Genomic DNA, 144179 nt, shown 5'->3' on the forward strand with positions numbered 1-144179 from the left:
TGTACTGGTGGCCTATCTCATTTCTTGAGACCCTAAGAAGCCAGGAAAGTACAAATGCCCCCCAAATGGCCCCATTTTGGAAAGTAGACATTCCAAGGTATTTAGTAAGAGGCTTTGTGAGTTATTTGAAGTTTTTTTTCTCCACAATTGTTTGCAAAATTAATTTTGTTTTTATTTTTATTTTTTTCACAAAATTGTCAATGTAATAGCTTATTTCTCTCTCATGGCATGTGCATACCACAAATGACACCCCACAATACATTCTTCTACTCCTCCTGAGTATTATGATACCACATGTGTGGTGTTTTTCACTGCCTGACACCATCAGGTGTTCAAGGAGCATAAATTGCACATCTCATTTCTCAACCACCTATTACACTTTTGAAGGCCCTGGAGCACCACGACAATGGAAACGCCCACAAAAAGACCCCATTTTAGAATGCTAACACCCCAACGTATAATCTATGAGGCATAATGAGTCTTTTGAATGGTTTATTTTTTCTGGAAGTTTTTGGAAAATGTGGGAAAAAATGAAAACACATTTTTCTTTACACAAAGTTGTCCATTTATAAGATATTTCCAACACATAGCATTTACATAGCAAAAATGACACCCCAAAATACATTCTGCTATTCCTCCTGAGTAGAACGATATCACATGTGTGAGACTTTTACACAGCCTAGCCAAATACAGAGGCCCAACATTGAAGTAGCACCTTCAGGTGTTCCAGCAGCATAAATGACACGTCTCATTTCTCAACCACCTCTTACACTTTTGAAGGCCCTGGAGCACCAGGACAATGGAAAAGCCCACAAAATGACCCAAGTTTGGAAAGCTAACACCCCAACGTATAATCTATGAGGCATAATGAGTCTTTTGAATGGTTCTTTTTTTTCCAGACGTTTTTGGAATATGTGGGAAAAAAATGAAAACGCATTTTTTTTTTTACGCAAAGTTGTCCATTTATAAGATATCTCCAATACATAGCATTTACATAGCAAAATTTACATCCCAAAAAAATTCTGCCACTCCTTCTGAGTATAGTGATACCAAATGTGTGAGACTTCTACACAGCCTGGCCACATACAGAGATCCAACATCAAAGGAACACCGTCAGGTGTGCCAGGGACACATAGCATGCACATACCAAGAATTACACCCCAAAATACATTATGCTGAGCAAAGGGTAAACAAAAGATTACCTGTGGTTTTAGTAGTGCAGTTGTCCACAGGAGGATAGCACTAGTCCAGGCAGCAGGCAGAGACTTGGTCAGCAACGGCAAACACAATTGTCCAGGCAGCAGGCAAGGATACTGTCCATATACAGTTCAGGGTCAGTGCAGGCAGAGATATTGTCAGCAGTACCAAAATTATTGGTCCTGGTTAGGGATGAGCTTCGAACAGCGAACAATTTGGGGTGTTTGCGGCAAATTCGAATGCCGCGGAACACCCTTTAAAAGTCTATGGGAGAAATCAAAAGTGCTAATTTTAAAGGCTTTTATGCATGGTATTGTCATAAAAAGTGTTTGGAGACCTGGGTCCTGCCCCAGGGGACGTGGATCAATGCAAAAAAGTTTTAAAAACGGCCGTTTTTTCGGGAGCAGTGATTTTAATAATGCTTAAAGTGAAACAATAACCCGTCCCCTTCTGACATCACGGGGAATGCCACAGGGAAGTCCCTGTGCATCAGAGGGGGGTGGGGCCCCGTTATTTAAGAACCGTCAGAAGAGGAGAAGCGTCACACAGCGGGAGCCTCCCTCCATGCCATCATGGATGCGGAGCAGCCCGAAAAGAAGATGAAGACAAGAAGATGAAGAGAAGAAGATGAAGAGAAAAGGATGAAGAGAAAAAGATGAAGAGAGAAGCGTCACACAGCGGGAGCCTCCCTTCATGCCATCATGGATGCGGAGCGGCCCGAGGAGAAGAAGATAAGAAGATGCCGGACGAGAACACCGGAGGAAGAACCAGAAGAACCAGAAGAAGAAGAAGATGGAGGAAGAAACCGAAGGAAGATAGAAGAAAGAAGATAGAAGAAAGAAGAAGCATTTAAATAAAGGAATTGTCAAAAACTGTCTCTTGTCATTTTTAACATTTTTGACAGTTTTTTGTGAAATGGTAGGGGTACTTTTGTACCCCCTTACTATTTCACACAGGGGGGAGGGTCGGGATCTGGGGGTCCCCTTGTTAAAGGGGGCTTCCAGATTCCGATAAGCCCCCTGCCCGCATACCCCCACAACCACCGGGCAAGGGTTGTGGGGATGAGGCCCTTGTCCCCATCAACATGGGGACAAGGTATTTTGGGGGACTACCCCAAAGCACCCTCCCAATGTTGAGGGCATGTGGCCTGGTACGGTTCAGGAGGGGGGGCGCTCTCTCATCCTCCCCTCTTTTCCTGCGGCCTGCCAGGTTGCGTGCTCGGATAAAGGTCTGGTATGCATTTTTGGGGGGACCCCACACCGTTTTTTTTTAAATTTTGGCGCTGGGTTCCCCTTAAAACCCATACCAGACCTGAAGGGTCTGGTATAGATTTTGAGGGGGGCCTCACAACATTTTTTTTTTTAATTTTGGCCGGGGTTCCCCTTAATATCCATACCAGACCTGAAGGGCCTGGTATGGAATTTAGGGGGACCCCCCACGTCATTTTTTTTTAAATTTTGGTTCGGGGTTCCCCTGTGGGGAATTCCCATGCTGTTTTTATCAATGAACTTTTATGTGTATTCATTAATTCAATTCATTAATAGCCGCGAGTAGTTTTAAATGACTTTTTTTCCTTTGAAATGTAATTTTGCTGTCAGACTGTTCCAAACATGGGAAACATGCGCCCCTTTACAGGCATACTATAGACACCCCCAGGTACGAAATTTAAAGGGATATTACACTTTTATTGTTTCACTTTAAGCATTATTAAAATCACTGCTCCCGAAAAAACGGCCGTTTTTAAAACTTTTTTTTGCATTGATCCATGTCCCCTGGGGCAGGACCCAGGCCCCCAAACACTTTTTATGACAATAACTTGCATGTAAGCCTTTAAAATTAGCACTTTTGTTTATTCATGTTCGTGTCCCATAGACTTTAACGGTGTTCGCGTGTTCAAACAATTTTTTTGCCTGTTCGCAAGTTCTGATGCGAACCGAACAGAGGGGGTGTTCAGCTCATCCCTAGTCCTGGTAAAAGTCAGGAACATGTGAATGACAAAAGTTCCGCGCTTAGGAAATGGACAAAACGGGACTGCTGCCCCCCTTATAAGTGAAAATCACCGAGGTGAAATCCAAGATGTAAAATTGTTCTAAACAGGGGAATTGGCGCTGTCCAACTGTGTGTGTATGAGTGATGATTCTTCCAAAGAATAAAATAACAAAGTGTTGGTTTATAAACAAATGTGTCATAAATATCAAGAAAATATTGATGTGCATATGGAAATACTAAATTATGAATGAATCACCTGTGAAGTGAAATGGAAAGAAAGTGCAGAGTGCTCTAAAGCGCATATAAAATCGCATATACAGAAAATATATTTCATAGATATCTATGTCTTAAAGGTGATCCCTATATCTAAAAATAGCTGGGAAACCAAATCTAATAAAAATGATGTAAAAAAATATTTTTGATGATCCGCATAGGCAATTACTGAAACACATACAGAGTGAAAACCTGAAAAGGTTAAAAAATTAAAAATGTGTAGGAGAACCCCTGCCTGTGTGCATACACAATTACACTCAAGGCAATCAATGCAAAACACTTCATATGTGTATAAACACAGAAAAAAATAAATAAATTAAAACTAAAAAACAATCAATAATTAAATTCTTTGGAAAAGTCTGCAAAAACAGTTCTAGGAGTGTGTCCCACTGGTGAAGGAAAAAAGTAGTCACAGCCTTCAACCGTTGGTGTCCCGTCCTTCACTGCACCCCCACTCGTGTGTGCACTTACCGAACTGCCTAACCCCTGCAGGGGTAAAAGGCATATGCAGACAGTCCTGCGATGGCGAAACCGGGAAGTGGTCCTCCGTCCAGGGGTGCTATATCCTGCTCCGGCGTGATGTTAATCCCAGTGACAGGTATCCGTGTGAAGTGAAAACAGAAAACACTTCATAGTGTGAATCCATAAAAAGTAGGAATTTTATTGAAAATCCATATAATAAAAATGGTAGAAGTACAATCCATAAACTGGAGCTGTGAGCCGGTTATCTGCACATCGTTTTTAGCTCCAGTTTATGGATTGTACTTCTACCATTTTTATTATATGGATTTTGTGTTTTCTGTTTTCACTTCACACGGATACCTGTCACTGGGATTAACATCACGCCGGAGCAGGATATAGCACCCCTGGACGGAGGACCACTTCCCGGTTTCGCCATCGCAGGACTGTCTGCATATGCCTTTTACCCCTGCAGGGGTTAGGCAGTTCGGTAAGTGCACACACGAGTGGGGGTGCAGTGAAGGACGGGACACCAACGGTTGAAGGCTGTGACTACTTTTTTCCTTCACCAGTGGGACACACTCCTAGAACTGTTTTTGCAGACTTTTCCAAAGAATTTAATTATTGATTGTTTTTTAGTTTTAATTTATTTATTTTTTTCTGTGTTTATACACATATGAAGTGTTTTGCATTGATTGCCTTGAGTGTAATTGTGTATGCACACAGGCAGGGGTTCTCCTACACATTTTTAATTTTTTAACCTTTTCAGGTTTTCACTCTGTATGTGTTTCAGTAATTGCCTATGCGGATCATCAAAAATATTTTTTTACATCATTTTTATTAGATTTGGTTCCCCAGCTATTTTTAGATATAGGGATCACCTTTAAGATATAGATATCTATGAAATATATTTTCTGTATATGCGATTTTATATGCGCTTTAGAGCACTCTGCACTTTCTTTCCATTTCACTTCACAGGTGATTCATTCATAATTTAGTATTTCCATATGCACATCAATATTTTCTTGATATTTATGACACATTTGTTTATAAACCAACACTTTGTTATTTTATTCTTTGGAAGAATCATCACTCATACACACACAGTTGGACAGCGCCAATTCCCCTGTTTAGAACAATTTTAAAAGTCAGGAACATGTGTTGCAGTCAGTGCGACAGGCAGAGACATGATGTCAGTAAGTCCTACAGACAGCAGGCAGTAGGGCCTCATTCAGGACAGAATGGGGACAGGGGTAGAGGCTTCTCCCACTCAAATCTATTTGAAGTCTCCGAGTCTCCAGACCCTAATCTAGGAATAAGAAAACAAAAAAAAGTTTTCTTCATCCAGAAAAACTATTCTGGAGCCCCTCACATATGTCAGACCCCTGTGTTAAATCCCACTAGTCCAGTAGCAGGGTACAAGATCAGTCCACAAGGCAGGCAAAAAACATTCACCTATGCAGAGGCCTGGTTGGGAAGGACAATAATAAGATGTGTATCTTCTGACTCCTCCACTCCTACACACCTTACATTTTTTTTTACGTCTTTGGCCTAGTTGGTTTGGGAGGGAGTTTATCGGGAATGTGGCGTTCAGAGAGTCGACTAAGAACATCTGATCGGACGTTTTCTGGTGTGCCGTTTGGGAATATAATATCATATAATATCATTGCCAGAATCTCCTTGTTTTACAGATTTGCCGTCTCTCCTCTTCTCAACTTCATATTGACAAGTCTTTGAGGAAAGCCCCTCCGGTTCTTTCTTACAGTGCCACATGCTGGCGTCTTCTACTGGTGAAGGTTGTGGAACAGGGGCAGACTTGTATAGAAGTTGTCTACATACAAGTGGTAGCCTTTCTCCAGTAGGGGCTATATGAGGTTCCAAACAACTTCCCACTTGATCCCAGGTAGTCTGGGCAATTAGGGGGATGCAGCTGGGTGTCTTTCTCTTCGTACACTATGAAGGCATATGTGTATCTGATGGCTCGGTCACATAATTTGTACACTTTCACCCCATAGCGGGCCCTTTTGCTGGGGATAAATTGTTTGATTTTAAACCCACCTCTAAATTTAACAAGGGATTCATCCACACATATGTGTTGGTCCGGGGTAAACAACTGGGGGAATATTTCTGAAAAATAATTTAGTAGTGGCCGAATTTTGAAAAGCCTGTCATAATTTGGGTCCTTTTGGGGAGGGCACTGGGTTTTATGATTGAAATGTAGGAACCTCATGTTCTTGAGATATCTGATTCTGGGCATTACTGCGAAGAATATCGGCATGTGGTAGATGGGGTGGGTTGAACAATAGAAATGCAATTCATTTTTTTTGGTGAGTCCCATACAAAATGTGAGGCCCAAAAAAACCTTCAACTCCTCCACTGTTAGGTCTCTCCACTCATAGGGACGGGCATAATAGGATGTTGGATTATTCAAAATAAATTGTTGTGCATACAGGTTTCACTGGGCCACAATTGATGCATGCATATCCTCCGTAAAAATTAAATCAAAGGAATTGATTGGGGAAAAATTCTCTGTGTCCACCTGGACTCCTGGCTGGGCAATGAAAGGGGGAATGTTAGCTTCTCCTGAATTAGGAGGAAGCCACAAGGGGTTCTGAAGAGCATAGGGAAGGCTGGCATGGGTCCTAACCCTTTGGGGCTGGGGTGACACCCCACTGGTACTTGGCCTTTCTTGCAGAGGTGGATGGCACTGAGGTGCTGGTGGGTGCCACTGCGGTGCTGGTGGATGCCATTGCCTCCTCACCAGAACACCTTCGTTTGGTGGGCAGAATATCTTCCTCCTCTGAGTCTGTCAGTGTTCCACTACTGAGGACTGGCTTATAATTTATGTCAGAATCCAAATTGGAAAGGGAATCTGAAAAAGAGAGCTCCCTGTTGCTCTCGTCAGCCATGGAAAGTATTTGGTACACCTAATCGGCGGAAAAGCATCTTTTGGACATGATTGCTGGTGGTGATGAGACTGCACAGGTGTGTGCTAAGCCTGCACTGATGGGCACTGATGAGGTGGCACTGATGAGCCTGCACAGATGTGTGCTAATAAGCCTGCACTGATGAGGTGGCACAGATGTGTGCTAAGCCTGCACTGATGGGCACTGATGAGGTGGCACTGATGAGCACAGATGTGCACTGATGAGGCAGCACTGATGTGCACTGATTGACTGCACAGATGTGCACTGATGAGGTGGCATAGATGGGCACTGATTAATCACAAAGATGTGCACTGATGAGGTGGCACAGATGGGCATTGATGAGATGGCACAGGTATGCACTGATGAGGTGGCACAGATGAGCACTGATGAGGCGGCACAGATGGGCACTGATGAAGCGGCACAGATGTGCACTGATTGATTGCACAGATGTGCACTAATGAAGTGGCACAGATGGGCACTGTTGAGGTGGCACAGATGGGCACTGATGAGGTGGCACAGATGGGCACTGATGAGGTGGCACAGATGGGCACTGATGAGGCGGGACACATGTGCACTGATTGATTGCACAGATGTGCACTAATGAAGTGGCACAGATGGGCACTGTTGAGGTGGCACAGATATGCACTGATGAGGTGGCACAGATGGGCACTGATGAGGTGGCACAGATGGGCATTGATGAGGTGGCACATATGTGCACTGATGAGGCAGCACAGATGTGCACTGATGAGGTGGCACAGATGTGCACTGATTGCACAGATGTGCAATGATGAGGCGGCACAGATGGGCACTAATTGGCACAGATATGCACTGATGAGGTGGAACAGATGGGCACTGATTGGCACAGATATGCACTGATGAGGTGGAACAGATGGGCACTGATGAGGTGGCACAGATGTGCACTGGTGAGGCAGCACAGGTTGGCACTGATCACTGATGTCACTGATGGCACAGATGGCACAGATGGGCACCAATTATTGATGGCACAGACTGACACTGATGATAATTGGCACCATGGCACTGATTGGGCACTGTTTTGGCACAGGGGGTTGATTTATATTCACTGTAATACGGTAGAATCACTCAAATGACTCAGATCCTCTCTCTCTTTCCTCACACACGGTCTTTGTGTGAGGAGGGAGGGCTGTCAATGAGAGATGATCTCATATGTATACATATGAGATCATCTTTCATTGGCTATGCTGATCGCGTAGTAAACGGCCGCTGTGATTGGCCATTTACAGCAATCTGATCCAAGAGACACGGCCAGCACAGATTTTCCCTGATGCGCGCTCGCGAGTGCGCGTGGGGAGTGAGGAAAGGGGAGAACGTCTATTGACACCCTCTCGGCAACGTAGGTCCACGCTGTAGCCGTCATTCAGCTATAGCGTGGATGGGAACTGGTTAATGTGACCTAAAAGGGCAACATAAAAAAATATACAAATCCTTTAAATAACATGCTTTGGGGATGCCTTAAAGTGGAGTTCCACCCAAAACTGAAACTTCCTCTCATTTGTCTCCTCCCCACCCTCCGGTGCCACATTGGCACCTTTTTGGGGGGAGGGGGAGCGGATACCTGTCTTCCGGGAGACTGGGCCGCAGCGAATTACGCCAGTAGGAGAGAGCAGCGGTGCCTCGCGCATGCACAGTAAAGCTGTATTGCTTCACTACCGGGTTACCCTACCCGCAATGGCGGCGGCAGCACCCGACAGCTGATGGAAACATCAGCTGTGGTGCTGACATTGCTGGACTCCAGGACAGGTAAGTGTCCTATTATTAAAAGTCAGCATCTGCAGTATGTGTAGCTGCTGGCTTTTAATTTTTGCAGGGGTTTGGCGGACCTCCTCTTTAAACCTATACGAAAAAGTTGTGGATGGAGCATGATGTACTAAAAGAGATCAAGGATGATCATGAAAGATCGATGTCCATATTTTGGTTGTAAACAAACCAGGGGATCTGTCATTCAGCGGTGGTAGTACTAAATGACAGATCCCTACCAGCTTCCTGCTGTCATGACTATATGTGGCTTTGCCACCACCCCCTTGCAAGGTACCCTCCCAATGTGGTATTCATGTGGCCTATTATTGTTCGGGAGGGAAGGAGCAATGGGCATGTGGCCAGCCTTTAGGATAGAAAAAACTCCATGGGGTCCTCCAAAAAATTCATAGAAGCCCCTCATCCAGGCATGCATCATACACAGGCCACATGCCTTCGACATTAGGGGATACCTTGCCACGGATGAGCTCCCTCCTTTCAAGGCACATTGTTCCTATAATACGAGGACAAGTGCCTCATCCCCACATTATGTCCACCAAAAGAGATGTTGGGGTGTGTGGGGGACTCAATGGAATTTGAAAAAGAGTGCTCTCCCTTGAAGACCATGCATGCGCAGTGTTCTCCCCAGTTGGAGCTGCTCACTCCTGAGATGGAGGAATGTAAACAATGTAGTTTTTGGCCAGGCTTTAATGATGCCACAAAAGATCTACAGATGTGTCCAGTGCATTAAGCAATATTTTTCAAACCTGCACAGTGTATTGTAACCTACTGCGGACCCATTGACTGCACAGTCATCTTTCTTCAAACTGAGAACTCAGCCTTAATTGTTCCATCTCCCCTCCCCAATCTCCAGTGAAACACAGCCTATAATGTGATTTACAGGTACATGTCTTAATTATAAACTTCTGTGTATTCACTAGGGAATTGCATTGTCACCACAATGCAGTAGGAACTGTGGTATAGCATTATAGAAATCCAGTAAGTATTTGACTTAGTGAGTAGCAATCAGGGGGGTGAGGGGATTTTATTAAGAAAAGTGCCAAGGTTGTACTATAAAGCATAATATGGAAAGGCAACGTTGCTTATCTAAATTTCTATTTTAAATACAGAATGCTTGTTTGATTTATTCCTCTTTTACATTTGTTACTTCTACTCTTTTGTGAGTTTTAAATTTTAAATTTTATCTTCAGAGATACATTGTATCATTATGTAGCACTTGTGTTTTCCCAATGTGATAAGATACAATGTTTTTTTCTGTCTTTTTGTGATATTGTTGGAAGACTCTGACTAAAAATGTGAAAAATAGGATAGTGGCTCTGTAGGCATCTTGCTTCATTGAAACATAAAAATAAAACATCTGAACAGAAGTATTCTGTGAGTGCAGTGTTTATTTTCTGTTTAAATAAAGACTGTGCCTGCATATTTAATAAAGTTCTACTTTTGGATGTGTTACAATAAATACTTACTGATATCCAATGTATGTATGATTCAGTATTTGCTGAAATTCTTAACCGTTATGGAGGATTTACTGTAAAATCTAAAAGTACTCCCTGAGCCCATCCAATATATCCTTTCATATATACTAACCACTTGCTGAGAATCAGCATCCTTCATGCTAGATATTGCGAGGATCTCCATGGATTATCAAGAATTTGTGCCTACAGTTGCATACAAGGTTGAATCTACCTTTTCCCCTCTCTCCTCCTGGTCCATTTTTTCCTAGTAGATAAGTAAATAATTTTGGGAGCATCACTTTTTATGATTTCAGTGCTGTTGGCTCTTGTAATTACTTGTAAGGGCATGTGGCAAACATTGTCCAATCAGGGCGCAGTAAAAGCTGGTTGTTAAGGAGCGTGGCGGGGAAGCTGACTGACAGCTGAATAAAAAAAAAAAAAATTGCTGGTAAAAAAATTGTAAAAAAAATAGTGCAACAATAAAAATGAAAAAATCCTTTAAATATAGTGCTTGGGGGTCCCCTTATGCCCGATTGGAGCGTGTTGTCGGAAATTCCGACCGTGTGTGGGCTCCATCGGACATTTTCCATCGGATTTTCCGACACACAAAGTTGAGAGCAGGATATAAAATTTTCCGACAACAAAATCCGATCGCGTCAATTCCGACCGTGTGTGGCCTGTTCCGACGCACAAAGTGCCACGCATGCTCAAAAGAAATTCTGACACGGAACAGCTCGGTCTGGTAAAATTAGCGTTCGGAATGGATACAGCACTTTCGTCACGCTGCAATGTTAAAAATGGTTTAATACAGCGCACTCTCTTCTTCTTTATAATGTGACAAGAATTAAGAAGTTTTGCTGCTCATATTCACACACACTTCTCACAAACTTTTTTTTTTTTCCTTGGGATTCCCTGAATATATTGTTATTTGTTTGTCACATTGTACAATTTTTTTTTTATTTTTTTTTTTTTGATTTAAAGACATTTTTCTTTTTGATTTTATGTTGGTAGTTTTTCAAAGGCTGATCTTTGTTTAATGTTATTTTTAGTTATACTCCAGATTATTTTTGTGTGTGTTTTGTGTGTCAAGTTACCACAACACCATTATTATCTTTTATTATTTAATCTCAAGGAGATTGTTGTTGGTGTCCCTTTTTAATTTCACATTGTATTTTTGAAATATACCTGAATCCTCACAAACAAACTGTCCTTTTTGAAGTAAAACACACATAGGCAAGTATAATTCAAACCCAAAATCCTTTATTAAGGGCTCAGAACCAAACAAAGAGGGAGGCAACCCTGGATAAACAGGAGAAATTAGCGAAGCCTGGGACCCCCAGGGCAGACATCAAGTCTTGAACATCAAAATTGGTGGCCTGAGGAGTCCATATGTAAGGGAGGGCAGTCTGGTCCAGAAGTCCCAGAGATCCAGAAAGCAGCAGATGACATCTGTGTCCCCAGGCTGTGGTACCACAAGAGGCTGCATCTTTTGGCTGACCTGACTGGATCCAGGGTCCTCACTTTCTGGTCTTCCTTCCACGCTTCCTTCCACGCTGTGGCTCTGCTGTTGGAGATGTGGCAGGAGGAGGAGTAGGACCTGAAGGAGGAGGAGGACTAGGAGGACCTGGAGGAGAAGAAAGAGGAGGAGGAGGACCTGCAGGAGGAGGAGGAGGACCATGTGTGAGTTCACAAAGGTGTGTATCAGATGTAATTTGGGCCCTCATCCCCTTATTAAGAGCCTCCAATATTAACGACTCACACATGAGTTGTTGTCCCTCCTCCATCCTCTGCATTTTAGAGGCAATGATGGCAGCGAAGTCATCCTCCATGGTCTGTGGTGCTCCCAGGGCCTCTGTAGCCCTCCAAAAGAGGCCTATGGCAGCCTCCTCTAGGGCACTCCTCCTCCTGCCACTTTCTCTTTCCAGGTGTAGGGGAGGGACCTGCAGATCAGGCAGCCAGCTCGGCCCGGCCCCCTCCTGGCTGAGACTTCCCTGTGTATGACAAAGGGACATGGTTTTAGTTTTTACATCATCAATCACAATCAGAAATTAGTACTCCAAAATAGCATCTAGTTAACATCATTGATTGGACAACCAGCAATATTTAGAGGAATGTTATACCTGGCTCAAGCTGGGCTCCTCCACATGTTGTTGCCTGAAAGGCCCAGGTTGGGCGTCAGAAGCCTCAGCTGGGGGGGAAGGAAGCGTGGAAGGAAGACTGGAGAGTGATGACCCGGGTTCAGTCTGGCCTGCCAGAAAATGCAGCCTGTCATAGTACCACATCCTGGGGACATAGATGTCATCTGCTGCTCCGGATCTCTGCGAATCCTGGACTTTCTGGAGCTCCCTTACATATGTGCTCCTCAGGCCACCAATTAAGATCTTCAAATATGTGATGTCTGTCGTGGGGATCACCTGCTTCACAATTTCCAACAATTGATCCAGCGCTGCCTTCCTCTTTGTTTGGTTCCTGTAATGTGGGTGGTTTATCTCCCACAGACAAGGCAGCTCCCTGAACATGTCAATGAATATTGCCATGAAGTCACTATCTTGTAAGATATCCATTTTCACTGCAAGACACAACACAAGACAAACCCTAATGTCAGGCCAAACTCTACTAATCTTGTTACAATATAGGCCTCAATGTAGAAGCAGTATAGGCACAAGTATGTCTCTTACCTTCGTTCTTATGATCGGCGCCTCCAATGCTCCTTCCTCCACTCACAGATCATACGTAATACGCACGTGTGGTACGCTTTATACACACTGCGCATGCGTGTAACTCCGCCCGCCCCTGACGTTCTTTCTAGTCTATTCCCCACCCCTTTTCGTTCGGCGCAGTGGGTGAAGAGCACATGGCGGAGTCAGAGCAGGTGCGTGCTAATTACAGGAACGAGGAGGAGGAGGAGGAAAGCCCGGATCCGGACACGTCCCAATCCAGAAGGAGAAGATTTAAGGCCACAAATATGTCCTTTGGGGAGATGTTGGAGATGGTCGACATCCTGAAAAAGGCCGACTATGATGGAAAGTATGGACCTTACCCCAACCCCAATATCAGAAAGGCCAAGATCATTGCGAAAGTGGTCAAAAGTCTGCACAGGAATTTCGGGGTACGACGATCGAAAGATCAGCTCAGGAAGCGGTGGTTGGACCTGAAATTAAGAGAGCCCGAGCAGTACAGAAAGATCCAGAGAGTGCTGCAAAAAAGTAAGTAGTTGTGCTGTGTTCCTATTCTTTTTATGTTTCTTACGTTCGTGCTGCTCCATATGCTTTTCTTAAGTGTTGTACAGTTTAAAATGTCAATTTTAATGTTCATGGGCCCATTATTCGTTCATATCAAACATTTTTCTTTCGGCCTAGAAAACACCATTGTTTAGGCCATATGCATTTTCCTACATTTTTTAGGGCCTACTTGGATGCAAAAGATTTGGTTGTGTAGATGGGTTTGTTACTAGAATGAAATGCAAACTAGATTCTGTGTAAGGAGAGGACACTCAGCAGCTGTTTTCACATCTGAACACTGGAGCACTAGTGTGGGACACAAGAACACCCTTTTTATTAGGGGGGGGCACACAGGTGCTCCAGTGTATACTATAGGGGGGTCTCCATCTGTGAAGCTTGTACAAAACAGGTAAAGTATTGCAGGTTGACAAAGGACACTAAAAAAACCTACATCTTGGAACTCTGCTAAAATTGACAATTGTACCCCACTTCCAAGCAATGTTTCCTATTTATAGTTCTGCCATTATCTGTGTGCTAATTAGACCCTTTTTGTTTTACATAGGGGAGAAAAGACTCGGAGGACACCCCTCATCCGAGGAGACCACAGACCCCCCACCTCTGGAAGAAGGTGAAATACCCCCAACCCAAGCTGGGCAGGAGGAGGAAGAAGATGTGGTGGAAATTGGCACCACAAGAGGTGAGTGTCTGCGACCACAAACTCAGGTAAGAGATGGATGCTGGCAGTTTCTGGATACCTGTTTTTGTTTGGTTTCTCTCTTTTTAGGTGATCGTGATGCTGTGGATTGAGATCCTTTCACATCAGAAAGTGCCCAGATCCTGATCGTGGAGATCATGGGGTGTAATTTAGAATTGGAAAACCTCAAGAAAAAAATCAATGATGTGATTCCAAAAAATAATAATATCATTGATGTTTTGGGGCGAATTTAAAACCCCTCAAAATCAATATCTTTTTTTGTGTGCTACAATCTTTTAAATTTTTGAGCGATGTTTCGAAAAGCCAAATTTGGAGGATGCACACAGTGTGCCAACATGTGCTATCTGCCATCACGGGAGATCAATGGACGCATTTTGGGGGTGCAACCCCTTCCTCAATAATAAAGTAGCTGTGAGGAAGGGGTTGCTCCCCCAAAACACGTCCCTTGATCCCCCGTGATGGCAGATAGCACATGTTGACATTCGTAAATTGGTGTGCATCTTCCAAATTTGGCTTTTCAAGGGGTGACTTCACCCCATCTGAACGCAATATCAAACACAGTTCCTAAATACTCATGTCTGATATTGCCTTCAAGTTTTACCATATGTGAACTTTGTAAGTTCAAGTTTTTTGTCTTTCTTGTTGGTTTTACACAGGCCTGTTTTATCGTAAATGGACATTTCTATTTTTGATAATGCCACCCCAAAAATTGTTATACAACAAACATGTTGGTTTGTTTTAAAAACCATTTCTAAATGCACATGTGATTGTGCAGGTATTAAAAAGTTTGTTAATCAAGAATGTGTGCATTATTGTCTCTACGCTACAACACTTTTATGGTGATGTAATTGCTGTTTTCTGAGAAAATGGTGGTTATTTCCTAAGGGCAAATCCTCTTTGCACTACAAGTGCAGTTTCAGTGCAGTTTCAAGTGCACTTGTAGTATAAAAAGTGTCTACGCCTTTAGTAAATAACAGCCAACAGTGCTTTGTATAAGGTTACACAATCATGCCATTTTCACGACTCCACACATTGCTGTCAGCTAAAACAAACACAAGCAGTAAATGTCACCAAAGATTAAATTTTTTTTTTATTTGATAAATGCTTCACAAATTGTCTGGCATATTGATGGCCTCCCTACCCGCAAAGAACTCAAGGTATCTTAACCGGACATCACGGGCAAGGGCAAGCCAGGACGGCCACTTTCAAGCGCCGTCAGGGTTGTATCATGTAGATTTCCGGCCTCAGGCCCAACTGAGCCAGCATAGTTGGCAGAATGTTGGTGTAAAAAGTTATGGAGAACACAGCACGCCAGGATTAGATGATTAAGTTTATACTCCGCCATATAGATGGATGTCAGAAATAGGCGGAACCGGCTGGCCATGATTCCAAATGTGTTCTCCACCACTCTTCTGGCTCTGGCCAGCCGGTAATTAAAAACCCTCTGTTCCGGGGTGAGAGTCCTCATCGGGAATGGCCGCATAAGATGGTCCCCCAGCGCAAACGCTTCATCCGCACGAAGACGAATGGGAGTCCTTCCACATTGTCCTCTGGAGGTGGTAAGTTCAAGCTGCCATTCTGGAGATGCCTGTAGAACTCTGTCTGGGTGATGACTCCACCATCGGACATCCGGCCATTCTTCCCCACGTCCACATACAAGAAGTCGTAATTAGCCGACACCACTGCCAACATCACAATACTATTGAACCCCTTTTAGTTAAAATAGTACGACCCCGAGTTGGGGTCCACAGTTAGGAAAGTCCCACCGCTGGGCAAAGTGGGAGGCCACAGTCTGCCATTCCTGTGGCGTGGAAGGAAACTGTTGAGGAAAACAAAAATAAATTACTATTTTTGCACATAAACATGGCAAGCAGATTAGGCACAAACATTCTTAGCCAACCTCCAGATAGCATTTATTAAGGGAAAATGAACACCAAAGTATAAGGTACACCTATCATATTCCCCCCCCCTCTCATGGGCCATTTCTAACATTATAGGGGGGGGGGTATAATCTTGGACAGGTAACCCTCTTCACTTCATTGAGAAATGAATGCCTAAATACAGGGTATTACTTGGAACAGCCCCTCCTTAGTTACACTATTGGCAGCCCACTGGACAGGTAAGAAGTGTCATGATACAAAGATATAAATACACACTGTACACATTTGAGGACATTTGGACATTATGATATTACCTATCAAGATAATAATAGAATACAAAAACTTGAAAAACACTACCATTGGAAAGTATACAGGCAGGCCCTTGCACTACATGCTTTGGGGAATTCAGCCATACATCTGACCAGTAAAGAGATGGGTGTAGTGTGTATTGGCTTGGCAAAGTCAGCAGATAGATGATTAAGGATAGATAGAGAATTGGGATCAGCTGACTTAGCAGTTGGGGGGAGGGAGGGTTACTAAAAATGATTTGGGGACACCACAAAAAAAAAAGCCTCTGGCACTCTGCCTAAATTTAGAGCAAAAATCACATTTCTAAACATTTTAGGGGGTGTTTGGGGTAAAGCACTACTATGGAGCTGACAAAATACATTGTTAAGTGACTACAGGGCCAGGAGAGCATGTTGGGGAGGTAAGTGAAGGAAAATATGTATGAAGGAGTAAAAAAAAAATAATTACGTAAAAATCCTGCATGAATGAGGACAAAGGGGACATTCACAGCATATTCCAATCATGGTAATTAGGGAATGAGGAAAGATATACAATATCTTAGCAAACATTAAATACAATAAAATGTGATATTAAAGGATAAAAATCTTACCTTCATATACTCCTTCTGCAGAACCTGGATGATGGCAGAACAGGTCTCTGGGATAATGATCCCCAGAGCCTGGGGGGAGATACCTGTCGAGAACTTGAGGTCCTGCAGGCTTCTCCCTGTCGCCAAGTACCGCAGGGTAGCGACCAGCCTCTGCTCCGAAGTGATGGCTTGCCTCATGCAGGTATCCTGCCTGCTGATATAGGGGGTCAGCAAAGCCAACAAACGGTGAAATACGGGGTCCGTCATCCTGAGAAAGTTCCTGAAATCATCAGGATTATTCTCATGGATCTCATGGAGCAAAGGCATATGAGAGAACTGGTCACGCTGAAGCAACCAATTCTTGGTCCATGAACTCCTCGCCACCCTGTTCATGGACTGGACTTGTGTCAAGGTCAGGACCCCAACACCAAGCCCCCGCACAGCACGAACTCTACGAAGAGTACGTATACGAAACATGGCTAGAAAACAGTCGGCTGCTCAGAACGAAGTAACAGAATGCACTGAAAAACAGCAAGGCCTGTGAAGAGCGACCCGAAAAACAGTAACGAACAAACAAGAACACAATGACTACTTAAAGTTACGCGGAACTTGCTTGCATGCACTGAAGAGCAGATACAAACCCACAAGCACAAACTGAACCGCAGAAAACGATCTGAAAGCCACGAGTCTGAAAAAGCGCAAATCATCTCTCACCAAACTTTTACTAACACGAGATTAGCAAAAGGAGCCCAAAGGGTGCCGCGCTTGGTTCTGAACTGGCCTTTTCTAGTCTCGTCGTACGTGCTTGACGTCACCGCGTTGTTGGCGATCGGAAATTCCGACAACTTTGTGCGACCGTGTGTACGCAAAACAAGTTTGAGCCAACATCCGTCGGAAAAAATCCTAGGATTTTGTTGTCGGAATGTCCGAACAAAGTCCGACCGTGTGTAAGGGGCATTAGTCTGCCTGTAAAGTGGCACATCTGTAGCATGCTTAGAACATGCTGCAGCAAAAATGACATTTCTAAAAAAAAAAAAACAAAAAAAAAATGAGTCAAATCACATTTAAATTGCACCTGGCTATTGTAAAAAAAAGAAAGAAAAAAATGGCATGGGGTCCTTCCCAAAATCCATACCAGACCCTTATCTGAGCATTTAGCCTGGCAGGTCAGGAAAGGGGGGACGTGCAAGTCACATGCCCTCAACATGGAGGGGTGCTTTGGGGCGGGGGGATGCACCAGTCCGTAATGTCACAATGGGGTGGGCCACCGAGTGACATCACCGGGTGACCCCGTCCCTTCCCTATATAAGAACTGTCAAACAGCAGAGGAGGCATTCAGCGGTCGGCCGTGAATGAAGGCGGAACTTTTTTTGTTCTTTATGGGGTGAGACGGGCAGCATGATTGACGATAGATTTACACTGGGGGGACAGTGTTTTTTTATTTTTTAACCGCTTCAGCCCCGGAAGATTTTACCCCCTTTCTGACCAGAGCACTTTTTGCAATTCAGCACTGTGTCGCTTTAAGTGACAATTGCACGGACGTGCGACATTGCACCCAAACCAAATTTACGTCCCTTTTTTCCCACAAATAGAGCTTTCTTTTGGTGGTATTTAATCACCTCTGTGGTTTTTATTTTTTGCGCTATAAGCAAAAAAATGAATGACGATTTTGAAAAAAAAAAAACACATTATTTTTAACTTTTTGCTATAATAAAAATCCCCCAAAAATATATAAAACAATTTTTCCTCAGTTTAGGACGATATGTATTCTTCTACATATTTTTGTTAAAAAAAAAAAAATCATAATAAGCGTATATTGATTGGTTTGCACAAAAGTTACAGCGTCTACAAAATAGGGGATAGTTTTATGGCATTTTTATTATTCAGTTTGTTAAAATTAGTAATGGTGCCGATCTGTGATTTTTATCAGGACTGCGGCATTATGGCGGACACATCGGACACTTTTGACACTATTTTGGGACCATTGTCATTTATACAGAGATCAGTGCTGTAAAAATGCACTGATTACTGTGTAAATTACACTGGCAGGGAAGGGGTTAACCACTAGTGGGCGATGAAGGGGTTAAGTGTTTCCTAGCGAGTGATTCTAACTGTGGGGGGGATGGGCTTCAAGTCACATGACAGCAATCACTCCTCCCGATGACAGGGAGCAGTGATCTCTGTCATAACACAAGGCAGAATGGGGAAATGCCTTGTTTACATAGGCACTTCCCCGTTCTGAGGCTCTGTTATACGATCGCCAGGAGACTGGTGGACATCGAGCCCGCCGGCCCCGCGGGCATGGTCGCGCTGTACGCGTGCGCCTGCTATCCCCGGCTCTTAAAGGGGGTCTACAAGTATGCCCATTTGCCCACTGCTGCCATTGTGCCGATTTATATCGGCGTGCAGTGGTCGACAAGTGGTTAATAAAGGAATTGTCAAAAACTGTCTCTGTATTTCTATTACTTTTTGACACTTTTTTGGTGATCGGATAGGGGTACAGTTCACATAGGGGGGGTCCGGGATCTGGGGGCCCCTTGCTAAAGGTGGCTTCCAGATTCCGATAAGCCCCCCACCTGCAGACCCCAATAACTGCAGCCCAGGGTTGGGAAGAAGAGACCCTTGTCCCCATTAACATGGGAACAAGGTTCTTTGGGGCAGGGGGGGCAGAGAATCCCCTCATGTTGAGGGCATGTGGCTTGGTATGGTTCAGGAGTGGGGGCCATTCGCTCGTCCCCCCCATTCCTGACCTGCCAAGCTGCATGCTCAGATAAGGGTATATGGATTTTGGGGGGCTCCATGACATTTTTTTTTTTTTTAATTTTGGTGTGAGGTTCCCCTTAAAAACCATACCAAACCAGATCTGGCATGGACTGGGGGGACCCTTTTAAGTTTTTTTCTTTATTCTTTCTTTTTCAATAACCGGGTTCCCCTCGACATGCTTGATGGTATGATTATCTACAAAATAAAAAGAAACCCAACAGTTAAACATCCCACTTTGAATGATTCCACCTCTTATATATATATAAATATTTATATATACAGTATAGAAATGATGTGTGGAGCACCTATATGTAGCAGGTGCTGCTCAGCCTGCCCGCGGCCCCGCACTTCCCGCCGGCCACTGCCGGGACTCGCATGCTGCTGGGCTCAGTGAGGGATACAGGAGCCCGTCAGCAGCTGCGGGGGAATTCCCCCTCCCTCTCCTCCTCTTCTCTGTGCCGTGAGTGAGAGACACTCACAGACAGAGCAGCTCCCTCCCGTGCTTCCTCATTGGCAAACAATGGGACTCCAGCATAGGAGGAACAAAGCATCATGGGACCTGTAGTCCCCAACCCAGATAGCCCTACTGTAATTCATGGGGAGAAAAACTACACACCCCAGCAGCCCACAGAGAGAAGATCTGGCATGGACTGGGGGGGACCCTTTTAAGTTTTTTTCTTTATTCTTTCTTTTTCAATAACCGGGTTCCCCTCGACATGCTTGATGGTATGGTTATCTACATAATAAAAAGAAACCCAACAGTTAAACACCCCACTTTGAATGATTCCACCTCTTATATATATATAAATATTTATATATACAGTATAGAAATGATGTGTGGAGCACCTATATGTAGCAGGTGCTGCTCAGCCTGCCCGCGGCCCCGCACTTCCCGCCGGCCACTGCCGGGACTCGCATGCTGCTGGGCTCAGTGAGGGATACAGGAGCCCGTCAGCAGCTGCGGGGGAATTCCCCCTCCCTCTCCTCCTCTTCTCTGTGCCGTGAGTGAGAGACACTCACAGACAGAGCAGCTCCCTTCCATGCTTCCTCATTGGCAAACAATGGGGCTCCAGCATAGGAGGAACAAAGCATCATGGGACCTGTAGTCCCCAACCCAGATAGCCCTACTGTAATTCATGGGGAGAAAAACTACACACCCCAGCAGCCCACAGAGAGAAGAGAGGAATCTGACACCTAGAGATTTGTTGCAGTTATGTGTAGTGGTTTATCACAATGATAATCCAAGTCCCTGGAGAGCCACCACACAGATGTCTGTTGTGTGCTTCAGAAACTAAGAGAGAATAATCTCTATTGTAAACTGGAGAAGTTCCATCGTTAACAGATTAAATTCCTGGGTTATGTCATTTCCACTGCTGGTTTTTCTTTCAGCAGTTCTACAGTGGCCCCGACCCATGGGTTTACATCCTCTGCAGCTTTTCCTGGGCTTTGCCAACTATTATCGGAACATATTCGTAACTTCTCGTCTCTGGTCAAGCCCCTGACTGATATGACCAGAAAGGACAGTAACCCACAGAGTTGGTCTCAGGAGTTCATTAAGGCCTTTGAGAGTCTCAAGGCTGCCTTTGTTTCTGCTCCTGTGTTGGCAAATCCTGATCCTACATTACCTTTTATCCTTGAGGTTGATGCTTCTGAGACTGGTGTTGGTGCCCTTCTGCTCAACGTCCTACCCCTGAGAGCGATGTGCATCCTTGTGGCTACCTTTCCAAGAAATTGTCACCTGTAGAGTGCAATTACAAGATTGGTGACAGAGAGCTGTTGGCAATCATTTTAGCCCTGAATGAATGGAGACATCTCCTCAAAGGAACCACTGTGCCAGTTCTCATCCTTACTGACTATAAGAATCTCACATTCTTGTCTGAAACTAAACGCCTCTCTCCCAGAAGGGCGCGATGGGCTCTTTTCTTGTCAAGTTTCAATTACACTGTCTCATTCTTACCCGGTACTAAGAATGTAAGGGCTGTCGCCTTGTTGCAACAATTTTCCTCCACTTCCAAGTTGGAGTCGGTTCCGGTTCCTGTGATTCCTCCTGATCATATTCTGGCTATGGTTTGCACCAGTCTCACTTCTCCTTTGGGTGACAAAATTCTTGCTGCTCAGGTCCATGCTCCTCCTGAGAAACCTTGTAACTGCTGCTTTGTCCCAGAAAGTCTCCGTACTGCCGTGCTCCACCCTGGGAAGAATCAACTCTTTTGGGCCATTTCCCAACAATTCTGGTGGCCTAGTCTACGTGCTGATGTAACTGCCTTTGTAGCTGCCTGTTCCATGTGTGTTCAGAGTTAGACTCCACGACACCTTCCAGTGGGCCTCCTACAACCCATACCCAATGGAGAGAGGCCCTGGACCCACCTGTCTATGGATTTCATTGTGGAGTTACCCAACTTCCAGGGCAACACAGTTATCCTTATGGTGGTTGACTGGTTCTCAAGGATGTGTCATTGCGTTATAGGAACATCTCCGTGGCCTTTGTTCCACTTGGGCACAAGTCCAAGAGGTTTTGCAACATGCTAATGATAGGTACAGACTCCATGCTGACCGCAGACACCTGCCTGTGCCTTCCTACCAGGTTGGGGACAGGGTCTGGCTTTCATCTCGCAACCTCTGACTTCGTGTTCCCTCACTGAAGTTCGCACCTCGTTTTATTGGGCCTTTCCGTATTTTTCGCAGGATTAACCCAATGGCTTATGCATTAGACCCTCCTTCTAATATGCGTATTTCAAATGTATTTCATGTCTCCTTATTAAAATCTTTGGTCTGCAACTGCTTTACCACCTCGGTGCCACGTCCTCACCCTGTACAGGTTGAGAACCATAAGGAGTATGAAATACAGTCCATTATTGACTCCCGTAGGTTCCGTGGGTGCATACAGTTCCCAGTGCATTGGAAATGATACGGTCCGGAGGAACGCTCTTGGGTCTCATCCTCGGACGTACATGCCCCTGTCCTCCTCCGTGATTTCCATAGATGTTTTCCCCCCAAGCCTGGTGGTCCTCCGAGGGGGAGAGGTCATTGAGGAGGGGGTACTGTCAGGGTTGGGCTCAGCCCTTCCTTCTCTGAGCTGGCCGCTCAGCTGTCGGCTAATTGCCAGCTCCTATCTCTCCACAGTTACTCAGCTGTTGATGATATCCTGCTCGTCAGTCCTGCCTACTTAAGCTGTCCAGTCCAGAGGAGTTCTGCCTTCGCTTTGGGCAACATCACAGAAACTATCTCCCGCGATCCTGGTCAAGACTTGCTTTGCTAACATTCCATCTAGCTCCAGATCCTGCTTGCTGTTCCACTACATTGATCCCTGACTTCTGGCTAGGCTGACTATTCATTCTGGTTACCTAACTTTGGCTATGTTTTGACAACGTTTGTTCTTTTTACTTTTACTATTAAAACAAGTGTGATTCAACTGGACTTCTGTCTCGGCCTGATTTCATGGTTTCTGACACAAGGTAATCTGAACTTGGGAGTTACACTATTGAACACTGAACTAGTTGCAGTGTTTATGGTTCTCTGGGACTGTGGTGTCAGGGGACAGAAGGGAGATGTCTGACATAAGAGAGTCATTCCTCTGCCCTTCTCCTGCCTGGACTCATAGAACCCAATTTAAGTAAAGTGGTGGTCAATCTGTTGCAGTGTTTGCCATTTTGTGATCTGTAATTGTTAAAGCGTCTTGCCTCTGCTCTAGGAGTTATTCGCCTTGAGGAGTCCCCTGAAAGCAGCCAGACAGAACCATTGAGTTCTATGGCTCTTGATTTTTAGCCATTACTATACAGTCAATTTACTTATATACTTAGATATATTTGTCTTCTATTCCGTTATACTGTTACTGTTTGATCCGTTCTTAAGAAATTTCACAGTAAAGATAAATTCTGTGTTTACCATAATTTGTGTCCTTTTACTGTGGTGTTCACACTAACATTATTGCCAGCTGTTACCAGAGGGGCTGAGCCTCTTCTTGGGGTTGAGAGGCAGAGCACAGAACCAAATATACTCAAGCGGCTCCTCTGAGGGTAGCGCTACATATATATTGACCCAAAACACCACCTACCCCTCTTTAAATGCAGCCTCAATAATCCACACAAAACCGCATGGCATACAAAAATGGCATCCACAATGTCTTGTGGCTCTGGAGTTCGAATAATATAGTGTATTGCTAAAAAGGTATGGTGCCATAAGAGGTTTATGATAGATGGCTCTACCCAGTATATACGTTTCTAGATAATATTATCACAAACATCTATAGTGGAATAATTCATAACAAAATAATTGCATCCATATTGTTAAATTAGAACTTAAGCCAACCCTTTTTTTTATTTTGGATAGAGTAAGAGAGGGTCATAACCTATGTCAGGTTTTTTGTTCATTTGTATCCCATTGGGTGATTTCCTTTCACTTCACCCATAGTCACAACCAGAAGCCAAAGGAATTTTTTTCAAAGGGAAGGAAATCTCTGATTGTTAATAGGGTCACCAAAACAAGTATCCCCGTTGGAAGATTTATTTAGCATTTTCCTTCACTTTCACTTTTGGTGATAAAGGTCACCAGGAAAAATCGAGAGGAGAAATCACCTAACTGGGACACAGACAACAAGAAAAACTTGACACGTGTTCTAATCCCTCTACGCTCTATCCATAACTAAAAAAAAATTTGCTTTTTAGTTATTTAGTTATACTTTTTTTTTTATATTTAGAAGCCTTTAGTTATATTTTACCATGACCATGACTTGGTATGTTTCTCTTTGTATAAGGGCCCATTTACACCAGAAACTGCACATAACTGCATGTTTTTGACTGCATGTTTACATGCATTGAAGCGCGTTTGACGCATGCTTGACGTGTGGTTGACGCTCGCTTGAATGTGTTTTGTATTGTGTTTACCACTGCGTTTGCAGTGCATTTTTCTATATGTTTTTGGGCTTGGCTTTCTTGGCTTTTTTTCACATTTTTTATTTAAGAAAGTGAGAAAGGCATATTCCAAATATACATATATATTATATATATATATATATATATATATATATACACACACATATGTAAAATAGGAAGTATACAAAGTGCTCTTCTTTTTTTTTTTTAAACTGCGCTGAACTGCACTGCAATAATGTGAACTATGTCCATAGGATTACCTTGACTTTGGGCTGTCTATGCAGTTGGAGTGCAGTTTAAAATGCAGCCAACTGCATCCAACTGCGTTTGGTGAGAAAGGGCCCTTGGCAGCCGCATTATCACTTTGCCACTGCTGGTGGCCGACTGTCTTTACTCCATCAGCAATGCCACATTGACACTATTCTTACATCTACCCTTTGGGGGGAAAAGCACAATCTCTTTACTGCACAGGTAATTTTGCATAGACACAGGGTAAATAGTTTTTAGTTATGCAGCACTGTCCACTTATTGCTGCATTCTCCCCCTGGAGTCTTTGTACTGACACATTTATGACAATATATGCTATGCAGAGCCCCAGGTCATGCCAGCATCTTTCAGCAGCCGATTTATTAATTTATTAATGATTGGACTGGGGTCTGTTGTGGAAATGTTTTTAGTTGTATCTTTGCCTGCTGATTATATATTCATGTGCTATTATATATAGTATAAGGTTTTATCTCTAGCTTGCACTACATAGAGTATATTAGAAAACAACTCAGTTAAAATTCCGTATAATCATAACATATTAAACACATGTTTACAATCATAGCTTTTTTTGTTTTTCATATATATTATATGGTATATTTGGTAATGCTGAATTTGTCTAGAACAGCATAGCAATAAAACTGGTGGTTTAACTACTCCACAGGTGGACAAAGGGACAAGAAGGAACCCTCAGCAAGGTGCAACAGATAAGGAGAAGACCTCATCTGTGACAATATTTCCTGACATCAGTTGGGATGGACATCCATAAACATAATTGAATATTGAGGGTAAATCAGTGTGGTAAATATCATGTATTATTTATAACATTAAAAGGCACCAAGATAACTTGCATAAGTCTGTGAGATCAGGAAAGTCAGTAATAGCAGCTCTCATATTTCTATCCACATACTTTCACTTTAAACAAAGCTGGGGTTTCACGTAAAATGCTGCCCTCAAAGCTTTTGGTTTTCGGTTCAACTTCTCCCAGCGTCCAAGTAGCCTTCTGCTCCAAATCTCATTATTTTTCTTTCTCAGAAGCCACTAACTAAAATGGTAATGTAGTAAAATCATATTTTATAGCTGACAGAGTTAGCAACGATAGTGATTGCTTATGTGAACCAATTAAATTTCTGATTCCAAAAAAAATCATATTTAAATGAGAAAATCATAGCGTGAAGTTATGGATTTATCATTTTGTTAAATGGCTGCTTTCAACTTGTTACTTTGTAACGTAAAACATAAATTAATTTCTGAATATATTAGCGTTCATAAGTTACTTTATATTAATTAAACAACCTCTGAACATTGGAAGAAAAAAACTGGCAATGACTATATGGGAATATATTGTTTGCTTCCTGTCACTACTTTTGTTTTTGTGTAAGTATTCACTCACTGAATGTTTGGTGGATATTCATCCATCTATATATTGCAGCATTTACTATCAATTTCAAGAGGATTACTCTGTTCACCTACCACTTTGAAAGAGAATCTGTGCAGTTCAATTACTATCAGAGGATTCACCGTATTCATATATTATTTTCAAAGGTGATTCACCCATTAGCATCTGCAAACAGTGTATATGCAGATTAAGATTCACCCATCAGCAGTTGCAATGGGATAAAGATGTTAACAAGGTTTGCCCTACTCATTTAAAGTCAAACATGATTTGACAAATCAGTCACTATACTATACAGTACATAGGGTGCATCCTCTTTAATAATGAACTCCAGAAATAAAGAGCTATATGATACAAGAGAGCTATATATACACAAGATGAAGCACACATTGTTGACGTGGCACCACATACTTGTGAAGAAAAAAAGGTAGAAAAACAAAGGACTTCATTGGTTGCCACGTGTAACCCCAAAAAATGAAGTGAGCACTCGACAGAGTAAAAATTAAAAAATGTATTAACAACATAATTTTGTTAAAACATACCTAAAAGCATTTCAAAACACTTTCCAATAATGAATGATAAAAGAGTGGAGGAGCGCACATCCTGTTAGATTCTAGCCCATATATTGCAAATACACGTACAGTCAGGTCCATAAATATTGGGACATCGACACAATTCAAATCTTTTTGGCTCTATACACCACCATAATGGATTTGAAATGAAACGAACAAGATGCCCTTTAACTGCAGACTTTCAGCTTTAATTTGAGGGTATTTACATCCAAATCAGGTGAACGGTGTAGGAATTACAACAGTTTGTATATGTGCCTCCCACTTTTTAAGGGACCAAAAGTAATGGGACAATTGGCTGCTCAGCTGTTCCACGGCCAGGTGTGTTTTATTCCCTCATTATCCCATTTACAAGGAGCAGCTAAAAGGTCCAGAGTTAATTTTAAGTGTGCTATTTGCATTTGGAATCTGTTGCTGTCAACTCTCAATATGAGATCCAAAGAGCTGTCACTATCAGTGAAGCAAGCCATCATTAGGCTGAAAAAACAAAACAAACCCATCAGAGAGATAGCAAAAACATTAGGTGTGGCCAAATCAACTGTTTAGAACATCCTTAAAAAGAAAGAATGCACCGGTGAGCTCAGCAACACCAAAAGACCCGGAAGACCACGGAAAACAACTGTGGTGGATGACCGAAGAATTCTTTCCCTGCTGAAGAAAACACCCTTCACAACAGTTGGCCAGATCAAGAATACTCTCCAGGAGGTAGGTGTATGTGTGTCAAAGTCAATCAAGAGAAGACTTCACCAGAGTGATTACAGAGGGTTCCCCACAAGATGTAAACCATTGGTGAGCCTCAAAAACAGGAAGGGCAGATTAGAGTTTGCCAAACAACATCTAAAAAAGCCTTCACAGTTCTGGAACAACATCCTATGGACAGATGAGACCAAGATCAACTTGTACCAGAGTGATGGGAAGAGAAGAGTATGGAGAAGGAAAGGAACTGCTCATGATCCAAAGCATACCACCTCATCAGTGAAGCATGGTGGTGGTAGTGTCATGGCGTGGGCATGTATGGCTACCAATGGAACTGGTTCTCTTGTATTTATTGATGATGTGACTGCTGACAAAAGCAGCAGGATGAATTCTGAAGTGTTTCGGGCAATATTATCCTTTCGTATTCAGCAAAATGCTTCAGAGCTCATTGGACGGAGCTTCACAGTACAGATGGACGATGACCCGAAGCATACTGTGAAAGCAACCAAAGAGTTTTTTTAAGGGAAAGCAGTGGAATGTTATGCAATGGCCAAGTCAATCACCTGACCTGAATCCGACTGAACATGCATTTCACTTGCTGAAGACAAAACTGAAGGGAAAATGCCCCAAGAACAAGCAGGAACTGAAGACAGTTGCAGTAGAGGCCTGGCAGAGCATCACCAGGGATGAATCCCAGCGTCTGGTGATGTCTATGCGTTCCAGACTTCAGGCTGTAATTGACTGCAAAGGATTTCCAACCAAGTATTAAAAAGTGAAAGTTTGATGGATAATTGTTAATCTGTCCCATTACTTTTGGTCCCTTTAAAAAGTGGGAGGCACATATACAAACTCTTGTAATTCCTACACCGTTCACCTGATTTGGATGTAAATACCCTCAAATTAAAGCTGAAAGTCTGCAGTTAAAGCACATCTTGTTCGTTTCATTTCAAATCCATTGTGGTGGTGTATAGAGTCACAAAGATTAGAATTGTGTCGATGTCCCAATATTTATGGACCTGACTGTATACACAAAATACAGACTTCCACAAATGTATTGGGCCAGACCACAGGAAGAAATAGAGCACTGGTCTCAGTCTCTATGCTTTTTGCCAATAAATGGCTTCTTCAGGAGACCCTATTATATTATAGAGTAAATCACAGTTACTTACAAAGTCCATACATATACATGAATCATAAAATAAATACACGCACAATGAGCGTCGAGTACTCACATACATTAAACTGGGAACTTATAGCGCTTAATCCAATTGGAGGGAATGGTCCAAGTCACCTCATAACAAGGGAATGGCACACTGGGGTTTAAACAGCTGAAGGGCAATTCTTGACCTAACAAATCATAATAATGGGTAATATTAAATGATCTTATACCATAAAAACTAGGGTAGTGAATAAGTAAATAAAAATAAATGAATAAATAAATGAATGGGCTGCAAACTTACACCAGTTGGAGAGATTGCTCAAAACGTGTATATATCTCCAACAAATAGTAAGAACTCATCTGCCGCAAAAAGACAGTAGAATCTGTGCAGCATAAGATGTAATAGAAAATATACAAATAAGGATAAGAAAGTGTGCCTGAAGTTATCTAGGACAAAACAGGAAAACAATCCATACTGGCAAAATAGCGGGTCCGATTACTAACCTTGGATAACAGAAAACTTGGTCAGCCGGTCCGTTTGTGTGACTCCACAGCCGCAATGAAAAAACATCCGCACCTAGACCAAACATATTATCCCCTACATATAGGGGATAAAAAAGATGACACTATCTTGTTTATATTACATTTTTAAATTTTTATTCTGTCGTGTGCTCAGAAACATTGGTCACAGAGGTTGGGAATACAGAACCAAACATAAGTTTACATGAGCATCATCGGCCATGAATTGAATTAATGCAGGTGTGTGTGATGCATATTGATGAAGATATTTTCTCATGATTCAGTTTGTTTTATTCCCTTTTTTCTCCACTTCCACAACCGTCCGACCGTTCCACCATCCTTATCAATATCTATGACCAAGCCCCAGTGTATGGGGTGAAACATGTCAGAGGGTGTGCCTGGAGCATCACTGGCTGAGACCACACTCAATCACATGTTCATGTACTGAGTTGGTGAGCGGTGTTCCTTCCTTTCTCTGTTAATGCTTCTTTACCTCTGAATGGTGCATAGGCGCCTGCTCCCTTCACTGCAACTGGGGAGATCTTTGTCTTGGCTTAGAGTGGCACTGCAAGTTATACCTGGATCACCAAAACTGATCTATGGCACCACCAGTAAGTTCTACCCTAATTCAACTAGATTACAAGTTAGAAAGCAGTGCTTCTGGTAAAAGAATGTTAGAACTGAGCATCCAACTAGCTTGCTGCACTTAGAATTTTAACTGGGTTAGGCAACAACTATTTTTATTTTTGTTTTATGACCAGGCTCAGTTAAGTTTCATGTTTACCCATTAATAAATTTTAGTGGCATTTTGGGTATTATAGATAGTGTCTTGCGTTTATGGTCCTGCTTTACATTACCGCACAGAACCTCATTACCATGTAACATGTAATTCAGGCTGCTGAGGTATCTGGGAGATGCATGTATCTAAAAAACTGCAGTCTCGGTACTCACTTTGCCATAATTTGGTAACTGTTTTGGCAACTTTTATTTTTACTGCACACTAGGACCAGGAACTGATCGAAAGACCTACAGGAACTGATCGAAAGACCTACATGAACTGATCAAAAGACCTACTCTCCTTAATATTTCCCGGTGGGTTTCTAATGGGCATCCAATTAATACTGTAGTATATTTTTATTGTTGATGGTACCATCGCCTTACTTTCTTAATTCTGTACATCTTTATTTCCATAAATTTGAAAGCTCCCCTTCCCAGTGCTGTAATTATCTCAGCTCTGAAGGTCTAATACAAATCTGATTCATGCAGTTTATTTCCAAGAATCAGTAAGTGAGGCACTCTAATCATATAGGGAATGAGTCACCAAGAATGCTGCATCACATTAAAAAATGACACTTGAAACAAAAAGATCTAAAGCTAAAATTCTCTCTGTGTCATGCAGAAAAGAACTTAAAGTGGAACTAAATTATCCATTTAAAAACTGTGAGTAGGCAGACTGTATTGCAGACGAGACGTACAGTATATCTCCTTTAATGAAAAAAAAACTACCTTTCAGCCACGTAGAAGATACTGACACCAGTGAGGGACCTTGGAATGTTAATAGAGGGGTATGTATTGCAGACGTTAGACCCTCTTTGAAGAAAACCCCTATATAGTGCAAAGCAACAGGTTTACTTTAATGGTGGTTCCACCATCAGCACATAGTTCACTTTCCTTTGCACCTCTACTGTTATACTGGAGCAAAGAAAGATATTTACTTCCCTTCTATGTCACAGTGGTGATTGGCCACTCAGGCACCAAATGCGGTCACATGGAGGCAAAGGCAGATCCAGAGTCTAGTCTCGGAAGGGGCATTGCCAGAAAATAAGGTGTTGCTTACAGAACTGTATTTAACATATCCTTATCTTGTTTAAAACAGTGACACGTTTATCATTCCAGATTAGATTATTACATTACAAATAGACAGGCTAGGTTTAACCACATATAGCTTTATTATTACAAAGATCATAAGCAGTTTGTATACTTATAACAGAATATTCCCAGACAAAATATTCACAAACAATATAAAATGATGTGTAAAAGAACATATAGCAGAACCCAAACAATATCACTCTCCATTGTCTCCAAACACACACAACAACAGAAACATTTTATTTGTAAGTTACATGAAAAATTCACAGAATTAGCTCAAATCTTCGTTTTCCTTGTTTGGCAAACAGCTCGATAACTCGGTCAGTATTCACAGGAATATCTCTATGAATATAAAGTAAACACAAGCCATTTAACTGGTCCTCCACCATTTGTGACCAATGTTTTAACACGACGGAGGGTTGAGAAAGATCTCTCTGCTGAGGCCACACTTATGCCGTGTACACACGGATGGACTTTTCAGCACAGAAGTCCAACAGCCTGTCCGACAGACTTTTGACAGACTTTCGACGGACTTTCGACGGACTTTCAATGGACTTTCTAATGACCGGACTTGCCTACACACAATCACACCAAAGTCTGACAGATTAGTAGGTGATGACGTACACCGGACTAAAATAAGGAAGTTGATAGCCAGTAGCCAATAGCTGCCCTAGTGTCAGTTTTTGTCCGTCGGACTTGCATACAGGCGAGCGGATTTCTGGGTCCGAAGGAGTTATGACGTAAAGATTTGAAGCATGTTCCAAATCTAAAGTCCGTCAGATTTGCGACTGGAAAAGTCAGCTGAAGGTCTGGTGAAGCCCACACACGATTGGATTGTTCGCCGGATTTGGTCCGTCGGCGTCCATCAGACCAGTCCAGTCTAAAAGTCTGACCGTGTGTACGCCCCATTACAGGGAGAGTTGCTAACATCAGAAGTAAACTTCTGATGGTTGAGAAAAGGTCCTGGTTACACAAGTCCAACACTTCAAGAACTGTTTTTGGAATTTCCTTATGTTGTGATAACTCTCATCTCCACTTTTTAAGCCAGAGACTTAGTTCTCTCTGCAGCAATGTCTCTATTATCTTTTGCTTACCATCAGCTAGAAGAGGGTGAACATGCTTTGATAATGATTGCACAGCCACAGGAACCATGGTTTCCATTTTTTTCCCAAGAAGTATTGCTGGCATCAAGATTTGAATCTGGAAACACTGCATCGAATTTTTTGGAAAACGAGTTTTTAAATAATTAATAATGTTGTCCAGCAAGGGAATATACAATGATTTCCTGTAGTATTCTTCAGTTGATCTACATTGTAATTGAATCTGTGCACTTGTCTGCCTACAAGATGTGGCAATTTTAGTTCCACTCCAAGTTCTGATGCCAATTCTGTAGCCTCCATATGCAAAGTGGAAAAAGTGCCATCAGCGTTACATCGCATATTCTCCAGGGTTGCCATGGTATCAGTCAAACAGTCAGATGCACTTGTTAAATCAATTGTTAGGGATTGAAGGAAGCGACTAGGAGGAAGGGTTACTTTCAGAACACTGATGAGTGAAGCCAAGGAAAATATGAATTCTGCACTGCACAGAGAATGGATGAGAGTAGATGCTGTTGAGCTAGTGCTTGAGCATTTCCATTGAGATATTGCAGATAGTGCACTCACCACTTTTACAAGTCCATCTCGAAATCTTACGAGAGAATCATGGCGCTTTACCCATCTAGTTTCACAAAGACTAGTAAGCTGAGAGCCTAACTCCTGCTTTAAAATAAAATGACGCTTTGCTGATTGGTTAAAGAATGAAATGGTTGCTTTGCCCACTGCTACTGCATTGTGAACTGCTGACACTTGTGAAGACTTCGAAATTAAATTGTTCAGAGAATGGTTGTAGCAAGGACATCTGCAACTGCTGGATGCTACACGGAGAATCTCTGATACAGCACCAGCCACCTCTAAAGACATAACACTGCATCTGTCTGTTCCAATGCCAACACAATGAGTGATGTCCAGGGAGAGGTATTTAATCAGTTGGATAACCATCTGGCCTAAATCCTTTCTTATAAGCCTTGGTTCTGAACCTGAACTATCAATTCCCGATTCCTTCTGTGTTGCAAATTCATAAGCATCTACAAATTTTATAAAATCCTCACAAATAAATTAATTGTAGACATATCTAGAGTTGAGTGTAAGTTGTTCTGTATGTGGAATGTCTGTAGTTTCATCAAATATTATACTAAAATAGCAAGCCTCTTTAATTCTAGCTACAATGACATTGCTGATTTCATCACAACAACACCCGAATAAATCATTTTGTGTGGATTTTGAAATGTATGTAGCGCGAGAATATGCAGTAAGGAGGTGCTTCTCTAATATTTTGTCTCCAGATGCAACACGGTATCTCAGCAATTCCCGAAAGTTGCCTTCATTCACCTCCAGGGGGTGGAGTCATCCATTAAAGCACCATCATCTCCGTGGCCACACAGAAGACAATGCAAGTTTATTTGATTAACAATTTCATTTTCCGGTGCATGGTAGGTTTTTTAAAAATGCATTTCCTTCAAATACACTCTCCAGGTGATAAACAAGCCTTGCATGGACTTCCAAATCTCCATCCTTGCCCATAAGCTTTTTAAAATTAGCAAGGGGCTCCATTACCAATTTTCCAAGGGCCATGCTATGTTATGACCACCTTTCCAATGTTGCAAAAACAATGCATAGTACTTGTGAAACAATCCCTTTTTTGCAGGTGAATACATTAGCTAAGGAAAACTGTCAATATGATGTTTTGACAAGTATCTCTTTATTTCCAGAGTTTCTCCATTCTCGGAAGTCATGTTCTGAACAGAGAAAGGTAGTTCATATCCAAGAGTAAGTTGCCATGGATTTTTCAATAGCAAGCATTTGGTGTAGTCATTGATTGTTTTTCCAAGATGTGTGCCAAAGTCATTAATTAGGAAACTGCTGGTTTGAGGCGGGGTATCAACAGAGAGTGGCGACACATTAGGATCTGTTTCACAAGATATTGGCTTTACAAATGTACCAGAACAGGATGGGAGGGTAGTGTCAATTTCCATACGTGAAGTGCTTTCTACTATTGGCTTTTCTCCTGATGACATTTTTGCACTAGTACTGAAGAAAGAATCTATAGTCCTGCAGTTCACTCTTTTCTGACTCATTTTGCTGTTTCTATAATTAAAGTACAAAAGTGCACACTATATAAAGTAATTGGCTTTATAAAACAGCACTACACACATTGTTGACATGTACATGTACCATAACTGAACTGACCCCTGTTTAAATATTGCAAGAACACATTGCAGACATGATACAGGAGATGGTCAGAGACTGCAGACATGATACAAGAGATGATCAGAGACTGCAGGCATGATACAAGAGAGGATCAGAGACTGCAGATATGATACAAGAGATAATCAGATACTGCAGATATGATACAAGACATGGTCAGAGACTGCAGACATGATACAAGAGATGATCAGAGACTGCAGGCGTGATACAAGAGAGGATCAGAGACTGCAGATATGATACAAGACATGGTCAGAGACTGCAGACATGATACAGGAGATCAATGCATCAATGCAGCCTCACCAGTGCCCATCAAATGCAGCCTTACCAGTGCCCAACAGCAATAAAAGATAAAAAAAAAAAATTGTCAGGGGTTCTAACCCTTCTATCCCTATCCAAAACTAGATACACTTAAATTTTCAAATACCTTCTTCTTCTAGAGAAAAGTCATTTAGCATATGGTACAGGGCCTCTTACATCAACCTGCACTTTAAGATCCCTTTCACAAGGGAGATCCGATCAAGTCTGCTGGTCAGTTTTTCAGGGGGACCTGACCGGAAAGGTCCATGCATTCCTATAGACAAGCAGGTGTAAATGGTCCATTTATACCTGCCTACCTCCTATCCGATTTGCTATAAAAAAAAAAAAAATGGAAGGGGATCTGTCCTCTTCTGTGTAGGCAAATCCGATCAGAAGTGGTTGGGTGTGAGCAGACAGCGGATTCTGTTTACACCCAGCCGCCCATAGAGTAGAGCAGGCTTAGTCTGTGTTTGCTCTTCAGAAACTTGGCGGATACAAATGTGTAATCCGCTCATTCTACTCCGATCAACGGGGGGGGGGCAATTGCCCTGCATGGAGGCAGGAAGAGGGTACTGTTTAAGCTCTAAGTCACAGCTCAGAGCTTACATAAAGCTAACTTTCCCTTGTTCCCATCAGCTCAATGGAATAGTGGGAGACTGAAGGGAGTATAGGTATGTGCAGCTGGTGGGATTGCTATTAAAATAAAACTGTTGCTGTGTGCTACATTGGCAAAGCACATGTTCAATATAAATGGTCAGCAATAAGTTTGAATGCTTAGTTCCATGTCCATCACTATACAGGTTCAGAAATACATTGCAATAGTTTAAAGTAGTTTTCCTTTGAATTGCACGAAAAGCAGTTAGCACATTTTGATATTCCCCTAGCAACACATGTTACGTTTAGCAGCATATCTAAAGATAAATTGATACGGTTGATTGGACTTAGAATATATGCTAATGTGCTTCATTATTGGATACTGGTATTCATAAAGCAGATTCTTATAATGCAGGTTTGCAAAACCCTAATCCAGGGGTAACAGGTTTAGGCTAGCCAAAGGGGACTTGCTGATGGTAATCATGTAGCTCACCCAATGGATCAAGAATAGAGCAGGTCACACACGATTAACTCCTTCCTTCCCTCCACTACTTAAGTAAAACTACAACGTTCCCAGGAGTTTAACAGCCAGTAAAGTGGGCCTACATTATCTAATCTGTTTAAAAAAAAAAAAAAAAAGGATCTCAGTTACACAGAACTGTGGCACCTTTGTTTTATGCACCCAATGCATTTGCATGTCCTTTAAACCAATCCTCAAATAAAATGATAAAAATCCAGTTATGTTTTTATTGAAATCACTTAATTTAGTTTATGTATGCATTGTGCATTTCTCAGTCTCCTGTAATCATCTGTCAGGATGTTTGAACGATTAATTGAGTCAGCAATATCGATTGTTTAATTGTTTGATGTACAACAGTGCCCTCTAATATATAAATTAATTATTACAAATATTTAAGCTGACCAATTAATTGTCCCTGTGGTTCATTCTATGCAGATATTCTTTTGAACACAATGAAATTGTGTGAAACAATGGACTATGAAACTAGAAAAATAAATTTAAGATTTATTTTACAATAAGTTTCATAGTTTTATAGTAGGTAAGGCTGAATAAAGACAATGTGTGTCAATGTTGGTAATCATTTCCCACATCCCTGTATGCTATGTTCACTAAGATGCACGTCCAAGAGTCTTTTAAAAATATCAATACTCCCCACTGACGCCACAAATTGTGGAAGAGAGTTCCACATTCTTAATCGCCCCAACAATGAAAAACCCCCTACTCAGCTTAAGGTTAAATTGCTTCTCCTCCAATCTCATTGTGTGGCCCTGTGTCCTCTTACACTCCCTGAGATTGAAAAGTCTCCTTCATCCACTCCATTATTTATTCAGGTCTTCCTGTAAAATTTCTATATCCTGATGTGAAGTCATTGCCCTGCCTATTTTTATGTCGTCCACAAAAACTAAAATTGAGCTATTAATACCGGCCTCAACATCATTTATGAATAAATTAAATAAAATTGGCCACTTAATAAACACCAGTAACAGTCGTATTGATAGGATGACACGGACATAGAAATTATATTCACAACAAATTACCTCAATTTATCCCACTAAACCATATGTTTTACCTGGGGACTAGATTAAATCAAATAATTAATTTCCTCATATAGACTGTAACAAATTATAATTAAACCTGACAGACAATAATCTGCGGTTAACAGATTACAACTGTTATTCCCCTGCAGAAAGAATAAGAGCCTAAATCTGTCTGTGGTTTGGGCCAATACGGCAAAAGGAAAAAAACTGTGTCCCATTTTCATACACAGGAAAGTCTCAGCCAGGAGGAGGCCATGGAAAGTCTCAGCCAGGAGTAGGTTGTGGAAAGCAGCCTGACCGAATCCCAGGTTCCTCCTCTCCGCCTTCCAACAAAAAGGACCAGAAAGGCGAGGAACCTGGAGGAGTCAGCAACTACTTTGATTCGGCAAGCTACTGCGGTCCTCACAACAATCCCTGGTGGCCCTGAGTAATATGGCTATCTGACAGCCAGTAAACTGGAACATATGGAGGAGGGCCAATGCCTCATCTGTGAGGAGATAATACTTCAGGCCCTAAACAAGGGGACGAGGGGCAAACTCACAACTAAAAGCCACCTGTATGAGTTGGACCATGTTACTTCTCCACCACCTCCAGCAACACCACCACCACCTCCAGGAACACCACCACCACCATAGCCACCCAATCCACCACAGCAGCATGGAAGGAAACGTGGAAGGAAGTGTTGAGAGGATTTATATCACCGGATGGCACCGCCCCCCCTTTGACACCGTGGTGTCAGAGGGGGCGGGGTCACCTGGTTACATCACCAGGTGGCCCCGCCCTCAGTTATATAAGAGCTGTCAAAGCGAAGACGCGTCAGGCGGCGGGAGCATCCCATGGAGGCGGGTCGGTCGCAGCTTTTTTTTTCTTTTTCGGTCTGTCAGGCGGCGTGAACTTACTTGATGGGACATTTTTATGTTTTTTATTTTTTAATAAAGGACTTGTCCCAAGCTGTGTCTTGTCTTTTTTACCATTTTGACACTTTTTTGTGAAATGGTAGGGGTACATTTGTACCCCGTTACTAATTCAAACAAGGGGGAGGCCAGAATCTGGGGGTCCCCTTGTTAAAAGGGGCTTCCAGATTTTGATAAGCCCCCTGCCCATAGACCCCCACAACCACCGGGCAAGGGTTGTGGGGATGAGGCCCTTGTCCCTATCAACATGGGGACACAGTGCTTTGGGGGCTACCCAAAAGCACCCTCCCCATATTGAGGGCATGTGGCCTGGTATGGTTCAGGAGGGGGGGCACTCTCTTATCCCCCCTCTTTTTCTGCGGCCTGCCAGGTTGCGGGCTCGGATAAGGGTCTGGTATGGATTTTGGGGGGACACCTATGTCATTTTTTAAAAAATTTGGCACAGGGTTCCCCTTAATTTCTATATCAGACCCGAAGGGCCTGGTATGGATTTTAGTCGGACCCCCATACAATTTTTTTTATTTTGATTCGGGATTCCCCTTAATATTCATACCAGACCCAAAGGGCCTGGTAATGAATGGGGGGGATCCCATGCTCTTTTTTTCAATTATCTGTATCTATATTGCCGAAACCTGACAATTCATTACACAGGAAAAATGCGCCACTTTACAGGCATACTATAGACACAGGAATAGACATAGGAATATTTCATTTTTATTGTTTCACTTTAAGCATTACAAAAATCACTGCTCCCGAAATGACAATACCTTGCATATACGCCTTTAAAATTAGCACTTTTGATTTTTCATGTTAGTGTCCCATAGACTTTAACGGTGTTCCGGCAGCTTTCGAATTTGCGCGAACACCGAATATTGTTCGCTATTCAGCGAACAGGCAAACATCGGGCTCATCCCTAGTTTTGACACATATTCCCTCAATATTTTATTTTAAATCTAAACCATTTTCCTTTAAAAGAGGTCTTATAGTTTAAAACTCATAGAACCATATGTCATAATTTTTAATTCATAGAGGCTCTGACACCTTTGTAAGCCATGTTTAACCACTTCAGCCGTGGAAGGATTTATCCCCTTCCTGACCAGAGTACTTTTTGCGATTCGGCACTGCGTCGTTTTAACTGACAATTGCGCAGTCGTGCGACATTGCAGCCAAACAAATATGACGTCCTTTTTTCCCCACAAATGGAGCTTTCTTTTGGTGGTATTTGATCACCTCTGCGGTTTTTATTTTTTGCGCTATAAACAAAAAAAGAGTGACAATTTCGAAAAAAGCAATATTTTTTACTTTTTGCTATGATAAATATCCCCAAAAATATATAAAAAAAACTATTTTTTTCCTCAGTTTAGGCCGATATGTATTCTACATATTTTTGATAAAAAAAAAAAAAAATCGCAATAAGCGTATATTGATTGGTTTGCGCAAAATTTATAGTGTCTACAAAATAGGGGATAGTTTTATGGCTTTTTTATTATTAATTTTTTTTAGTAATGGCGGCGATCTGCAATTTTTATCATTACTGCGATATTATGGCGAACATATTGAACACTTTTGACACTATTTTGGGACCATTGTCTTTTATACAGCGATCAGTGCTATAAAAATGCACTGATTGCTGTGTAAATGACACTGGCAGGGAAGGGGTTAAACACTAGGGGGCGATCAAGGGGGTAAGTGTGTCCTAGGGAGTGATTCTAACTATGGGGGGGATGGGCTACTACTCACGTGACAGCGATCACTGCTCCTGATGACAGGGAGCAGTGATCTTTGTCATGTCACTAGGCAGAATGAGTCCACATTGAGTCCACGGGACCCGCGGTCATGATCACAGAGCATGCGGCGGGCACGCGCATGCCCACAATGCCGCATCTTAAAGAGGACGTACCTATACGCCCATTTACCCAGCCTTGCCATTGTGCCGATGTATAATGTCGTGCGCTGGTTGGCATGTGGTTAAAATGGCAGTGGGAAAAGCAGCTCTGTGATCCATTTCGGGTTCAGTGGTATGTCAGTCTAACATGAATCATGCTCACAGTAAGGGAAAGCATAGTGAAGACTTTATGAATTCACTGCTGCTTCTTTATTGTCCTATCAGAAGGCTAGGGGAGATGAGGTGACTTACAGGCACCCATCAACTGGGTGAGTATCATTATGATGACAAAGGATGGCAGTGTAGCTGCTGTAAGACTTGGGTAAGAGATATATGGTATGTGGACCATATACTGTATATATCATAAAATTATAATTTTTGCTTAAAGTTCCAAAGCAAACAATTTTGCCTTGTCCTTGAAGCTATCCCATTCCTCTTCGGATTGGAAAATGGCAAAATGTGAACCATACCTCCAAGCATACCATAAATGTCTAGATGCTCACTCAGCCAGCTTATATTATTAATAAAAATGTAGATTTATTTTATTGGATCATTAGATCTGTTGGTTTGGGCTGATATTAACATGATGTTGATGGATATGTTTATTTTTTGTACTAGACTACACATTTTTCATGCTAGTGTTCTTAAATACCCCCAAATCCAGCCGGTATCATTAATGTGACAGGGAAATGAAGACAAATGAGCATCTCTTAGTAAGGAAAGTAAACATTCTGTCTAAATGCAGAAAGGGGATGTCTTCCCTTGAAGATGACATTTTGTCACTGGAATATCTTGCTGGTAAGTATATCTGTGCCCGGGAGAATGAATTAACGCAGTATAATAACTTGACTTTTGCTGAAAATGTTTTCTAATGAAATAAAAGTGCTGCAACCAGATTGCCTTTTTGTATATTTCAGTTTGTGACATTTTCATAATATGTTAAGGTTGGCAGGCTTAACTTCTCACGATTCACCGAAGTGGAAGAATGGTCGTAGTCTGGGGAGAGCTAAATGGACTGACTATGAATGACTAGAATTTGGAAGAAAAACTGAGAAAAACAAGTAAACGATGATTTATAACGTCACTGCTGGCATATTGTGTACCCATCACTCATCAAATTGGCATGGAAGAAGTCTGCAAAACAGAATTATTCACATTTGATATAGATTTTTTTACAACTATTGAGAAAATCTATGAGTTGTGCCTGTCTCCTAGAATGCGTATGCGTTATGATTATTCATTAACTCCTTCATTACTGGAGGGTCTTTTTTTTGAGGCTACAAAGGACTTCTACAATGCACAGCATAGCAGTCTGTTTCTCTTTCTGTCCAATTGAGACCCTATAAACAGCAATGAATAGAAGAGAACAGATATTTATGACAAAGCATAGTTTCTCCAAGCATTTATATTACAGTAGAACTCTAGTCATAAAGGAATAGACCATTTAAAATCAGCTTCTACTGCAATATTAGATATCCTGATGGCCATCATCATTTAACCCAATTCATCTGAGCTCCGGTCATTCTGGAATTGTCCAAGCCTGTGACCGGACAGTAAAAGGAAAAGCAGCTCAGTGTTGAATTTATCTCTCTGTCACTTTGCTCACTTTTCCTATCAGCATGTTTCTTGTCAGTACATGAACTGATTGGCACCTTGGGATGCTACAGGCCTGTAATACAAAGATTGCAAGAGACTGATACCAGGTCAAACCTGCTTGCATTTAAAAATACAATTAATGGTGTATCAATGAAAACAGAGCTGTATTAATATTAGTCTTTTATATCTGCCTGGTGATCATAGCCACATCACAGTGATAACCGCTAGAGTGTCAATATGTTTGGCTACTGGCACCTTTCTTTTGGAAAAGCCTTGTCACTTTGGCTGGAATTATAACTTCTTCCCCACTTTTCTTCCTTGTCACCCAGTAACAGAAATTGAAAGGTAAAGGGAATTCATCCAATGGGGACATAGACCACAAAAAAACCCGACATGTGCTTTATTACTTCCCCTCTCTGTTGAAGATTATCTAATCCCCCCCCCCCCCCCCAAAGAAAGCTATTTTTACCTGATAATCCTGGATATCACACTTCATATTCTAAGATGGTTCACCCCACCCCCCACTCAGTTTATGCAAGCATCTATAGCTGTCAACCAGGATAGACTTTAAACATGTCTTCCTTTGTTCATCTCTCTTACATGCAGAATGACTGGATTGGTGGTTTACACAATACTACAACATCATTTTATGCGTCCAGGTGGCTGTGTCAGTAAAATCTCATTGGAGCTTGCTTAATAATGCATCAGCAAGTGGGGGTCAAGTGACTCAGAAAACCAAGCACTAGGGGCAAAAAAAAGAATCCTTAGCACATACAGGAAGTGTCTGCAACTATGGGCTCTGGTGGCCATTTTGGATCTGCCTGTGTCATAATACAACATAGTGCTCTTGCAAGGATTTGCCCCTTATTATGGACGCAATGGGGGTCATTTATGAAAGGCAAATCCACTTTGCACTACAAGTGCAAGCTACAAGTGCAAAGTGCACTGAAAGTGCACTTGGAAGTGCAGTCGCTGTAAATCTGAGGTGTAGATCTGAAACGAGGGGAAGCTCTGCTGATTTTATCATCCAATCATGTGCAAGCTACAATGATGTTTTTTATTTTCCTTGCATGTCTCCCTCAGATCTACTGCGACTGCACTTCCAAGTGCACTTTCAGTGCAATTTCAAGTGCACTTTGCACTTGTAGTTTGCACTTGTAGTGCAAAGTGGATTTGCCTTTAGTAAATAACCACCTGTGAATAGTAAGTGCATCACTGCTACTGTGCCTGTCATCAAGACAGGTGTAGTTAGGGAGAGGAACCTATTTTTTTGAGACAAATTAGGGCCTCTCTGGCTGTGCTAAGAATTTATTAAAAACCTATCCCTCTCTGGATACCCGAGCACCCCCAATTCCATGATGTAGATTCATATGCAGAGAACTAGCCATGAGTGGGCTACACAAACCAAATGAAAAAGGTGTTTTCAAGTTGTGAAAGGTCTGAACATGCCTCAATCAATGCACATTTAGCTGAGCCTGCATCATTCTCAGCCTGTGTTATGTCTGATAAGTACAGAGAACTATAATCTTAGTGGTGATCTCTTGGAAACACGAACTTTTGTGAGATAAGAAAGTGTGAACTCTGTTTTGTTAAGTTGATTGTTACCTCAACCAAGTTGACCTTGCTGAGTTGTCTGTTAAACCCAAGAGGTGTTAACTCATAAAGAACATTTTCCTATGTGATCTAATGTCTCTTTCCATTGCAGTCCTGATTGCCGTTATTTTCAGGCTTAGTTTTCTTTTAATTTCAATGTCTCTCTTGCAAAGTCATCTCTATACAGAAACCCAGCCACAAACTTCAAATTTAAAAAAAAATATTGTTTAGCATAGTGATGTAAAACATACATTGCTGTGTCATAATAAATTCCTTGATTTTAGTATGCACCTGTAAGACGAATTTTCATTTTCATATTCAACAGCACCTCTCAAACAAAGTGCTTACATTATTTCAGCCCCTTGTTCACATGTACTTATCTTTTAAGTTCTTTACCTGCAGTTTGTCTAAAATACTGCAAACCATTTAGTACTTGCATTCCTTGTTCATGAAAAGCATGAATATAGAATGAAAAATGTTGATGAAACCCACAATGAAAGAAAAAAAAAAACATTGCCATTTCTACTTTATAAGATGACACATTGTGCTTAACTAACAGTCTACAAATGGAACTGTTATACAGTATCCAGTATATTCATCTCAGATTCCTCAAATATTATTTGAAAAAATGTTATTTCAATTTAGAAAGGCAGCATTTTAAACTTTATATTCAGCAAGTACCTTAAAGTGACTCTGTTGCTGGGTAAAATAAATAAAAAGAAAAATGTCCTTGCAAAAAAATCAATTAACACTTACTTGTCCTGCAACCCACACCACAGATATTCACTCTCAAGAAGAGCTAAGCTTGCTGAAGCATCTTTAAGAACTGATAGCTAGGACACTAAGGGGGTTATTTACGAAAGGCAACTCCATTTTGCACTGCAAGTGCACTTGGAAGTGCAGTCGCTCTAAATTTAAGGGGTAGATCTGAAATGAGTGGAAGCTCTGCTGATTTTATCATCCAATCACGTGCAAGCTAAAATGCTGTTTTTTATTTTCCTTGCATGTTCCCCTCGGATCTACAGTGACTTTACTTCCAAGTGCACTTTCAGTGCAAAGTGGATTTTCCTTTAGTAAATAACCCCCAATGCATTCTTTGGTTCTTTCTATCAGCCTCTACATCGCTACAGGACACAGTACAGGCTAAAGTGACATAGATTTACAGAGCGCAATGGAAGACCAGTCATCTGCCACACCTGGAAGTGTGCTGGATGCTGAAGATGTCCAGCAAACTTCTCATTTCACCAGAGCAGAGTTTGATGGCTTTTGCAGCTGGACAAATAAGTATTATTGTTTGCTTCGAAGGTGACTCTGCTGTTTTTTAGAAAAAGCAACAGCGGGCTGGTGGAAGAAACCATAGTGCAGCAGGGGACCAAGTACCTAACACACCTGAAAGTTGGTTGGATAACAATTCTTCAGGAGAGCAAAGATTAGTGGCAAGGGCAGGGGACAGATTAGGTTATCTCTTTTATTTGTTTAATCTTGTGACAGAGCCACTTTACATTAATAAGGTAAAGTGAAATGTATTATATGCATTAAAAAAGAATGACGTGTGATATGTTGGACCAAAGTCACTATGTATGTAAGATAACTGGCTGATGCCCCTTGAAGCTGGAAATCACTACTCCAGTGATCTCCATTAGCTTTCGAGTTCCGTGCTGAGTGGCTGCCCTGTTGCATTCTGAACACAGGAGGTTGAAGTGATGATGTCACACTCTCCATCTCATCCAATCAGAGAGCGCTCTGCAATCATTCAGAAAATGCAAAGCATTCTCTGAATAGTGCCCGTGCTGGGCAACCAACCTCCTTTGTTCAGAAAGCAGCAGGGCAGCCACTCAGTGCAGGACCTGGAAGCAAGTGGAAGTTACTGAAGCAACGGTGTCTACTTCAGTGATTTACAGCTTCCAGGGGCATCATGTTATTGTATATGCATAGATTACATTGGTCCAGGCTTGACCAATGTAACCATGTATTAAATATTCCTACATGTACAACCTATAACTACACACATAAGCCTTCAGTTAAAAATAAACCTGCCACTTTCTTTATTCAGAGCCAGGTAACAGGTTCATTCATAATCCTATTTCATCTTTCCTTAATCTGTTTATGTGTTTAGACATTGCAGAAAAGGCTGCATTCGTTGAGACAAGGACCCTGCATGGCTCTGAATGGTGGTTGGTGACATTCTTCCCACTGATGTCTGAATAAAAAGACAAACTTTCTTCAAAGAGGTAAGTTGGTGAAAATGCTACACTATTACTAAAAAGGAGAGTGCCTTCCCTCCTGATCACTTCAACACCCTGAAAACTTTTGGGTACGGTATGTAACCAAAGTATACATGTGTTTTTAATGCAAGGGCCAGAGTCAAAAGGCTTTTGTTTGGTTTACTTTTCTCCCCATAGAATTTTATAGACTTGGCTGAATCAGGTCAAATACAGACCAAAAGTATATTTGCCTCTCTTTAGGTTATAGCGATATCCAATCTGAACAAATTTTAATCCAGCAATCACATATACAAAAATATCAAAATTACGTTTTATTATTAAACCAATGCTCAAAAACTCCACATTTAAAAGAGCTTTAAGTAATGGGTCAACTTTCAGTCTATGTCTCTGTTGTTCTCAGGCAATCCTTAGGTTTCATCTCGGTACAGATGATTTATTAAGAAATTGGGAACTCAACTAGACCAAGAGTATCAGGGTTCATATTAAATTGGTTCACAGATAGTTTAGCCACCATACACAATAAATGTACATGATGAATGCCACCAAAATGTATCTTATCTGTTGTAAAGAGCTAACACACAAACCTCCATAAATTCCATCATATAAACAGTGTGTAAAAATATGTATTATACAAACATCTACAACAAAGTGTATAACATCTGCTGTATTATGCTCTTTTATGACAGTGCATTTATGACTGCAGTTGATTCCCTGGTAATGTGGACAGGAAAGAACAGACTGCAAATGGGGCAACGCCCAGCAGCCTCATATGTTGACACATCTAAACTAAAGTGTTTCGCCTACACTACTGAAAATGCACACTATATAATGCTCATTCATAGCAGCCAACAAACCTATGACAGTAGGTAGGTAGTATGTCCCATAAACTGTTGTGATGTTTCAAATTATGTCTCAGCTGTTGTAGGTAAGGGTTGCAGACAGTGATAAATTCAGATTTAAAATGGTGCCTCCATGAAATTCAAAATGTAAGCAGTGTGTCAAAATGTATACCTTACAGACATCTGCAGCAATGTGTATTACTTCCACTTTGTGTATAGAAAGATAGACTGCACAGCCATCATATAAAGATACAAAAATACAGGCTACATATAATGAACACCTTCTCCACCACTCTTCCTCTGACTGAACGAAGCCTAAGCAACACGTTGTTCAGCACCAGAGTACAAGGAAATAGCAACCTCCCAGGCTCTGGAAATGCTTTGCACAAACCTTTCTTCAAGGCCTCCTGAAGATGTTTCATCCTCTGCTCCCTCTGCAAAGGCAGGATGAGTTCTGCAACCTTACCCGTGTAACATGGATCAAGAAGGGTTGCCAGCCAGTAATGATCCCTCTCCTTGATACCACGAATCCTAGGGTCTTTTCACAGGCTTTGCAGAATCAGGGAGGCCACGCAACGTAAGTTTGCAGAGGCATTTGATTCTGAGTCCTCTGGGTCACTAAGGATTATATGATCCGTAACTACCTCCTCTCAGCCACGTACAATTCCTTGGGTTTCTGGGGACTGAAAACCATCCCTTGAAGACTGCTGCTGAGTGTTATCCTCTACATCCATGCTGACACAATCCTCCTCCTCCTCTTCTTCCTGTGTGTTTGGCAAGCCCACAGGAATGCTAGCTGTTCTGCTTCAAGTGCCCTGTCCATGATTCCACAAAGCATGTGCTTCAGCAGGAAGAGGGACAGTGTCACTGATGCATGTATTGTCGATGCTCACCATCCTTGTGGCCTCCTCAAATGGTGAAAGGACAGTGCATGCATTCTTGATCAGTAGCTACTGGCGTGGAAAAAGGAGACAAGTTCCCCTGACCTTGTCCTGGTGCCATACTCCCACAGGTACTCATTGATGGCCCTCTGCTGTGTGTGCAGCCGCTGCAGCATTGCCAACATTGAGTTCCACCTGGTGGGCATGTCACAAATGAGGAGGTTGGTGGGCAGGTTGCATTGCCTTTGAATGTCAACCAGCCGAGCACTGGCATTGTATGACCGGCAGAAATGACCACAGACTTTTCTGGCCTGCCTTTAGGAGATCCTGTAAGCATGGGTACCTGCTCAAAAACTGCTGCACCACTAAATTCAGGATGTGTGCCACACATGGAAAACGGGACAAGTGTCCCTGTCGGAGGGCGGAGAGAAGTTTGGTGCCATTGTCACATACAACCCTTCCTGGCTGAAGCTGGCGTGGTGTCAACCACCTCTGAGCCTGCCTCTGCAGAGCTGACAGAATCTGACCAACTCAAGCACCGCATGGCATCTTTTAGCCTGACTGCTTGCGTAGCCCCTTGAGCGATTACAGAGCACCACTGGTTCAGAGGACAAATCTGCAGAAGAGGCCATAGAGGAAGAAGAAGAGGAGGGGGTGGAGGAGAGAGCTGTGGCAGAATCACCACTAGCATTTTGGAGGCATGGTGGTGGAACAAGCTCCAACAAAACTGAACCCTGCCCTGCATCCTTCCCAGCTGCCAGTAGAGTTACCCAGTGTGCCTTTAAGGAAAGGTAACGTCCCTGCCCATGCCTGCTGGACCATGACTCAATGGTAATATGGATCTTACTGCTGAATGCCCTGTCCAACGAGGCCAAAACATTGCCTCCACATGCCGGTAGAGAGCCCAAATGGCCTTCCGTGAAAAGAAATGGCGTTTTGGAACATGCAAATAAATATATAAATACAGCGCTGATAAGTCATATACAAAACAAAGTGACAACATATCACCCAAAAATAATGTGAAACTAGCGATAGCTTGATAGTCAAACACAAGCAGGTATGTACCAATCAACATGGACAATTGAATATATGTGAGAAGTCAATCTACAATGTAAGAAAAAAAACAAAAATGGTGTCCATGATGAAAAAAATGTTCTCAATGGGTACAGAGAAGTTTCATGGGGGAAAAAAATGTGTATAGGTGATGCTGTACCTCAGTGGCATGTTTTGGAACATGCCACTGAGGTACAGCACATTCCACAAATTCACGAAAAGGGGCAGAGTCTACCAGCTAAAAAGGCAGCAGTTGCAGTGCTAGCTGTTTGGCCAAGCTAGCATTTAGATGCTGAGCATGTGGATGGCTGGTACGGAATTTATTTCTATGGTTCAGCAACTGGGATAGGGAAATTTGCCTGCTAAAATCAATTGGTGGTGCACTGCTAGCTGATTGGCTGCAAGTATTTGGGACACCTATTGCTATACCTTCATTCCTCTCAGTACAGGTTTTTTGAGAGGACTGGAGGTATGGTAGGGTTGGAGATCCCAGCTGAGGAGCAAGGAGAAGTCCACCTTTTTCTTTGATGTGGGTCTTTCAAGTGCCGTTAGTGCTGGACTGCATGGCAGGTCATCATATGTCTGGTCAAGCATGTGGTGCCCAAGCGGCTGCTGTTCTGGCCACCCTTGATCCGCTTCAGACATAGTTTTTAAAGAGCAACAGTGCGTTCTGCTGCACACGTGTCGAAAAATGCCCACACTAAGGAACCTTTAAAAGTAAGCAGTCAGCAGCGCCCTGCACCTACGGAGCTCTGCAGTGTGATGAAATAGAGTGGCTGCCCTTAAGCTGCCCCCAGAGGATATGTATTGGATACCATGTACATCGCCTGCACTGTATTAGAACTGTACAACGACTGCACTGTATTGTGTACTGTGTACACTGCCAGAAATGTAGTAGAAACTGTACACACGCTATTAGATACTGTGTACACCGCCTGCACTATATTAGAAACTGTAAAAAGGCTGCACTGTATTTTATACTGTGTACACCACCAGAAGTGTAGTAGAAACTGTACACACTGTATTAGACACAGTGTACACCGCCTGAAGTGTAGTAGAAACTGTACACACTACCAGAAAAGTAGTAGAAACTATACACTCTGTATTAGATACTGTGTACACAGCCTGCACTGTATTAGAAATTGTACTAAGGTTGCACTGTATTATGTACTGTGTACACCACCAGAAGTGTAGTACAAACTGTACACACTGTGTACACCGCCTGCACTGTATTAGAAACTGTACAAGGGCTGCACTGTATTGTATACTGTTTACAACACCAGAAGTGTAGTAGAAACTGTATACATTGTATTAGATACTGTGTACACCTCCTGAAGTGTAGTAGAAACTGTACACACTGTATTAGATACTGTGTACACCACCTGAAGTGTATTAAAAACAGTACACCACCTAATCCACTGTAGATATAGGCTACATTGGATGCAGAGTATATATTGTGACAATCCGGGGTGATTAGGTTCAAGTGGTGCATGCAGTTTTCCAGAAAGTTCCTCCAGACTACATTTTTAGGGCATGGGAGCCCACTTTTATTTATAGGTAACGAAAAAGTTCAAACAAACAGTAATCTTCCCTCGCAGGGGGGTTCCACCATCACTGTATAAACAAACTATAGCCTCCTGGCTTACTCACTGTCAGCTTCATGCTGTTTTGGTTGCGGGCCATATCTGCCTGCTACAGACATGCACACAAAGGCTGCCTCCTGCAGTCTTAGACTCTGAGACCTCCCGTCTCTTTCCTCTTTCTCCTGGAGCCATCTCCTACTGGGACCCTCCCAACCTCCTAGGCCAGACTTCCTGTCTGCCGGGCGCAGCTGTCTCCAAGTCTGAGCACAGACCTCTCTTCCTGGGATGTTTATGAACCCACCCCACAGGTGTGCAATTAGTATTCCTGCCAAAATCAGGCACACACTGCTCATATACACCTATGACACAGGGTCGCATCTCCACATATCCTCCCCCCGTTTCACACCGGAGGGAGAAATACAAAACCCTTCTTCCTAAAGGGCCACTCCACCTACCTCTTTTTCCAGATATGCTTCCATGCGGACTTCTTCCTAATTTTTGGGAGCTTACATTTCTTCTCACCTCCCCCAGATCTACTTTCCCTGGACTGTAGGGGTCCAATTTTGACATCTGTCTCAACTTTACCCAGCACTTTTTGGGTTTCAGGTTCACTGATATCTGCGTAGTTACCCCTGGCAACTGCTTTCTCAAAATTACCCAGTTCAAAACCACCAGGAACTCTGGTCCCATCGCTTGCTAGGTCAGTGTCTGAGGAGGGACCACACACAGGGAAGCAGTTACTCTCTATGGGACCTTCCCACAGTTTCACATCGCCCCCTGTTGTCCAACACTCCATCAGCGACTGTTCTTGCACAACATTTTTTTCCACATCAGTTTTCACCATTTCTGTTACCGCTGGTATTTCCAATACTTCTGCCTTATCTAACAGCGCTCCAGAGTGCTTGTCATACACAATCTTTGTATGAAGCAATCCAGCACACTGTGAGACAACTTTCCACATCAATACAAAACATTGCATTAAATGATTCAAGCATTTGCGATTTCTGCACAGTACAGCCTGCAATATCCAGCTCCAATCAGCTGTACCCCGTGGTACCAGTTCTCCAAACACAGGAGAAGACGGCAGTATATATACTGGCTGTACACTCCATGACACTAACATTATATTAAGCATGTCTGTCACAAAATACACATTTTCTCTTTTTTTCATTGTGGACACAATTTCCTCCGTGTTTTTACACTCACTCGGACCTTCAGTCATGAGAGGATTAGTCTTTGCAACAACCCATGCACCTTGGCCTATAGGCTATTCTTCAAACATCTCTCTTGGCACAGCAACCATAGTGTCCTCTACTCTCTTAGCTGCAAAAGCTTCTTCCAGCATTGCTATTAGTCTCTTGGCATGGCATGGTATTGCTCTGTTGGACTACATTGTCCCAATGAGACCTAGACAGACCAAGAAGCTCAACAGCATCTGAAACACTGCTCTTGTCAGTTTTACACTGCTCAACATTAAACACATCACTTTGTTTTACCCTGCATTGTGGCAACACATTTTCAACCACACCATGTTGCTGTACCCCACCCTCATCAGCATGAGCAGATGGAGTTTCATTGCAGACCTCAAGCTTTTTAACTTTAACACTTGCCTCCCCATTGAACAGGGCACTGCAGCAAGGCAGCTTCGTGCTGTTTTGGTTGCGGGCCATATCTGCCTGCTACAGACGTGCACACACAGGCTGCCACCTGCAGTCTTAGACTCCGAGACCTCCCGTCTCTTTCCTCTTTCTCCTGGAGCCATCTCCTACTGGGACCCTCCCAACCTCCTAGGCCAGACTTCCTGTCTGCCGTGCGGAGCTGTCTCCAAGTCTGACATCTATTCCTGGGATGTTTATGAACCCAGCCCACAGGTTTGCAATTAGTATTCCTGCCAAAATCAGGCACTGCTCATATACGCCTGTGACACGGGGTCGCATCTCCACAATATATATACACACGAGACTGTGTGTGTATATATATATATATATATATATATATATATATATATATATATATATATATATATATACTGCCTGAAGTGTATTAGAAACAGTACACCACAGAATGCACTATAGATATAGGCTACACTGGATGCAGAGTAAATATATAGATTTACGAGACTGGATAGATAGATAGATAGATAGATAGATAGATAGATAGATAGATAGATAGATAGATAGATAGATAGATAGATAGATAGATAGATATATTAATACACTGCCTGCCCTGACTTAATATCGAGTAAACACTGAATATATAGTCTATCCTAAATTCAGAGTATATATATATATATATATATATATATATATATATATATATATATATTACATACATAACCTGCTGCTTAATCTAACTCAAGCTATCTCTCTGTCCATGACAACAACACTACACATGGCCGCCATGCAAGCAGCCTTATATAGTGTGGGGGGGTGGACTTAGTCCCCCTGAACCATGATTGGCCAAAGGCACCCTGCCTTTGGCCAATTATGGCTCTCTCAGCAATGAGTGCTTTGATTGGCCAAAACACGCAGGTCAGGTGCATGCTTTGGCCAAGCATCATACAACAATAATAGCATAAAACAAGTAAAAATTTGCGCTGAACTGAAAAAAGCAAGCGGCCAGCAAAGTTCGTAGATAATAAACAAAAAGTCACATGCATAAAAATTATTGCGACGCTGAAAAGTTCAAAAATGAAATTGAAGAGTGGGAGGAATCCAATCACCAAATATATTGTGCAGATGTAGAAAGAGTCACTCGTCACAACGTGGTAATGTAGTCTGCTTACCAGAAGGTGTTAAGGATTAGGCATAGATGATAAATTCTCAATAGGATCCAGCAAATCCAGCCCACTGGAACCCCTCATCAGACCACAACATCCGTGGGATTTCCTTCACATATAAACATCTCCCAATGGTCACTTCAGAATTAGGCATTCAGGCATGTAGTCATCATATATCCGAGAAAAGAAAATGAAGGACCCATAGTGAAGCCCATAATGATAGATAAAAAAACTTTTATTGTAGTAACTTACAGTTGAAGCTTAAAACAGCATCAATGATGGGAACAAACGGCTGCAGCAATCAGCGTACGGATGTCAGCCTGCCTGACATGTTTCATCGTAACAGATGTCTTCAGAGGCATGGCTACAGCTACAACCACACGCTATATATATGGTATGGTTAGTGGGTGGATCAGAGGGGATATAATCAAACTCATCACTAACAGCTGGGTAGGATGTGTGTCTTGTGCAGAGCGCCCTGGTGCTAACAGGATAAACCTGGTTAGCAACTGATGACGCGACAGCGCACGGCCAATCAGAAAAAAGAGGATAGGAACAAAAAGAGGATGGCAACAGATGACTCAGTGCCACCTCATGATAAAGGGCCAATATGATAAAGGGCACAGATAGAATCACTAAGAATAATAATAATCATGAGTTTTCTTTAGTGACCACCTACTCTCGACAACATTACGATATAAAGAAAATTCTTAGAAAACATTGGGTCGTGTTAAAAAACGATATGATATAGATACTTTCATCACCTGCACTTCAAAAAATGTTGTGTACTTATTGACTTGTCCATGCGGTCTACAGTATGTAGGCCGCACTATGAGAGCCATGAATGTGCGAATAAAGGAACATATAAAAAACATAAAGAAAGGTTTTCCTAAGCACACGGTCTCACGTCACTATTTAGAATGTCATAACAGAAATCCAGTAGGGACTCTGATTACCGCCATTGATCGTTTCACACCCCATTGGAGAGGTAGTTACACCAAGAGAGAAATCTCGAGGTTGGAAACGCGATGGATACACACCCTCAAATGCTATACGCCATATGGGTTAAACATAGAGTGGGATGTTAATAGCTTCATTAATAACAGTTAGCATCAATACACTCCTTTATTCGTTTTATTTATTTATTTTGTTTTTTCTCCTTTATTTATTTGCAAATCTTGGGTCTAGGTCAGTTTTTTAAAACAATATTTTTAAAACAATATTTTTTAAAACAATATTTTTTAATGATGTTTACAATCATCTGTATTAATTTTAACACATGTATTGATGTATATTGCATGCATGTATTTTTATTGAATTGTGTGCGATTAATCGCATTCACAATGTCTATTGCTTAGTTGCATGTGAGTCGCTGGTTTGTTATACATAGGTTAGTGTTTTTTTCCCATGCAGGCACTGATTTGTTATACAAAGTCTAGCGTTTTATTCTATGCCTTTGATCTATACTGCATGACAGGCGTTAATCCCATAGCTTATCTCTGCGGGTGTTAATTCTTTTCCATTTTGTTTATTGTGTATATTGAGTTATATGATATCAGGTTTTTGTCTGATCAATCAAAAATACATCTTTAGCCTTTTTCATGTCCCTGAGCCGGACCGCACAGCCGGCACTCTTCCTCGTCGCCTGTTCATGCTTAGCTGGCATTTTTCAATTTTTCTGTTCACTGAGAGATAGGTTAACCAATGAGGTGGCACTGAGTCATCTGTTGCCATCCTCTTTTTGTTCCTATCCTCTTTTTTCTGATTGGCCGTGCGCTGTCGCGTCATCAGTTGCTAACCAGGTTTATCATGTTAGCACCAGGGCGCTCTGCACAAGACACACATCCTACCCAGCTGTTAGTGATGAGTTTGATTATATCCCCTCTGATCCACCCACTAACCATACCATATATATAGCGTGCGGTTGTAGCTGTAGCCATGCCTCTGAAGACATCTGTTACGATGAAACATGTCAGGCAGGCTGACATCCGTACGCTGATTGCTGCAGCCATTTGTTCCCATCATTGATGCATGCTGTTTTAAGCTTCAACTGTAAGTTACTACAATAAAAGTTTTTTTTATCTATCATTACGGGCTTCACTATGGGTCCTTCATTTTCTTTTCTCGGATATATGATGACTACATGCCTGAATGCCTAATTCTGAAGTGACCATTGGGAGATGTTTATATGTGAAGGAAATCCCACGGATGTTGTGGTCTGATGAGGGGTTCCAGTGGGCTGGATTTGCTGGATGCTATTGAGAATTTATCATCTATGCCTAATCCTTAACACCTTCTGGTAAGCAGACTACATTACCACGTGGTGACGAGTGACTCTTTCTACATCTGCACAATATATTTGGTGATTGGATTCCTCCCACTCTTCAATTTCATTTTTGAACTTTTCAGCGCCGCAATAATTTTTATGCATCATACAACAATGCACTGCGAGATCGCAGTGCATTATGGGGTGCTCAAATTTCCCACAAATGCACCATAATGTTTGCTGTTCTGTGAACGGCAAACACCTGATGTTCAACTCGAACATCAAGCTCATCCCTATTGGGTATTATGACTGTGCATTATACAGTGTGAACCTTCAGTATACAAGTGGAGATGATACACTTTGGTTTAGGTGTGTCATCACACAAGGCTTTTGGGCATTGCACAATTTGCAGTCTGTTAAACTTACAGACCATATGTTACCAGGGGATTAACTGCTGTTATAAATGAACTGTCGTAAAGGAGTACAATACAGCAGAAGTCATATACTTTGCTATGGATGTTTGTATAATGCAGACATGCTGACCCGCTGCTTGTATGCTGGAATTTATGGAGCCATTACTGTAAAAAGAAGAAAAAAGCAGCTTGTGTTGCCTCTTTACAACAGTTAAGGCACAATTGGATGGCATTTGTTGTGTATATCTACTATGTATAGTGGATGAAGTATCTGTGAAACAATTTAATATGAACCATGATACTTTCAGCCTGAGTTCCTATTATTTTAACAAACTGCCTGTAATGGTTTGTGTGACAACATCAGAGACATTTTAGATTTTTAGATGACATAGAAAGGTGGTCCATTACTTAAGACCCAGTCTACCAGAAACAAATCTAATGTTAACCATGCAGGGTTGAGGGTGGTTTTAATTGATTTTAAAGCTGCTCTTTCTGACCCAGTGCTGGTTTAATGATAACAATCAATTTTGATATTTCTGTATATGCGACTGTTGGAATAAAATAGATGAGATATCTCCATAACCTCAAGAGAGATCAATTATATATATATATATATATATATATATATATATATATATATATATATATATATATATATATATATAAATTTATTACTTATTTGATTTTTGCTATAAATTTCATTTAATGAACAGTATTTATTAGGGAAAGATCAATGAAAACTATTAAATCGCAATTAGCAGAGTTGAAGAAATAATTTTTTGTTTCCCCAGTGTGGGATAAATTGTTAATTTCCACCCTGGAATTTTTGGTCTGACTTCTGCATTAGCAAAACTATTAGATTTAGACTTTTGTTATTTTTACTGTGTCATTAACAGTTGGATAACATTTTCACACCCCTTCTCGCAAATTTACACTTTAAAAACCCTGTTGTTAAGATTTGTTTGAGGTCATACTCATTTTGAACAAGGAAAGAAGGATACGCTGCTCCAGGTGTATGTAATACCTCAATTGGGACCTGATAGGAGTGCTCGCCCCAGCTTGCCTCTGTAGGCGATTAAGCACAAGTTGTTTGTGTGAAACGCATCTATGTGACTGCTTCTTTGGTTTCCTTGGTGTTATCACAGTGATTTCAAATAAAGGCATTTTGGAACCTGGATGTGCAGCCATTCTTTTCTTCAACACTCATTTTGATGTTTTTCTTTTCTTTTTTTTGTTATTAATGGCTCTTAATTTCCTGTATAAACATAAAGTACACCTTTTGCATCTGATAGGGGAAGAAATATTTATTGGTCCCTTTAAAAAAAACAAAAAAAAAACGGACTTTTTAGACAAATGTTATAAGGCCACAGATCAAGTGTCATTGGTATATAGAAGTGTGTGTGGTGCACCTTAAACAATTAGCAGCTGCTGCGGGATTATCTCAGAAGGTGTCAGAGTTTAAAGCAAATAGGACCTTTAAGAATATTTGGAGGAGCATCAGTCCAACCAACACATACTGATGCTACTTTGCTAGAGGACCACCATCCATAATGGTCAACGGATGTTGACCTGCCTAGAAGCAAAATCAGGTCCACTACAGTATGACCATATGAATACCCAACTTTGGGGTCCAGTCACAAACATAATCTATGCCAATGAACTGTGACACAACCTCATACATCAAAAATTTGTGTCATTAAACTGCCTTTTTTGCTCTTTCCTTTATAAAATGGTGGGCTTTTGTTTCAGAGGTGGTATTTGGGGTTTACATTTCTTTTGTGGGTTTTTCTATTTTTAGTTTATGTTGATAGGGCCAATTTTAAGTTTGGGGTTCTCAAAGTTAAGTGTTAACTTGTTACTGACCATCTGTTCTTGGAGCTGCCTTTTGCTCAAACTGCTTGGTTTGAAAGAGGAAAAAAAGTGTAAGAAGAATGTACCTAAATCATGTCACATAATATTCATATTCACTGCACCCGCGTATCCCACAATTAAAATAAAAGTTAGGCATTCACCAGTTATACTTGATTTGATTACCATTGATTTGTATGTGTTTGGTTTTCTTTTTTTTTTTTTTTTCTTTTTCTTTAACATTCTGCTTAAAAATGTGTGAATCAGTACTGCTTGGACCTTGAAGAAGGGGACATACCCCGAAAGCTTGTCCTGAAAAATTGTATGTTAGTGCAAATAAAAAAAGTATCACGGACAGTACTCAATTTTCTCTGCCGCATTCACCAGTTAGAATTATTATCCCTGAACAAACCTAGCCAATTTTACACTGTTGTAGCTTTGTCAATATAATATTTTTTGTAGTAAAGCCCTAGAATTTGCTCTTTGGCTGGACCTAACCTTGGTTTTTAACCAATTTAACCGCAAGAACTTTTTGCCATTCTGTGCTGCGTCGCTTTAACTGACAATTGCGCGGTCCTGCGACGTTGCACTAAAACAAAATTGACGTTCTTTTTTTTCCCACAAATAGAGATTTCTTTTGGTGGCATTTGATCACCTCTGCGATTTTTTTTTTTTTTTTTTTTTTTTTTTTTTGCGCTATAAACAAAGAAAGAGCAACAATTTTGAAAAAATGCATTTTTTACTTTTTGCTTTAATAAATATCTCGAAAATATATAAAAAAACTATTTTTTTTCCTCAGTTTAGGGCAATATCTTCTACATATTTTTGGTAAAAAAAATCACAATAAGCGTATATTGATTGGTTTGCGCAAAAGTTATAGCATCTAGAAAATAGGGGATAGTTTTTTATGGCATTTTTATTTTTTATTTTTTTTATTAGTAATGGCGGCGATGTGCAATTTTTATCAGGACTGCGACATTATGGCGGACACATCAGACACTTTTGACACTATTTTGGGACCATTGTCATTTATACAGCGATCAGTGCTATAAAAATGCACTGATTACTGTGTAAATGACACTGGCAGTGAAGGGGTTAACCACTAGAGGGCGATGAAGGAGTTAAGTGTTTCCTAGGGAGTGATTCTAACTGTGGGGGGATGGGCTTCAAGTCACATGACAGTGATTACTGCTCCCGATGACACCAGCCAGAACGGGGAAATGCCTTGTTTACATAGGCACTTCCCCGCTCTGAGGCTCCATGTCACGATCGGCGGGAGACCGGTGGACATCGAGTCTGCCTAGAGACCGGCAGACATCGAGTCCGCCGGTCCCGCGGGCACGGTCACGCAGTACGAGCCTACTATCCCTGGCTCTTAAAGGGGATGTACAGGTAGGCCCATTTGCCCACCGCTGCCATTGTGCTGACGTATATGCGCGCAGCAGTCGGCAAGTGGTTAAATATGTTCTGCTACTAGCCAGTTTATTACTGCTGTGTCATCTGCAGTTTTTTAATTCTTGTAGTAAAACAACTGCCTGAACTCTTTTTTTTTTTCTAGTACATTTCTGTCAATTCTCCCTCAGTAAAAAATTCCTGCTGCTGGCGAATTGTACACGGCTGTGTTATCTGCAACCTTTTAATTCCTAATGAAAGCTTGATAGAAACTGGCCATCAGCAGAATAGTTTTGCATGAGAGAGAACAGGGATAGTTGAGTGAACTACTGGCCATTATCTATCTGCCTGGAAAAAGCAGGTCTTTTACCATCTGATGAAAAACATGTGTTACTGGGGAAACTGAGAAAAGGCTTTTTAATCAAACTGGAATAAATTATATTGGGGTGTTGTTACTATATGTAAGTTATGCTAATTGTACAAGAAAAAAATATTCTACAGCTATATACTGTATCTGCTGCCAGAATATGCTGTCACTAAGACCGTCTGTGAAAATTATACTGTTCTGTTAAGCCCTCTTCCAAGCATGTTATTTAGAGGTTTTGTGCATCAATGTTTTCATGTAACATTGTTTTCAATGTAAAATTCAGGTTAAAAGAAAAAAACTCTTGACAAACCAAACCTGGGCAGATTTGCCCATGACTATTTCTAAATATTATTTCAGTTTATTGAAATCAGGGCCACTTTAATTATAGGAACAAAAGGGGTAGCTGTCCAAGGCTTAACATTGCTGGGGGCCCTCCAGTCCAGGTAAGCAGGGCAGGCTGTTTCAGTAGCAGCCTCCCACTCTTAAGCCTAACACATACTATGAGTTTTTTTCTGTTCAACCCAGCGGGTTGAGCGAAATAAAAACTGTCAACTCTGGTCAGAGCCACTGTACTAAAGATCCGACATTAGTACAGCAATCTCCCCCACTGAGCTGTGGTGTTCTGACAGGTGGATGCGCCCCCAAGGCCATAACACTCTGATCGGTGCTCTCAGTCTTTGGCTGAGAGCACTGATCGGGAGCCGGCCGGCTGCTGGTTTTCCAGCATGCTTGTGGCTTCTGTCGGACCAGCTAGCATACACACGGTCCAAATGTCAGCCATTTTTTATTGAACCAGCCGATGTTGTCCAGTATACCACCTGTGTGTAAGGGGCTTTAGTCTACTGTAGCAAGGAGAATAGTAGACTGTCCAAAAACAGACAAAGAGTTAAAACCAAAGCTGTCTGTTCCTTCATTGCATTGCCTGCAGAAGTACAATGACTGATTGGAGTTGAGTAAAATACTCCAAATTGCCTCACTCATAACACTGTGTTGTACGTACTGCCCTGCTCTGTATTGTGAAGTTACATTAAGACAATTGTGTGTGTATTTGGAAAAGGTATTTGCGCTGGACTTATGAATGCCTCAAAGTGGCCCTGAGTGATATATACATATTCATATTTAATAATTATATCACTTTTAGACTATTATTCCAATAATGCATTCTGCAATAATAGAAACCTTTTTATGCTGCCTCATGTAAACTTTCTATTAAACCAATTTGCCCCCAAAGGCTGACAGGAATGTTAGCTTTTTATGAGTAATTTAAAGATGAAAAATCACGGCATTAATTAGGTAAAACGATAATTCATGTAACCGCATATAATATTGCCAAATATTTAAATAATACATCTTGTACGCAAGGAAGAGAAAAGTGTATGTCTGTCTTGTAAATTATTTTAATACTTGCCAGTGAATCATTTTTAGATTGAATAGAGAGTGAAATTCAGTTTAAAAATGCAAAGCATGTCCTTGCTAACCATTCCATGCATGAGTTATTTAAATTGTACTGACAGACAACACTTGATGTGTTAAAAGCCTGACAAAAGAGACTGGGTTTCATCCCTCCATGTAAGAACAGCTTTTACAAGAACAGTTGTGTCATGTCTTTCCAGTACGGAAAAAAATGATTAGTGTTTGGCGACATCTTTTTGCTTGCATTTTGGAGATCTGCAAACAAGTCCTCCTTCTTGGCCAGCATTTTGACTAAGGTCAAAAGGCCTTTAGAAGCCTTTGCGAGGCTCATAATTTCTTGTTAATGCATTTTATGTGCAGAATTCCCTGCACAGCAAGGATTAATGATAATAAAATCAATTCCATTATAGGCTCCATTGTGCTGATTTAGTGTATGGAGTGAGGTGCAATAATGGTAGCTTTTTCATTGCTATTGAGAATTTTTTTTAATGATATCTAAAGCGTAAACCATATTTTTTTTTTTTTTACAGATTAATCAGCTAAAATAGCTTACCTTTCTATTTAACATTTTTTTTTCATTTTAGCTATAGAATTATCAGGATTCCCCTTGAGGTAGGCTATTAAATGTTAAATAAAAAATACCTTAAAGTGGTTCTTCAGTCACCCATGCAGCAGCTACAAAAACTGTAGCTGATGACTTTAAATAAATAGAAAATTACTTGTCCCAGGATCCAGCGCTATCCTCACTCAGCTGGTTTCTTCACCGGTGTTCACTCTCAGGTGCCGACATTGACTGAGGGCAGCTGGCTGTGACTGCTTGCGGCTCAAATCTGTGACGTGTCCCAGAAAGCAGGTCGTGGGGTGAGGAGAACTTCTGCTCGGATCGCTTAGATGATCCAATGGGTTTGGGAAGGGGTACTTGTCAAAACCAGGTACCTGCTTGCCCCTCAAAAAAATTATGTGCCAAATGTGAAAAGGAGGGGGAAGGAGGAAGAGCGGGACTTCCCCTTTTGGGTTTAGGTTCTGCCTTAAAGTGGTTCTATCGGCATTTTTTTTACCAAAATAAAACTAAGCTTATACTAACTTGCTCTGTGCAAAGATGTTGTACAGAGCTGGTCTCTTACCTCTTCTTTGGCAGTCCCCAGGTAGCACTGTCCACTCCTTCTTCCTGTGAGTGCCCCCATAGCAATCCGTGTGCTATGGGGGCCACCAGGCTGGCTTGCTCCCAAGCCAGGATGTGTGCTTCCATAGACACACACAGCATGGCTCGTCAACACTTCTGGCTCCTTTCTGACATGATTTGACTGACAGCAGCAGGAGCCAATGACTCCTGCTGCTCTCATAGTCTCCTGTAAAACTATGAAGAGAGAGCAGCACTGCTACAGACAGGACAGTGCTGGATCAAGAGAGGAGCCAGGTAAGTGTCTAGAGTGGAGTTGGGTGGGGGTTGGGTGGGGTGGCAGAAATAGTAGGATGTTTTTGAACTTAACCACTTACTGAGACTTTGTAATGGAAAAAAACCTAGAGGTAAATACCTGCAGCAACCACCTAAACTATATTCATTTCTGACAATTCTGGCTAGTATCCAAGCTTGCTGCTAAGCCACACCCCTACACATTTGTATTGGTCAATCACTTTGATGGGCAGTCACACTGTCCATTAGATGTGTGCAGGAGGCAGGAAGTGGCAGATAAGCTTTTGCAGGAAAAGCCAAAACTATGTCTTGCATAATGTTGGCATTTGTTGCTGACAGAATAGCTGCTGTAGATATGTGCAGGCACCTCTTCCCTGTATTTTGCTTCACTCATGTGTGTGGTCAAAGGACCATTTGGTCCATTCACACTGTACCGTTCCAACGCTTTGTAATCATGCACACACATGTTTTGTGTTAGGGAAGCTCATTTTTTCTGAATGAACTGCCAAAAAGTGCCAGAACAGAAAAAAAAGGAATATGCATTATTTTCCTGATGCAGTGAACTGTGACGTGTGGTAGTGCATTACCGCATGTTGTGGTGTGTTGCAAAGCATATGTGTTGGAGCTAAATTATCTGTTATCACTTTTGATGCCAGAGGTTTAGACATTAATGGCTGTGTGTTGAGTTATTTTGAGGGGACAGCAAATTTACTAGACATGTGCATTCGTTTTTGTCCGAATGCATTTTTGTCCGAATTTCAGGTATTTTCGTTATCGTTTTAACAAATGATAACGAAAGCGCAGAATACAAAAACCGGAAGATCCGACATAAACAAATGCTTTATTTTCGTTTTCGTTGCGACAACAGTTTGATATAGATAGGAGATTCGACATGACGCTGACAATAACAATCTATGTCTATCTAACCTGTGGTCGAATGTGCCTAACCTTAACTCTATTAGTCCAAGATTATTCTACATAGAGAGAAAAGATTCGACAGAGAGAGAAAAGATTCGACAGAGAGAGAAAAGATTCGACAGAGAGAGAAAAGATTCGACAGAGAGAGAAAAGATTCGACAGAGAGAGAAAAGATTCGACAGAGAGAGAAAAGATTCGACAGAGAGAGAAAATATCGCTGCTAGAATTGGTTGGGGGAAGTAAAATAAAAATAATGATGATGATGAATGTTATTGGCCGATTGTAACCAAAGAGGAGGGGCAGTAAAATATCTAGAACTAAGTACACACGTACAGCCAACTTACTTTCACTTACGATTTGCTAGCAGAGAAAGACACACTGAATCATTTCAGAAGACAGTCAATCTTAGCTGGTCCGTTTGTCAGAGAATCTGAATTATTTAGCAATTAAGCATAAGCATAGCAGCAGAACAATAGTGAAGCAAGCTACAGTTCAACTTAACTTTTTCATAATAATCTGCTGCTATTGTGTTAGTGTTGTGAACTTGATAGTGATACTAGTGTTGCTAGTGTTGTGATAGCCTCGAAGGCTGCCCGTGTTGTGGTGGGGGGGGAATTATTATTATAGATTCTATATTATAATGCCATATCAATATCTGACACAACATCGAATCCCGATCCCGAGCCCGCCATTGCACTTGGAGATTGAGAAACGAATGTGAAAGTTGGCTGACCGTTGGGGTAGAGTAGACCATTCAACATGAACGACAAAGATTCGACAAAGCAATGAAAAACATACAAACGTCGAATCTTTGGCTTATGGTGTCTGTCAAAGTTCTAAGAAGATTCGATGGATCAGCTAAACTGTACAACACTGCAATCGTACATTTCCGGTCAAATGCATCCGCCCATAGGCTATAGAAAAATTCTAATGTTGGTTGACTAGTAAAATAATTAATAAATATAATTATTATTAGTCATACAACATTAGAATTCTACTACAGCTAGCTTGTAGATGGAAAGTTTGACCGGAAATGTACGATTGCAGCGTCGTACAGTTTAGCTGCTCCATCAAATCTTTTTTGAACATTCGACAGACACCATAAGCCTTCAATGACAGATTTGACTTTAATTTGGATTTTCGGACTAATGCAATTTTTAACGAAAAACAAAATGAATAAAAACGGGAGTAACTAAATAAATTTATTTTTCGGACGAAAACAAAATTCCGAAACAAAATATTTCAGTGTGCACATGTCTAAAATTTACACTGTTATACAAGCTATACACTCACTACATTACATTGTAGCAAAGTGTAATTTCTTCAGTGTTGTCACATGAAAAGATATAATAAAATATTTACAAAAATGTGAGAGGTGTACTCACTTTTGTATATATTTTTTTTCATGGAACGTCCCTCACTCCGCTTGAGTGCTTCCATCAGTATACCACTTCCTCCCAGTCTGGATATAGATATCAGATATTCCAACCATTCCCAAGTACAAAACAAGACGAGACTTGCTTAGATGGTAGCATGGACTGTTTTTTATTAGAACCAGAATACAAGACTTTATATACCGTTAGAGGAGGTTCCTCCCTCCTGCTCATATTACTCTAACAATACAACTGTAACCTAATTAACATGAGCTAGTTTACTAAATCATTTATACAGACTAGTTGACTCAGAGACATGACCTTTGGGTTTAAGACTTTACGTCTCCTAGCTCATTGACTATTCAATACACATTACCATAAACATCAACACAGGGTTAATTAGAACAAACAACAATGTGTGTAATAGAAGCTGTGTTAAGCCACACTAGACTCATTTACATTAAACACATTACAGCAGACATCAGACAGGTGAGTGGAGTTGATGATATTAGCATCTCCTCACAGTATGAGTCCCAACAGTATGACTCAGTCACTATTGCTAATATGGCAAATACAGGGTCCCCAGAGTCTGTGTGTCCTGGGGGACAAGGACCCGAAGCCAAAGTAACAACACCTCAAGGGTACCCCAAATGCTAGGGCCCATAATCTGTGGGCAAGAGGCTGACATTCAGTCCCCTCCAAAAGCCTCTGTCTCGGGTGCGTCTGTCATAGTATACTCACTTTTGTGAGATATTGTATATATTTTTTTAGATTTTAGCTGGATATTTCTTATCATAATTCACCACCAAAGAACAACCCAAAATAGATTCTGCCACTCCTGACATTCATTGTTATACAACATACAATATGTGTGCATTATTTATTCTAGTATCGTTGTACCTGAAGTAGGGCCCAGAAACAATAATGAACATGTTAGGACCTGGATCACCTGCTGGTGGCACTGTGGTTCCCAGAGTGGAAGATTGTAATTCCAGTGTTCACCAGAGTCCCCCAGCAGCCAGCAGATCCCAGTAATCAGTCTCCACCTGATAATGGCTGCTGGGAGGGTATTTAGTCCTTCCTCTACTATTCCCTTGTGCTTCAGTGTTTTTCTCTGCTAGCCAGATACTACTTGTCTTTATTCCTGAGTCTGCTCTTGCCTTGTAACTATATCCTGACCCTTCTGCCTTGTACCTGCTCCCCTTGTTCCTGATCCCAGTCTTGGTTCCCCCTTTCTGACTGTTCTATACACCTCCAGTTTTACTCTGCTGATCAGTGTCCCTTTAACAGGTGTCCCAACCTGTTACTTAGTCCGGTTGCTTGTTAGGTATTTTGCCATAAAAAAAGGCATCCCTTGCTTTTTTTATCCTACCTAAACACATTAACACTAACACTGGCACTGATACTCACACTGACAATAAATATAAAATCTTTTTTTTCCTGCCTAATACATACTGACACCAACGCTGAGACTAACAATGAAACTATCCGTAACACTAACACTGACACTAACCTAGATCAAGCCCCAATCTAATTATTTTATCTTTATATTTACTGTTTTTGTACACTTTTTTTTTTTTTACAGGCTTCTCCTCTAGCCATGGGAGAAAGATATATATGGGAAAAACAGTACAGCAGCAAGTTCCGATCACTGTGATTGGCTATCACAAGGGTTTGAGAATGAGAGTGGTCTCAGGCCAAACACATGTATGCATATATATGATTCTCAGGAAGAAAGCTTACTTCTTTGATACTGCATATACAGGCAGTCCCCGAGTTACGAACATATGAGTTGTCAACGACTTCTACTTACGAACGGAGGTGGCGTGACGTCACTGCTGGCTGCTTGCGCTCCACACCGGTTCCTGGATACTGCTGAGCATCCATCTTGCAGCACAGGACACATCCCACAACGCAGTACTGCATGGCCACAAGAGCCCCAAATAACACAACTGCACACCCAGAAGCGCCCAAAACATCCTACATCATTGCACATGCTGGAGTTACACTTAAAAGTGTACTGTTACGACTTACAAACAGATTTGACTTAAGAACAAACTGGTTCATAACCCGGGGACTGCCTGTAAGTGTTATGCAGTGGTACAGGGGTTAATGAATGAGCATTTGATGTTTGTAACAAAGTTAAATCATGTACATGAATATCACCTTCTTAGAGTGCATTTTTTAGGCTGTGGTTACAACAGAGCTAATAGAGTCTGAAATCCATTGAAAAAGTTATTTTTATGAATGGACTGCTTTATTAGTGAGCTTTAGACCCCTTTCACACTGGGGCATTTTTCAGGTGCTTTTGGGCTAAAAATAGCACCTGTAAAGCGCATGAAAAATGCCTCCCCTGCAGTCCCAGTGTGAAAGCCAGAGTGCTTTCACACTGGGGCACTGCGCTGGCAGAACGTTAAAAAAAGTCTTGCAAGCAGCATCTTTGGGGCGGTGGGGGAGCAGTGTATACACCGCTCCTCCACCGCTCCTCCACCTCTCCTGCCCATTGAAATGAATGGGCACCGCTGCCGAAGCACTTGCAAAGCGCTTCGGCAGCGGCGATACACGGGCGCATTTAAACACATTTAAAAATGCCCCACTAGTGGCCGAATAGTGCCGCCAAAATGGCGGTAAAGCACCGCTAAAACTAGTGGCGTTTTACCGTGAACGCCCGCCCAAGTGTGAAAGCAGCCTTTAATGTCATTCTCCCACAACAAATGAATGGAAATCTTCCAAGGTATCTTGGGCAAATTGCTTAAATGTTTTCCCTTAATTTGTCTTGCAGGGTAGAATTTATGTTACAGGGCAGTTTCAGCAAAATGTCAGTGAACATGAAACCGCTAATTTAGTGGTAAAATCAAGTCCAATAAAATTTAAGGTCATCCCCGTACTCACTTTTGTTACCAGCGGTTTAGACATTAATGGCTGTGTGTTGAGTTATTTTGAGGAGACAGCAAATTTACTCTGTTATACAAGCTGTACACTCATTACTTTGCATTGTATCAAAGTGTCATTTCTTCAGTGTTGTCACATGAAAAGATATAATAAAATATTTACAAAAATGTGAGGGGTGTACTCACATTTGAGATACACAGGGTTAGATACTGTATATGTTTTAGGTGCTGTTTTTTCTTAATGTTTGGGGTGGCAATTCTTATATTTATCTATTATAATAGATTTTGGGACACCTAACTGTGCTGCCATCATTGTATATTCAACCTATAGGCTCATTAACTTCTTATGATATTAAGTGTTCTCTTCTATTGCTGTCATGCTAACCCCTAACGCAGGTGGTCAGACACTATAGCTGGCTACTGTGTTCTTCACCTTTAGCAGCCCCCTGTCTCATAAGGCAAGCAGGCCTACCAGTACTCAGTTGGCCTCAGGACTTATACACACTGCTATAGTGCCTGGCCCCCACACCAGGGCATCCGTGAACTGAGCAAAGCAAACTGGTACTTGCCATTGGCACAGAGGCAGAGTGGTTTAATGACAGTTCAGGTAAAAGGCAGGCAGTGTTCAGAGAACAGTCAATATTGGATCCGAGGTCATACTCAGGGAAATCCAATCTAGCAGAGCAGAGCAGACAAACAGGCAGCTTGATCAGGTATTTACACACTCTAACCCATCTATCACAAGAATAATGCCCCGTACACACGGTCGGATTTTCCGATGGAAAATGTCTGATCGGAGCGTGTTGTCGGAAATTCAGACCGTGTGTGGGCTCCATCGGACATTTTCCATTGGATTTTCCGACACACAAAGTTGGAGAGCAGGAGATAAAATTTTCCGACAACAAAATCCGATCGCGTCAATTCCGACCGTGTGTGGCCTGTTCCGACGCACAAAGTGCCACGCATGCTCAGAAGAAATTCCAAGATGGAACAGCTCGTTCTGGTAAACTTAGCGTTCGCAATGGATACAGCACTTTCTGCAATGTTAAAAATGGTTTAATACAGCGCACTCTCTTCTTCTTTATAATGTGACAAGAATTAAGTAGTTTTGCTGCTCATATTCACACACACTTCTCACAAAGTTTTATTTTTGTTTTTTTATTTGGATTCCCTGAATATATTGTTATTAGTTGTCACATCTGACAGAATTTTTTTTTTTTTATTTAATTTTTTTTGGGATTTTAAGCCTTTTTTTTATTTAATGTTTGGATTTTTTCAAAGGCTAATCTTTGTTCAATGTTATTTTTATTTTTACTCCAGAATATTTTTGTGTGTGTTTTGTGTGTGAAGTTACCCCAACACCATTGATATCTTTTATTATTTAATCTCAAGGAGATTGTTTGGTGTTGGTGTCCCTTGTTCATTTCACATTGTATATTTGAAATGTACCTGAATCCTCACAAAAAAACTGTCTTTTTTGAAGTAAAACACATAGGAGAGTATAATTCAAAATAAAAATCCTTTATTAAGGGCTCAGAACCAAACAAAGAGGAAGGCAACACTGGATCAACAGGAGAAATTAGCAAAGCCTGGGACCCCCACGGCAGACATCAATTCTTGAACATCAAAATTGGTGGCCTGAGGAGTCCATATGTAAGGGAGGGCAGTCTGGTCCAGAATTCGCAGAGATCCGGATAGCAGCAGATGACGTGTGTCCCCAGGCTGTGGTACCACAAGAGGCTGCATTTTTTGGCCGACCAGACTGGATCAAGGGTCCTCACTTTCTGGTCTTCCTTTCACGCTTCATTCCCGGCTGTGGCTGTGCAGTTGGAGATGTGGCAGGAGGAGGAGTAGGACCTGGAGGAGGACTGTGAGGACCTGGAGGAGAGGGAGGACGAGGAGGAGGACCTGCAGGAGGAGGAGGAGGACCATCGCAAAGGTGTGTCTGAGCAGTCATTTGGCCCCTCATACCTTTGTTAAGAGCCTCCAATATGAGCGCCTCACACAAGACTTGTTGGCCCTCCTCCATCCTCTGCATTTTATAGGCAATGACGGCAGCAATGTCCTCCTCCACGGTCTGTGGTGCTCCCAGGACCTCTGTAGCCCTCCAAAAGAGTCCTCCGGTAGCCTCCTCTAGGGCACTCCTCCTACTGCCACTTTCTCTTTTCAGGGGGGGTGGAGGGACCTGCAGATCAGCCAGCCGGCTCGGCCCGGCCACCTCCTGGCTGAGACTTCCCTGTGTATGAAAAAGGGACATGGTTTTAGTTGTTGCTTCATCAATCACAATCCTAAATTAGCACTCCAAACTAACATCTAGTTAACATCATTGATTGGACAAGCAGAAATATTTAAATATTTAGAGGAGTGCTATACCTGGCTCAATCTGGGCTCCTCCACATGTTGCCTGGAAGGCCCAGGTTGGGCATCAGAAGCCTCAGCCGGGGGGGAAGGAAGCGTGGAAGGAAGACTGGAGAGGGATGGCCTGGGTTCAGTCTGGCCTGCCAGAAAATGCAGCCTGTCGTAGTACAACATCCTGGGGACATAGATGTCATCTGCTGCTCTGGATCTCTGTGAATCCAGGACTTTCTTGCGCTCCCTTAGATACGTACTCCTCAGGCCACCAATTAATATCTTTAAATAGGTGATGTCTGCCGTGGGGATCACCTGCTTCACAATTTCACACAATTGCACCAGTGCTGCCTTCCTCTTTGCTTGGTTCTTGAAATGGGGGTGGTTAATCTCCCACAGACAGGGCAGCTCCCTTAAGATATCTGTGAATACTGACATGAAGTCATTGTCTTTCACTAAGATATCCATGTTCACTGCAAGACACAACACAAGACAAAGCCTAATGTCAGACAAAACTCTCCTAATCTTGTTACAATATAGGCTTCAATGTAGAAGCAGTATAGGCACAAGTTTGTCTCTTACCTTCGTTCTTATGATCGGCGCGTCCAATGCTCCTTCCTCCGCTCACAGATCGTACGTAATACGCACGCGTGTTACGCTTTATACACACTGCGCATGCGTGTAACTCCCCTGACGTTCTTTCTAGTCTATTCCCCGCCCCTTTTCGTTCGGCGCAGTGGGTGAAGAGCACATGGCGGAGTTAGAGCAGGTGTGTGCTAATTATAGCAATGAGGAGGAGGAGGAGGAAAGCCCGGATCCGGACACGTCCCGATCCAGAAGGAGACATTTTAAGGCCATAAATATGTCCTTTGGGGAGATGTTGGAGATGGTCGACATCATGAAGAAGTCCGACTATGACGGAAAGTATGGGCCTTACCCCAACCCCAACATCAGAAAGGCAAAGATCATGGCGAAAGTGGTCAAAAACCTTCACAAGAATTTCAGGGTACGAAGATCGAAAGATCAGCTCAGGAAGCGGTGGTCGGACCTGAAGTTAAGAGAGCCAGAGCAGTACAGAAAGATCCGGAGAGTCCTGCAAAAAAGTAAGTAGTTGTGCTGTGTTCCTATTCTTTTTGTCTTTATTGCTTTCATGCTGCTCCATATGCTTTTCTTAATTGTACAGTTTAAAAGGGCAACTTTAATGTTCATGGGCCCATTATTTGTTCGTATCAAACATTTTTCTTTCGGCCTCTAAAACACCATTGTTTAGGCCATATGCATTTTCCCACATTTTTTTTGGGCCTACTTGGATGCCAAATATTTGTTTGTGTAGATGGGTTTGTTACTAGAATGAAATGCCAACTAGATTCTGTGTAAGGAGAGGACACTGAGCAGCTGTTTTCACATCTGGACACTGGAGCACTAGTGTGGAACACCAGAACACCATTTTTATTAGGGGGCCACACAGGTGCTCCAGTGTATACTATAGGGGGGTCTCCATCTGTGAAGCTTGTACTAAACAGGTAAAGTATTGCAGCTTGACAAAGGCCAATAAAAAAAATACATCTTGGAACTCGGCTAAAATAGACAATTGTACCCCACTTCCAAGCAATGTTTCCTATTTCTAGTTCTGCCATCAAATATCTGTGTGCTAATTATACCATTTTTGTTTTACATAGGGCAGAAAAGACTCGGAGGACACCCCTCATCCGAGGAGACCAGAGACCCACCACCTCTGGAAGAAGGTGAAATACCACCAACCCAAGAAGTGCAGGAGGAAGAAGTAGATGTGGTGGAGATTGGCACCACAACAGGTGAGTGTCTGCGACCACAGGCTCAGGTAAACGAGATGGATGGTGGCAGATTTTTGAGACCTGTTTTTGTTTTGTTTCTCTCTTTTTAGGTGATCATGATGTTGTGGATCCAGAACGTTTCACATCAGAAAGTGCCCAGATCCTGATCGGGGAGATCATGGGGTGTAATGTCGAACTGCAAAACATACAGCAAAAAATCAATGATGTTATTAAAAAAAATAATAACATCATTGATGTTTTGGGGCAAATTTAAAACCCCACAAAATCACTTTTTGGATTGTGGTCCAATCTTTTAAATTTTTTTGCAATGTTTTGAAAAGCCAAATTTGGAGGATGCACACAGTGTGCCAACATGTGCTATCTGCCATCACGGGAGATCAATGGACGCGTTTTGGGGGTGCAACCCCTTTCTCAATTATAAAGTAGCGTTGAGGAAGGGCTTGCTCCCCCAAAACACATCCCTTGATCCCCCCTGATGGCAGATAACACATGTTGACATTCGTAAATTGGTGTGCATCTTCCAAATTTGGCTTTTCCAGGGGTGATTTCCCCCCATCTGAACGCTATATCAAACCCAGTTCCTAAATACTGATGTCTGATATAGCCTTCAGGTTTTACCTAATGTGAACTTTGTAAGTTCAAGTTTTTTGGCTTTCTTGTTGGTTTTACACAGGCCTGTTTTATCTGAAATGGACATTTCTATTTTTGATAATGCTACTGCAAAAATTGTTATACAACAAACATGTTGGTTTGTTTTAAAAACCTTTGGTAAATGCACATGTGATTGTGCAGGTATAAAAAAGTTGCTTACTCAAGAATGTGTGGATTATTGTCTCAACACTACAATACAACACTTTTGGGGTGATGTAATTGCTGTTTTCTGCAAAAATGGGTGTTATTTCCTAAGGGCAAATCCTCTTGGCACTACAAGTGCAGTTTCAGTGCAGTTGCAAGTGCACTTGTAGTGAAATGTGTTTTTGCATTTAGGAAATAACAGCCAACAGTGCTTTGTATAAGGTTACACAATCACGACATTTTCTGGACTCAACACCTTTCTGTCAGGGTCAGCTAAAACAAACACAAGCAGTAAATGTCCACCAAAAATTTATTTATTTTTTTTATTATAAAAAGGCTTCACATATTTGCTGGCATATTGATAGCCCCCCTACCCGCAAAGAACTCCAGGTAGCGTAACCGGACATCACGGGCACTCAGGGAGGGCAAGCCAGGACAGCCACTTTCAAGCGCCGTCAGTGTGGTTTGATGTAGGATTCCGGCCTCAGGCCCAACTGAGCCAGCATAGTTGGCCGAATGTTTCCTTAAAAAGTTATGGAGAACACAGCACGCAAGTATAATATGGTTCAGTTTATACTCTGCCATATGGATGGGTGTCAGAAATAGTCGGAACCGGCTGGCCAGGATTCCAAATGTGTTCTCCACCACTCTTCGGGCTCTGGCCAGCCGGTAATTAAAAACCCTCTGTTCCGGGGTGAGGGTCCTCATTGGGAATGGCCGCATCAGGTGGTCCCCCAGCGCAAACGCTTCATCAGAAACGAACACAAATGGGAGTCCTTCCACATTGTCCTCTGGAGCTGGCAAGTCCAAGCTGCCATTCTGGAGACGCCTGTAGAACTCCGTCTGGGCGATGACTCCACCATCGGACATCCGGCCATTCTTCCCCACGTCCACATACAAGAAGTCGTAATTAGCCGACACCACCGCCAACATCACTATACTATTTAACCCCTTGTAATTATAATAGTACGACCCCGAGTTGGGTGGTGGGACGATGTGGACGTGTTTCCCATCAATTGCCCCTCCACAGTTAGGAAAGTCCCACCGCTCGGCAAAGTGGGAGGCCACAGTCTGCCATTCCTGTGGCGTGGAAGGAAACTGTTGATGAAAAAACAATAAACATTACTATTTTTACTCTGAAACATGGCAAGCAGATTATACACAAACATTATGGGGCAACCTCCAGATAGCATTTACTAAGGGGAATTTAACAACGCCAAAGTATAAGGTACACCTATCATATTCCCCCCCCCCCTCATGGGCCATTTCTAACATTATAGGGGGTGTGTGTAAATCTTGGACAGGTAACTCTCTTCACTTCATTGAGAGATGAATGCCTAAATAATGGGTATTACTTTGAACAGCCCCTCCTTAGTTACACTATTGGCAGACCACTGGACAGGTAAGAAGTGTCTGAATACAAAGATATAAATACACACTGTACACATTTGAGGACATTTGGACATTCTGCTATTACCTATCAAGATAATAATAGGATACAAAAACTTTAAACAGTACCATTGGAAAGTATACAGGCAGGCCCTTGCACTACATGCTTTGAGGAATTCATCCATAAATCTGACCACAAAAGAGATGGTATAGTGTGTATGGGTTTGGCAAAGTCAGCAGATAGATGATTGAGGATACATAGAGAATTGGGATCAGCTGACTTAGCAGTTGGGGGAGGGAGGGTTACTAAAAATTATTTGGGGACACCACAAAAAAAAGCCTCTGCCACTCTGCCTGAATTTAAATAAAAAATAACATTTCCAAACATTTTAGGGGGTGTTTGGGGTAAAGCACTACTATGGAGCTGATAAAATACATTGTTAAGTGACTACATGAGGTGAATATAGGGCCAGGAGACACCATGCTGGGGAGGTTAGTGAAGGGCAAATATGTATGAAGGACCTAAAATAATAATTACATAAAAATCCAGCATGCATGAGGACAAAGGGGACATTCACAGCATATTACAAGCATGGTAATTAGGGAATGAGTAAAGAAATACAATATATTAGCAAACATTCAATACAATAAAATGTGATATAAAAGGATAAAAATCTTACCTTTATATACTCCTTCTGCAGGACCTGGATGATGGCAGAACAGGTCTCTGGGATAATGATCCCCAGAGCCTGGGGGGAGATGCCTGTCGAGAACTTCAAGTCCTGCAGACTTCTCCCTGTCGCCAAATACCGCAGGGTAGCGACCAACCTCTGCTCCAGAGTGATGGCTTGCCTCATGCAGGTATCCTGCCTGCTGATATAGGGGGTCAGCGAAGCCAACAAACGGTGAAACACAGGGGTCCGTCATCCGGAGAAAGTTCCTGAAATCATCAGGATTATTCTCACGGATAAACAGAGAACTGGTCACGCTGAAGCAACCAATTCTTGGTCCATGAACTCCTCCCCACCCTGTTCATGGACTGGACTTGTGTCAAGGTCAGGACCCCAACACCAAGCCCCCGCACAGCACGAACTCTACGAGGAGTACGCATACGAAACATGGCTAGAAAACGGTTGGCTGCTCAGAACGAAGTAACAGAACGCACTGAAGAACAGCAAGGCCTGTGAAGAGCGACCTGAAAAACAGCAACGAGCGGGCAAGATCGCACAGAAAACTCCGATACGAACTGACTGCACGCACTGAAGAGCAGATACAAACCCACAAGCACAAACTGAATGGCAGAAAACGATCTGAAAGCCACGAGTCTGAAAAAGCGCGAATCGTCTCTCACCAAACTTTTACTAACATGAGATTAGCAAAAGGAGCCCAAAGGGTGCCGCGCTTGGTTCTGAACCGGCCTTTTCTAGTCTCGTCGTACGTGGTGTACGTGACCGCGTGGTTGGCGATCGGAAATTCCGACAACTTTGTGCGACCGTGTGTAGACAAAAAAAGTTTGAGCCAACATCCGTCGGAAAAAATCCTAGGATTTTGTTGTCGGAATGTCCGAACAAAGTCCGACCGTGTGTACGCCCTATAAGACTGAAGGTTTGCCTGTTTTAAATCAGGTTTTGTCTCCACCCAGAGTCTGGCCACATCAATCACCTTGCAGGTGGACAGACAAACAAGGAAAATGCCATAGCCAAAACCAGAATGCTGGAATGAGCAGCAGGAACGCTAAATGTTCCTGACAATTGCAGGCTGAATAAGCTTTCTAAATAGGCTTTCTATAAATATAATTTTTTTTCTTTTTTTTTCTATATGCTGTATCCCTACTTTTCTACTGTGTGTAGTTGTATGAGAACCGGGAATGTTATTGGTTACTACAGAAAATACCTTACCTGTTTACATAGCTGCCTGGAGTCTTGCCCCAATATCACTGGGGTCTGTTTTCTCTTATAGCTGCTGTGGTATGTAGACATAGATGAATGATAAACTGTTGATAAATACAGGCTGTCCCCGGGTTGCAAACAAGATCGGGTCTGTAGGTTGGTTCTTAAGTTGAATCTGTTCATAAGTCGGAACAGGTACATTTTTTAAGTGTAGCTCCAGTCAAAAAAAAAATTTTTAAGCTTTTTGGCTAGCATAGGGAAGGGTTAACACCCCTGTAATGTTTGTTTTGCTGTCTGTGCCCCTATTCAGAAGATTTATTCTCACATTCTGTCCCAATGACAATTGGATTTTGAAAATTTTGGGTTGTTGTGGAAACAAGCCTTGGTGATAAAGCGTCGGTGGAGTTACCTTTTTTCCCATAATAATTCTTACAGGAGTGACTTTCCCTTCCTAGAGGTAGATTTCCTCTCACTTCCTGTTGTCTTCCTCCATTTGTAAGTCGGATGTTTGTAACAGGGGACTATACTGAATGTACTGATATATAGAATTATGTATCTGAAATGATTTTCTATTTAGTTAGATTTGCTATTTTCACTGGATCCTAAGGAAAAGGTCCTGAAGGAGCTTTACACAAAGTCCCTCGACCTTGTGGACCATATGATATGGTATAAGGTGTAATGTGGTAATAATAAACTTTGAGAGTAGCGATGAGCCGAACGCCCCCCGGTTCGGTTCGAATGGACCGAAAGTTCGTGTGAACTTTAGAACCTCATTAAAGTCTATGGGACTTGAACGTTTGAAATCAAAAGTGCTAATTTTAAAGGCTAATATGCATGGCATTGTCCTAAAAAGGGTTTGGGGACATGTATTAATGCAAAAAAAAAAGTTTTAAAAACGCTCGTTTTTTCGGGAGCAGTGATTTTAATGATGTTTAAAGTGAAAAAAAGTAAAATATTCCTTTAAATATCGTACCTGGGGGGTGTCTATAGTATGCCTGTAAAGTGGCGCGTTTCCCGTGCTTAGAACAGTCCCTGCACAAAATGACATTTTTAAAGGAATAAAAGTCATTTAAAACTGCTTGCGGCTTTAATGTAATGTCGGGTCCCGACAATATGGATGAAAATCAGTTCGACAAACGGCATGGGTACCCCCCCAAGTCCATTACCAGGCCCTTTGGGTCTTGTATGGATATTAAGGGAAACCCCTCACCCGAATTAAAAAAAGTAAAGGTGTGGGGCCCCCAGGCCCTATATACTCTGAACAGCAGTATACAGGCAGTGCAAACAAGACAGGGACTGTAGGTTTGTTGTTAAGTAGAATCTGTTTGTAATTTTGAACTGGTACATTTTTAAAGTGTAGCTCCAGACAAAAAATCTATTTTTAAGCTTTTTGGAAAACATAAGGAAGGGTTATCACCCCATAACATTTGTTTTGCTGTCTGTGCACCTCTTCATAAGATTTCACCTCACTTTCTGTCCCAATGACAAATGTTTTCTGAAAATTTTTAGTGAAACAAGGATTGGTGATAAAGCATCAATGGAGAGGAGACACATTTTTCCCATATTAACTCTTACAGGAGAGAATTTCTCTTCCTAGGGGTAGATTTCATCTCACTTCCTGTTGTCTCCTTCCGTTTGCAAGTAGGAGTCGTTTGTAAGTTGGATGTTTGAAAGTAGGAGCCTGCCCTATATACTCTGCAGAAATTGGGGCCACAACACTGTAAGCCCTCACAGTTACTCTTGGTGGGTGCAGGAACAGGCCCTGCTGTGAAATATTAAATCAAAAATTGTAATTACATGCTATTGTTGAACAGTGGCAGAAAAATTGGGCCTTTGGTGGTGGTGGTGGTGGTACTGGTGCCACAACACTGTAAGTCCTCACAGTTACTCTTGGTGGGCGCTGGAACGGGCCCTGCTGTGAAATATTATATCAAGAATTGTAATTACATGCACCTGTTGAACAGGGGCAGAAAAATTGGGCCTTTGGTGGTGGTGGTGTTGCCACAACACTGTAAGCCCTCACAGTTACTCTTGGTGGGCGCAGGAATGGGCCCTGCTGTGAAATATTAGATCAAGATTTGTAATTTAATGTCCCTGTTGAACAGGGGCAGAAAAATTGGGCCTTGGGCACTGGTGCTGGTGCCACAACACTGCAACCCCTCACAGATACTCTAGTTAGAGCGCAGGAATGAGCCCTGCTGAAAAGTATTGCATCAAAAATTGTAATTACACGCCACTGTTAAACAGGAGCTGACAAATTGGGCCTTAGCCACTGTTGGTGGCGCCCAGAACCAAAAATGTTCTTACAAGCTATCAGCATGATCATTGAGGAGGAAGAGGATAATAACTCAGCATAACAGGATAGTCACTCAGCATCAGCATAGGCAGTCTTGAAGGGATCTGACATTTCAAAAAATATATTACATCAGCATCAGGTGCCTGGTAGCTGGTGGTGATCCAAGACTGGGATTTTTATGAAGATCAGTCGATCGGCCGAGTCGGTGGACAGGCGCACCCTGTGATTGGTTACAAAGCCTCCAGCAGCACTGAATGTGCATTCCGAAAGAACGCTGGATGCAGGACAGGCCAGTAGCTCAATTGCATACTGTGCAAGCTCTGGCCAGTGATCCATCCTCAAGACCCAGTAACCCAGAGGATTTTCGGTGGGAAAGGTGTCCAAGTCAGATCTTGCCCCTAGGTATTCCTACACAATGTAAAACAGACGCTGGCGATGGTTGCTGGAACCATTTATACCTTGGGGCTGCGGACTAAAAAATTGTCTGAACGCATCGGTCAGACGGCCACCTTCTCCACCTCTCCTTCTTTGACTGACCGAAGCCTCAGCAACACGTTGTCCAGGAACAGGAGTTTGTAACTTCCCAGTCTCTGGGAATGTGTTGCACAGACCTTTCTGCAAGGCCTTCTGAAGATGTTTCATCCTCTGCTCCCTCTGCAATGGCAAGATAAGGTCCGCAACCTTACCCTTGTAACATGGATCAAGGAGGGTTGCCAGCCAGTATTGATTCCTCCCCTTGATATCACGAATACGAGGATCCTTCCGCAGGCTTTGCAGGATCAGGGAGGCCATGCAGCGTAGGTTTGCTGAGGCATTCGGTCCAGAGTCCTCTGGGTCACTAAGGACAACATGATCCGCAGCCACCTCCTTCCAGCCACATACAAGTCCATGGGTTTCTTGGGACTCTAAATGATCTCTTGAAGACTGCTGCTGATGCTGAGTGCCAGGTTCCACCTCCATGCTGACACAATCCTCCTCCTCCTCCTCTTCATGTGTGATCGGCGGGCATGCAGAAACACTGTCTGGATAAAGGGGGCCTTGAGAGGTAAGGAAGTCCTCCTCTTCCTCCCTCTGTCCTGCCTCAAGTGCCCTGTCCATTATTACATGCAGCGTGTGCTCCAACAGGTGGACAAGAGGTACAGTGTCACTGATGCATGCACTGTCACTGCTCACCATCCTCGTGGCCTCCTCAAATGGTGACAGGACAGTGCATGCATCCCTGATCATAGCACACTGGCTGGGGAAAAAAAACAAGGTCCCCTGACCCTGTCCTGGTGCCATAGTCGCATAGATACTCATTGATGGCCCTCTGCTGCGTGTGCAGCCGCTGAAGCATGGCCAACGTTGAGTTCCACCTTGTGGGCATGTCACAGATTAGGCGGTTCTTGGGCAGGTTAAATTCCTTTTGGAGGTCAGCCAGCCGAGCACTGGCATTATATGACCTGTGGAAATGCACACAGACTTTCCTGGCCTGCCTCAGGACATTCTGTAAGCCCGGGTACCTGCCCAAGAACCACTGCACCACCAAGTTAAGGACATGAGCCAAACAGGGCACATGGGTCAGTTGTCCCTGTCAGAGGGCAGAGAGGAGGTTGGTGCCATTGTCGCAAACCATCATACCTGCCTTAAGCTGGCGTGGCATCAACCACCTCTGAACCTGCCCCTGCAGAGCTGACAGAATCTCTGCCCCAGTGTGGCTCCTATCCCCCAAGCACACCAGCTCAAGCACCACATGGCATCTTTTTGCCTGCGTGCTTGCATAGCCCCTTGAATGCCTACGGAACACCGCTGGTTCCGAGGACAAATCAGCACAGGAAGAGGCCATGGAGGAAGAAGAAGAGGAGGGGGTGGAGGAGAGAGGTGTGGCAGAATCACCACTAGTAGAATTTTGGAGGTGTGGTGGCAGAACAACCTCCAACACTACTGCACCCTGTCCTGCATCCTTCCCAGCTGCCAGAAGAGTCACTCAGTGCGCGGTGAAAGACAGGTAACGACTCTGTCCATGCCTGCTGGACCATGGGTCAGCGGTAATATGCACCTTACCGCTGACCGCCCTGTCCAGCGAGGCCAAGACATTGCACATGCTGGTAGAGCCAGAATTGGCTTCCTTGAGAAAAAGTGGCATTTGGGAACCTGCCACTGAGGAACCGCACACAAATTCACAGAAGGAGGCAGAGTCTACCAACTGAAAAGGCAGCAGTTGAAGTGCTATCAATTTAGCCAAGCTAGCATTCAACCGCTGGGCATGTGGATGGCTGGGAGTGAACTCCTTATGGCGGTGCAGCAGCTGGGGCACTAATGGTAGTGCTAGTGGTACTAATAGGATCAGAAGAATACCTCCAATGTTCTTCAGGTAGCTTTAGGTGCACACTGTGCAGAGGACGCAGTACACTAACTTGTAAATACTGCAGCTGCCTGCGGTACTAATTGGATCAGAAGAACCCCACCAATTTTCTTCAGGTAGCTTTAGGTGTACACTGTGCAGAGGACACGCTACACTAAATTGTAAATACTGCAGCTGCTTGGGGTACTAATAGGATCAGAAGAACAACAGCAATTGTCTTCAGGTAGCTTTAGGTGCACACTGTGCAGAGGACGCACTACACTAACTTGTAAATACTGCAGCTGCCTGCGGTACTAATAGGATCAGAAGAACACCACCAATTTTCTTCAGGTAGCTTTAGGTGCACACTGTGCAGAGGACGCACTACACTAACTTGTAAATACTGCAGCTGCCTGTGGTACTAATAGGATCAGAAGAACACCACCAATTTTCTTCAGGTAGCTTTAGGTGAACACTGTGCAGAGGACGCAGTACACTAACTTGTAAATACTGCAGCTGCCTGCAGTACTAATAGGATCAGAACACCACCAATTTTCTTCAGGTAGCTTTAGGTGCACACTGTGCAGAGGACACACTACACTAACTTGTAAATACTGCAGCTGCCTGTGGTACTAATAGGATCAGAAGAACACCACCAATTTTCTTCAGGTAGCTTTAGGTGCACACTGTGCAGAGGATGCAGTACACTAACTTGTAAATACTGCAGCTGCCTGCGGTACTAATAGGATCAGAGGAACACTACCAATTTTCTTCAGGTAGCTTTAGGTGCACACTGTGCAGTGGATGCACTACACTAACTTGTAAATACTGCAGCTGCCTGCGGTACTAATAGGATCAGAGGAACACTACCAATTTTCTTCAGGTAGCTTTAGGTGAACACTGTGCAGAGGACGCACTACACTAACTTGTAAATAATGCAGCTGCCTGCAGTAGTAATAGGATCAGAAGAACACCACCAATTTTCTTCAGGTAGCTTTAGGTGCACACTGTGCAGAGGACGCTCTACACTAACTGTAAATACTGTAGCTAATAGGACTAATAGGATCAGAAGAACACCAGCAATTTTCTTCAGGTAGAGCTGTAAATACTGTAAAAACACCTGCCTGCGTGTCAATAGGAAGAGACTAACAGGAACGGATCTAGCTAAACTGAATACAGTGTGTGTGTATATATATATATATATATATATATATATATATATATATATATATATATATATATATATATATATATATATATATATATATATATATACACACACACAGCACCTAGGATGCATATATATACGCAATACACTGTAAGTGCAGCTAACTGACTCGCCTGCCTACTCTATTTAACTTAAATCAAATGACACTGTCTCTCTCTCTCTCAACACCGGAACACTCTACACAGGGCCGACATGCAGGCGGCCTTATATAGTGTGGGGCATGTACTAAACTCCCTGAGCCATAATTGGCCAAAGCCACCCTGGCTTTGGCCAATTACGGCTCTCTGTACAGACGGCGCTGTGATTGGCCAAGCATGCGGGTCATAGTGCATGCTTGGCCAATCATCAGCCAGCAATGCACTGTGATGCCGCAGTGAATTATGGGCCGTGATGCGCCACTCGAATTTGGTGCGAACGGCCCATATCGTTCATAATTAAATTACTTTAGTTAGGCATAACAAATTATTAGATATTCTGTAAGTACAGAACAAAAATTATATTATGCGCATTTCCATAATGAGCATAGATGACTTTTTTCATTGTAGACATAACAGCAAATTATCAACTGCTGACTTTCTCTGGATTGTATATCAAATACAGCAAATCTGCAATTAAGGGTGGCCAATGTAATTCCAATGCTGCATTTCAGGATTTAGGAGGGGTTTACACTGGTGCGACAGGACTGCTGTCCTACTTTGGATCCGACTTTGCCCTGCGACTAGAAGCCGACATGCGTCCGACTTTCAATGAACGGGGATCCGACTTGGGTCCCCACCAATACCAGGCACTGTGTTTGGTATGAATCTTGAGGGGGAACTCTGTGCCAAATTTTAAATAAAAAACTGGCATGGGTTTAGTTGGATTAGACCCCCGAAGTCGGAAGAAGACCCCCGAAGTCAGAAGAAGACCCCCGGAGCTGCCTAATAAATTACTTTAAAAACCTGTCTAGTGTGTTTTTTTTATTGACACTTCTTTCCTAGGTGAATGGGTAGGGGTACGATGTACCCCATTCTCATTCACATAGGATGGGTGGCCGGGATCTGGGGGCCCCCTTATTAAAGGGGGCTCCCGGATTACGATAAGCCCCCCGCCGGCAGACCCCGACAACCAAAGGCCAGGGTTGTCGGGAAGAGGCCCCTGTCCTCATCAACATGGGGACGAGGTGCTTTGGTGTGGGGGGTGCCACAGGGCGCCCCCCTGCCCCAAAGCACCCACCCCCCCATGTTGAGGGCATGCAGCCTGGTACGGTTCAGGAGGGGGGGCACTCGCTCGTCCACATCCCTTTTCCTGACCGGCTGGGCCGTGTGCTTGGATAAGGGCCTGGTATGGATTTGGGGGGACGCCCACGTTGTTTTTTTCAGCGTAGGGGGTTCCCCTTAAAATCCATACCAGACCTAAGGGCCTTGTATGCTCTTGGAGGGGGAACCCATGCTGGTTTTTTATTTAAAATTTGGCACAGAGTTCCCCCTCAAGATCATCTGAGCATAAGTCGCATGCCAAAGTCAGATCATGCGAGACAGCGATCCGACTTTGATCCGACTTCATTGATAGTCAATGGGCTGAAGTAGGATCAAAGTTGGACCAAAGTAGTGCAGGGAGCATTTTCAAAGTCGGACCGACTTGTGTCGGACCAGTTAGGATGGGTCCCATAGGGAAACATTGATTTTCACACGTCATGCGACATGAGCTCCCAATGTCAGAGCGTTTGTCGCACTAGTGTGAACCCAGCCTGAAAGTGTAAAGAATAATTTCTCACATGTGCTTTACATCTGTAGTAGGGATGAGCTTCGAGATCGAGTCGAACTCATGTTCGATTCGAACATCGGCTGTTCGCCAGTTCGCCGAACAATTTGGGGTGTTCGTGGCAAATTCAAAAGCCGCGGAACACCCTTTAAAAGTCTATGGGAGAAATCAAAAGTGCTTATTTTAAAGGCTTATATGCATGGTATTGTCATAAAAAGTGTTTGGGGACCTGAGTCCTGCCCCAGGGGACATGGATCAATGCAAAAAAAAGTTTTAAAAATGGCTGTTTTTTCGGAAGCATTGATTTTAATAATGCTTAAAGTGAAACAATAAAAGTGTGATATTCCTTTAAATTTCGTACCTGGGGAGTGTCTATAGTATGCCTGTAAAGGGGTGCATGTTTCCCGTGTTTAGAACAGTCTGACAGCAAAATGACATTTCAAAGGAAAAAAGTCATTTAAAACTACTCGCGGCTATTAATGAATTGCCGGTCTGACATTACACATAAAAGTTCATTGATAAAAACGGCATGGGAATTCCCCACAGGGGAATCCCGAACCAAAATTAAAAAAAAAATGGCATGGGGTCCCCCTAAATTCCATACCAGGCCCTTCAGGTCTGGTATGGATATTAAGGGGAACCCCGGCCAAAAAAAAAAAAAAAAAATGGCGTGGGGTCCCCCCTCAAAATCTACACCAGACCCTTCAGTTCTGGTATGGATTTTAAGGGGAACCCCGCGCCACAATTAAAAAAAAAAGGCGTGGGGTTCCCCCAAAAATCCATACCAGACCCTTACCTAAGCACGCAACCTGGCAGGCCGCAGGAAAAGAGGGGGGAAAGAGAGAGCGCCCCCCTCCTGAACCGTACCAGGCCACATGCCCTCAACATTGGGGGGTGCTTTGGGGTAGCCTCATCCCCACAACCCTTGCCCAGTGGTTGTGGGGGTCTGTGGGTGGGGGGGCTTATCGGAATCTGAATTTAACAAGGGGACCCCCAGATCCTGCCCCCCCATGTGAAATGGTAAGGGGGAACAAAAGTACCCCTACCATTTCACAAAAAAAATTGTCAAAAATGTTAAAAATGACAAGAGACAGTTTTTGACAATTCTTTTATTTAAATGCTTCTTCTTTTTTCTATCGTCTATCTTCTTTTTTCTATCTTCTATCTTCCTTCGGTTTCTTCCTCCATCTTCTTCTGGTTCTTCCTCACTGGTGACCCCGCCCCCCTCTGACATCACGGGGAATGCCACAGGGAAGTCCCCGTGAAGTCCCCGTGCATCAGAGGGGGGCGGCGTCACCGGGTGGCCCCGCCCTCCATTATTTAAAAACCGTCAGAAGACGAGAAGTCTCACACAGCGGGAGCCTCCCATCATGGATGCGGAGCGGCCCGAGAAGAAGAAGGGAAGAAGACACCGCAGAGGAAGATGCCGGACGAGAACACCGGAGGAAGAACCAGAAGAACCAGAACAAGAAAAAGATGGAGGAAGAAACTGAAGGAAGATAGAAGATAGAAGATAGAAGAAAGAAGAAGCATTTAAATAAAGGAATTGTCAAAAACTGTCTCTTGTCATTTTTAACATTTTTGACACTTTTTTGTGAAATGGTAGAGGTACTTTTGTACCCCCTTACCATTTCACACGGGGGGCCGGGATCTGGGGTTCTCCTTGTTAAAGGGGGCTTCCAGATTCTGATAAGCCCCCTGCCTGCAGACCCCCACAACCACCGGGCAAGGGTTGCAGGGATGAGGCCCTTGTCCCCATCAACATGGGGACAAGGTGTTTTGGGGGGCTACCCCAAAGCACCCTCCCAATTTTGAGGGCATGTGGCCTGGTACAGTTCAGGAGGGTGGGGGCACTCTCTCGTCCTCCCTCTTTTCCTACGGCCTTCCAGGTTGGGTGCTCGGATAAGGGTTTGGTATGGATTTTTGGGGGGATCCACGCCATTTTTTAAAAAAAATTTGGCACGGGGTTCCCCTTAAAAACCATACCAGACCTGAAGGGTCTGGTATAGATTTTGAGGGGGATACCACACCATTTTTTCATTTAAATTTTGGTGGAGGTTCCCCTTAATATCCATACCAGACCTGAAGGGCCTGGTATGGAATTTAGGGGGACCCCCCACGCCATTTTTTTTTAAATTTTGGTTCGGGGTTCCCTTGTGGGGAATTCCCATGCCTTTTTTATCAATGAACTTTTATGTGTATTGTCGGACCGGCAATTCATTAATAGCCGCGAGTAGTTTTAAATGACTTTTTTCCTTTGAAATGTCATTTTGCTGTCAGACTGTTTTAAACACAGGAAACATGCGCCCCTTTACAGGCATACTATAGACACCCCCCAGGTATGAAATTTAAAGGGATATTACACTTTTATTGTTTCACTTTAAGCATTATTAAAATCAATGCTCCCGAAAAAACGGCCGTTTTTAAAACTTTTTTTGCATTGATCCATGTCCCTTGGGGCAGGACCCAGGTCCCCAAACACTTTTTATGACAATAACTTGCATATAAGCCTTTAAAATTAGCACTTTTGATTATTCATGTTCGTGTCCCATAAACTTTAATGGTGTTCGTACAAATTTTTTGCTTGTTCGCATGTTCTGGTGCGAACCGAACAGGGGGGTGTTCGACTCATCCCTAATCTGTAGTAAATTGGAAGAAAATCACTTATTCACAAATAGACATTCCAAAAAAGATTCCTCATACTGTATATTTGAATGGTAACTTTACCTTTGTAGGAAAAAAATTGTAAATAAAGAAAACATTTTCTAGCATATACAACTGCAGCACAATTCATATTGCAATTAAATGTTATTAAAAATTACTTTTCCTTTTCAATCTGTAGTGCTGTAATTTTCTGTAAAATGAGATGCAACATGGCAACATGGAGGCGTTGTCAGGTCACCTGAAGCCAGGTGACAGATGCACAATGTTACAGTCAGGAGTGGACCCTACGGCTAACTGCTGTGGATGGAGCTCTGGGTGGTTCAGGAAAGCAGGTCCACTGGAGCACCAACACTGATCTCACTGGGAGCTAGAGCATAAGATTCCGCAGGGCACGGAGTCTAAAAGCCAGCAGGTGTTTACCAGGGCCCCTAGTGGTGGGGATGGACTTCGCTGCAACTGGCTCCAGGTCGCGGCCCCCAGGGTCTCCCAGCTCACGCTCACGGTAGGGTACTGGAGGATAGAGAGAAAGCAGCCATCCAGGACAACACTGGATAGTCATAAGATAAGCCAAAGGTCGGGGCAACTAGCAGACAAGGATTAGACAAAGAACATGCCAAAGGTCAGGGTAACAAGTAGGCAGGGATAGTCAAAGAACAAGCCAAGATCGGTGAACAGAAACAGAAGTAGAGCATATGGCAAGACAAACACACAATATTGATCCGACAAGGCAGGCCTGGAAAGCACAGTGTTAAATAGTATATCCTGTTAGAAGCTAGGGTGGAGCCACGTTGAGGGAATATTACTTAATCATGCAGGTGTGAGAGTGCAGGCCCTAAGGCTGATACACAGACCAGAGGTAAGCAGACAGGGCATGAAAGTATTACTGCAGATTCATGACAGGCGTTTTGTACACAGATAGTGTACTTAACACTCCCAAGATATATTATTTCCTGCTTGCTTAATACATATCAGATTTTAGTCATTCCCTGCAACAAAAATGTCATTTTTGGTGAGATACTCCAAAAAGGGAAATCACGTCTAAAGGGATGCAGACTCTGCCACTTTCCTCATTAGAACCCCACAGTGCAGCAGCTGATTGATAACTATAAATTCACTCCCATTCACATTCACTTTACACATGGATATAAACAACAAACAGCTATTTATTCAGAATAACAAAAGGTAGGAATTAGGGATGGGCCGAACGGACCTCTATTAGGTTCACACCAGAACTTTCGAACACTGCGAAAGTTTGGACCCGAATAACGAACCCTATTAAAGTCAATGGGACCCAAACATCAAAAATCAAAAGTGCCCATTTTGAAGGTTTTTATGCAAGTAATTGGGCATATAATTGTTATTGGGGTCCGGGTCCTGCCCTGGGGGACATTTATCAATAAATCAAATCGTGAATTGTGAAAAACGTCATTTTTAAATGAGCAGTGATTTTTTTATTTTTAAAGTGAAAGCATAAAAATGAAAAATTCCTTCCAATATAGTGCCTGGGGGGTCCTCTTAGTCTACCTGTAAAGTGGCAGATCTGTACGATGTCTAGAATCTGCTGCAGCAATAATTGCATTTATAAAGCCAAAAAAATAAAATTTTCCCTGCAAGCTGCCTTTATTTTGTTCAGCAACAGCTGGGGAGCCAGTGTGTATGATGAGCCCACAATGTAGTGCACTGGGAACAAGATTAGATATTTTTTGGATACATTCTGGTGTCACTTTGACTTTGGATAGAAGTTAAGGGTGCGTGAAAATTGGTCTTTGGGTGTCGGTGGTGGCGCCTTCCCACCATAACCTTATAGAGGTAATCTTGATGAAAGCAAGAATTGGCCTTGCTGTAAAAAACTGCAATAATATGCACCTGTCAAACAGGTTCAGAAAAGTTGGTCTTCGGGTGTCAGTGACGCCTTCCCACTGTAACCCTATAGAGGTGCTCCTGATGAGGGAAAAAACAATTGCAATGATATGCACCTGTCAAACAGGTGCTGAAAAATTGGTCTTTGGGTGTTAATTGTGCCCATGGAACCTATACCAAAAACATTCTTCCAGATGAAATGATTGAACAACCTCAAAGCTATGCAGCCTTGAAGTCCTCCAGAGATTCCACTTCCCAAAAAGACTTAATCAGTGACATTGGCATCAGGGGCTTCATAGCTGGTAATCCAGGACTGATTCATTTTTTTAAAAGTCAAATGGTCCACGGAGTCTATGGACAGACGTGTTCTATGATCAGTAACAAAACCTCCTGCAGCACTGAATGCCCATTCTGAAAGCACGCTGGAAGCAGGGCAGCCCAACAACTCAATAGCATACTGGGCAAGTTCTGGCCAGTGGTCCATTCTCATGACCCAGTAAGTCAGTGGATCGTCAGCTGGAAAGCTCTCCATCTCTGTTTTGGCCTGAAGGTAATCGTCCACCATATGATGCAGATGCTGCCAATGGGTTGTGGAAGCTGACAGCCCTGGGTGGCGAGGGCTAAAAAAATTCCGAAATGCCTCACTTAGACAGATGCCTTCTCCAAAGTTCCTCTCTTGACCAACAGAAGACTCAAAACTACGTTTTTCATGACACTGTAACCTACTGGAGTCAGGAGAAACATCCAATAAAATCCTCTTTAATGTGTCCTCAAGAGATTTTATCTTCTGCACTCTCTGTGGGGACGGGATGAGTTCTGAGACCTTCCCCTTATAATGGTGGTCTAGGAGGATTGCCAGTCAGTAATCATCCTTCTCCTTTATGCCACGTATTCTTGGGTCCTTTCGCAGGTTTTGAAGCATGAGGTTGCCCATGCGCCTCAAATCTGCTTGAGAAGCAGACTCCTCAGGGTCACTCAGGATTACAGCATCTGGAACTTCCTCCACCCAGCCACGTACTACTCCCAAGGGTCTTGGGGTTGGAAAGCCATCGCTTACAGTTTGACGCATGTCTTCCTCTTCTTCGAAGCCTATGAAAGTGCTAGAATCCTCCTCCTCACCCTCCTCCTCTCTCTCCTCCTGTGTGTTCTGTGACATAGGAATGATGGTGTCTGGATAAAGTGCCAACACTTTAATCAATGTAAAATGGTGTTTGGCGCACTTTAATTTGAGTACTCACACTACACAGACACACTCCACAGATACACTATAATATACTGCAAAATAATGTGCCAAACATACAGTGACGCACAGAACTATATGGCATTAAACTTGCAGTAATGCACACAGAAGTAAATAGCATTAAACTTGCAGTAACGCACACAGAAATAAATGGCGTTAAACTTGCAGTAACGCACACAGAAGTAAATGGCTTTAAACTTGCAGTAACGCATAAAACTATATGGCGTTAAACTGGCAGTAACGCACACAAAACGATATGGCATTAAACTGGCAGTAACGCAAACAGAACTATATGACGTTAAACTGGCAGTAACGCACACAGAAGTAAAGGGCTTTAAACTTGCAGTAACGCACAAAACGATATGGCGTTAAACTGGCAGTAACGCACACAAAACGATATGGCATTAAACTGACAGTAACGCAAACAGAACTATATGACGTTAAAATGGCAGTAACACACACAGAACTATATGGTGTTAAACTGGCAGTAAAGCACAAAACTATATGGTGTTAAACTGGCAGTAACGCACACAAAACAATATGGCATTAAACTTGCAGTAACGCAAACAGAACTATATGACGTTGAACTGGCAGTAACGCACACAAAAGTAAATGGCTTTAAACTTGCAGTAACGCACACAGAAGTAAATGGCTTTAAACTTGCAGTAACGCTCAAAACTATATGGCGTTAAACTGGCAGTAACGCACACAGAAGTAAATGGCATTAAACTTGCAGTAAGGCACAAAACTATATGGTGTTAAACTGGCAGTAAGCTACAAAACTATATGGTGTTAAACTGGCAGTAGCGCACAGAACTATATGGCATTAAACTGGCAGTAACGCACACAAAACTATATGGCATTAAACTAGCAGTAACACACAAAGAACTATATGATGTTAAACTGGCAGTAACGCACACAGAAATAAATGGCATTAAACTTGCAGTAATGCACAAAACTATATGGCGTTAAGCTGGCAGTAACGCACACAGAACTATATGGCATTAAACTGGCAGTAACGCACACAAAACTTTATGGCGTTAAACTGGCAGTAACGCACACAGAAATAAATGGCGTTAAACTGGCAGTAACGCACAAAACTATATGGCGTTAAACTGGCAGTAATGCACACAGAACTATATGGCGTTAAACTGGCAGTAACGCACACAGAACTATATGGAGTTAAACTGGCAGTAATTCACACAAAACTATATGGCGTTAAACTGGCAGTAACGCACACAGAAGTAAATGGTGTTAAACTGGCAGTAATGCACACAGAAGTAAATGTCTTTAAACTGCCAGTAACGCACACAGAACTATATGGCGTTAAACTGGCAGTAACGCACACAGAACTATATGGCGTTAAACTGGCAGTAACGCACACAGAACTATATGGAGTTAAACGCAGTAATGCACACAAAACTATATGGCGTTAAACTGGCAGTAATGCACACAGAATTAAATGGCGTTAAACTGTCAGTAATGCACACAGAAGTAAATGGCGTTAAACTGGCAGTAACACACACAGAACTATATGTCGTTAAACTGGCAGTAATGCACACAGAACTATATGGAGTTAAACTGGCAGTAATCACACAAAACTATATGGCGTTAAACTGGCAGTAATGCACACAGAAGTAAATGGCGTTAAACTGGCAGCAACGCAATCAAATAGACGGTGTCTACCGTCACTACACTGACACTATCTGAACTGTCCCTACTCTAGCTATACACTAATGTAAAGATTACTGACACTGTCTCATTACACTACACTGAAACTATCTGAGCTGTCCCTACTCTACACTAATGTATGTATGAATGACACGGTCTCACTACACTACAGTGAAACTATCTGGGTGTCAGGGCTGGGCTCAGCCCTTCCTTCTCTGAGCTGGCCACTCTGGTGTCAACTAATTGCCAGTTCCCATCTCTCTCCACAGTTACTCAGCTGTTGGTGATCCTCCTCGTCAGTCCTGCCTACTTAAGCCGTCCGGTCCAGAGGAGCTCTGCCTTTGCCTTGGTCACATCACAAGAAACTATCTCCTGCGGTCCTGTTTAAAGACTGGCTTCGCTGACATCCCCTCTGGCTCCAGACCCTGCTTGCTGTTCCACTACTTTGATCCCTGACTTCTGGCTTGGCTGACTATCCATTCCGGTTACTGAACTTTAGCTATGTTTTGACTACATTTGTTCTTTTAACTTTTATTATTAAACAAGTGTGATATAACTGTACTTCTGTCTCGGTCTGATTTCATGGTTTCTTACAGTAGGCGAAGGCCATGAATTCAAAAGATGCAGTCAGTCCATTTGTTGGTAATATTTTTTCCAGATTGGATGAACTGGATCACCGCATGGATCAGTTTGCCATGGTATTACAACCTGAGTCACATGTCTTACCTGGAATCTCCCACTGTGGCCGCCTGATACAACCTATGTTGTAGGCCGACCCTGCTGTATTACCTCTATTAGAGGTATGTCTGGTTCCGTTCAGCTTCCCCAGCGATTTGGGGGTGATCCAGTCCAATGCAGAGGGTTTCTCAACCAGGTTGAGATATACTTTGAGATGCTGCCCCAAGCAGCAGTTTGTGGATTTGTTTAAAAGGGTATTTGACGTTCCCGCATGCTCCACTTCTGCTGCCAAGTGCCTCATGTCCATCGAACAGAGTATGAGAATTGTTGCCGACTACGCCATTGAATTCCATACTCTGGCAGCAGAGGTTGTGTGGGACAATGATGAGATAGCAGCCCGAGATATACCTACTGAGCTGGAGAAGTTGATCACATTTGCCATCCTCATTGACTCCAGACTCAGAGAAAGACTCTTTTAAGGAGCACTTGCGGAAGCCTCCTGTACGTTTGTCTCCGAGCTTTGCTGTCCCACCCATGCCTCCCTCACCTCCAATACCTCCTGGTACCGAGTTGGGCAGTGAGGGTGAACCCATGCACTTGGGTTCCACGCATCTCTCTGCGGATGAGAGAGCCTTTAGGAGGAGGGAGAGATTGTGCCTTTATCGTGTCCAGGCAGGTCACTTTTTGAAGTCTTGTCCTACCCATCCAGGGAACGCCCAAACCTTGAGGTCCTGTCACAGACAGACCTTAGGTGGCGTTGTTTCATCCCCAGTTATCCAGAAGGATAAGCCCCTGGTTTCAGTCACCCTTTCTTGGGCTGAGTCGTCCATTAAGATACAGGCTCTAATCGACTCTGGGGCTGCAGGCCTATTCATTGATGTGCCTTTGTATCAAAGCACTTGATTCTGCTGCAGCTGCATGACACTCCACTTGCCATTGAGGCCTTATACGGGAGACCTCTACAGCCTGCCCATGTGACTCATAAGACACTTCCATTGTCCATAGCCGTAGGGGCTCTTCACCATGAGATAATCCAATTCCAAGTTATTTCCTCACCTAAGTTTCCACTGGTTATTTGTTATCCCTGGTTACAGGGGCACAACCCCTCTTTTGATTGGCTCAGTGCTAATGTTCTCTCCTGGTCACCACAATGCAGTGAGACATGCTTCCAGAAGGTAGCCAAGGCCCCGAGCACCTTTTCACTCTCCTCCCTGCCGGAGGAGTACCGCAATTTTAGCGATGTCTTTGACAAAGTTAAAGCCGGTAGTTTGCCTCCACACCGGCCATATGATTGTGCAATTGACCTTCAACCTGGTACCATACCCCCTCGTGGCCGGGTTTACCCTTTGTCGGTCTTGGAGGATAAGGCCATGGAGGAGTATGTTGCAAACGTATTTTCTCTGGGTTTCATCTGCAATTCCTCATCTCCTGCTGGTGCTGGTTTCTTCTTTGTGAAGAAGAAGAGTGGTGAACTGAGACCTTTTATTGACTTACCTTTTATTTTATTTGACCGCCTCAAGGGAGCAATGGTTTTCACGAAGCTTGATTTGAAAGGGGCATATAATCTCATGAGGATTAAGGAGGGCGACGAGTGGAAAACTGCATTTAATACCAGAACATGCCATTATGAGTACCTCATAATGCCTTTTGGCCTTTGTAACACCCTGGCAGCTTTCCAGGAATTTATTAACGATGTCCTCTGAGATTTGTTGCAGTTATGTGTGGTGGTTTATCTCGATGATATCCTCATATTTTCCAAGTCCCTGGAGAGCCACCACACAGATGTCTGTCGTGTGCTTCAGAAACTAAGAGAGAACAATCTCTATTGTAAACTGGAGAAGTGTGAGTTCCATCGTGAACAGGTTAAATTTCTGGGACATGTCATTTCCACTGCTGGTTTTTCGATGGACCCAGAGAAACTTTCGGCAGTCCTACAGTGGCTCTGACCCATGGGTTTACGTCCTCTGCAGGGTTTCCTGGACTTTGTCAACTATCGGAAGTTTATTCGTAACTTCTCGTCTCTGGTCAAGCCCCTGACTGATATGACCAGAAAGGACGGTAACCCACAAAGTTGGTCTCTGGAGTCCATTAATGCCTTTGAGAGTCTCAAGGCTGCCTTTGTTTTTGCTCCTGTGTTGGCACATCCTGATCCTACACTACCTTTTATCCTTGAGGTTGATGCTTCTGAGACTGGTGTTGGCGCCCTTCTGTCTCAATGTCCTACCTCTGAGAGCGCTATGCATCCTTGTGGCTACTTTTCCAAGAAACTGTAACCTGCGGAGTGCAATTACAAGACTGGTGACAGAGAGCTGTTGGCCCTGAAAGAATGGAGACTTTAGCCCTGAAAGAATGAAGACATCTCCTCAAAGGTACCACTGGGCCAGTTTTCATTCTTACTGAGCATAAGAATCTCACATTCTTGTCTTAGGCTAAACGCCTCTCTTCCAGAAGGGTGCAATTGGCTCTTTTCTTGTCATGTTTCAATTACATTGTCTCATTCTTACCCGGTTTTAAGAATGTAAGGGCTGATGCCTTGTCACGACAATTTTCCTCCACCTCCAAGTTGGAGTCGGTTCTGGTTCCTCTGATTCCTCCTGATCTTATTCTGGTTATGGTTCGCACCAGTCTCACTTCTCCGTTGGGTGACAAAATTCTTGCTGCTCAGGTCCATGCTCCTCCTGAGAAACCTTGTGACCACTGCTTTGTCCCAGAGAGTCTCCGTACTGCCGTGCTCCAGACTTACCATTTACCCAAGGCTGCTGGCCACCCTGGAAAGAATGAACTCGTTTGGGCCATTTCCCAACAATTCTGGTGGCTTAGTCTACGTGCTGATGTAACTGCCTTCGTAGCTGCCTGTTCCGTGTGTGCTCAGAGTAAGACTCCATGACAACTTCCAGTGGGCCTACTACAACCCATACCCAATGGAGAGAGGCCCTGGACCCACCTGTCTATGGATTTCATTGTGGAGTTGCCCAACTCCCAGGGCAACACTGTTATCCTTATGGTGGTTGACCAGTTCTCAAAGACATGTCATTGTATTCCACATAAGAAGTTGCCCATTTCTAAGGAACTGGCTTCCATTTTTGCTTGGGAGATCTTTCGCTTACATGGGCTACCCAAGGTGATTGTCTCGGACAGGGGTAGTCAGTTTGTGTCCCGGTACTGGCGAGCCTTTTGTGCACAGTTGGGAATTCAGCTTGCTTTTATCTCTGCGTAACACCCGCAGTCTAATGGGGCCACAGAACGAGCCAATCAGTCCTTGGAGCAATTCCTACGTTGCTATATTTCTGATCATAACAACTGGTCAGACCTATTACCGTGGGTAGAGTTTGCTCACAATAGTGCCTTGAATTCTGCTTCCTGATTGTCCCTGTTTACGACGAATTATGGTTTCCAACCTTCCATGTTGCCTGACTCGTTTGTTCCACAGAGTATTCCTGCGTTAGAGGAGCATCTCTGTGGTCTTTGTTCCACTTGGGCACAAGTCCAGGAGGCTTTATGTCATGCTAATGGTGCAGACTCCATGCTGACCACATGCTGACCACAGATGCCTGCCTGTGCCTTCCTACCAGGTTGGGGACAGGGTCTGGCTGTCATCTCGCAACCTCCTACTTCATGTTCCCTCACTGAAGTTTGAACCTCAGTTTATTGGGCCTTCCCGTATTCTTCGCAGGATTAACCCAGTGGCTTAGGCATTAGACCTTCCTTCTAATATACGTATTTCAAATGTATTTCAGGTCTCCTTATTAAAACCTTGGGTCTGCAACCGCTTTACCACATCGGTGCCACGTCCTCTCCCTGTACAGGTTGTGAACCATGAGGAGTAGGAAGTACAGTCCATTGTTGACTCCCGTAGGTTCCATGGGTGCATACAGTACCTGGTGCATTGGAAAGGGTACGGTCCGGAGGACTGCTCTTGGGTCTCATCCTCGGACATACATGCCCCTGTCCTCCTCTGTGATTTCCATAGACATTTCAAAATTTCAAAATAGCACAGTATAGAACACTAATAGCACTGAACAGAGCCCTATTCTATCTCTCTCTGCGCCAAAATCACACTGAAAATGGCTGCCATTGAAAGAATACTTTTATACTGTGGGACGGGAATGAGCCATGATTCGATAAAGTCATGATGACGGTGTCCAGTCATGACTCTGACAGTGCTCTGTGCCCTGATTAGCTGAAGCTTTCACTGCCTCAGCCAATCAGGGCTTGCAATGCACTGTTCAGCACCGCAATGCATTGTAGTCAGTTCGAGGGGCCGAACAAACGGTTGAACGACCCATTTCTTTGGATGTTCGCCGAATGTCCGAACAACGAAAGTTCGGCCCGAACTTATGCTCCGGCTGAACCGTTCCCCCATCCCTAGTAGGAATCTGCAACAGTTTGTTAAAATCCATGCAATTTACATAGATCACCCAGAGGGGAATTTTTTTTTCCTGGCAATAAAAATGGAGCTACTCCTTAATATTGACAAAAAGGGATTTCTTTTTGGAGTATAAAGCTGGCCATCATCATGATGAATCGGCCAAAATTTGCTCCATGGGTGGCCCTCTTGGCAACACTTGGATTGACAAAAGTTGACTTTTCAATTAACTTTTGTCAAAGGAGTTGGGTGGAAAGTAGTCAACCGATGCAGGTATTCTGACAGCCCATTGTGCTGCATCTCAAAATACAGTAGCTCACAGAAGGAGATTCCTCCATCCATGCTGCTAGCATGGATGAAGGAATCTGCAAGATTTCCTTTGTTCAACCTGCAGGCTGAATAAAAGAAATCTACATGTGTATGGCCAACTTAAGTTGTTCACTTTGATAAGGAATCACATCAACGTTTTGATTACAATATTACTAAGCAAGCATGTTTATAGGGGCTCTTTTACATAGGCAGACTCCACCAGTGGATTTGCCTACTCAGCGGGGGATCTGTCCGATAATCTCCACTGAGCAGGCAGATGACAGGTCCCTTATTGCTCTGCAAAAGTGGACATAACCCTCTTTCGTCTATGGGCGGTTGGATGTAAACAGACCGTCTATCCGTTTACATCCGACTGTCATTAAATCTGATACACCAAACTTATGGAGAATGGATCCCCCATCCTTCTGTTTTTAGTGGATAGAATCGAATTGGATGTCGGCGGGTGTAAAAGGACACATGTTCGTTTACATCCGCCGCTCCATAGAGGGCATTGAATGGTCCGATCAGGTCTGCCTAAAAAACGGACAGGCGGACCCGATCCTTATGGTGAAAGAGCCCTAAGGGTTCTAAAAATCATGGTCTCAAAAGGTGATGGTCCTGCTCAAATAAGGATACCTGACAGATGTAGGCTAATTTACAACCTATCCAAATAATCAAGCACAGCATTTCTTATATGCTTATCACTGTCAAACATACAAAAATAATCTCAATTGTGCATGCCATTGAACTATTTTTGTTATGAGATTATATTTGTATTTTTCACAATGTATGTTTCACAAACCGTATAAAACAATTCTAAGACCATCTAAGTATGTGTTAAGACTTACCATGTTTTCAAATGCATAGAATCATTTTATACACTTTGGTTTCTATAAATATGCATATTCCAACCTCTAGACTTGTCTGGGTTATTATATAGTGGTGCCTAGCCAAGTGCTGGCTATGTGCAACAGATTGCTGTCCCTGCAATGGCATTGTTAGTCTCAGTTAGCCTCACCCTCCTGGTTTGCCAAATACAGGTATTTTTTGAACAAGCCCTTGGTTTATAATTTGTGTGTATTTCATCTCAATGTATCTATGTAGTCTTAATTCTGTACTGCACAGCCTGACCCTCTTTAGTCATTGTGGAAGCCATTCTCGTTCTTAAGGGGAATAGCAGATTATGTGACTCCTATGGGGCCTGGAAGTAAGGGGACCCAGCACAGTTTGTGTATTCAAATGCTTTATTACTGATAGCGATAGCATTTGACAAATACATGAGCATGAAATGAAGGTATATATAATTTGGGAACCTCTATGGAAGTAATTAGCATTCTATATCACCAGAAAAATTGCCTTTAAATGGAATTAGAGGTGCAGGGAGTCCCTTAATAGTTTTGCGGCACCATCACACATAGTAATGGTTCACTTGTTACACTCAACATTTGTCTAAGGAATGCCAGTGAACTCAGAATACATGTTCATTGCACAAGCTTTCATTCTCATTTATTCACATTAAGCTACTTACTGATCCACATCTTTCAAGGAGATGTGAACATTATACCTGCAAGTGTAAATGCATATGCATTATAGACAAAAGTGTCCAATAGCTTATGGTTTATGTAAAAACAAAGCCTACTGTAAAAAAAAAAATAAAACCTACTGGCCACTTTTACAATTCACTGTGCCTTGTAATATACCTTACTTTTTACCACAATCTCTAATGACCTTTACAAAATGGAAGCAGCAAGCAGGAGTTCTCTCTCTTTCATAGCAGTCATTTCGTATTACCGCATGTTCTTTGGCATACAACAAAATTTGCTGAATGATACACTGAATATATAATGCAGAACTGAGTTAATATTATTCATTTTTAATTCTTTGACTTTCAGAACTTTAATAAATGACAACTTTGACTTTATGCCCGGATCTTTTTTTAACAAGAAATTGTTTTTAAAACTGAGTTTAATTGAGGAACATGTCAAAATAGATCTGGACCCATAAGGTTATCTTACTGATATGTTTGTCTTAAAGTATTGATATAAGAGATCTGGTTCCCAATCTGGTGGCTTTCAACACCCCAGAGGAGCTTCACAGTCTCCTTGGCTTTTAGGGTACTGTAACAAAAATGTAAATTGAAGGGCCACCACTCCTCTGCTAAGAAGTCCAGATATGAATTTATTCCAATAAAAGTCAGGGAGAAAATCCAAAAAGTAGCCAAGGCATTTTGGCTTGAAACAGAGATCAATGTAAATGGGCTAAAAGTGAACTGGACCCTGAAGGATATTTCTTCTAGTGTGAATACAAGCAGAGGTCTTGTTAGCAGCTGGTTTGGCGGCCTAACCCATGCTTGTAATCACACTGGAAGAAATATTGTTACATTTGCAGTTCACGTCTAGTCCATACACATTCTTTTAAATTTCAAGCCCTGATGGAGGGGGTATTTTTGGACCTCTCTAAAGCATTGGTACTCTTCGGATTGCCCCCCCGACCTTTATTAGATTAAAGTTATGTCTGGAGCTTTTAGCAGTTGTGTGGCTCCTCGATAAAACAAAAAAAGCAGAAAAAGCAGCAAAGAAGGCTTTTTTAACTTCCCCAGTTTCTTAGTTTTTTCATGCTCTGGCTGTACTTGACAGTGGGCTACAGTCTGCTGTCAACTGACGTCACAAAGCCACTTCGGGCTCTGGAAGAATCTAAACCATGTTGTCAAGATCCACTCAGCTGCCTGTTCGACAAATGGCTCTGGCTTTCAGCTGACAGCTAAAGCCATCTGCCCCCACCCCCCTCTCCAGCACAGTGCTCCAGTGTGCGCTGGAGGGGCAGTGCAAATAGAGGTGACTGACAGTCACTGTTATCCACTCTGAGAAGACTGAGAACTTTATGATTAGCGGTCATGCAATCACAGTTCTCAGGCTAAGAGCTGGTGGGGGACAGCTGTAGCATCTGACTAATACTGCAGCATAGAGGTAAGTATGAGATGTCTTTGTTTGTAATACCCCAAACTTCTCCTTTAACCACTTAAGCCCCGGACCATTTGGCTGCCTAAAGACCAGAGGAATTTTTACAATTTGGCACTGCGCTGCTTTAACTGGTAATTGCGTGGTTATGCAATGTTGTACCGAAATGAAATTTGCGTCCTTTTGTTCACATAAATAGAGCTTTCTTTTGATGGTATTTGATTGCCTCTGCAATTTTTATTTTTTGCGATATAAATGGAAAAAGACCAAAAATTTTGAAAAAAAATTATGTTTTCTACTTTTTGTTATAAGAAAAATCCAATAAACTCAATTTAGTCACACATTTAGGCCAAAATGTATTCAGCCACATGTCTTTGGTAAAAAAATGTCAATAAGCATATATTTATTAGTTTGCGCAAAAGTTATAGCGTCTACAAACTAGGGTACATTTTCTGGAATTTACGCAGCTTTTAGTTTATGACTGCCTATCTCATTTCTTGAGGTGCTAAAATGGCAGGGCAGTACAACCCCCCCCCCCCAAATAACCCAATTTTGCAAACTAGACACTCCAGGGAAATTGCTGAGAGGCATGTTGAGCCCATTGAATATTTCATTTTTTTGTCCCAAGTGATTGAATAATGACAAAAAATTTTTTTTTACAAAAAGTTGTCACTAAATGATATATTGCTCACACATGCCATGTTTACAGTACATGTGGAATTGCACCCCAAAATAAATTTTACTGCTTCTCCTGAGTGCGAGGATACCACATGTGTGGGACTTTTTGGGAACCTAGTTGGGTACGGGGCCCCGAAAACCAAGCACCACCTTCAGGATTTCTAAGGGCGCAAATTTTTGATTTCACTCCTCATTGCCTATCACAGATTTAGATGGCCATAAAATGCAAAGATAGCACAACCCCCCTCAAATTACCCCATTTTGGAAAGTAGACACTCCAAGCTATTTGCTAAGAGGCATGGTGAGTATTTTGCAGCTCTCATTTGTTTTTGAAAATGAAGAAAGAAAAGAAAAATGTATTTTTTTTTTCAATTTTCAAAACTTTGTGACAAAAAGCGAGGTCTGCAAAATACTCACCATACCTCTCAGCAAATAGCTTGGGGTGTCTACTTTCCAAAATGGGGTCATTGGGGGGGGGGGGGGGCGCGGTTGTGCAATCTGGGCATTCCAAGGCCCCCAAAAATGTGATAGGCAGTGAGGAGTGAAATCAAAAATGTACGCCCTTAGAAAGCCTGAAGGCGGTGCTTGGTTTTTGGGGTCCCATACGCGGCTAGGATGCCAAAAAGTCTCACTCATGTAGTATCCCCGTACTCAGGAGAAGCAACAGAATGTATTTTGGGGTGTAATTTCACATATGCCCATGGTATGTTTGAGCAATATATCATTTAGTGACAACTTTGTGAAAAAAAAAAACTGTCTTTTTCCCGCAACTTGTGTCAAAATATAAAATATTCCATGGACTCGACATGCCTCTCAGAAAATAGCTTGGGATGTCTACTTTCCAAAATGGGGTCATTTGGGGGGGTTGAACTGTCCTGGCATTTTATGCACAACATTTAGAACCTTATGTCACACATCACCCACTCTTCTAACCACTTGAAGACAAAGCCCTTTCTGACACTTTTTGTTTACAAGAAAAAATATTTTTTTTTTGCAAGAAAATTACTTTGAACCCCCAAACATTATATATATTTTTTAAAGCAAATGCCCTACAGATTAAAATGGTAGGTGTTTCATTTTTTTTCACACAGTATTTGCGCAGCGATTTTTCAAACACATTTAAAAAAAAACACACTTTTTTAATTTTAATGCACTAAAACACACTATATTGCACAAATGTTTAATGAAAAAAGATGATCTTAGGCCGAGTACATGGATACCAAACACGACATGCTTTAAAATTGTGCACAAACGTGCAGCAGCGACAAACTACATACATTTTTAAAAGCCTTTAAAAACCTTCACAGGTTACCAGATTTACAGAAGATGTCTACTGCTAAAATGACTGCACTCGATCTGACCTTCGCGGTGATACCTCACATGCATGGTGTAATTAATGTTTACATATGACGCCAGACCAACGCTTGCGTTCGCCTTTGCGCAAGAGCAGGGGGGGCAGGGGTGCTTTTTTTTTTAAATATTTATTTTGCTTTTTTATTTTATCTTTAAACTGTTACTTTCATTTCTTTTATCATTTTTATTGTTATCTCAGGGAATGTAAATATCACCTATGATAGCAATAGGTAGTGACAGGTACTCTTTTTTGAAAAAATTGGGGTCTACTAGACCCTAGATCTCTCCTCTGCCCTCAAAGCGTCTGACCACACCAAGATCGGTGTGATAAAATGCTTTCCCAATTTCCCAATGGCGCTGTTTACATCTGGCGAAATCTAAGTCATGAAATGCTCATAGCTTCCGGTTTCTTAGGCCATAGAGATCATTGGAGCCATTCTGGTCTCTGATCAGCTCTATGGTCAGCTGGCGGAATCACCGGCTGCATTCTCAGGTTTCCTGTTGGGACAGGAGAGCCAGAGAAAACCATGGAAGACGATGGGAGGGGGGACATTCCCTCCCACTGCTTGTAAAAGCAGTCCAGAGGCTGAAAAGAATGATACTAAGATGATACCTAAACCTGCAGGGATCATTCTGGTATGACCACTCAAAGTCCAGCAGCATACCAGTACGTTGCTGGCCCTTGTTGGGCATATATCATAATCTTTTTTTTCATGCAGCCTGTGGGCTGCATGAAAAAAAGAGATTGATCGGTGGGTATGCCCACCATTAGAATACCTCCCTTCATCCACCCACTTTTAATGATGGGCATACATCATTAACTATGGTGGTGAAATCAACTCCTACAGCGCTGGAGTCATGGCTTTATGTATGGTGGGAGCAAACTCTGTTGCTGTCAAGATAAATAAATCAGTGCTGCAGCTGAATGGTCTAAAAAATATAGGCCGAAGCATGGGGGCATCCGCCCCAAAAGTTGGGAGCAAATCGCTCCTCCACCCCTGCTGCCCCCATGCCTCGGCATATATGCTCTTTTTTTTAACTGTGGTGGTGAAATCACCTCCTACAGTACTGGAGTCACGGCTTTCTGTATCGTGGGAGCAAACGCTGTTGCTGTCAAGATAAATAAATCAGTACTGCAGCTGAATGGTCTAAAAAATATAGGCTGAAGCATGGGGGCATCCGCCCCAAAAGTTACTGTAGGAGCAAATCTGTCCTCCACCCCTGCTGCCCCCATGCTTCGGCATATATGCTCTTTTTTTAACTGAAGTGCCGAAATCACCTCCTACAGTGCTGGAGTCATGGCTTTATGAGCAGAACAATAGAGAGAGAATAGAGAGAGAGAGAACAATAAAACAACAAATATATTTTTTTTTTTATTCTATATATATATATATATATATTTTTTACACTTTTATTTGTAACTGTAACTGTAACGGTTCGGTTCCAGGTTCGGGTCTCTCAAAATGCAATGGCATCTTGGGAGACCCTGTGAAAGTGTGTCCTAGTCTGTGCAGTGCTGTACCCTACGCTAAAACTCCACTAGTGTATGGTAGCATTCTAAACATTCACCAATGTAAAGACCAGGATTGTCAGGACAGGAGAGACAATAATAGCGGGTGTCGCGCCTATATCCACGCTTGCTACAGACATGACATCTTCTTTGGGGGGCTCGTTGGGTAGGGGTACTCGGGAGGACATACGGAAAATGCCTCTCATGCAGCCGGCTTACTGCATTTGGATTGGGAAGGTGAGGTGGAGCACCATCTGGAAACAGAAGGGCTCTGACAATCTCTTCCTGGAATTTAAGGAAGGATCCAGTCCGTCCTGAAGCTCTGTATAGAGAGTTCAGCAAAGCCAATTGAAATAAGTATACAGACACTTTTTTTGTACCAGCGTCTGGCCTTATGGGCATCTAGGTACGGCGCCAACATCTGGTCATTGAGGTCCACCCCTCCCATATTTTGGTTATATTCATGGACACAGAGGGGTTTCTCCACAACACCAATCGCCGTAGGAATTGGACCATCGTGTCTGCATGAAGGGAGGACAGAACGAAAACCAGACTTGTGCACAACGGAAAATTTTGTTCAGTTTCGGTTTATTGTCATTCATAAAATACATAATTTTATTATATTTGTTATGTTACGTTAATTCGTTTTCGGATAATGTGTTATTTCTGTAGAGTGTCGATATTCGTTACACTGAATCGCGAATCATGTCGAACTCATTCGTTATATCCGCTATAATTTCTTTCCTATTAGTTGAAATTCGATATTTATGTATGTATATATATTCATGATAATGATTCGTAGTTTGGAAAGTCGTTTGTTTATTGAATCTATTAACACACAAAATGACAATATCTCTTCTCCTCTGCTGAAATACAGTACAACACCCTTCTCACTCAGTTCTCAGGAATGCACTTTGCCAGTAATCCAACCTCCAGCACAAAATTAATCAGATGATTGGACTGTAAGATTTAATTTGAGTTGACCTTTTGTTTCATTAGATCTTTAACGAACTACCGAATCATGTCAAATTAATTTGTTATATCCGCTATAATTTAATTTTAGTTGAAATTCGAGATTTATGCATGTATATTGATTTGTGATATTGATTCGTAGTTTGGAAAGTCGTTAATTACCGAATCATGTCAAATTAATTCGTTATATTCTCTATAATTTCTTTCGTATTAGTTGAAATTCCTTATTTTTTTATGCATCTGAATGTCTGAAAGATGCAAAATTGGGCCAAATTTCAATTCGTTACGAAACGAATTGCACAAGTCTAACGAAAACATTCTTAATATCCCTCCACTTCACAGCGAGCAAGTTATTACACTTCAAGCAGGCTTTCTCCCCCAGCATAAGACAGGAATCTACAAGCCGCTGGGGTAAGCCCCGGAGATTAGATTGCACAGTGCCACATGCGCCAATCTGATGATCAAACAAGTGACTAAAAAGTTGCACGCTCGTGTAATAATTGTCCACATACAAATGGTACCCCTTTCCTAATAAAGGTGATACCAAGTCCCACACAATCTTGCCAGTGCTCCCTATGTAATCTGGGCAGTTTGGTGGCTCTACGTGACTATCTCTTCCCTCGTAAACCATAAAACTATATGTATAGCCCATGGCCTTGTCACAGAGCTTATACATCTTGACCCCGTTCCTGGCACACTTGCTGGGAAGATACTGTTTGAAAGACAAGCCGCCAGAAAACTTAATCAGGGACTCATCAATGCAGACAACTTGATGGGGAGTAAACAAGGCTGCAAAACGTTGCTTGAAGTGGTTTATGAGGGGCCGAATTTTGTAGAGCCGATTGTATCCAGGGTCTCCACGAGGAAGACAGAGTTCATTGTTGTTGAAATGCATGAACTGCAAGATCTACTCATATCGTGCCCTGGTCATGGAGGCAAAGAACATGGGCATATGGTAAATTGGGTCAGTGGACCAATATGACCACAACGTACTCATTTTAACTATGCCCATGTCGAGGGATAGGCCCAGAAAGGTCTTAAATTCGGAAACCGTAATTGGTTTCCAATCTCTGGCAAGGGAGGACTGGGGATTAGCGGCGATGAATTGACCAGCATATAAGTTGCTTTGGTCCACAATAGATCTATAGAGATCTTTGGTGAAAAACAGTGAATAAAAATCAAGTGACGTAAAATCAACTGTTTCCACCTGAATTCCGGGTTGGCCAGTGAATGGGGGAAGTACGAGTGCTGCAGAAATGGTGGGTTCCCAATTAGGATTGGCAAATTCTGCAGGAAGGACACTATGGGCACGATGGGCCTGTCTTTGTCTTCTTGGTGGCAGTGGGACACTACTTGTGCTTGCCACCTCGCCAGCTTGAACTGCACTTATGGGACTCGCCACGTCACCACGTCATACTGCAGTACTAGATGTACGACCAGGGTGTACTAGGCCATTGGGGCTTTCCAGTTCACCAGAAGGATGAGCGGCACTAGTACTTCTCTGCTCCATACGAGAGCCCTGTGGTTCTTGCACCTCAACAACAGCAGAAGAAGATCAGGGTCTGGTAGGCCTGACCTTGGCAGGGACCACAACTCCGTCGTCAGAGCTATCTGTCATGGAGCCGTTTTCGTCTACAGGATCGTATTCTGAGCCTGAATCTGACAGATGAGTGACTTCCTCTTGACTATCTGTTATGCTCAGAAACATGTAGGCCTCTTCACTAGTGTACCTTTGATTTGCCATTTTGGGCTCTAAATTTACTGGTACAGTAGTGAGACTCACAGGTAAAAAAGCTCCTAGGCTGTCAGCAACTGTATCAAATGCTACCAAAAAAAATGTTAGCGATCACAGGGATCAGGCCTGACTCTGCGAACGCTGCAGGTATGTGTTTAGTGTTTTGTAAGTGACAGCTATCGATCGATACTACACTTGGGTGGGCTGGGCTTGGCGGAGGGGCAAAACGCAGGTGCTAGCAGGTATCTGGGCTGATCTCGCTAACACTGGGTTTTTGGGAACCCTAAACTGCTGGGGACACTAGTATTGACCTGATCAGATCAGATATCGATCTGTTCAGACACTATACCACTAAGGGAGGTGTATGCTGTGTGCGTGGATGTTAGCAGTACTGGCATTTATCTGACGCTGGCTGGGGCAACGCAGACCCTATCTGACTCTAAAACCGGGCGATCAGGGGGTTAAACCTTTATTGGGTAATAAACGGCGGGTATAAAAAACATACTAACTAACCAGCGTCACCTGTAACACTTATACGGTGATCACTGGTGAAAGGGTTAACTAGGGGGCAATCAGGGGGTTAAAACCTTTATTAGGTATTATATGGGGGGTACCTGACGCTATAAAAATTTGACAGTGAACCTAAATAACTAACAGGCTAACTAGCGTCACCAGTGACACTTATACAGCGATCAGAAAAATGATCGATTAGTGACACTGGTGACAGGGGGTGAAAGGGTTAACTGGGGGTAAACCTTTATTAGGGGGAGTTAGGGAGGTACCCTAGACCTAAAGGGGCCTACCACTAATTGCCCTAACACTTATAACAGTCACAAAATGACACAAATGCAGTGATCAGTAAAAAAAATGAAAACTGCTATTGGTGTCACTGTGACAGGGGGTGACAGGGGGTGCAGGGGGGTGATTTGGGGGTGATTTATGTGCCTATGTGTACTAGTGTTAGTGCACAGGTATATCTTTTATCTGTTGTAATGCAGACTGACAATGCTGCTGTCCAAAGGTGCCCCCTGCGCTCATTCATGTACAGTGGGGACACTCTAATAGATAAGGTCTGTTACTGGCCAGATCAAGTGAAAACAGAGAGATAAAATCCTAAAAAAGAAAACAAATACAGCCAGCACATCTAAGGATTGTGGGCATTTCATCTGGCTATACCTATCCTCCAAGATCCTCATTCTGGAGTTCCTGAAGTGGCGTTGGATTTGGAAGCCCCTGTGAGTATCCCTGGATCCTATCTCCTGGCACAAGCGGGTATTTCATCTGGCTACCCACCCCCCAGGATTCCATTTTGGAGGTCCCGAATTGATGTTGGATTTGGAAGTCCTTAGGAGTATCCCTGGAATTCACCGTGAGGTCTTATCCACCTGGACATCTATACATCTGCCATGTGTGGTACACTGCCCTGACGACTCTATGTCGCTGACACTAGAGTCCACCGGATCTGGTAAGAGCATTTATCTACTGTCAAGTTGTTGATGTATATTCCTCCATGACGTTCTTGCCACGGACGGATCTGCACACCCATTTATATCATTCCAGGATTTACACCATTCAGTGGCTGTTTATTCTGTTTTGACACAGTGGGACTTATATTTGTCTTTTCCTATTTTTTTGTTTTAGAGGCATATGTTTGTTCCTTATTTATTTGGGTCATTCACTTTATAGGAATCACTCCTTTTTTCACATTTATATTACGATATTCATGCACTTTTGTTATGCGCTACATTTTTTCACTATTTCGTACATTGTATTTGTCATACTGTATGTAGCTGCTCCCCCCCTTCCTTTTTTGCTATTACAGTTAGCGCAGTGTTTTTTCACCACCAATAAGGAAGAAGTACCTATACAATTGTGCAAAACTGAAAATGATACTAAAGCCAAGACATTTTTTATTTTAGTGCATTCTCTGCATTAAGGTACAAAATGTTCCACTAGCAGTATCACCCCCTTAAATACTTACTGTACCTGAATCCTCACTCGTGAAAATGAGAAGACGTTCAATTGATGATCAGAGTGACATATCCACCACCATCAATATTGCATACTCTTACCAGATCCGATGTAAAATATTGCTTATTACCACCATGGGTAAAGATAAGAAATCCAGCAGCGGCACTCCAGTGACACAAATTGGGAGGAGGGAGGAAGTAGAGAGAAGACGTTGCTGGAAGTGGCAGCAGATGAGGTACCCACACTGTATTATCCGATTTGTGTCACTGGAGTGCCGCTGCTGGATTTCTTATCTTTACCCATGGTGGTAATAAGCAATATTTTACATCGGATCTGGTAAGAGTATACAATGTTGACGGTGGTGGATATGTCACTCTGATCATCAATTGAACGTCTTCTCATTTTCACGTGGTGGCCTTACCTTAGATTGCCATTCATCAACATCTACTGCATGAACTTTATGCCATTTGTCCTATATTGCGCTGCACCGTTATATATATTACTAATTGATGGAAGAATACCTCCCGTGGAGCCATTGTGTTCTCGATATAATAGCCATTGTGGCTATTATATCGCATCTAAAATCTGACAGGCTGGTTGTACATAAGTTGATCGATTGATCAACTTGGGTACATTCAGCCTGCCCATACAAACTGGCTCAAATATTGGCTGGTTCCTCGAATCTCGGTCCAGACCTATTATATATAATTCAGCAATAACTCTTGGTATTTCTAAAGAAAGCACCTCAGAAGCTGTTTGCTTTCAGACTGCCTTTATACAGGGCACAGAACCATCAGTACACAGCAAAATTACCATAAAAAGTAACTACTTTTGCTGAGAAACAAATCCCCTCTGTGTGACCTATGTACATTACAAGTTTTTTAAGAAATTTTGTAGCAGATTTTGTAGCAGATTTCTACTTGTTTCTACTCTGAAGAAAAAGCAGTTTGTTCCACTATGCTGTTTGGGTACTGATTCTGAATGAAAGTGACTAATTCATTTTAATCAGCTGGTCTACTTTCTGTGTTCTGGTGATAAAAGTTGCAGTGTCTGCATCCCTTTAGAAGTGATTAACCCTTTTGGGAGTATCTGACTTGTATCTTAGTGCAGAGTTCTTCACAGAAGCAGGAAAAAATCAAAAAGGTGAAAATATAATCAGTGCCACGCAAAATTCCATAGTAGTACAACAATCCATTCAGCAAATAAACATCAAACCCAAAAAATCTAATGAAAAAAACACCCCCTGTGATAAAACACGTTGGGACGTGGTTATGCAGCAACCTGATGTGATGTCAGGAAAGGAAGTGATGCCATCTCAGCAGCCATCCCAACCAGCGTGGAGGTGGTGAGATCGCTGCATGAGCATTATCTGATGCCATTTTGTACATAAATATGTGTTTTAATCGTTTTAAATGTGAGTGTACGTCTTTTTAAATAAAAAAAATGTGTATAGTTGGAAGTAATACACTATCAGAGGCATTTTGTTTACTTTCTTCTGCATATACTTGCTGGTATGATAATTAATGGAATAATAAATCTGGAGATTCAACCTGAATATTCGCAATGGAGTTAAACAACTTTTAAGCACTATTAGCACTCGTGATAATGAATGGCAATTAGGTATGCTGAGTGTTACTCTAAAGGGAGTGGGACATGCTTTACTCACTTTGATGGTGGATTTAAGGTTGAACATCTTCAGAAAGAATTGACACCTGTTTGTGACACTTATATGGACTTTTAAGTTAAGGACTCATTTTTTCATTTGATTTTTTTGGTTTGATGTTTATTTGCCGAATGGTTTGGTTGCGCTACTGTGGATTATTATTAGTGTAACACTAATTATTTTTCACCTATTTGATTATGTTTTAATATTAAGTAGCAGCACAGATAGAAAGTATCACAAATTATTGTATTTAGTCACTTCTAGAGCATGGTGGAATTTTGGTTAATATTAGGAAATTATATTTGTAGAGGTGTTTTGTATACCAGCTATGTACAAAATACCTCTAGGTTGCCATTACATTTTACAGAGAATCACAGAGCTGCAGTTTGAATTAATAACATCGAATAACAATATGATTTGTGTAACAATTGTATATTCTTTTATTTTTTTATTTGCTATATGTTTTTTTTCCAGATGTTACCCTTTAACTCTGCAGCTTTTGAAACAACAAGCTTTTTTTAGTAAAGCAGATAAAGATAGCCTAGAAAACATGTGAAATAGAGCACAGATCTCCACCTACTGAATGAAAATTAAAAAAAAACAATTGTGTATATGCAATATATTTTTTTTTTTTTTACTCAAAGAAAAATTGATTGAAACAAAGTAAATTCCAGAGTGGAGAAATGACATATGAGAATAACAGAACAGTTTACAGAAAATAATCCAGAAAAATGTACACCACCACCAATCCATTGTTGAGCAAAAAGATACAAAATAAACTAATGTCACATCATTGAATGGAAATATGACTTAATACATCAAGAGAGCCTTTGAAATATCAGGTCATTGGGGGAGAGGCCAGGAGGGGATAATAATCCCTCCCACGCCTATTCAAATTTGCCAGGGCCTGTAAATATATGACTCTAAGCATAGAGTATCTCCCATACGGAGTATCGACTCTGTAAAGGCTGGGGAGTTATCTGATTTCCAGTGTTCTATGACAAGTTTACATGCTTGGAACAGAGCCCTAGATACCACTTCTCTAGTGTGATACGATGGGGCAACTCTTTCTAGAACACCTAAAATTTCTGTGGTCTCTGACACTTGCAACAGATAGGGTCTGGCACTAATCCCAATTTATATAGCTTAATAGGGGTGTGATGCACATGCAGCAAAATGCACAGTTGAGAAAGTCTTTGAGAGGCTTTCACAGAACTTAAATTAATCGAATGTAGAGCCTGTTCCCATTGACCATCATCTAGAACAACTACATCTGCCTCCCACTTCTCTAGCATGGGTAATCATCCAGGTGTGCATGCAAAAGCATGGTATACCAGCCCTTAGTCAATGAAATGTTTTGCATAAGAATAAAAATGGAGGTGGTAAAAAGGTGCTAGGCATCAGAATATTCCTGAGTTGTAACTGCATGCGTCAGTTGTAAAGAATAAAATTGCATGAGGTCAGGCAGGCCATATTGTGACTGAAGGATACAGGATGGGACTAGGGTCCCTTCACTAAATTTTTTTTACAAGAGGGTAATCTTAAAGGCCCACCATCTGGCAGCATACTGAAGCTTAGACAATCCAGGATATGCATTATTCTACCAAATAGGACTGTAACTCAAAGTCTGGCACGCGTTACAATTGTTTAGCGTTCAGTCAAATTTTATACATAAGTTTATATCTGGTTAGAGTTTTATATGGCCTACAAAAATGACAAGATTACAGACTGGCAGGCAGAGGCTGTGACTTAGTGAAACTTAGAGTATCAGACAGCGAGGAGTCATGAGTTGCACTGCCCTCCGATGATAAAAAAAGCCAGCCCCCCAATCATATGTTGGAGCTGTGCTATTAAATGTATCTGCCAAGTGATAGTTGCCTTGGCTAATTGTCAGGAGGTCAACTGATTTCACCCTAACTCTGAAATTGCTGCACTTCTCTCTTCTGTCGCTAGGTGGCCGGGTACCTGGTGACATTAGACAAGACAAGGGCATTACAAGGACAGACTAGGAATGAATGGAGTATCCCAGCCAATAGACAGGGATTTTCTTTGATCCCTTGGCCTTCTGGGAGAACCTATTTATTTGGGTGGGTTCAGGTGACCAGGGTTCTTTGCCACCTGGACGGCTGTCTGGGTGGACGTGTGTTGTAATGCCCTGGGTTGCTAGGCCATAAGCCTCCCGGCTTATTCTGGCTGCTAGGCTGTCTGAGGGCCTATCCAGAAGCAAGAGAGCAGCGTAGGGTTGGGACTGCGGCTTGCAGTCCAACCAGAAGCAATGGTTCTGCTGCCCGGAGAACCAGCTGTGGTTGGAGGTAGAGGGGCAGCTGTCACCACTAAGAGACTTAGTGGACATCCACTTTGCTACCGGAGACCACTGTGAGTAGCTGAGGCAAGTACCTGAGCAGTATTCTCACCAGCCGGGGACAGTGAAGAATTGGGAAAACTTCAGCAGGCGCCAAGCCAGGGACCCAGCCAGTGGAGGTGACACTTGCGGAGCATTTTTGTGTGTCAAGCCAGAGACCAAGCAGGCCAGCCAGGTGATACTTGAGGAGCATCTGTGAGTGCCAAGCTAGGGACCCAGCAGGGATGCGGGGGTGAAACTTGAGAAAGATACTGAGTGAGAAGATTGGAAGAGCTCAGGAAATCTAGTGGCTAGTGGATCTATTAGTCTAATGAAAGACTGGGAGCTCAGCTGAGTGAAGTTCTACAATAGGAGATTGCAGAAGAAGTGGAGGAGTTCATTGCAACCATTGTTAGGAACTGTTACAAGAATGTTGCCATAAGAGACAGCGGTCCTACTCATGCAGATGTGGTGTCTAGCTGGATGCCTTTCCCTGCATAGCTGTCTGCCCTATAGAAGTCTCGGAGTCTGCCAATTAACATTGTATCTACTAAAGGGTGTCTTAGCCCTTAACCTCTCTCCCACAGTTCTGTTTAAGAGACAATAAATATCTTTGCATTCAATAAGTGTCTGGTGCCCATCAATCTACCCTACATTACACCGACTATGGCTTGTAACCCACTCTACACGGAAGGATGTCAGCTGTCCCTAAGTCCAGGACTTGGCTACAGTAGCAAAACTAAGAATTTGGAAGAGCTAGTCCTCCCCCGATAGGCATATAAGAGTTAGGATCAGTGAGGAGCTTGTCCTGCTTCAATCGTAAGATAATATTAGCTCTAGACATGGAGGCCGGAAAACAGTGCCTCTCAAAAGCATAATTAAAAGCTTTCAGTAGATTAGACAAAATACAGTCAGCAAACTGTTTGTAAACTTCCATGGGGAGACCATGGTCACCTGGTGCCTTGCAATTAATGAAAATCCTAGTTGCCTCCTGAATTTGTTCTAGTGTGACTTGCTACATACAGTAGTAGGGTATGAAATAACCAGAGCAATTACCCAAGTATGAAAAATGGTTACTGTACATCTTGAAGGTGGCTATCCTGGTAGACAATCATAGGCTTGGCTGATGGGATGAAGCCACTTTTTTAAACACATTTACTTGACAAAAAAAGAAAAGACAAAATATTCTTGAAATAGTATTTTTTAATCGTGTTCATAATCATTAAACAAAAAAAGTATATAGAAAATCACCAAACATTCTTTTTAATTAAGCCCTGTTCTAAAATATGCACAGCATCAAGGTGCAAATCTGTGGTTGGGAAGTTTATTGAAATGTGCATATGATCCACTATAGCAGGGATATGCAATTAGTGGACCTCCAGCTGTTGCAAAACTACAAGTCCCATCATGTTCTGCCTCTGGGTGTCATGCCTGTGGCTGTCAGAGTCTTGCTATGCCTCATGGGACTTGTAGTTCTGCAACAGCTGGAGGTCCGCTAATTGCTTTTCTAACATCAAGAACATATTTTACACTTTTTTTGTATTATATATATACGTAGGTATACTACAAGAGAAGACATATTAAAAAGTGTGTTTTTGCAGCCTGTATATTGTTGTCTAATTCAGAATTAAAATTTTGTAATAATAATTAATTCTGAGATGACACATTGGTTATATTCTTGTACTGAAAGTGCACTGAAAGCTCCCTGAGGAAGTTGCCGAGATTAATGGTATTTAACGGATTAATAATATTCAGTTGTTTATGAATAGAGCCGTTTCATAGGAAATCAAAACACATCAGTTACACAATAAAGGGTGTTTTAGAAAAAGCTGCCAGTAGCAGCTAATCAATTGCTTTGATTGTCTTAACTTTGCTTAAACAAGATAAATGAAATGTCTGTTTTTCAGACTTGTTGGAGATATTGTGGACCAATGTGACTCCATTATCTTACTGTTAAAGTTCCTTAGCTCATTAGGTTAATGCACAAACTTGTATACAAACCTGCAATGCACCAATCAGGCTCATTCATACAGCCTTAATGTTTCCAATTATCTAGTCATCTGCGGGGAAAGTGCACTTTTGACTAAATAATTCACCCTTTTTCCACCCAGAACAACCAGTGGGTGTTTACTAAAGTCAAGTCAACAAGGACATCATCATTTGATCAGACAACGTTTATTTGTCTATAGACCAAATTGGTAATTAGGCCACCCATCACATTAAAAAAATAAGGTTTAGGAGGCGAGAGGGGTGAATAGAGTATATAACTGTCTATATCTTTGGGTCTCCTGATCATTTAAACAATCATTCTCTGAAGGTAAAAGCTGCTTATGCATTTTTATAGAGCTCAGTTAAAATCCACCTTGTAACAGGTTTCCTGTCAGGAGAACATATCTTCGGCCAATTTTAAACTAGGAGTGGCTGGAACCTCATCCTCACATTAATTACAATGCCTTGAAAAAGTATTCACACCCCTTAAATTTTTCCACCTTTTGTCATGTTACAGCCAAAAACGTAAATGTATTTTATTGGGATTTTATGTGATAGACCAACACAAAGTTGGACATAATTGTGAAGTGGGATGAAAATGATAAATGGTTTTCATAATTTTTAACAACTAAATATGTGAAAAGTGTGGCGTGCTTTTGTATTCAGTCCCCCTGAGTCAATACTTTGTAGAACCATTTTTCGCTGCAATTACAGCTGCAAGTCTTTTTGGGGATGTCTCTACCAGCTTTGCACACCTAGAGAGTGACATTTTTGCCCATTCTTTGCAAAATAGCTCAAGCTCTGTGAGATTGGATGGAGATGGTCTGTGAACAGCAATTTTCAAGTCTTGCCACAGATTCTCAATTGGATTTAGATCTGGACTTTGACTGGGCCATTTTAACACATGAATATGCTTTGATCTAAACCATTCCATTGTAGCTCTGGCTGTATATTTAGGGTTCTTGTCCTGCTGGAAGGTGAACCTCCACCCCAGTCCCAGGGCTTTTGCAGACTCTAACAGGTTTCCTTCTAAGATTGCCCTGTATTTGGCTCCATCCATTTTCCCATCAACTCTGACCAGCTTCCCTGTCCCCGCTGAAGAAAAGCATCCCCACAACATGATGCTGCCACCACCATGTTTGACAGTGGGGATGGTGTGTTCAGGGTGATGTGCAGTGTTAGTTTTCCACCACACATAGTGTTTTGTTTTTAGGCCAAAAAGTTCAATTTGGGTATAATCTGACCAGAGCACCTTCTTTCACATGCTTGCTGTATCCCCCACATGGCTTCTCGAAAACTGCAACTTCTTGCCACTCTTCCATAAAGGCCAGATTTGTGGAGTGCACAACTATTAGTTGTCCTGTAGACAGCTTCTCCCACCTGAGCTATAGATCTCTGCAGCTCCTCCAGAGTTACCATGGGCCTCTTGACTGCTTCTCTGATTAATGCTCTCCTTGCCCGACCTATCAGTTTAGGTGGACGGCCATGTCTTGGTAGGTTTGCAGTTGTGCCATACTCTTTTCATTTTTGGATGATGGGTTGAACAGTAATCCGTGAGATGTTCAAAGCTTGGGATGTTTCTTTATAATGTAACCCTGCTTTAAACTTCTCCACAACTTTATCCCTGACCTGTCTGGTGTGTTCCTAGGCCTTTGTGATGTTGTTTGTTCACTAAGGTTCTCTAACAAACCTCTGAGGGCTTCACAGAACAGCTGTATTTATACTGGGATTATATTACACACAGGTGGACTCTATTTACTAATTAGGTGACTTCTAAAGGCAATTGGTTCCACTAGTTTTAGTTAGGGGTAGGGATGAGCTTCGAGTTCGAGTCAAACTCATGCTCGACTCGAACATTGGCTGTTCGCCAGTTCGCCGAACAGCGAATAAATTTGGGGTGTTCGCGCCAAATTCGAAAGCCGTGGAACACCCTTTAAAAGTCTATGGGAGAAATCAAAAGTGCTAATTTTAAAGGCTTATATGCAAGTTATTGTCATAAAAAGTGTTTGGGGACCTGGGTCCTGCCCCAGGGGACATGGATCAATGAAAAAAAAAGTTTTAAAAATGGACGATTTTTCAGGTGCAGTGATTTTAATAATGCTTAACATACCAGGCCACATGCCCTCAACATTGGGAGGGTGCTTTGGGGTATCCCCCCAAAACACCTTGTCCCCATGTTGATGGGGACAAGGGCTCATCCCCACAACCCTTGCCCGGTGGTTGTGGGGGTCTGCGGGCAGGGGGCTTATCGGAATCTGGAAGCCCCCTTTAACAAGGGGACCCCCAGATCCCGGCCCTCCCCCCTGTGTGAAATGGTAAGGGGGTACAAAAGTACCCCTACCATTTCACAAAAAAAGTGTCAAAAATGTTAAAAATGATAAGAGAGTTTTTGACAATTCCTTTATTTAAATGCTTCTTCTTTCTTCTATCTTCTTTCAGTTTCTTCCTCCATCTTCTTCTTCTTCTGGTTCTTCTGGTTCTTCCTCTGGTGTTCTCATCCGGCATCTTCCTCCGCGGCGCCGGCGCCTTCTTCCCTACCTTTTATCAATGAACTTTTATGTGTATTGTCGGACCGGCAATTCATTAATAGCCGCGGGTAGTTTTAAATGACTTTTTTCCTTTGAAATGTCATTTTGCTGTCAGACTGTTCTAAACATGGGAAACATGCGCCCCTTTACAGGCATACTATAGACACCCCCCAGGTACGAAATTTAAAGGGATATTATAATTTTATTGTTTCACTTTAAGCATTATTAAAATCACTGCTCCCGAAAAAACGGCCGTTTTTAAAACTTTTTTTTGCATTGATCCATGTCCCCTGGGGCAGGACCCAGGTCCCCAAACACTTTTTATGACAATAACTTGCATATAAACCTTTAAAATTAGCACTTTTGATTATTCATGTTCGTGTCCCATAGACTAACGGTGTTCGCGTGTTCGAACAAATTTTTTGCCTGTTCGCATGTTCTGGTGCGAACCGAACAGGGGGGTGTTTGGCTCATACCTAGTTAGGGGTATGAGAGTAATTCAGGGGGCTGAATACAAATGCACGCCACACTTTTCAGATATTTATTTGTAAAAAAACTTTTGAAAACCATTTACTGTATCATTTTCCTTTCACAATTTTATGCCACTTTGTGTTGGTCTATCACATAGAATCCCAATAAAATAAATTTACATTTTTGGTTGTATCCTGACAAAATGTGGAGAATTTCAAGGGGTATGAATACTTTTTCAAGGCACTGTATAAAATAGGAAATTAACAAAATGGGACAGGTCCCACTTGTACAATTATCAATGACTGATTTTTAAAACGTATTTACTTCTACTTTTTAGCATACCCAAAAGTTATTATACGTGATAAATATGTTTTTAGTAGGCTGTGTTTCGTATGCATAACCAGAGTGTTAACCCTATAATAGCATGAAGTTTTTGACATAGTATACTGTATTCATGTTGTCCCTATCAATAACCATGAATCAGAAGGAGACAGAAAATGCAATAAAAATCACACTATTTAATATAGTGGTAAAAATGGTACAAATAGTAAACATAATCAAAACATAGCCAGGGTTCGGTAACCAAATTGGGCAGAACAAGCTAGGAAATCAGGGAGCCAGGGATCAGCATAGTCAGCAAGTCTTCAACAGGAACACAGCAGAGAGTCTCTAGATATGTTGACCAAGGCGAAGGCACAGGAGATCTAATCCAGGCAGCTTAAATAGCCAGCAGGGCTTGTTAACGAGCAGGATATGATCACCAGGTAAGTCGCTGTGGAATGATGAGTACTGGCAATTAACCAACAGCTGAGCAGACTGAGATCTGAGAAGGAAGGGCTGAGCCCAGCCCTGACAGTACCCCCTCTTCAATGACCCCTCCCCCTCAGGGGGCCACCAGGTTTGAGGGGAAAACTTCTATGGAAAGCACGGAGAAGGACAGGGGCATGTACGTCTGAGGATGAGACCCAAGAGAGCTCCTCCAGACTGTACCCTTTCCAATGAACCAGGCACTGTATGCGCCCACAGAACCTACGGGAGTCAATGATTGATTGTACTTCATACTCCTCATGGTTCTCAACCTGTACTGGGTGAGGACGTGGCACCGAGGAGGTGAAGCGGTTGCACACCAAAGGTTTTAATAAGGAGACATGAAATACATTAGAGATACACATATTAGATGGAAGGTCTAAAGCATAAGACACTGGGTTAATCCTGCGGAGAATACGGAAAGGCCCAATAAACCAAGGTGCCAATTTCAGTGAGGGAACATGAAGTTGGAGGCTGCGAGATGACAGCCAGCCCCTCTCCCCAGCTTGGTAGGAAGGCGTCTGCTGTCAACATGGAGACTGTACCTATCATTGGCATGTCCAGGACTCTTGGACCTGTACCCGAGTGGAACAAAGACCACAGAGATGCACCTTTAACTGTCAGGATCTGGGCTCAAACCTGGGACCTCTTCTTGCGTTGACTCTTCTCACTGAGCTATCTGGAATGCTGGACAGCTCCCTGCCTGATCTATTGGACAATCCTGCCTGATCCATTGGACAACCCTGCCTTGTGTCTTGATTGCTGTTGAACCTTGAACGCTTTGCTCCTCCCATGAACTTCCTATATAAACCTTGTCTCTGCACTTCCTCTTTGCCAGGTTATTGTGCTTTCTCAGCCAGTGCCTTGTCTTCCCTGCTGCCGTTCATATTTTGCTACCACTCGTTATCGACCCTTGGCTTGTTCCTTGACTACTCTTCTGTCTGATCCCAACCTGCAATTACTCATTACCGACCTTTTGGCGTGTTTACTGACCACGCTTCTGTTTGATCCTTATCTGCTTATCCGCTACTGGACCCCAGCTTGCTCACTTCCTGGTGGGGCAATCCTGAGGGCCGCGACCTGGTACTAACACACAGCTAAACCCATCTCCACCATCAGGATCTCTGGTGAACACCGGATAGTACTTAGACTCGGCACCTCAGGTAACCCTGCGTCATCTGCCAGGGTGACTGCCTATGTACCTATCCTGCTGGTCTGTGGTAGTTCTGCAACTGCTTTAGTAACTGGACTTCTCGCCTGACGCCTGACCATGACACTAACGCAGGAATGCTCTGGGGAACAAATGAGTCAGAGAACATGGATGGTTGGAAACCATAATTCACCATAAACGGGGACAATCAGGAAGCGGAATTAACAGCACTATTTTGAGCAAACTCTGCCCAAGGTAAGAGGTCTGACCAGTTGCTATGGTGGTCAGAAATAAAGTCAACGTAGAAACTGCTCCAAGGACTGGTTGGCTCGTTCTGCGGCCCCATTAGACTGCGGGTGATACGCAGAAGAAAAGGAAAGCTGAATTTCCAACTGTGCACAAACGGCTCCCCAAAACCTGGATACAAACTGACACCTGATCGTGACAGAATAACCTGGCCTAAAACATGGAGGCCGCTATAGCAAATGCTGTGGCTCCTTTCAGGCAGCAAATTGCAGAGCCGCAGGAGTTTGGTGTCACTTATCAATAAAAATTTGCCGGACTGGAAAGTGTGGTGAAAGGGCAATGCAAAGAGATCCGTGCTCTGCAAAAATAATTGCTGAACCTACATTCCCGAGATGATACTAACGCACATATGCCTCACCCATCCAAGTTTAATGGAGATCGTCACCATTACAGAGATTTTCTTAACCAGTGTCCAAATGAGACCCGCTGCATTTACTTCTGAAAAACAGAAGGTAATGTTTGTTATCAACCTCCTGACTGGGTAAGCTGTAACCTGGGCCTCCCCTTATATAGAACAAGACAGTGCCACGCTGAATAATTTCCAGGCTTTTGAGGCCGCTATGAATCAGTACACAGCTGAATTCAGACGTTGGATCACAGATATCACTTGGAACTCAGCAGCGCAAAAAAGTCAGTTTTGCCAGGGTCTTTTCTGAACTGGTAAAAGATGAGCTCACCAGTAGGGATGAGCCGAACACCAAAATTCCCCCCCCCCCCGGTTCGGTTCACACCAGAACATGCAAAAAATTCAGAAGAACACACAAACACCATTAAAGTCTATGGGACACGAACATGAAAAATCAAAAGTGCTCATTAAAGGCTTATGTGCAAGTTATTGTCGTAAAAAGTGTTTGGGAACCCGGGTCCTGCCCCAGGGGACATGTATCAATACAAACAATTTTTTTTAAAATGGCCGTTATTTTGGGAGCAGTGATTTTTTTTAATGCTTAACCACTTCAATACAGGACATTTATACACCCTTCCTGCCCAGACCAATTTTTAGCTTTCAGTGCTCTCACACTTTGAATGCCAATTACTCAGTCATGCAACACTGTACCCAAACAAAATTTGTATCCTTTTTTTCATACAAATAGAGCTTTCTTTTGGTGGTATTTAGTCACCACTGTTTTTTTTATTTTTCGCTACATAAGTGAAAAAAGAGCAAAAATTTTGAAAAAAAAAACACTTTTTTTTAGTTTCTATGATAAAATTTAGCAAATAAGTAATTTTTGTTCATAAATTTGGGCCAACATTAATACTGCTACATCTCTTTGGTAAAAATAACCCAAATTAGTGGATATTATTTAGTCTCTGTGAAAGTTATAGAGTCTACAAGCTATGGTGCAAATCATTGAAAATTGATCACACCTGATCACACCTGATGCACTGATGGCCTATCTCATTTCTTGAGGCCCTGAAATGTCAGGAAAGTACAAATACCCCCAGAATTACTCCTTTTTGAAAAGTAGACAGTCAAAGGTATTTAGTAAGAGGCATGGTGAGTTTTTTGAAGTTGTAATTTTTTCCCACAATTCTTGGGAAAATTAAGATTTTTTTTCACAAAATTGTCATAATAACAAGTTATTCCTCACACACAGCATATGCATACTTCCAATTACACCCCAAAATACATTCTGCTACTCCTCCCAAGTAAAGCAAAACCCCGTGTGGGACTTTTACACAACCTGGCCACACAGAGAGGTCCAACATGCAGGGAGCACCATCAGGGGTTCTAGGAGCATAAATTACACCAAAAAGAAGAATAAAACTTATTTTTTTTTTACACAAAGTGGTCAGTTTATAAGATATTTCTAACCTAAAGCATGTATTTAGCAAAAATTACACTCCAAAACACATTCTGCTATTCCTCCTGAGTATGGCGATACCATATGTGTGAGACTTTTACACAGCCTGGCCACATACAGAGGCCCAACATGCAGGGAGCACCGTCAGGTGTTCTTGGAGCATAAATTACACCTCTAATTTCCTAACGACCTATTACACTTTTGAAGGAGCACCAGGACAATGGAATTGTCCACAAAATGACTCCATTTTGGAAAACAAACACCTCAATGTACATTCTATGAGGCATTATGAATCTTTTGAAAGGTTAATTTTTTTACAAAAGTCTTCAGAAGACGTGGAAAGAAAATGAAAATCTTTTTTTTTTTTACACAATGTTGTCAATTTATAAGATATTTCACACATAGCATGTATATAGCAAAAATTACACCCCAAAACACATTCTGCTACTCGTCCTGAGTATGGTGATACAACATGTGAGACTTTTACACAGCTTGGCCACATACAGGGGCCCAACATTGAAGTAATACCTTCGGGCATGCTAGGAGCATAAATTACACATCTCATTTCATTCCTACCTATCACACTTTTGAAGGTCCTTGAGCACCAGGACAATGGAATTACCCACAAAATTACCCCATTTTGGAAAGCAAACACCCCAACATATATTCTATGAGGCATGGGCTGCAGATAGGTACTCGGGTACTTTGATGGGCTGGTGACAGGTACTCGGGTACTCTGATAGGCTGGAGAAAGATACTTGGGTACTCTGATGGCCTGGTGACAGGTACTCGGGTACTCTGATGGCCTGGTGACAGGTACTCGGGTACTCTGATGGCCTGGTGACAGGTACTCGGGTACTCTGATGGCCTGGTGACAGGTACTCGGGTACTCTGATGGGCTACAGATAGATACTCGGGTACTCTTATGGGCTGGTGACTGGTACTCGGTTACTCTGACAGGTGCTCAGATTGGCTGTGACAGGTATTCAGGTACTCAGATGGACTGTGACAGGTACTTAGGTACTCAGATGGGCTGTGAAAGGTACTCGGGTACTCAGATGGACTGTGACAGGTACTCAGGTACTCGGGTGGGCTGTGACAGGTACTCAGGTGGGCTGTGACAGGTACTCGGGTACTCAGATGGACTGTGACAGGTACTCAAGTACTCGGGTACTCAGATGAACTGTGACAGGTACTCGAGTACTCAGATGGGCTGTGAAAGGTACTCGTGTACTCAGATGGACTGTGACAGGTACTCAGGTACTCGGATATATATTGTGACAGGTACTCAGGTACTCAGATGGGATGTGACAGGTACTCGGGTACTCAGATATATGGTGACAGGTACTCGGTTACTCAGATGGGCTGTGACAGGTACTCGGGTACTCGGGTACTCAGATATACTGTGACAGGTACTCAGATGGACTGTGACAGGTACTCAGTTACTCAGATATACTGTGACAGGTACTCAGATGGACTGTGACAGGTACTTACTCAGGTACTCAGGTACTCAGATGGGCTGTGACAGGTACTCAGGTACTTGGGTACTCAGATATACTATGACAGGTACTCAGATATACTGTGACAGGTACTCAGGTACTTGGGTACTCAGATGGGCTGTGACAGGTACTCGGGTACTCAGATGGACTGTGACAGGTACTCAGATGAACTTACAGGTACTCAGGTACTCAGATATACTGTGACAGGTACTCAGATACTCAGATGGGATGTGACAGGTACTCGGGTACGCAGATATACTGTGACAGGTACTCAGGTACTCGGGTACTCAAATGGGCTGTGACAGGTGCTCAGGTACTCGGGTACTCGGATATACTGTGCAGGTACTCAGGTACTCAGATGGACTGTGACAGGTACTCAGATGGGCTGTGACAGGTACTCAGATGGGCTGTGACAGGTACTCAGATGGGCTGTGACAGGTACTTGGGTACTCAGATATACTGTGACAGGTACTCACGTATTCAGATATACTGTGACAGGTACTCAGGTACTCAGATGGACTGTGACAGGTACTCAGGAACTCGGGTACTCAGATGGGCTGTGACAGGTACTCGGGTACTCAGATGGGCTGTGACAGGTACTCGGGTACTCGGGTACTCAGATATACTGTGACAGGTACTCAGATGGACTGTGACAGGTACTCAGTTACTCAGATATACTGTGACAGGTACTCAGATGGACTGTGACAGGTACTTACTCAGGTACTCAGGTACTCAGATGGGCTGTGACAGGTACTCAGGTACTTGGGTACTCAGATATACTATGACAGGTACTCAGATATACTGTGACAGGTACTCAGGTACTTGGGTACTCAGATGGGCTGTGACAGGTACTCGGGTACTCAGATGGACTGTGACAGGTACTCAGATGAACTTACAGGTACTCAGGTACTCAGATATACTGTGACAGGTACTCAGATACTCAGATGGGATGTGACAGGTACTCGGGTACGCAGATATACTGTGACAGGTACTCAGGTACTCGGGTACTCAAATGGGCTGTGACAGGTGCTCAGGTACTCGGGTACTCGGATATACTGTGCAGGTACTCAGGTACTCAGATGGACTGTGACAGGTACTCAGATGGGCTGTGACAGGTACTCAGATGGGCTGTGACAGGTACTCAGATGGGCTGTGACAGGTACTTGGGTACTCAGATATACTGTGACAGGTACTCACGTATTCAGATATACTGTGACAGGTACTCAGGTACTCAGATGGACTGTGACAGGTACTCAGGAACTCGGGTACTCAGATGGGCTGTGACAGGTACTCGGGTACTCAGATGTGCTGATAGGTACTCGGGTACTCAGCGCTGTGACAGGTACTTTGATGGGTGGTGATAGGTACTCTGATGGCTGGTGACAGGTCCTCTTTATTAGGGGGGGAATCAGTGTGTGTTGGTGTGTACTGTAAGTGGTAACAAGATGTTACCGCAATCTCCTTCTCACACACGATCAGTGTGTGAGGAGGAGAACCTGGTAACATCTCCTTACTGCGTTTGTTGACATTCTGTGACCGGCTGTGATTGGCTCTTTACTGCGATCGAGGCAATTTCATTGGCTCTTTACTGAGATCGGGGTTGGGCCGTGTCAGGGTGACAAGCCTCGTCCCCGATCGCGCTGCTCTGTGCGTGCCCTAGGAGTGTGCACGAGCGCCGTCCACATGAGCAGCACATGTGACCGGCTGTGATTGGACACAGCCGGTCACGTGGTAAAGAGCCATTTTTTATTGGCTCTTTACATGGATCAGGGGTGGGCTGTGTCCGTGGGACATTCCTCATCCATGATCGCCATGCTGCGGGCCCCTGGTGGCCCACAGGAGCAGCGAGAAACCGAGGACGTCATATGACGCCAGAATGGTTGAGGGGAGGTGGCCTGGAGGGGGGCAGTCTTTCGCCCCCCCTCTTTTCCTGCTGCCTGCCAGGTTGCATGCTCAGATAAGGGTCTGGTATGGATTTTGGGGGGATCCCTACGCCATTTAAAAAAAAATTTTGGTGCAGGGTTCCCCTTAATTTTCATATCAGACCTGAAGGGCCTGGTATGGATTTTAGGGGGACCCCCACTCAATTTTTTTATTTTAGTTCCCCTTAATATTCATACCAGACCCAAAGGGCCTAGCAATGGACTGGGGGGGGAACCCATGCCCTTTTTTTCAATGAGTTTTATCTATATTGCCGAGACCCAACAATTCATTACAGCCGCGCAGTTTTAAATGACAATTTTTTCTTTAGAAATGTCATTTTGCTGTTCTAAACGCAGGAAAAATGCGCCACTTTACAGGCATACTATAGACACCCCCTAGGCACGATATTTAAAGGAATATTTCATTTTTATTGTTTCACTTTAAGCATTAAAAAAAAATCACTGCTCCCGTTTTTAATTTTTTTTTGCATTGATACATATCCCCTGGGGCAGGACCCTGGTCCCCAAACACTTTTTATGACAATAACTTGCACATAGGCCTTTAAAATTAGCACTTTTGATTTTTCATGTTAGTGTCCCATAGACTTTAATGGTGTTCTGGCGGCTTTCGAATTTGCTGCGAACACAGCATATTGTTCAATGTTCAGCAAACAGGCGAACACTCGATGTTCGAGTCGAACTTAGGTTCGACTCAAACATCGGGCTCATCCCTACTCGCCAGATCTTGAGGCCTTCATCCAACTATGTATCCGAATTGATCAGAGATTTATAGAAAGAAGGAAGGAGAGACTGGGAATGTTTGGAAGTGATGGTGGCATGCATTTCTCTGCTAGTCAATTTATTCAGAAGGATCCAAGAATTTCTCCAGATTCTGACACAGCTGAACCTATGCAGGTTGATACAATTAAGAGACCCATTTCTATTCAAGAGAAAGAGAAAATGTTCGGAGAACCTGTATCTATATTGTGGGGACTCTGGGCATTACACAGTTAACTGTCCTAACAAGGTTAGAAGAACAATTACAGCGAGTGATGTGATTGTGTCTGAACAAATAACCTCTATTACCCAGTCTATCTCCCCATTGATTCATGAAGAGAATAAAGTCAATCCTGTACCCTCTCATTTTGTCATCCTGATTAAACTTACTTCTGATGGCATTGGAATTCCTTGCTCTGCTATGCTGGACTCTGGGTCAGGGGGGAACTTTATGGACATAGAATTTGCCCACAGCAATAATATCCAAACAAAAAATAGGTCTGCACCTATCAATATGGAGACCATCAATGGTTCACCCTTAACTTCACAACCTGTTACCCATGAAACAGTCCCTTTGGTACTGAAATTTGAGGCTAATCGTCATGAGACCATCAGTTTTCAGCTGATTACGTCACCCAAATTTCCTGTCATCCTTGGAATTTCTTGGTTTTCCACCCATAATCCCTCTATCAACTAGGAAGCACGGATTATAAACTTTACGTCCCCCTGACAAAGAAGGGATTTCCCTTTGTGTGGTCAACTGAGGCATAGACTGCTTTTATTACGCTAAAGACTCTTTTCACGTCTGCACTAATATTGGTACATCCCGATCCTGAAGTTCCTTTTATAGTGGAAGTGGATGCCTCAGACTTTGCTGTGGGAGCTATCCTTTCTCAGCGAAAAGGAGAAGAGATGCAGCTTCATCCATGTGCGTATTTCTCTCGCTTAATGTTATCAGCCGAAAGAAATTATGACATTGTGAATAAGGAGTTACTGGCAATTAAGGAAGCCTTTTATGAATGGAGGCATCTGCTGGAAGGGGCTAAGTATCCAGTAACTGTTCTCACTGATCATAAAAATCTAGAATTCTTTTGTTCTGCCAATAGGATGTCTTCTAGACGAGCACTGTTCTTTTCCAGGTTTCATTTTATTATCTCGTATCGACCTGGGTCAAGAGATGGTAAGGCCGATACATTATCAAGAATGTTGACTGAACCATACCAGGAAGGCAACCCTGAATGTACTATCCTGCCTCAAAAGAACTTCATAGGGGCCACGGGTTTCAAGACATTCTTGAGGAGGGATATGAAAATGACCCTCTTCTCAATCATGCACCTACGGATATTAACCTTGTGTGCAAGAACGGCTTTTGGACTCATGCTAATAGTCTCTATGTACCTGAATCTGCATGGATTGAAGCCCTCAGGTCGATTCATGGCTCAAACCTTGCTGGGCATTTTGGGATTTCCAGGACAGAAGAACTCTTGTCACGTTCCTTTTGGTGGCCCATCTATAAGAAAGATGTTAATCGCTATGTCACCTCGTGCCTGACCTGTGCACGCTGTAAGACTCCCCGAGCTTCTTCTTTGGGGTTGCTTCAGCTAGTCCCTGTTCCATCAAGACCATGGGACTCAGTTTCTGTGGACTTTGTGGTAGATTTACCTCCCTCAACAGAAATGACCACTATCTTGGTCATTGTTGACGGTCTCTCTAAGATGGCTTATTTTATACCTGTTAAGGGTTGTACCTTCTGCTGAACAAACTACTGAGTTATTGGTTCGAGAAGTATTTAAGCTACATGGAATTCCTGACGATGTGGTGTCTGACAGAGGAGTACAGTTAACTTCAATTTTCAAATTTCAATTGGAAAAAACTTTGCTCAGCCTTAGGTGTAACAGTTAATCTGTCTTCTGTTTTTCATCCCCAGTCTAAGGGTCAGACTGAGACAACCAATAAAACCTTGGAGCAGTACCTTCAATGTTTTGTCAGTTTTCTTCAGGATGACTGGGTGGAATATCTTTCTACAGCAGAGTTTGCTTATAACAATTCTAAACATGGCTCTACTTCTCAAAGTCCTTTTTATTTAAACAACGGGTATCATCCAGTTTTTATTCCCGATCTCCCTATCTCAACTCCAATTCCCTCCCTTACCAGCAGATTAACTACTGTAATGTTTGGGGTATTTAGCTCAAGCGATAAATGCGTTTTTAGTGCAGTGAGTCCACATCAGACAGGCATTATAGTTAAGGGCCTGGTAGCCCACGTTTATTAAACCGAAAAACAAAAGCAAAAAGGTCCATTCAGGATTCCCACGCAGGGGTTTAACTTCATTAAGCACTCCAAAAATAAGGAAAACATACCAAGCCACCTGGCTCTCTTGTCAGCAGTTCCTCTGCTTGCTCTCAACAGATTTGCCAATTCTTTACAGCCCCCTGGACTCACTGGCTTCCTCAGTCTCCCCGACTCTCAAGGCTGGCCAGCCTTTCCCAGTCCCTGGGCAAAGAATCCCCTTTACATAGGCTGCAGACTCCCGCAGGGCAGACCACTCTCCAGACACAGGTCTGTCTTCACACAGCAGTAGCAACAAGCTACACACACTCCACCTTCCTCCACCTTCTGCTCTCACTAGCCCCTCGTTATATGGGCTGTGTGCACCTGGGCACACAACCTGCTGGCTCTCCATAAGACATGGACACAGGGTTAGAGATCCCATCCCTTTTCCCAGTGACAGGGACTATTACATATCCCCCCCCTTTGTTTCGATCCGGAGGGAGGAACACCAGCACCCGTCATGGTTGGGACACCTCTGTGCTGGCTGTCAGCCACGTAGGCCCAACCTTTTTTCCGGGTGCGATTCCAGGTACGTCCCACCCTGGATCTTAACAGGGTCCTACATTTCCCTATACTCCCCCCTTGTTTCGCACCGGAGGGAGGAACACATAAACCAGTCACTAAGAATGGGACACCTCTGTGCCAGCCATTCGCTGCGTAGGCCCATTTCTTTTTCCGGGTATGTTTCCACCAGCACTTCACCTTGAACCATGGGCTCCCACTAATCTCTCTATCCCTTCCACCTTCTGGCCACGGGATCCTCCTTTTCCCTCCCACAGACCTACTCTCCTGGGACTGTTGGGGACCCATTTCCATGAAATCTCTCAGGGACTGACCCCTCTCACTACCTGACGCAACACTAACCAACAACATCTGTTTATCAGGTTCACTAACCCCTGTGTGGTTACCCTTGGCAACCAAATCATCTGAGATCAACACCACATACTTCTGTTTAACCTCGATAGCAATGTTCCACAAGGGGTTATTTAATTCAATATTATCATCATCATCAAGACCTCTTGTCACCTGGTTTGCTAGGACAGGGTCTAGGGAGGGACCATCTACAGGCAAGCAGTTACTCCCTATGGGACATTCCCGCAGTTTCACATCGCTCCCGGTTGTCCAACACTCCAATAGCGACTGTCCTACCAACACACATTTTGCGCCACATTTTTCCACACCAATCTCTTTAACCATTTCTGTGTCCATTGGTACCTCAACCAATACCTCTGAGTTGTCCGACAGTGCTCTACAGTGCTTCTCATACACTTTTTCATTACAGTTACCAACACTGCCATTTCCTGTCAAAGTGTCTCCGGGTACCTCAAACTGCACCTCCCTGCGAGTGATGGATTGAATTCCCACTACTGCTGCGTCTTTTCCGGGCCCTTCCCTTTCACGAGGTCTAGCGGGTGAGACAGCACACGTGTCATGTACCAACCACTGCTCAGCTGCACCTCGGATCGCACCAGCATACGGAGAGACTTCTACTATGTCTATCATTTCTGATTCCTTTAGCAGTTCCCCTGAACGCCTTCCGCACCTAACTGTCGCTGGAAGCACTCTCGCAGAGAACTGCGAGACCACTTTATGCAAAAGTAACCAACATTGCAGTAACCAATTTTTATCAACATTGCTTAACATCGCCTGTACCACGTGTCTCCACTGATTGGTACTACGCAGTACCAGGTCACCCATCTGCGGTGGATACATGCAGGTATACAGCGGAAAGATTTTCACCAATTCCAACAACATCTCAGTTATTTCTAGACATGCCACATCTAAACACAGAACTCTAGGGACTTTTCCCTTACTAACGACGTGGAGGGGCTCATTTGCTAAGGCTTGAGAGGCTGAGACACTCAAAGAGACCTCCACCTCAGAGGCCACTGACAAAACTTGCGGCTCCCAATGAGCACCGCTAAATGCATGTGTCACACTCATTGTCTCATTTTCAGCAACACTGAGCCCTTCCAAGTCCCTATCCATTATCCCATCATCCTGGCACTCAACATGACTCATCTCTTTTGCTGTGGACAAAACTTCTGCTATATATGCGCCCTTTTCCGATCCTTCCGCCTGGAGGGGGTTAAGTTCTGCAACAGCCAACGCACCTGTGTCTACTGGCTTTGCAGCCTCTCCATTTGTCACAGCAGCAATAGTGTCCAGCTTACTATTACCTTCAGAAATTTCTTTCCACCACGCTATCACCTTAATGGCGAGACTATCCCAGTCTATCCTGTCTGTGCTCCAGTCATCAGCACTCTGTAGTACTGCTCCCTCTGCCCATGGAGACACAGGTGGACAGAGTGGTTTAGCAGCAGACAATCTGCACCAGTCACTGTCAACCACATCAGATTGTGATAATACATACTCCCTCATTTGAGCTATTTTCCCATTGTTTTCCACCTGAGCAGTATCAGAGCTGTCCTGGAGCCCCGCCGGCTCCAACACTGGGAGTCCTCCTGAGATTTCCTGGGACAACTCTGCTGCACTACCTGTGGTTACCATGGGAGACACCAAACCATCAACATTGTCAGTAATACACTTTTCAACATCATCATTACTTTTGAATACATCACAATAAGTACATGTATCATCAGCCATAGACATAGCAGTGTTATAAGCTTTAACAGGCTGTTTTTGGTGAGAACACACAGCACCCCGTGTAACGCTCAGCACACCACCCTTCCTCTCCAAAGGCATTCTTTTGCCCACTAGGGCGGCTCCACAGTTGTCCTGGGAAACCATGTGCCTCACCACTGCGGGCTCCTGGGAGGTTTCCCTGGGCATCTCTGTAGCACCTGTCACTAGGGAACCTGGCACACAAACTGTATTGGTCACCCCTAGGTTACCACTTCCAGCACTCTGGTGGATTACACCAGGTACATACAGAGTCCAGTCTTTTTGAGTTCTTAACCTTGCTGCAGGTTGAGCTTCAACCTGTGTCTCCCCACTACTTGGGGTAGCAAACTGCAGCAAGTCCATTTTTACCACTTCTGCTGATCTCCCAGCCGGATATACTCCCACTTCACTGGGATCAGTCCCGCAAACTGCAACAGTCTTACCATAATCTGTAGCAGGTAACTCTGGCTTCATTTGAGTACGTTGTCTATCCTTTATCGCACTTTTACTGACTAACTCTCCCTGGTGGCCATGGGATGAAACTGCAGCAGCCACTTCTGACTCCTTAGCACCCCCTGCAGGCACAACAGGTACTTCCTCACTGTTGCCAGAGGTGACTGAAAATAGGTTTGCACAAAAATCTGGGCTTGCAGACAAAGACTTCTGCCCAGTAACCACATCTCCAGGCATGTTCCATAACCTGGGACAAGAAAAAATTTCATGCCCCAGTTGACCACATTCCAGGCATGGTACATTTTTACACATATCTTTAATGGGATGCCGCTCCACATCTCCACTGTATCTCCTCCTTCCGGTTAACACCCGATCCCTTGTTGCTAAGGGAGATGGCACTCTTCCAGCTGTACTTTGCTGACTCTCCCAAAAGCAGCGACTTTGCGCTCCTTGAAGCATTGTTGCTTTAAACATGCCACGATCCTCTGTCGGCAATACGTTTCTCGCGTAGTCCACAGACTTGACATCACTGCCGTTGCTACGGGCAACCACATACTTGTCAAACTTCTGATAAGCCTTTTGGACACTCCTGGGACTTAAATCAGGCTTTCTAAACCTTGTTGCAGACCTCTGTCTGGCCGTGTCGCCTTGTATTGGAGACTGAGACAAAGGGCACTTGGACATAACATGCCCCCACTCTCTGCACCGAAAACAGCGCTCTTGCTTCAGAGCCTTGACAGGGCTTCCCAAATTGCATCCTCTTGTAAGCTTGGGACTTTGCACCTTAATAGCTGGCCTGCTTGCACCAGCGTTGCCAGGGGCAACAGCATGCACTTCCCCTTTAAGTGTAGCAAAAAACAGTCTGCAATGTTCTCCGGCAGGCTCAAACTCTTGCTTCATCTCTGCAGTCACTCCACCACACTTTTGCGCTTTCCAGCAAAAAATGAAGCACTGTTACTTTAAAGCAAGTTGCTTTTCACTTCATGCAAGCTTTCCTCACCTGCACAGTGCACACACAGATTGTGCTGTCTCATGCACACAAACACAGTTCATCAATTTAACTTCTGCGCAATGCAGTTTGCCTGGCTGCCACACACCGCTAGCAGCAATTCCTGAAATGACTCACTACTGGCGCAGAGACCCGGACTTCACCGTCTGTCTGCCCGCATTCGAACACCACTTGTAATGTTTGGGGTATTTAGCTCAAGCGATAAATGCGTTTTTAGTGCAGTGAGTCCACATCAGACAGGCATTATAGTTAAGGGCCTGGTAGCCCACGTTTATTAAACCGAAAAACAAAAGCAAAAAGGTCCATTCAGGATTCCCACGCAGGGGTTTAACTTCATTAAGCACTCCAAAAATAAGGAAAACATACCAAGCCACCTGGCTCTCTTGTCAGCAGTTCCTCTGCTTGCTCTCAACAGATTTGCCAATTCTTTACAGCCCCCTGGACTCACTGGCTTCCTCAGTCTCCCCGACTCTCAAGGCTGGCCAGCCTTTCCCAGTCCCTGGGCAAAGAATCCCCTTTACATAGGCTGCAGACTCCCGCAGGGCAGACCACTCTCCAGACACAGGTCTGTCTTCACACAGCAGTAGCAACAAGCTACACACACTCCACCTTCCTCCACCTTCTGCTCTCACTAGCCCCTCGTTATATGGGCTGTGTGCACCTGGGCACACAACCTGCTGGCTCTCCATAAGACATGGACACAGGGTTAGAGATCCCATCCCTTTTCCCAGTGACAGGGACTATTACACTACTTTGCAGGAGATTGCAGGAGATTCAGGAGAAACTGATCGAGACTTTGAGGGAGGCTCAGGAATGTTACAAGAAGGCTGCTGATAGACATCGCAGATCACTTCCTACCTTTTATATGGGCGACAAAGTTTGGTTATCAACCAAAAATTTGAAGGTCCATGTTCTGTCTGCACAGCTGGGCCAAAAGTTTGTAGGACCATTCAAGATTTCTGGTCAAATCAATCCGGTTACCTTTCCCTTAAAACTTCCTGACAGTATGAAAATTCACCCTGTTTTTTCACATATCACTACTTAAACCATTTCCTGAAAATCCTTTTTCTGGAAGAATTCTTCTACCTCCTCCACCTGTTGAGGTACAGAGTGAAGTAGAATTTGTGGTGGAGAAAATTCTTGATTCCAGGATCTTTAGAAACAAGCTACAATATCTGGTCCAATGGGAAGGATATGGACCAGAAGAAAATTCTTGGGAGCCTGAGGAGAATCAAACAAATGGCCCCTGCCCCCACCTATAACTGGCCTTCACAGTAAGGCGCACATGGAAGGGCTATCACATGAAAGACAAGAACAGAACATTCCATAGCTCAACTCACCAACCAGTCTGCCAACTGACCAAATGAACCTGTCCAACAGTCTGTGTGAAAAACAGGGGTTTAGTTAGCATGGATTTGTAAACGCATGCATAAGCTGAAAGGCCTCTTCACGATACCCTGCATATGCTTGCAGTCCTAACACTACTGAATTTATAAGCATCTCCACAATGGAAGCACATGCATTAATTGGATAGATGAGGGGCAGGTGGGCCTGGAGGCAGCCCAATCCCCCTTAAAGGAACAGGAGCACACTGGACACCCAGCAAGAGCACAATGGCAGCAAAGGTGTACAGTGTGCCCCCGGACCATATTTACACCAGTAACAAATGGCCCCTGCCCCCACCTATAACTGGCCTTCACAGCAAGGAGCACATGGAAGGGCTATAACATGAAAGACAAAAACAGGGGGTGTGGCCAGCAGCCGAGGAGAATGGCCGCAGTGTAAGAGAGCTCCGTCTTCCACGGACATACTGGAGCACAAAGCGCAACTCCTGAGTCTCGGAACGCGGCGATCCTTGCCTCTGACAGGTCGGGTGCACCCTGGGGTCATGTCCAGAAAACAAAAAGAGAGTTGGAGACTCAGCAGAATGACAGACTTCTACACGCAACCCTGCAGCACACAGGCCCAAGATGGCGCCGGTAAGCACAACGACAGAGAGCGTGGCAGGCTCTCTAGTCACAGCAGCACTGCACACAGATCCCTGTCTCACCCACAAAAGGGACACAAGGGACAATACAATCAATCCCAGTTATCCTCATCATCATCTAGTCCTGTTAAAGGCAAAACAGCAACACATACAAGGGGGAAATATGGAGGAAGAGGAGATAGATACCTCCCTTAATGATACCAGGGAACTCCAGGACTCCATTTTAGAATTCCCCACCAAAAACCAGCCAGTGATTGATACAACTTTAAAGGACATGCTAGTGTCTCTCCACAGTACCATACATGCAGACATATTAACCCTTACAAGTCACTTCAAGGCAGAAATTAAAGCTGCCGATAACAGGGTTACCCACATAGAATACAAGATGGGAGAATTTGCTGGCACCATTAATGAAGAAATTGACGCCCACAATGAGAAGGAAGATGAACTACAACAGTTGAAAGCTAAAATGGCAGATCTCAAAGATCGTTCGAGAAGAAATAATATTAAAATCCGTGGGATACCTGAATCGGTTAAACCACCAGAATTGAATGCCTATTTTCAAACAATCCTCCAAGCAATACTTCCTGAAGCTACCTTAACAGACCTATCTATTGATAGGATTCATAGACTGCCGAAACCCAAATATCTGCCAGATCATTTACCATGAGATACGATCGCACAGATCCATTTCTATCAAACCAAAGAAAAATTTCTCCAATGCATGAGAAATCCTGAAAATGCACTAGCCTGTATCCAAGGCCTCTCCTTCTATCCAGACCTATCGGCTTATAAAATGCAGAGGAGGAGAAATATGGCCACTATTACTAAACCACTGAGGAATCATCAAATCACCTACAGATGGGCATATCCGGCAAAACTGCTGATCACAAAAGAAGGGAAAACGGTCCCTATTTATTCGGTGGAAGACGTCATACGGATTTTGAAAGCGTGGAATATCCTAGACAAAGAAAAAGATCCTCCGTCCACCTCTTCTTCACCTCGACCTCAATCACCCACCTGGCCACAGGACACAATCGACTGAAGGCTCAGGATGCACAACACCACTACTATGCATCTTTATGCTCCGGTACACTCGTGGAACTTTTAGTTCTCTTTTCGTCCCTTTGAGAGTTACGGGATTATATCCCTACAGATTTGGTTGAATCGTTTTTTTTTTTTTATTATTTCTCTTTTGTATTTCTTGTTCATATCAGAGATTGTACGTTTTTTGTTTTGATCTCTGATACACTCTACTTATTACAGTATAACACTTCGGACTCGGGCTCACTATTAGAGCACCACATCCACAGATTTTCCTACTACAGTCTACATATCTACAAGGACTGAGGATCCAAGAACTACAGTGACTCTCACCCTTTACAGAAGGTACCATGGGGTTTAAAATCTCTTCATTTAATGTTCGGGGGCTGAATAGCTCACAGAAAGGAAACATGCTCTGAAAGGAAACAAGACTTCTACAAAGTGATATCTTATGTCTACAAGAAACTCACTTTTCTGCCTCAAAACCCCCAAAATTTTCTCATCAACGCTTTCCAAAGATTTTTTGCTCTAATGCCCCAAAGAAGAAAAGAGGGGTGGCTATGCTCATCAAAGATACTGTATCTTTTAAACATATCTATACAGAGACAGAGGAATTGGGTAGATATATTATACTTGTATGCGAGGTAAACAATACGGTCTACACCATAGTGAATATATATTTACCTAATGTGAAACAAATATCTTTTCTGAATAAGGTTTGGAAACGGGCTTGTGCAGTGCGGAAGGGATATACCATAATATGTGGCGACTTCAACGCTATACCAAACAAATCCTTAGACGTCTCAGCTGAGACCCTGAAATTCCGGGAAAGAGCAACCCTTTTGCGGTTCATGGCCTCAGAAAACCTACATGATGTGTGGCGATGCCAACACTCTACTGAGCGGGATTATTCCTACTTCTTGAGTGTGTACCGCACATACTCAAGAATTGATCTCTTTCTGGTTGATACGTTTCTTTTGCAGAATGTTAGTGCGTGCACAACATTTCGTGGTCAGACCACGCTCCAGTCTCCATTGAGGTGGAGGGATCCCGCACTGAAACACAGGCAAACAGATGGAAAAATTATGTCTTTCTTTTCACACATCCAGACCATAAGCACAAAATTACCAAAGAACTCCATGAGTTCTTCTTCAATAACGCCCCGTCTGTGTCGGATCCCTTCACACTCTGGAACTGTCACAAAGCATATATGAGAGGAATTCTCATGAAAATAAGCAGTGTTGCCAAGAAGCAACGTCACCAGCAGCTAAAAGATCTACTTCTTCAAATAGACAAATTGGACTCGATAAACAAGAAATCACTTAACCCTACTATTAGCTCCCAACTAGATAAACTTAGACATGATCTTAGACTGCTACTTATTTCCCAACACAATCACGTGGCCCAGAAATTGAAGGCACATTTCTATAGTCAAGGTAACAAAGCGGGTAAATTATTAGCGAATCAAGTAAAGAAGAAAACAATCAAACAAAAAATACCGTTTATTTTCTACCCAACTACAGGCATCAGACTCTGCTAACGTATTTAGGGATTATTACAACAATCTCTATAACTTAAAAGAAGATACCTCTACCCAACAACCCTCCCCAGAGATGATTCAGAATTTTCTGGATTCAATCTCCATGCCCAAGTTAAATTTTGACCAACTTAAAACTCTAAACGAACCAATTTCCATAGCTGAACTTCAAAAAACAATTATGGCTCTCCCTAATAACAAATCTCCAGGCCCAGACAGATTTTCGTCTGAATACTGCCGCACATTTTATTCCATAATAAGTCCACATCTATTGAGAGTATATAAAACTGCTGCTTCCAAAGCTTCCTTCCCTCCAGAAATGTTAACAGCCACAATTGTAACCTTGCCCAAACCCGGAAAATCACCCGATACCCTACAAAATTTCAGGCCCATATCATTATTAAATGTAGACTTGAAGATATATGCCAAGATCATAGCAAACAGATTGGCCCGGTTCCTGCCCGACCTGGTAAAACAGGACCAAGTTGTTTTTTTCCCGGGTCGGCAGGCACCGGATGAAACACACATAATTAATAATCTGCTTCACGCTGCAGAGTCATCGAAAGTCCCTTCTCTGTTACTGTCATTAGATGCAGAGAAGGCTTTTGATAGAATTCACTGGGGATATTTAAGACAAGTATTGGGCAAATTCGGAATATCAGGAACAATTAATTCAGCCATCTTAGCACTATATACTAATCCCTTTGCAGTGGTATACACAGAAGGAATGTTTTCTGACAGCTTCAATATTACCAACAGGACGAGGCAGGGTTGCCCCCTGTCGCCCCTGATTTTTGCCCTTTTAATGGACCCCTTGGCTGAAAAAATTAGATCCCATCCAGACATATCGGGCATTTCAATTTCAAAACAAGCACATTCCATTTCTCTGTTTGCAGATGATGTGATCTTGTCCCTCTCAAATCCCAATACTTCTCTACCAGCAGTACATAACACACTAAATTACTTCAACCAAATTTCATATTATAAAGTAAGCGCAACAAAATCTAATGTACTTGCCATAAGTATAGATGAGAACCTCCAAAAAATCCTTTCTTCGCGTTACCCATACCCGTGTGCTGAAAAACCCATTCAATATCTGGGCATTCAATTGACAACCCCAAGCTGTAATCTATTTAAAGTAAATCTCATACCCCTCATTTCCTCCATCCAACCGGAATTAAACAGACTGAGAACCTTTTGTTTGTCTTGGATGGGAAGACTGGCGGCATACAAAATGCTCATTCTACCAAGAATTCTTTACTATTTCAGAGCTCTCCCAATCTTTATATCAGCAAAATTTTTTAAAACGGCACAAACTCAGCTACACAAATTTGTATGGGCAGATAAAAAGCCAAGATGCTCTCAGTCTTCCCTATCAAAACATAAAAAAGCCGGGGGGCTGGGACTTCCTTTTCTATGAGATTATTTCACAGCCAACATACTAGATCAAACAAAATTTCGGTTCCAAAACCAATCATCTAAACACTGGGCAACTATAGAAAATACATGGTTAAGGCCTAACTCCTTAAGATCCACACTACTAGCTAACTCATTTTCAAATACTCACTTTAAATCCACTTACCCCATTATACAACTAGTAATGGACACATGGAAAAAATTCTGCTTCGATTCGAAACAGAGGTATCTACCCCTCTGTCTTCAGTTTGCTCCGTACCTCAGGTGAGCCTGCGTGATGTGGTATAAAATATGTTAAGACAAACAAGTCCAATATTATCGTGATAATTTCCTCTGTGTTAGCATGCAAAGAGATGCAAAGTACTTCTTTACTTCACACAGCCTCCGTGTGCATAGTGCTCCTGCCACCAGATGCTATAATCGCTCACCTCCTTACAAGATCCTAAGAGGGTCAAACACGCCTTGCACTAAGTGCAACAATCCCTTCAGGAAAACCTCGCTGGTCCTTGGTGATCTCTAATGGAATTTCGAGACCCAGATAATGATCCCAATCCGATGGGGGTTCCTTCCACTTTGCTACTTCAAATTTGGATTCAATGTAATCCACATTGGCCACCGGTAATTTATACAGTACATAGAAATAAAGAGGCAACAATAGCCTCAGGTTTTCCTCGTATACAAAGATTTGATCGACGTGCTCTATTTTCAAAGTCCTCCTATGCCGCATACACACGAGCGGACTTTTCGACGGACTAGGTCCGACAGTCTTTCCGACGGACTTTGCAGCATATTTCCACTGGACTTTCAAATGAACGGACTTGCCTACACACGATCACACCAAAGTCCAATGGATTCGTACATGATGACGTACGACTGGACTAAAATAAGGAAGTTGATAGCCAGAAGCCAATAGCTGCCCTAGCGTCGGTTTTAGTCCGTCGGACTAGCATACAGACGAGTGGATTTTTCAACCGGACTCGAGTCCGTTGGAAAGATTTGAAACATGTTTTATTTCTAGGCCTGTCAGACTTTTGGGGAAAAAAAGTCCGCTGGAACCCACACACGATTGAATTATCCGACGGAGTCTGGTCCTCCAGACCAAGTCTGCCGGAAAGTCCGCGGCATAAGCGTGTTTGCAGAATAAGGTTTTCTTCCTTAAGAGTCTCTAATTCATTATGTGACAGTACATTCGTTCCCATGTCATCCATTCTGATTTCTAGGTCAGAAGTGCACTGGCCTAACTTAGGGTTTCTTTTGGGAGGCTTTCAGTTATATAGTCTGAGGTTTGCTTTAAGGCTTTCTCTAATTTTTTTTCTATTTGGTTCAAAATATTTGGATGTAGGGAATCTGTTTTTCTTGTGAGACAACGCTGTATTCACAGTCAGAGTCATTATAGGCATCCTGAGGTAACTGGGGTTGCTTAGCAGTGCGAGATCTGCCTGTGTGTGTGTGAGGAAGGAGGCTGTGCTATTTTACAGGGGCCTCTAGACTGTGTATCCTTGGCACTCTTTAGTTTATTTTTACCTCGGGCGGCACCAAAGACCATTTTAATTATCCCAGGGTCACTGAGGAGGCTTATGGTAAGATTATTTTTAGTTTACCATGCCTTGTGGGTGTCTTTATCAGCCGAGGAGTCCCGAGAGAAGTGGAGCTTCAGCTGGACATGTCTGTCACCGGTGACTCCGCCTCCTCCCCTCATTTTGGAATTGTCATCTGATGTCTATGGCTACTTTATGAGTAGGGATGAGCTTCGCGTTCGAGTCGAACCCATGTTCGACTCGAACATCGTCTGTTCGATCGTTCGCCGAATTGCGAACGATATGGGCTGTTCGCGCCAAATTTGTGTGGCGCGTCATGGCCCATAATTCACTGCGGCATCGCAGTGCATTGCTGGCTGATGATTGGCCAAGCATGCACTATGACCTGCATGCTTGGCCAATCACAGCTCCGTCAGTAGAGAGAGCTGTAATTGGCCAAAGCCAGGGTGGCTTTGGCCAATTATGGCTCAGGGGGTTTGGAACACGCCCCACACTATATAAGGCCGCCTGCACGGCGGCCCTGTGTAGTGTGTTCCGGCATGCTTAGAAAGAGATAGAGAGAGAGAGACAGTGTCATTTAATTTGAGTTAGATAGATTAGGCAGGACAGTCAGTGAGTTAGCTGCACTTACAGTGTATTGTGTAAATATATATGCATCCCAGGGATGAGCTTCGTGTTCGAGTCGAACCCATGTTCGACTCGAACATTGGCTGTTCGGTCGTTCGCCGAATTCCGAACGTTATGGGCCGCTCGCGCCAAATTCATGTGGCGCGTCACGGCCCATAATTCACTGCGGCATCGCAGTGCATTGCTGGCTGATGATTGGCCAAGCATGCACTATGACCCGCATGCTTGGCCAATCACAGCGCCGTCGGTAGAGAGAGCTGTAATTGGCCAAAGCCAGGGTGGCTTTGGCCAATTATGGCTCAGGGGGTTTAGAACACGCCCCACACTATATAAGGCCGCCTGCACGGCAGCCCTGTGTAGTGTGTGTTCCGGCGTTGAAAGAGAGATAGATAGAGAGAGAGAGACAGTGTCATTTCATTTCAGTTAGATAGATTAGGCAGGACAATCAGTGAGTTAGCTGCACTTACAGTGTATTGTGTGTATATATATGCATCCTAGGTGTTGCATATATATATATATATATATATATATATATATATATATATATATATATATATATATATATATATATATATATACTGTATTCAGTTTAGCTAGATCCGTTCCTGTTATCTTCTTACTGACAGGCAGGCTTGTCTTGTTACAGTATTTACAGCTACCTGAAGAAAATTGCTGGTGTTCTTTTGATCCTATTAGTACCACAGTCAGGCAGCTAGACTATTTACAATTATTGCAGTGCATCCTGCTCAGTGTTCAGCTAAAACTACAAGTTAGTGCAGTGCGTCCTGCTCACAGTGTTCAGCTAAAACTGCAAGTTAGTGTAGTGAGACCTCTGCACAGTGTTCAGCTAAAGCTACAAGTTAGTGCAGTGCGTCCTGCTCACAGTGTTCAGCTAAAACTACAAGTTAGTGTGGTGCGTCCTGCTCACAGTGTTCAGCTAAAACTACAAGTTAGTGCAGTGCATCCTGCTCACAGTGTTCAGCTAAAACTACAAGTTAGTGTGGTGCATCCTCCTCACAGTGTTCAGCTAAAACTACAAGTTAGTGCAGTTCGTCCTGCTCACAGTGTTCAGCTAAAACTACAAGTTAGTGTAGTGAGACCTCTGCACAGTGTTCATCTAAAGCTACAAGTTAGTGCAGTGCATCCTGCTCACAGTGTTCAGCTAAACCTACAAGTTTATTTTTTTGCGAGCTCTGCACAGTGTTCAGCTACCTGTAGAAGGTTGGTGGTGTTCTCATACTACAGGCAGGCAGTTGATTTTGCTAGCTGCAGTATCAGTACATTTTATATATATATATATATATATATATATATATATATATATATATATATTCCAGCTTAGTGCAGCTACAGGCCATTAGTATGTCTGGAAGGCCAAGAAGGAGAGGCAGACAGTCACAAGCCAATAAGAGAGGGCAAGCAGGCTCTTTGTCTATTGCTGGTCGTGGAGACGGTGCATCCTCATCAGCACGTGGCCGTGGGACACGCTTGGCCTTTTTTTCGGCAGCTGGCCGTGTTGAGCCGCAACATGCGGAAGACTTGGTCGAGTGGATGACCAAGCCGTCCTCATCCTCCTCATCCTTTCTCACCCATGCCCAGGGTACTTTGGCAAAGCAGCGGCCTCTTCCCTCGGCTCAATGTCATCAGTGACTCCTTCCCTAGCCCCACCATGTCCTCCCGAGGAGTCCCTCGAACTGTTTGACCACAGTGTTGGGTACATGCTCCAGGAGGATGCCCAGCGTTTGGAAGGCTCTGATGATGATACTGAGCTCGATGAAGGCAGTAACATGAGCACGGACAGAGGGGGTGCCCAAGAAGGACAGCAATCTGGCAGTCATGCTCCCCCTGTTGCAGCATACTACCAGGTTTGCTCCAGTGATGAGGAGGGAGGGGATGATGAGGTCACTGACTCAACGTAGGTGCCTGATAGGAGAGAGGAGGAGGAGGAGGAGGCACATCAGCAACGAGACAGGATGCCCTCCAGGGGCCAGCCTAAGGGCAGCACACTGACTGCATCACACCCCAAAGCTCCGCATGTGCAGGGCACTGCTGTCTCTGTGCGTTATTCCAAAAGTTCTTTGGTGTGGGCCTTTTTTGAGACGAGTGCATCAGATCGCACCACTGCTATTTGCAACATATGTCTCAAGCATATCTCACGTGGCCAAAACATCTCCCGCTTGGGCACCACATGCTTGATCAGACATATGTTAACCTACCATGCAGTTCGTTGGCAAGCGTATCTAAAAGACCCACACCAACGAACAAAGAGGACCTCTCCTTGCTCCTCATCAGCTGAGATCTCCAACCCCACTATACCTTCAGTCCTCTCTGAGACCTGCACTGAGAGGAATGAAGGTGTAGAATTAGGTGTGTCACAGCCAAGTACTTGTGGGCAATCTGCTTTCGGTACACCGACATCAGATTGTACCAGGCAAATTTCCCTGCCCAGCTGCTGCACCGCCGAAAGAAGTTCGCTCCCACCCATCCACATGCCCAGCGGTTGAATGCTAGCTTGGCAAAATTGCTAGCACTTCAACTGCTGCCTTTTCAGTTGGTAGATTCTGCCCCCTTCCGTGAGTTTGTGGAATGTGCGGTTCCTCAGTGGCAGGTACCCAAACGCCACTTTTTCTCACGGAAGGCGATTCCGGCTCTCTACCGGCATGTGGAAGGCAATGTCAATGCCTCGCTGGACAGGGCGGTCAGCGGTAAGGTGCATATTACTGCTGACTCATGGTCCAGCAGGCATGGACAGGGACATTACCTAAGTTTCACCACGCACTGGGTGACTCTGCTGGCAGCTGGGAAAGATGCAGGACAAGGTGCAGTAGTGTTGGAGGTTGTTCCGCCACCACGCCTCCAAAATGCCACTACTAATGATTGTGACACACCTCTCTCCTCCACCCCCTCCTCTTCTTCTTCCTCCATGGCCTCTTCCTGTGCTTTGTCCTTGGAACCAGCGGTGCTCCGTAGCCGTTCAAGGGGCTACGCAAGTACGCAGGCCAAAAGATGCCATGCGGTGCTTGAGCTGGTGTGCTTGGGGGACAGGAGCCACACTGGGGCAGAGGTTCTGTCAGCTCTGCAGGGGCAGGTTCAGAGGTGGTTGATGCCACGCCAACTTAAGGCAGGAATGGTGGTTTGCGACAATGGCACCAACCTCCTCTCTGCCCTCCGACAGGGACAAATGACCCATGTGCCCTGTTTGGCTCACGTCCTTAACTTGGTGGTGCAGCGGTTCTTGGGCAGGTACCCGGGCTTACAGAATGTCCTGACGCAGGCCAGGAAAGTGTGTGCATTTCTGCCAGTCATATAATGCCAGTGCTCGGCTGGCAGACCTCCAAAAGGAATTTAACCTGCCCAAGAACCGCCTAATATGTGACATGCCCACCAGGTGGAACTCAACGTTGGCCATGCTGCAGCGGCTGCACACACAGCAGAGGGCCATCAATGAGTACTTGTGTGACTATGGCACCAGGACAGGGTCAGGGGAGCTTGGTTTTTTCCCCACACCAGTGGGCCATGATCAGGGATGCATGCACTGTCCTGTCACCATTTGAGGAGGTCACGAGGATGGTGAGCAGTGACAGTGCATGCATCAGTGACACTGCCCCCCTTGTCCACCTGTTGGAGCACACGCTGTGAGGAATAATGGACAGGGGACTTGAGGCAGAACAGAGGCAGGAAGAGGAGGACTTCCTTACCTCTCAAGGCCCCCTTTATCCAGACAGTGTTCCTGCGTGCCCACCAATCACACAGGAAGAGGATGAGGGGGAGGAGGAGAAGGACTGTGTCAGTATGGAGGTGGAGCCTGGCACTCAGCATCAGCAGCAGTCTTTAAGGGATCAGTCCCAAGAAACACATGGACTTGTACGTGGCTGGGAGGAGGTGGCTGCGGACCATGTCATCCTTAGTGACCCAGAGAACACCGGACTGAATGCCTCAGCAAACCTACGCTGCATGGCCTCCCTGATCCTGCAAAGCCTGCGGAAGGATCCTCGTATTCATGGTATCAAGGAGAAGGACCAATACTGGCTGGCAACCCTCCTTGATCCACATTACAAGGGTAAGGTTACGGACCTTATCTTGCCGTCGCAGAGGGAGCAGAGGATGAAACATCTTCGGGAGGCCTTGCAGAAAGGTCTGTGCAACGCGTTCCCAGAGACTGGGAGGTTACAAATTCCTGTTTCTGGACAATGTGTTGCTGAGGCTTCGGTCAGTCAAAGAAGGAGAGGTGGAGAAGGTGGCCGTATGACCGATGCGTTCAGACAATTTTTTAGTCCGCAGCCCCAAGGTATGATCAGTTCCAGCAACCATCGCCAGCGTCTGTTTTACATGGTGCAGGAATACCTAGGGGCAAGATCTGACTTGGACACCTTTCCCACCGAAAATCCTCTGGGTTACTGGGTCTTGAGGATGGATCACTGGCGAGGGCTTGCACAGTATGCAATTGAGCTACTGGCCTGTCCTGCATCCAGCGTTCTTTCGGAACGCATATTCAGTGCTGCTGGAGGCTTTGTAACCGATCACAGGGTGCGTCTGTCCACCGACTCGGTCGATCGACTGACCTTCATAAAAATGAATCAGTCTTGGATCAACACCAGCTACCAAGCACCTGATTCTGATGTCACCGAATGATTTTTTTTAAAATCTCAGATCCCTTCAAAGACTGCCTATGCTGATGCTGAGTGACTATCCTGAGTAATTATCCTCTTCCTCCTCAATGATCACGCTGATAGCTTGTAAGAACATTTTTGGTTCTGGGCACCAACACCAGTTCCTAAGGCCCAATTTTTCAGCCCTTGTTTAACAGGGGCGTGTAATTACAATTTTTGATGCAATACTTTGCAGCAGGGCTCGTTCCTGCGTTCCAACTAGAGTATCTGTGAGGGGTTGCAGTGTTGTGGCACCAGCACCAGTGCCTAAGGCCCAATTTTTCAGCCCCTGTTCAACAGGGGCATGTAATTACAATTCTTGATCTAATATTTCACAGCAGGGCCCATTTCTGCGCCCACCAAGAGCGAGTGAGGACTTATAGTGTTGTGGCACCAGCACCACCACCATCACCAAAGGCCCAATTTTTCTGCCTCTGTTCAACAGGGCATGTAATTACAATTCTTGATCTAATATTTCACAGCAGGGCCCTGTGAGGGCTTACAGTGTTGTGGCCACAACACCTAAGGCCCAAATTTCTGCTGAGTATATAGGGCAGGCCCCTACTTTCAAACATCCAATTTACAAACGACTCCTACTTGCAAACAGAAGGAGACAACAGGAAGTGAGATGAAATCTACCCCTAGGAAGGGAAATTCTCTCTTGTAAGAGTTAATATGGGAAAAACATTTTTCCTTTCCACTGATGCTTTATCACCAATCCTTGTTTCACAAAAACCCCCAAATTTTCAAAAAACATTTGTCATTGGGACAAAAAGTGAGGTGAAATCTTCTGAAGAGGAGCACAGACAGCAAAACAAATGTCAAAGGGGTGATAACCCTTCCCAATGTTTTCCAAAAAGCTTAAAATGGATTTTTTTGGCTGGAGCTAAACACGTTAAAAATGTACCAGTTCAAAATTACAAACAGATTCTACTTAACAACAAACCTACAGTCCCTGTCTTGTTTGCACCGCCTGTATACTGCGGTTCAGAGTACAGAGCCTCTATACTGCTGTTTCCTTTTTTTAATTTGGGTGCGGGGTTTCCCTTAATATCCATACAAGACCCAAAGGGCCTGGTAATAGACTGGGGGTTACCCATGCCGTTTGTCTCACTGATTTTCATCCATATTGCCAGGACCCAACATTACATTAAAGCCGCAAGCAGTTTTAAATTACTTTTTTTCCTTTAAAAATGACATTTTGTGCAGGGACTTTTCTAAGCACGGGAAACACGCGCCACTTTACAGGCATACTACAGACAACCCCCAGGTACGATATTTAAAGGAATATTTCACTTTTTTTTTTTTACTTTAAGCATCATTAAAATCACTGCTCCCGAAAAAACAGCCGTTTTTAAAAGTTTTTTTTGCATTGATACATGTCCCCTGGGGCAGGACCCGGGTCCCCAAACCCTTTTTAGGACAATACCATGCAAATTAGCCTTTAAAATGAGCACTTTTAATTTTGAACGTTCGAGTCCCATAGACGTCAATGGGGTTCTAACGTTCGTGCAAATTTTCGGTCCGTTCGCAGGTTCTGGTGCGAACCAAACCGGGGGTGTTCGGCTCATCCCTATTTATGAGATGTGTTCTTCATAATTTCCCCTCGGCAAGTTATTCAGGATGG

Source organism: Aquarana catesbeiana, linkage group LG09 (assembly GCF_042186555.1).
Source record: "Aquarana catesbeiana isolate 2022-GZ linkage group LG09, ASM4218655v1, whole genome shotgun sequence".
Taxonomy (NCBI): Eukaryota; Metazoa; Chordata; class Amphibia; order Anura; family Ranidae; genus Aquarana; species Aquarana catesbeiana.